Below are 121,896 nucleotides of genomic sequence, written 5' to 3' on the forward strand. Positions count from 1 at the left end.
CCTTTATTTGCTTTCTGTTTCTTTGAGGTTACTGGTAAAGGGGATTAAGTGTGACCATTTGCTTCTACTATGGCTCAGGAAATCCTGTAGCCCTTGGTTGAGCTGAGTAAACATCTACAACATGATAGCGAGGAGGACAAAGCTGAAGAGCCATGGCTCATCCTAGAGATGACCAGGAAATGATCATGAGAGCCTGCCCCTCCTCTTCTACTCTTTGCTTTCTGGCTGTGAGGTGAATGGCTCTGCGCTACTGTGCTCTCCCTATATAATGGCCACAAGCAATAAAGCCAATGGCCTATGATATAGAATTTTCAGAACCTCTTCTTTTCTAGAAGGTGATTATCTTGAGCATTTTGTTCTGATGCTGGAATGTTAATATACACATGCAAGCATCGAGCCTATTATTCTTAAGGAAGAGCAACTCTGAAGAGCTAGAACATTCAGAGACATTTGTATCACAGGTGTTGGAAAATATGCAGGACTTTTCATTTCTGAAGATGCTGATGAGAACTGCTGGGAGGATGGGAAGCAGCTGCTACTCTGGGAAAAGACTCGGGGCTTCAGAGCTGGATGAGATTCACTGGTTTCCAAGGCTTCTCCAAGAGGAAGATTTTGCTTCTGAGAGGACGTCTGGTAATGTTTGTCACAACTGATGATATTATAATCTAGTGAGATGGAGTCAGCGGGTAGCTGGATGTCCTGAAATACACAGGACAACCTCCATGACAACAAATTATCTGGTCTGAAATGTCAGTGGTAGCACTGTTGATCAACTCTGGGCTGGAACGAAGTTTATTGAAATATCCTTGTAGACAGAAGTCATGTGTTCCATAGGTATCTTTTAAGACTTTCCTCCAAAAAGATTAGCAGAACAAAGCACACTGTGTTGTGCCACATGGATTGTGCTGGCCTGAGTCTTACCACATGGAGGGAGGGCTACATTGTAGAATATTTTCATGCAAGTGTGATTTGGAGATAGTCTCTTGAAGCCAGGTCTTCAGAAGCAGACTTAGACTATTTTCTGTAGTGAGGGAAAGTGAAAAATCTCTACTTTTTACTTAAAGGACCCAGGAGAATCTGAGTGGGGTCTCATGCTGTCAGCAGCCTCCTGCTGAGCATAGCTGGCTCAGTCTAAGCTGTGCAGGCCTTGAGCACGCCCTCCTTTGCCAGAGGATCAACTCAAACTACAGCATTGCTCTGCCAAGTCTCTTGTGGCACAGTGAAACCAGGAGAGAAAGTGGATTGTCTCTTACATGGGTTGGGCTCCAGTGTTAAGAACAGAATTCAGTGGAGTGGGCAAAGAGGAGAGGAGGAGTCACTGAGGCTGAGGAAGACATATTCCATGCCAGAACAGAGCAGGGCTCTTTGTAGGGAGATTTATTTTTCTACAGCTAAGTTGGATCAGTGTCTGTTTTAGCTGGGTCGGGATGCTATAAAAGAATACCATATTGTGGGTGGCTTGAAAACAATAAAGAAATTGATTTTTCATGGTTCTGTGTGTTTGGAAGTCCAAGACTAAGGTGCCTGAAGACTTAGTGTCAGGTGAAACTCCATTTGTTGGCTCATAGATGGCACTGCTTGTTGAATTTTCACATGGCAGGAAGAGCAAGAACACTCTTTGGAGTGTCTTTTATAAGGGCACTCATCTCAGGGTCAAGTGATGAGGCCCCATCTTATCACTTTGCTGGTTTGGATTTAATATACGTTTTAGGGGGACACACTCATTCCAAAGCAGCATAGTTCTACCCTCCTGTTTCACCCTATCCTCTGTCTTCGGAGATGAGTGCTCAATGTCCCCTGAGCTCTTTGTGGATGACCTGTTCTCAGAGCTCCAGTGATGTTCTCTTTGTAATCCCTTTAGTCATGCTGAGGCATGAACATGAAGAAACCCCAGCAGCACATGTTGGTACAAAAACCATCTTGTGAGTAGCTGCTCTGCATGCCATACCAAGCAAGCATGGATGTGTGGCGTGATAGTGATTACTACTAAGTAGATGTCTCAGTACCTGAAAAAGACAAAAGCCTTTGTAAAAATGACTGGCCTCAATTTGAATCCAATGCTACAAGACTTCATTTCTCTGAGCCTTACTTTCCTTGTTGATTGAATCATTAAAGCGTTGGAAGAATCTATGTGAAGCAGCTGGTTCAATGTCAGGTACATTTAGGGAAGCTGTTTCTATCATCAGAGCTGTGGTTTCCTGGGTTTCCACCGAGGATGGGAAAATCTGAACTGATTAAACGTATTTGCAGCTGAAACATAGAATGTATGTGGTTGCTCTCCTTTAACTGCCATTACTTCAAAGATTCTTACTGTTTTGGTAGTATATATGATATTTAATATGTGTAGAGATGAATTAATGAGGACTAGTGATGTGGCTCAAGTGGTAGAGTGCTTACCTAGCTAAAGTAGGAGACCCTGAGTTCAAGGTTTAATATATCAAACCAAACCAAACTTGGAACTTGGCACTGTTTCTAGCTTTAGTTGGGCTAGATCTAGTAGAACAATGATACCATTAGAAATTAATGAATTAATATATATGTATATATATGCCTAGACATCCTGTGAAAGAAAAGGATGTGAGACAAACAGTTCTTTAAATACATATTTGAAGATAAATAATCTTCAAAAATTATCACGGAAGGCAAAACTCATACTCCTAAATAGAGTCGTATTACCTACATCAAAACATTGTCAAAGGAAGAAAATGATGGCTTTCCTGAGACTCTGCTCCTTGCTCCTCTGTAGGTTGAAGAGACTATGGGCAGGATAGCCAGCCAGGCCTGTTAGGTCTGCCAGGCCTCAGAACTTCTGAGGGCCCTGTACTCCCAGCTGGCCGTAGCTGAAGAGCTAGAACCGTATGGTCACTTTGCAGAGAAGCTTGTGGACGCACTGCCAGGTGTATGGTGTGTGCCTGCTGTACCAGCTGTTAGGCCAATCTGGTCTTAGCCCCACACCCCAGGCCTCTTTGGTGATCTCTCCCTTACCACCCATCCTGGGTATGAGCCATGTCAGTCCTTCTGTGGCTCTCTTCCTTATCCCACACATGGGGATACTGGGTGGATCTCTTCCTTACTCCCCACTTGGGGGCCCCCTTTGTTGGTCTCTTCTTCACCCCACACCCTGGTTCCCAGGGCTTGGAAAGACCATACACTAGGCTTCAGGGTAACAGTATCCCTGTGAGTTGTAAAAGCAGTCTGAAAATGGCAAGATGGGGAAGGGCAGAGGTGGCAGTGCCAGCAAGGGTTTTTAATTACTTAGGCCCATGCTGCCCATTAGAAAAAAACTGCAAGCTATGGGTGTATTGTTAAAAGTAACAGGTGGGATCTGGGAGTTTGGTCTAGTGGTAGAGTGCTTGCCTAGCATGCACGAAGACCCGGGTTCGGTTCCTTGGTACCACATATATAGAAAAAGCGCTCAACTAGTAGAGCTCTAGCCTTGAGAAACTCCAGGGACAGTACTTAGGCCCTGAGTTCAAGCCCCAGGACTTGCAAAAAAAAAACAAAAAGAAAAAAACAGGTGGAATTAACTGAAAGCCTTTTTATTATCCTAATATGTACAGTAATAATGGACTTGGAAAAGGTTGTCAAAGTTGTGGTCACTTGGTAAAAAGGATTGATGAGTTAGTTAAGCTGTTATTGTCAAAGATAAGCCCCTGCAAAGGCAATGTTGTCATTGGGCTTTTATGTTCTTGTGTGTGCGTGTGCACGTGTGCCAAGACTGGTGTTTGAACTCCTGGCCTTTTGAACTCTGGCCTGGGCTCCTCTACCACTGGAGCCACTGGAGCCACAGAGCCACTTCCACCTTTTTTTCTGTGATTAACTGGAGATGTTCTTGCCTGGGGTGACTTCAAACCATGATCCTTAGATTTCAGCCTCGTGAGTAGCTAGGATTACAGGTGTGAGCCACCAGTAACCCAGCAACTTCTGGCTTTTTCCTGCTTAATTGGAGATAAGAGTCTCCAAGACTTTTCTGCCTAGGCTTGCTTAGAATAGTGATCCTTAAATTCCAGCTTCCTGAATAGCTAGGGTTGTACACTTGCACCACCAGTATCCAGCATGCTTTTAAGTTTTCAATATCAGCTTCCTAAATCCTTGATTAATTTTGTATTTGCCACCTTAGGAAAGAAATATGGATAGAAATAGTTTCCTAGATTGTATATTTGAATAAGTTGGAGCTGTGCCCATATGTTTAAGTAAGTGCATCTGTTTATGTGTGCATGTATGTATGTGCCTGAAAAGGTTTTTTTTTTTTTTTAATTCATTCAGATAGTCTCTTAGGACAGCTCTCTAAAAGATGGTGTCATAAATAAAAGGCTTTGAGATTTGTTGATGATTTAGTTGGGATGCGTAAACTTCATTTTCTTATTTTGAATTTCCATATTTATATATGAACCCTTTAATAGGGGATCTATGTGTTTATGAGGTTAGAGGCTCTGGAGTCCCAATTTGCAAGTGTTCGATTCCTGTTCCTCTGTAATTGGCTGTGAGATTTTTTTTCTACCTACTCAGGGACTAGGTGCTGGTGCTCTATTACTTTAGCCACAGCTTCACTTCTGGCTTTTTAGTGAGTAACTAAAAATAAAAGTCTCACAGACTTTCCTGCCCAGGATGGCTTGGAACCACAGACCTTAGATCTTAGCCTCCTGAGTAGCTGGAATTACAGGCATGAGCAGTCAGGCCCCAGCTAGTTGTGAGATTTTTAAATTTTTAAATGCTGGTTCTAGGGCTTGAATTCAGGTCCTGAATGCTATTTTTGCTCAAGGTTAGCACTTTGCCAATTGAACTACATATAACAGCTCTTCTGGCTTTTTTAGAGTGGAAATAAGAGTCATGGATTTTCCTGCCCAGTCTGGCTTATAACTGAACTCAGACCTCAATCTCCTTAATAGCTAAGATTACAGTTGTGACCCAGTGGGGACTTCTTAAGCCTCACTTTTCCTATCTATAAAGAAGTGAGTAGGGTCATTTGTTTCTCATAGAGATATAGTGAGCCATGAGAAGCTATTGTATGTTACGAGTGTAAAATGGTGCCAAATACATGAAGTTGTCAAATATCTGCTAGTGCTAGTGCTCTTGCTATTTTGATGATTATCTGATGAGAAGGAAGTATAATAGATTATTATATGTTATCTGGTAAGGGAAAGGGGTAACTGGTTGAGAGCAGTGGTTAGAAACCTGTAGCTTTGATCGACAATTTTCTATTGGGAATTAGTTCTGTGTCTAGTGTGTGAGGGTAGAGTTGATACTTGTGGCTATGGTGTCCGATGGCAGGACTAGAGTAGCTCTGTATGGTCTGTTGTATGGTTAACACCAAATACAACCTATTGGTAAGCTCCTGAGACTTCATGTCAGGAGATGCTATGACTCATATAGTTTGAGTGCGACTTCCTGAGTTTCATGTGCAGGAGGCTTGGTCTCTGGTCTGGCTATGGGAATAAATAGTGGCATTTTAAGAGGTGGGGCCTAGTGAGAGGTAAATTGGTCCAAAGGGATTAAGGCTAATCTATGGTACAAGTTAGTTATTACAAGAATGGGTTGTTCTTTCTTTTTCTTTTCTTTTGTTTGCTTGTTTGTTGGTTTGTTTTTGGTCAGTGGTGGGGCTTGAACTCTGGGGTTGGGTGCCATCCCTGAGCTCTTCAACTCAAGGCTAACCCCCTACCCTTGGAGCCACAGCTCCACTTCCGGTTTTCTCCTGGTTAATTGGAGATAAGAGTCTCATAGATTTTAGTGCCTGGGATGGCTTTGAAGTGGGATGTTCAGATCTCAGCCTCCTGAGTAGCTAGGATTATAGGCACAGCCACCATGCTGGGCTCAAGAATGGGTTGTTATTAAATGAGGCCGTCCAAGTGCATGGCCCCTTGTACTCATGGGCATACCTTTTTTTGTGTTTTTCTACCTTGTTGTGATGCAGCCATGGAGTCTCTCCAGAGAAAGCTGCCTGATGTTAGACTCAGCCTCCCAAACTGTGAGCTAAAAAAGCTTATTTTCTATATAAGTTACCTAGCCTCAGGGATTATGTTGTTACAACATAATTTAGACTAATAATATTGTGACTTTCCCAAAGGGAAATTCCTTGACCAAGTTCTTTGCAAGCAGAATCTACATTTCCTCTTTTTATTTTTCTCTCAGAGGCTTTAGAAAGTTGCCTTCTCTTCCCATCTGTCCTCATCTGCCTTTCTTCCCAGGAGTCTCTCTCCCGATTATACAGAAGTACAAAAAGATAAGGAATATTTCTATTGTTCTCCAAAATAAATTCCATAAATCTTTTGCCATTTTTGTTGTCGTTTAAAATTTGTTGATGCCTGTAACTACAGGAAATGGACAGAGATTAACAAAAATAATAAACAGTAAGGCCATTACAAATCCCTAAGAAATCTATAAACATTCTTCAGTATTGCTAGGCTCCATTTGTATACAATAAAAGTTGTTCTATCCTTCCTTCCTTCCTTCCTTCCTTCCTTCCTTCCTTCCTTCCTTCCTTCCTCCCCCCACTTTTTTTTGCCAGTCCTGGGGCTTGAACTCAGGGCCTGGACACTGTCCTTGAGCTTTCTCAAGGCTAGCCACAGCACCACTTCTGGTTTTTTTCTATGTATGTGGTACCGAGGAATCGAACCAAGGGTTTCATAGTTGCTAGGCAAGCACTCTACCACTAGGCCACACTCCTGACCCTCCTATTTAAAAAAAAAAAAATTGGTATGTCTTCTCAAGTGTTTCCAAGGATTTCTTCTACTTCTTGCCTCAGAAATGGGCCTGCCAATTTAAACACCATAAACTTTAAATCAAGAACCACTAATAAGGTCTAGATTTTAATTCTCTCTTGGGCATGTTACAAGGTAGGAGGATGGAGCGCCATGTTCTAGGGTACAGGCTGTGTTAGGTGATGCTATTGTATGGTGAATCCAGACAGTGAGATAAGAGAAGCACATTGTGAGAGGTTAAATTGGGAGTCTTTATTGGAAAGCTTGCTAATGCAGATGGACTCTTGTCATAAAGACCTGCAGCTCTGCAAATACACTTAACACTGTTAGGAAACTGAGTCATGAGAGAAGGAAAAGAAAGAAAGAGCAGAAAAACAATACCAACAACTCAGATCAACCCTAATGGATAGCTGATGTGGGACAACATACTGAGTGGAACAAGGTCAGGAGACCCAGCACATGAGGCCTGGCCTAGTGGTGCCTGCACTGGTCTCGTCCTCAAATCTGGACCACCCCAGGGGCAGGATCACAGAAAACTCCACAGTCTCCCAAGTTCTAGGCACAGGACTGGGGTCCTTTAACCTGTCATCCAGGTCCCCACATGCCTCTCAGAATTAACGCTTGCCCATCACCTGGGAGATGGGATTTCCCTGGAGCTAAACAACGTGGACATTTACATATCCTCTTTGGGTATAAATAATATATTTATCTAGACCTAGAAAATTGGGTAGACAGCCTTGATCACTTGGTTAGACTCCAGGATGGCTGTGAAAACAAGGTGATTTACTTATATCTAGTCTTTCCTTTACTTAAAAGTGAGCTGGCATGGTGGTACACATCTGTAATCTCAGTACTTGGGAACCTGAGGCAGGAGGATTGTGAGTGTCAGACCAGCCTGGCTATATGTTGAGATGCTGTATTAAAGACAAAAGAAGGTTATGTGAGAAAGAGAGGAAGTGGTATTACTCATCTCTTATTGTATATTTGTCTGTTGGTCCAGATGAACCCAAGACTGGAAGGATGGAACAAATGTTGGAAAGAGAAAAAGCCAAACACATGAAGTTGTAAGGACAGATGGTCAGTTTGACATTGTGACTGTTTCCTCTAAACGAAGTGAATTTAATTAAGGGATTATAGATGAAACGGGCAACAGAACCCAAAAATTGGCATAGTATGAGGTGTGTTTGTCTATATTTGAAGAGGCACACACAGAAAGAAGCAGAGACTAAAGGCAGTGGCCGAGCCAGGTGTTGGTGGCTGCAGCCTGTAATTCTAGCTCTTCAGGAGGCTGAGGTCTGAGGATAGCAGTTCAAAGTCAGCCTGAGCAGAAAAATCCATGAGAATCTTATCTCCAGCTAGAAGTAGATCTCCTGTTCAAGTGGTAGAGTACTAGCCTTGAGAGAAAAAGCTAAGAGTGCCTAGACCCTGAGTGAAAGCCCCAGAACTTACACATGTGCATGAGTATGTAAAACACACACACACACACACACACACACACACACACACACACAGAACAGGAAAGAGTGATACATATTTGAGAACAGAGAACTCGGACAAGAAACCTGCCAGCTTTTAAGTCCCTGTGTGCCAGTTGCTGGGTCACTTGATAGAAATAATCTCATTACATTTCACAGCAAGCCCACTGAAAATGGTGGGAGAGTCAGCATTCAACACTGGTTTTAGGGCTACAATGGAACCAGGACCCATTTTTCCTCTGTCCCCTAGGGAGAAACACTAGCCATGTTCTAATATATGAAGAACATTTATGTGAAAGAATGGTTTTATTTATTCTTTAAAAAAAAATGTGCCAGTGAGTAGAGCTTGAACTCAGAGACTGGGCACTGTCCCATAACTTGGGGTTAGCCCTCTTACAGTTGAGCCATACCTCCACTTTCAGCTTTTTGCTGGCTAATTGGAAAGATGAGTCTCATGGACTTTCCTGCTGAGTCTAGCTTTGAACTGTGATCCTCAGATCTCAGCTCATGGAGTAGCTAGGATTATAGGTGTGAGCCACCAGCACCCAGCTCGTTTATCCTCTAGGGAACAAACAAAAAATAAAGATAGGGCCGCAGGAAGGTAGATGTTTAGTCCTTTAAGCAGTAACAATGCTTCTATTAGAGCTACTTGAAATTAGCATGAGGGAAGAGCAGGGTTGAGTGCCTTAGAAGAAACCAGTGCTCATGTACCTCAGTCTCAGTGTGCTAATAGCAAGCCGGAAGTGTGGCCTAGCAGTAGAGTGCTTGCACAAAGCTCTGGGTTAGATAACTTGGGTATCACATACACAGAAAAAGCCAAAAGTGGTGCTATGGCTCAAGTAGTAGAGCTCTAGCTTTGAGAAAGCACAAGGACAGTGCCCAGGCCCTGAGTTCAAGCCCTAAGACTGGCAACAACAACAGCAAAAGTCAGTGTGCTAGTTGCTTGAAAAAGAGCCTTTGGGAGGTAAATAGATCACAAGGATTAGCATTAGTGTCCTAAGAGAAGGGGGTCAGCGAGCTAATTCATTTTTTCTACAAAGTGAGGATATAAGACAACCCTCTGTATCTAAGAAAAGAGCTCTTGTGAGAACTCTGGAATCCTGATCTTGGACTGCCAGCCTTTGAAACTATGAGAAATAGATTTCTCTTGTTTACTGATCACCTCATGTGCGATGCTGTGTTGCAGCAGGCTCTGCTGAGGAAGATGTTTCCTGTCACTTCATTTCCTGTGTTCTAGTCAGAGCCTCAGCTTGGGAGCCAAAGGAAGCTCAGGTCCTCAGTCTTTTTGATTATCAAACTCCCCCTGCCCTCCAGGCTGCCTGGTGGTTCTGAGCTTGTGGTGGTCTTTTTCACTTGGCCTGAGAGAGCCACAGGCCAGCCCTTGAATCCTTTTCATTGGCTGCTTCTCTGTCTGTTTTTGTTGGTTTCTGTCTGAACCTCTGCGAGTGTGTGTGTGTGTGTGTGTGTGTGTGTGTGTGTGTGTGTGTGTGTGAGAGAGAGAGAGAGAGAGATAGACACACACACACACACACACACACACACACACACACACACACACACACACACACCAAGATTCCTTCAAGGACCACTTGTATTTTGTTTCCTGCTGAAAATCTTGCCTGACCAGGGCCCTGTACATAGTAGGCTCTCAGAAGCAAATATGTGACAACCATTTCCTATGCTAACCATCCAACAGTCTCCTTTTTGCCTCTGTCCTCTTAGATGTCTTCTTAGACACAAGGTCTACCATTTTGGTCGATGGGGAACTTTCCATCTCATTTTATATGCCTTATTCTCTAGTCTGTTGCAAAGAAGACTCTAATCTTGAGGTGATGCCCTTCTCTCTTCCTTTCTCCTTACCTCCTTTCCATCCTTTCTCTTTTCCTTCTTTCCTGTGACATCTTATCCTGTCCATTTTTTCTCTTCCTTTTTCCTCACCTCTCTCTTCCTACTTTCTCTAGTAAAGCCTCACTAGGGGGCAGGGGTCCTTGAAGGCAGACATGCCTCCCTAAGATGTCCCTGTGTATCTCTTTTTCTTGCTTTGTCCTAGGAATCCCAGCAAGTTCCTACATCTGCTTGAGGCCATACAGCCCTCTCCTCTCCAGTGTTCTGTGATTAAAACTCTCCTCTTCAAGTGTGTTCCCCTGCTTCCCTGGCAGTGACTTGTATAACACCAATTATGTTTCTCTGGAAAAATCCCATACCAAGTGACATGTGGGAAACCTTTTTGAGAGCCCCTTGGCTTACTTACCTACTGTAGTAACTTCAACTGCCAATGCTAACAAAATAAAGTTAAGATTAAGGAGAAATGTGGTAATGTATTAAGAGAGAAATCCTGAAATAAATCACTTTCTTTCTCCCTCTCTCTCTCTCTCTCTCTCTCTCTCTCTCTCTCTCTCTCTCTCTCTCTCTCTCTCTCTTCTCTCTCTCTGTATTAGGGTTTGAATTTGGTCTTCATGCTTGCTAGATAGGCACTTTACCATTTGAGCCATGTCTCTGATTACTGAAATAGGTATCTTACTCTAAAGAAGAAAGCCAATGGATTTTCCATTTAAAACTTTAAACATGCTGTGACAATCCCAAAGAGAGGAAAGAACTTGGGCTCCTTGTGGAGTTAAGATGGCCTTAACATTGCTGAACTTGTGACAATGAGCCAGATCTCAATAAAGCTTCAACTTCAAAGCGAGAATAAGCAACAGGCTCACAGGATTGGTATGGGACACATTCTAGTACTATCTACGGTGGGCCTTGTCAGAAGAGCCATATTTATGGATGTGATCATTATCAACAATTTAATCATTCGAGAAGTAGGTTTCAGATAAAGAGGAATATGATCACTGTAGCCATAAATGGCTTTGTAGTGTATTCATGATGGATGAATACACTGGTTTTTTTTTTTTTGAGGAAACCACACACACACACACACACACACACACATTATTGTGTGGGTGGCAGTTGGGAGAGAGGCTCTGAAGGGTGGTGGGAGCAGGAGTCTATGTAGAGCTATGGTTGAGTCACCTCTAGGACCCTCTAGAACTCCTCACCTTTGGTTCATTTCTCTTCTAACTTGATTGTAAGAAGTCTCACCAGGATAGCTTGGACTTGAGTTGCTCCTGACTTATTGCTTTAAACATTTTGTTGTTGGGTGTAGATGATGAGGATGTGTAAGCATGTGAAGACTTTTAATGAATATGATTTATGAATTCTTATAAACATCAGGCTATGTCTCAGAACACTATCCTCGCATGCAACCCTCTGATACAAAGAGCATTTTTTTCTTTCTTTTTTAATAGTGTCACATCCTTCTGAATGACAAGCTTTTTTAAAAACATATATTGCACATCTTTTGTGCTAAGAGGTAGACTGGTCTCACAGAAAGAAGAACCAATGTGGATTGCTGAGCCAGCAAATTCTGCAGATGATTCCAGCTATTGTAGTAACTAAGGATTAATTTACCAGTTTGTGAAGTTCTTTGTAATGCTTCATTGAGCAATGCCTGGCTGGCAGCAATCCAAGCTGGAGCAAAAGCTCTTCTTCACTCTTTCCTTTGCTTAAACCTTCGATCTGGCAGTGCTGCTCTTACCCATCTGTGCAATTTAGGCAATTTAGCCATAGCTCAAGGAACCCTACCAAATAGCAAGGGACTAATTCAGTCTGCTCTTTCTTGACAGCACATACCCTGGTATGGGGCTTTGCTTGTTACAGGGGACGCCCTTTCCCACTCTTGTACATTCACTGCAGAAGTTAGTAGGGGCTGGGAATTCTGGACACAGGAAGTCCCTGGGCCCCTCCCCCCCGGGGGGTAGAAGAACCAATGACATCCTCACGTTGCCTAAGGCAGAAGATATTCCTGGGCTTTCTTTAAAAGAACTCTCAGTGAGTGTGCATGGGCTTTCTTTAAAAGAACTCTCAGTGAGTGTGCATACGTCTTTGTGACTTTAGGTTCTTCTTTTTTTAATTTGGAGAAATAGCATGTTTCTGTGGGATAAGAGACTATGTTGAAAGTCAGAATGTTTCATATCTTATGGTAAGAATTGTAGTTATCAATTACCAAATGGTGACTTGACAGGTAGAAAGCAAGTGCAAAGTCTTTGCCAGGAGCAGCTGCCTCTAGTTCTTGGGGTTGGCAACTGTGGATATCTCTTCCCTACCTGAAGCTACCTGCTCAAATCTCCAAGCTTTTCCCTTAGAAAAGGGAAACAGTATCTGCTGTAGTATGACCACTCACACTCAGGATCAAAGTGAGGCTTCCCATATGTGTCAGCACAAAGAACATTGCACCGATGCAGGACAATTTGTCCTTCTGCTTTTGTTGCAGAAACAGAGAAAGCAAAGACCCAAGGAGCTAGCCTTTTCCCTTCCCCTTCCTCTCCCTCCTTTATTTCTCCTTCCCCTCCCCCTTGCTCCCCCCTCCTATCTCCTTCGTTATTCTCTCTTTCCTTCCCTCTCTCCTCCCTCCTTCTCTCCCCCTCTCTCTTTCACACACACACACACACACACACACACACACACACACACACACACCCCTTTTCTACCTTAATGTATATGGAGAACCCCTTTAATATTCAGACATTCTGAAAGGGCTGGAGCCACCTACATCTGGCAAGTTCAGAACCACAAATTTCATCACATGCTCTTTAGCTGAATTGTGTGGATAAAGTCATGATTTGGCCATTTCGGGAGAAACAAATGAACCACTGTTAAGTAGTGTTTTGGTGATAAGTAGCTATATTACTACTCACAATGGAGCTGCATCCTCATTGTGATAAACTCATTGTGAGCTGAAAATAGCATAATCCAAAAGGCATTTAATGCCTTTCACCTAAGGCACTTTGTAGCTTAGTAACATGGCACCCTCCAGCACTGGACTTTTCCTTCGTGAGCTGCTGCTGGCTGCAGCTATCAGCATCACAAGACCGTAGAATTCAAAGTATGGTTTGTACTGAATGTGTTTTGCTCCATTGCAGTTAAAAAAAAATAAGGTAAGTCAGACAGTAATCCTAGCAACTCAGGATTCTTGTTAATAATAACAATAATTTGAATAACACCAATAATAATATAATTCCAGCTACTCAAGGAGCTGAAATCAGAGGACTAGCCAGCCTAGGCAAGAAAGTTCATGAGCCAATTCTCCCCAATGAATCACCAAAAAGCCAAGCCAGAAATAGTAGAGTATTTGCCTTGGAACAAAAAAGCGAAGGCCCAGGACCTGAGTTCAAGTCCCAGTACTAAAAATTAAATTTTCCAAAAAGAAAGAAAAGAAAGGAAAAAAAGTGGTAAGTCCAAGTATCATAAGACCACAGGGAACCCGGTTGGTACACTCGTGTGTGAACATGCATGGGCACTCACCACTGTGTTCTCTCTTGTAACAGAAGTGCTATCTCTGATGCAGAAATAAAACTGGAGCTCTGAAGTAATTTCCTTAGAAATCAGTAAAAGGAGTTTACTGGAACATTTTTGTTTCCCCTGCAGATTCCAAGTGTGTTTTCCCTTAAGGATTTGCTCCAAAAAAAAAAAAATGTAGCTCTCACCACCATGTTTCCCGGGAGGGAGGCAGGAGGAGATAGAATGCACTAAAGAAATGTGGAGAGGATACAGCAGTGTGGCCCTGGAATCCCCTGGATTCTGTGGGTGGTGAATCATCAGATGTCCCCACACAGCCAAGTGGAAAGCTGTTGGAAAAATCCTGGGCAGATTGAATAACTCACAATTAGGGGAGTGGCCAGAAGCTTGATCTATAAATATGAATTCATTAATCCCCCTTTACCCAGGACAGGTAAGGAGGGGATCAAACAATAATGAATGATTAAGATTTTTCTGAAGCACAGTTTTACGTGTGTGTGTGTGTGTGTGTGTGTGTGTGTGTCTGTGTGTGTGTGTGTGTGTGTGTATGTGCTTGCTGTTCTGGGCCTTGAAGTCGCAGTGTTGTCCCCTCACAGTTAGTGCTCTAATCCTTAAGCCATAGCTCCATTTCTAGCTTTTTGGTGGTTTTTTGGAGAGAAGAGTTTCAGGACTTTCCTACCTAGGCTGGCTTTGAGCCATGACCTCCCGATCTCAACCTCTTGAGTTGCTAGGACTACAGGTGTGAGCCACGTGTTCAGAACTTTTACTTATGTTTAGGGGAGACTTGGAACTCTAGATCTCAACATGATGAGTGACTTATTTCAGTGGAACCAATCTTGGATAAAAGCCAGATTAACATCCATCGAATTAAGATTCCAAGTAAGAGCCATGGCTTCTGTCTCACCCAAGCATCACCACTGAGTATTTTGGTGGGGCTCTCCATGTGACCCTCTTCCCCCCCTCCCCCCTGGTGTTGGGTTTGAATTTGAACTTGAACACTTGCTTAGCTTTTTCCATTCAAGGCTGGTGTATTACCATTCAGGTCACATCTCCACTTTTGTGTTTTTGTTGTTGTCACTGGTTAATTTTTTGATAAGAATGTCTTGGATTTGTCTGCCTGGGCTGGCTTCAAACCAATATCCTGAGATCTCAGCATCCTGAGAAGGTAGGATTACAGGCGTGAGCCACCAGTGCCTGGCTAGGATCTCTTAATGTTCTCCAGGAAATAGAGTTTTATATGCTACAGTGTTTATGGGTCTGGATGGTCCAGAGAATGTGGGAACAGAAAAAGAAACAAAATAAATATGTCAAGTATACAAATGTCACTTTGCCATCACTGCAACAAATACCTTAGAACACAACAAAAAAGGAGGAAAGATTTATTTTGGCTAGTGATTTCAGTCTGTAGTTGGCTAGCTCAGACACTTTTAGGCTATGGCCAAGTAGTATGGCAGAGAGCATGCGGAAGGAAGAGCTGCTCACCTCATGGCAGCCAAGAAACAGAGAGACTGATCGATGATGTCATATACGAATCCATCAAGGGATTAATCCACTGATTAATTGAGAGCTGTCACTTTCCAAAATTCTATCACTTGGCAACCAGACCCCCAACAAATGATCCATTGGGGGACATTTCAGATTCAAACTATAACAACATATCAGTGTTCCAGGAAATGAAAAATGCTACTGAGCACTAATATACATTCTAATGAAGTGTCAATTTTTATGGATCAGAACATAAATATTCTGTATGGCCCTTCCAATACATAACCTCGGATGAAAGTTTTTGGGGGTCACCTGATTTAAAATGTCTTTTCTAGAAACAGAATACAACTAACTAGTGTTTACCATCTTTTACCCTCTATCTAACTTTAAGAATTAATATAACACATGAAGCTCCTCATCTTTTTATTTTTCATTCTTGCTGCTGCTGAACAAGGACTGACTACTCACTTCTGGAATTCTGATGTAGGCTGGTGAAGTAGCTTGTGTTTCCATTTGAATATGAGCTACTCAGTTATAGCCACTGTAGTTGCCAGGGCTAGAAAAAAATAACCACAGAAGTATCCATCTCCAAAGAACAGAGGGTTCTAGATATTCACACACAGTAAGATCAAAAAGAGGATACTCAGGAAAGAAACACCAAAGCACAATGTCTAAGTGCATCTTCCTATTTACATAAAATTATATATATAATTATATATATAAACATACTCCAAGATATGGAAACAAGAAACTCTCTCTTTTTAGTTTTTATTTTTGATGATTCTTTCCTTTTTTGCCTTATATATAGTATATTTAAATGTACATCTTTGGAAGGGTTGGGAGATGGGTACAGAACTTGAGGGAAAATGGGGGAGAAAGTTCAGTAAAGGGGCTCATTGGATACTGATGAAACTAAACTATACAGCTTGTGGATGGAGATGGGAGGAAGGGACTGGGAGAGAGCGATGGAACAGAAGATATCATATAATAGGAAATGTACTCATTACCTGACTCATGTAATTGTGATCTCTCTGCATATCACCTCTATAACAAGTTAAATTAGTAATAAAAATGAATTTTATTTTTTTTTAAAAAATGTGAAGAACTAAGTTCAAAGGCTAGTATGGGCACACACACACACACACACACACACACACACACAAATCTCAGGTGTGTTGTTACAGTGATGGACAGCTCACTAGCCCAGGTGACACATGGAAAGATGGTTTTAAATACATGGGAAATGCCCCCTGAATTCTTACAAGCTTATGATAGTTTGTATGTGCTCAGCCAATGGGCAGAAAACCTGGAAAGAATTTCTGGACTTTAGCCCACCAGTTTGTCTGGTTTGACTAACCTGCTGAGAGCTGAAACTCACACTCACTGCCTTTGTGCCTTCAAGGCAGTGTCATGGGGCAGAGGGTGCCACCAGCTGATTATCAGGTACTGCGTGGGACATGGGCGGTGCTCATGTGACTAGCTGGAGCTCTCAGGGTTGGATAAGGGCTAACTACTTTTTTTTGGGCCATAATCTCTTTCCCCATCTTATTTTTTAAATTAAATAAATGGATCAAAATTAAATAATTCAAGCCCTGCTTTCAAAATGAAAAAATTAACCATCAAAAATAAATAAATAAATACATGGGAAAGTATGTTATTGAAAAGATAAGGCAACTTCTCAGTAACTATTAGAGACCTGATCCTCCATTGTATGTGTATTCAAATTCTGAAAATTAAAATCCATGCTTGGCAAGGAAAGAGTGGGAGGGGTCAAAATGTGCGCAGTTCCACCTTGTTTAAATGTCTTGTTCACACAAGCCTGAACACCTACCATCTCTTAAAGGCCCTATCACCTCCCCATAGCACCCTCCTGGGATCAGATCTAGAAGACATGGATCTTTGGGGGATATTCAAAACTCAAACTACCACAAAGACGCAAGAGAAGATTTACTTGCTCACTTATTTAGTGCTGGTATTGGGATTTGAACTTGGCCTTACACTCTTGCTTGGCATTTTTGCTTGAAGCTGAGGCTGTACCTCTTGAATCACAGCATCACTTCCAACTTTTTGCGGGTTGATTAGAATAAGAATCTCCTGAGTGATTAGGATTACAAGCATAAGTTTAGTCCTATGGCCTGGTGCAGACACCTCCCCCACTCCTGGTGAAGTCTTCACCCAGTATCTGCGTTACCTAGGTAACTGGTACACCTGAAGGCAATCACCTCCCCCTACTCTGAGGTCACATCCTGGACCCCCCACCCAGGGTTCCAGGCTCTGAGATCACATCTGTATCTGATGTGGCCAAACCTCCCTCTCACTTGGACACACCTGGACACAGCCTGCCACGCCTTCTTTTTCCCCAGATAAGTGGTTTCGTGCCATCATGGCCAAGTGTCTCCACCATCCTCCCCTGAGCCTAGTTCAGAATAAACTCTCCTTCCTGCCTGAATACTGCCTGGCGTTCTCTTTTCACCAGCCTAGCTTAATTTAAATCTTACAGTACATGACTTGATAGCAAGTATAAAAGTATGCAAGTTGTATTCAGACATTTCAAAATTCCATTGCTCAAAAATTCCACTTTTCAAGCTTTTGAAGGGGATAATGAAATAAGACTATATTAATTCTTAAGAAAGCTCGCTGTGCGAAGTGCTTTATGAGACTAATAATCCACGACTGGCTCTCTGAAGCCCTTGTCCATCGAACCCTGAGCTCCCATCCCAGGTGCATGCTAAGGCTTTGGCCCTGTCTTAGAAGAAGTTTTTTCAAACCTGCTCTAAATACATAGTTTGAACCAATGCTGAATGTATAAGCTTGTAACTGATTTTCAGTCAAAGCATCTTAGAACTTCTGAGTTACATAGATGCAGCTGAAATGTTACTTTTTTTTTTGTCCATCTTGGGGCTTGAACTCTGGGCCTGGGAGCTGTCCCTGAGCTCTTCAGCACAAGGCTAGTTCCTTACCACTTGAGCCACAGCACCACTTCCTGTTTCCTGCTCCTTAATTGGAGATAAGAGTCTCAGGGACTTTTGTGCCTGAGCTGGCTTTGAACTGAGATCCTCAGATCTCAGCCTCCTGAGTAGCTAGGATTACAGGTGTGAGCCACTGACATCCAGCTTGCTACTTACAATTTTAACAAACGTTTCAGTTCTAAGAATTTTGGTAGTTAATATTTTTTACAAGTTGAAGGCTTTAGTATGGTAACAATGATGGCTCAGTTCTGTCAAATGGCAGAGTGCCTTGTGGTAGCTAGAGTCACACTGATGAGTCCCATAGAAGCCTATTAGCTGGAATCAAGGTGGGGCATGGTGTGAACTGGCAGATGTCTCAACATGGGGTTGTGCCCATGAGGCTGATGCTAGGACCAGGTCTGTAGGAGCCTCATTCCCATGGGTTATCATCAGAGAAATGCTTGCACCGTGGGATTGGCCTTACCTTTTTCTAAGCCAGTGGGTCAAGAGATGACTTTGACTTTACAGAGCATGAGGCAACATCTGGAGATAGTAGTGGTTGTTGTAACTAGGGGATAGTTGTTGCTGACATCTGCTGAGTAAAGACAGGAGATACTACTATGTAGTATGCTCAGTCAACCCCCACAACCAACCCAGAACTAGCTGTCCAAAATAGCATAGGACATGGAGGAACCCTGCTTAAAGTATAAGTAACTAGCTTAAGGTTAAGTTTTATCACCTGGGTTTGAAGGTTTGGCAAGTGAAACTGAAGCAGCCCCTAGTGAGAGCTTTATATACTTCCTGATGAAACAGTGGCAGATTGCTGGCTGCAATCACCTGGTATGATACATTATGGTGGCACCATTGGGAACTGGTAGGAACTACAGGAGGTAAGACTGTGTGGGAGGTCTTTACAATGCTAAGCCCTAAAAGGGTTTGTGAAGCAAGACACTGGTGGCTCATGCCTGTAAGATCTGAGTGTGTGTGTGTGTGTGTGTGTGTGTGTGTGTGTGTGTGTGTGTGTGTGTACCAGTCCTGGGGCTTGAACTCAGGGCCTGAACACTGTCCTTGGGCTTCCTCAAGGCTGGCGCTCTACCACTTGAGCCACAGCACCACTTCTGGCTTTTTCTGTGAATGTGGTATGGAGGAATCAAACCCAGGGCTTCATGCATACTAGCCAAGCACTAGGTTATGCTCTCAGCCCCTCATTTGGCTTTTTGTTTAAGTCGAGTACTCTATCGCTTGAGCCATACCTCCACATCTAGCTTTTTGCTAGTCATTGGAGATAAGAATCTCACTGACCTTTCTGCACATGCTAGCTTCAGACTGATCCTCAGATCTCATCCTCCTGAGTAGTTAGGAATCATCAGCACCTAGCAAGGATCACAACTTGAAATCAGCTCAGGCAGACACATACACATGCATGCACACACACACACACACACACACACAAACGCACACGCACACACACACACACACATTGTGGGACTCCTTTCTCCCCTTTGCTCTCTGACTCCTGGCACTTTTGCTCACTGTGTGATCTGCCAGAATGTACTACCTCACCATAGGCCCAAGGAAACAGGCTAATCCCAACTGGAGCCTTTATGTGTGAGCCCAGTTATACCTTTTCTCTTTCTAGGTTAACTATCTCTGTCATGTCGTTATAGTGATAGAAAGCTAGTCATACGCCTGGTCACCTTGATTTCTAGTATCTTTACATCACTTGAGGAAAACTTTCTTACACATTAGATCTACAAATGTAGCAATGAAACAGTAGAAACTAGCTTTTAGTGTGCATGTGTGGTGCTGGGGTTTGAACTCAGGGCAATCACTCTACCAGTTGAGCCACGCCTCCAGTTAGAAATGGCTTTCAAGGTAACATTGTATCTCTGAGTTCATGCTGAGTTATTCTTCTTGCCTGTAAGCCAGTCCTTTTATTCTCAGCAGTGCAATAGTGGGAGGGTCGTGAAAAGTGCAAGGCTTGCTTCTTACAACCCATTGCAAGGGGTGTCACCTTGAGCACAGGCCAGCAAATGAGCTACTTTCTCTGCAAGCAGACTTCTTTCTAATACACGAGGCGCAGTTAACTGGCTTTGCTTCCTGTATGATAGAACGTTAAATCTTCTTTGTCAAGCAGCCTTTGAACTCATAATTGCTGTTTGTTGGAACATTTTGTACAATTGCATGATAAGACAGTTCCAATATCTCTTCCATGTCATGTAGTTTATCTTCCCAAGAAAACAGAATGATGAAAAAGACTCCTCAGGGGATTACAGTCAGCAAGCTGGTGCCATAATTGCTTTCCCAGCACACAGCTGAAGAGTGCGAACAAATTGAAAGACTTGTCACTCCTAAATCTTGTGTAGCTTTCGCCATGTTTGTTCCATTGTTGAAGATGATCACTTGACACTTTTCCTGATGGACTTTTCATCTTATAAATATTTCCTCAATCAAATGTGCTCTTTAGAGGAGGACTGCAGTCTCTTGGCAATCAAACAAAGACGAAGAGAATTTGGCTTCATCATCAGCCAACTGTGCTGTCACAGTGATAGAAAAATGACCAAAACAGCACATGTAATTACATTAAACTTGTGTACATATCTGAATACAATGCAGGCTGAATGCTTGTTGGAAAGAACTTAGTACCTGTCACTCAAATAAATCACTACAGTCCTTTGCAGCTATTAAAAACCATTTTTAGAAGCTTTTTGCTCAGACTTTGAGTTGATGTAGACTCCAAATCCTTGAAGAAATTAGTGGGGTGTGTGTGTGGATGTGTGTGTGTGTGTGTGCTCATGTGTGTGTGTACATGCACGCACGCGCATGCATACTCACGCGTGTGTGTTGCTGGTACTGAGGCTTGAAATCAGGGCCTCAAGCTCTCCTTTATCTGCTCAAGGTTGGTACTCTGCCACTTAAACCCACTCCTCTACTTTGGGTTTTTTACTGGTTAACTAGAAATAAAAGTTTCTTGGATTTGTTTGCCCAGGCTGGCTCCAAACCTCAATCCTAATTCTCTTGAGTAGCTAGCCGCTACTCATTATGAGCACTTGTGCTCAGCTGAGGGATTGTATTTTTTTTTAATTTTTTATTGTAATTAGTAGAAAGATTACAGCTATATTCACCAGATAGAAGGTGCATTACTTCTCACACATTGATACCCCTTCTCATATTTTTCCCCTTTCCCTCCTCCCACCCCCTCCCCTCATCTTGTTTTTCCCCTTCCCTTTCCTATTTCAAATAAACATATATACAATATACCAGATAACAAGGTAAGATACTGTAACAATATGAGAATAACCAAGGGACAACAAAAGAGATGAGAAATAACAGAGTACATTAAGATCAACAATTACACATTATATAGCTCTTGTTTCCATATCCTGGAGGTGTTTTCATTTAGCCTCATCCTATATGGCCTATGTATCTAGGTTTTGAGCTATTGCAGTCCTCTACTAGGAGAGTTCAAGGTTTGCACTAATTATTACAAATGAGGGAAACCATTGAGCCTATGTTCCTTTGGGTCTGGCTTACTTCACTTAATATGATTTTTTCCAAGTCTTTCCATTTCCTTACAAATGGGGAAATGTTTCTTTCTGATGGTAGCATAGAATTCCATTGTGTACAAATACCACATCTTGTTGAGCCAGTCATCTATTGAGGGGCATCTGGGTTGGCTCCATATCTTTCCTATGGTAAATAGTGCTGCAATGAACATCTTTGTGCTAGTGGATTTAGTATGTCCTTGTTTCTGGATGATTGGATGAAAGGATTCTATTTTTAAAGAATTTAAACAATTAGTAAGAATGTGTGCTTTGAAGGTTTGTTTATTGGAAGTACTTCACATATATATCTGCATAAATCATGATTTTTTTGAATATATTGCTGTGCCCAATCTTGGGTTTATTTTTGTCCTTATAAAATTTTAAAGTGACAAAAATGGAAAGCTGCTTGAAATTTATTCTTATAGATAAGTAATTCCTAAATAAGATCTTTCCTTAAGAGACTAATGGTCTACTTGGAGTTTGTACTTACAAACTTATTAACTATATAGCTATTTTGAGTTTGAGGCTTTTGTTTAATATTTTAAAAATACCCCAATTCCAAATAGTTCTCTAATTGTTAGTTATAATTTAATTTAATGGCTATGATTTCATCTAGCTTGTGTGTGGGGGGGCAGGGGAGGCTTGAATTCAGAGCTTGGGAACTGTTTCTTTGCTCTCTTTAAAGGGCAATTCCTGTCTTATTACGTTACTGCTGTTACTGTTGACTGTGACAGCATTATGGGATCTCACAATTATTGCTCATGCTTCATTATGAAGAAATTATGTTGAAGTCACATTTAACTCTTGGGCTTTCCAAAAATCTAAGGCCAAGGATTGAATGCTAGATCTGGATTAAAATAAATACTAAGATGGAGCCAAAATGTTGGAGTAGCCCTTTAAGTTAGCAGAAACAATTCTATCTTAGACCATTAGATGCATACACACTGTACATACTTAGGCAAACAGTATATTATATATCTACTATAGATCATGTCTAAAGTCCATTGAAAGATACATTGTACCTATAAACTATCTTTTTAAAGGGCAACTCCTTTGTACAAGTAAAGATAATAAATAAATCCTCTCCAACGATGGATATATGCCTATCATGTTTGTTAAGTTCAGGTGGCAACATTGAACGTCATGTAGTATCTTTAATTTTATTTTGCTCACATAGGCCTGCAAGGAGAAATGGAATTCTGTCCTTTATTCTTCTTAGGATAGGGATTTCCTTATTGTAGAGGAATCAGACTATACGTAGACCTGTGTTTAGGAGACTAGGTTTTGTGACAAATAGCTAAAAGGAAATTTTGTACACTAGGGACCTACATGGGAGAAGAGCCTTTCTGTGTGAGAATAAGTTGGAGTGGGGAGGGGTACAAGTTGCCTGGTGCTTTTGCAATGGGTCACAGAACCATGGCTTTGGAAGAGCAGCAAAAAAAGCTAGAGTTTAGTCAATGATGGGCAAAAGGACTACTCTGGGACAGGCTGTGTCCTTGTGCCCTCAAAGGCAGCAGTAGCCACAGAGTAGAGACAAGAGGAGATTAATTTTTCTTCCTCTTCCTCTTCCTCTTCCTTCTCCTTCTCCTCTGCCTCCTTCTCCTTCACTTTTATTTTAATTTTTTTTGGTTGGTTGTGGGGCTTGAACTCAGGACTTGAATACTATCCCTGGGGCCTTTTGCCCAAGCCTAGTACTCTACTACTTTGAGCCACAGCTCCACTTACAGTTTTATGGTGGTTAATCAGAGATAGGAATTTCATAGACTTTCCTGTCTAGACTGGCTTTGAACTGTGATCCTCAGATCTCAGCCTCCTAAGTAGCTAGGATTACAAGCATGAGCCACCAGCATCCAGCTGTTTGATTAATTCATTTTCCTGAATCTCTGTGGTGGTTGGTGTTAATTTCCCAGTCAGCAAAATTAAAATTAATATTTTAATTACTGGTGTAAGCAAAAGTCTTCACTAATGAAAGATACTCAGAACAGCAAGAATTAACTCTTGTCTATTATTCTTTTAGGCTCAGCATCAAATAATGCTACTATTTTTTGAGACGTATTTATGAACCAGGCCCTGGTGCTAAATATTTTTCTCTTTATTATTTTACTTAATATCATGGGATTGCAGGCTAGAATCTATCATTACTGGCTCTTTTAAAATAAAGAAAAATCATAAAACATTGTTGAACGGAATAAAGTAGGAGCTGAGGAACAGAGAAGCATTCAAAGATTTATATAGAATTGACTGGTAGACTTTTTCTGTGAAGATCCAGATGATAGTGAATATTTTAGGTTATTCAGACCAGTTCATTTCTGTGACAACTCTTCCATGTTGTTGCTGTGGTGCAAGACAGGCCCTATGCAAGCCAATGGGTCTGCCAGATATCAATAACACTTTATGGATTAAAATTGGCCATGGTCTAGAGTGGGAGCATGCATCATAGTTTGTTGACTCAGCTATAGAAAAAATAATACAAATATATGGAACTTTAGATACTATTTGTTTTTGTTTCTCTTTTCTTTGCTCCTTTTTTTTTTGGTTCTGGGACTTGAACTCGGGGCCTGGGTGAGGTCCCTAAATTTCTTTGCTCAAGGTTAGCAATTTATTACTTGAGACACAGCTCTATTTGTGGTTATTTTGGAGTGCTTAATTGGAGGTAAGAATTTCATGGGCTTTCTTGCCTGGGCTAACTTCCAACCAAGATCCTCAGAACTCAGCCTCTGGAGTAGCTAGTATTACAAACATGAGCCATCAGCATCAGGTTAGTATACTATTTCTTAAACACCAGGAATGGACAGAGGACAGTCGCAGTGGACAGTCTACTAAATTTGAATCAAATATGCTCAATATCACTGATAGTTGGGAAACTATAATGATAATAGAGAGACTCAATAGTTTTTCTGATCAGGATGACAAGAAATAAAAATATTGATACTATTTAGTGCCAGTAAAGCATGGGAAAATTGAAATTTTACTTGATGCTGGTGGGAGTCTGAATACACTTTAGATAATCTACGGTACCTGTTAATTTTTTTTTTTTTTTGCCAGTCCTAGGCTTGAGCTCAGGGCCTGAGCACTGTCCTTGGACTTTTCTCAAGGCTAGAGCTCTACCACTTGAGCCTCAGCACCACTTCCAGCTTTTTTCTATGTATGTGGTACCAAGGAATTGAACCCGAGTCTTCATGCATGCTAGGCAAGCACTCTACCACTAGGCCAAACTCCCGGCCCCTGTTAATTTTTTTTTTAAAGAGTCAACTTTGTAAAGTTAAATTAAGGAAAGAAAAAAATATTTTAAATTACAACTTAGCAGGCATGGTCAAAGTTGTTCTCTGAGGAAAAGTAGTTGTTCTCTGAGGAAAAATGAAGTTTTCACCAGATGCCTGTAACTTACACCTGTAAGCCTAGCTACTCAGGTCACTGAGATCTGAAGATGGTGGTTCAAAGCCAAACTAGGCAGAAAAGTCCATGATACTCTTATCTCCAATTAAGCACCCAAAAAGCCAGAAGTGAAGCCATGGCTTAAGTGGTAGGGCACTAGCCTTGAGCAAAAAAGCTCAGGGATAGCATCCAAACTCTGAGTTTAAGCCCCAGAACCGGTGCATGCACACACACACACACACACACACACACACACACACACACTAATGTTTACATTTCTAAAAAACCCAATGCTTCATTCCTTTTGGATATATACGGTAAAGATTTTATGACTGTCTGGTTACAGCTCTGATCATAGTTGAAGGTTTTTTGTTATTTGCTTTTTGGGTTTTCTTTTTGGCCAGAGCACTGTCCTTGGGCTTTTTCCTCAAGGCTACCACTCTGCTTCTTAAGCCACAGCATGACTTCCAGCTTTTCTATGTATGTGGTACTAAGGAATCCAACCCAGGACTTTGTGCATGCTAGGCAATCACTCTACCACTAGGCCAAACTCCTGGCCCCAAACATGCTTTGAGTTTTCCATTCTTCAACTCTTATATTCATCCTGGGGTTTAATCTTATGGTAAGTTAATATTCACACTCAACTATGTTGGTGGGGTTAGTTCATTATTAGAGTTTCTTCTCCAAGGAAGAACCCAAATGATAATGTCTAATTTGAGCAATCACATTCTTACGAAGCATAGACACAGAAATCACTGACTCTTGGGTGACATGTTGGGCCATCTTAGCAAGTCAGAGGTTCTGCGAAACCTAAGTGGAAGGTAAATATGAAAAGAAAGAGCAGAGGTGAGGGTAGACTGGGCATTGAGTAGTCAAAATTACTTTTTAAGGTCTCTAAAGTCCTTTGTCTTAATAGCATGCAACTTTAAGACATAGTTTATTTATCTATTTATTTATTTACTTTTGTGGGTCATAGGACTTGAACTCTGGGCCTGAGCACTGTTCCTGAGCTCTTCAGCTCAAGGCTACCATCCTACCCCTGAGCCTCTGCCCCACTTCCAGTTTTCTAGTGGTTAATTAGAGTCTCACGTTCTGTAGCGCCCAGGCTGACTTTGAACCGCGATCCTCAGGTCTCAGCCTCCTGAGAAGTTGAGATTATAGGCATGAGCCATGGCACCCTGCAAGACAGTTTCTGATGATAAAGAAGCACAGTTAATATTCTTCCCCCAAGATGGTGATAGGCTTTCTGCAGACACAGGCTAGAAGCTTTGAAACACCCAGTATGATGATTTTGTATCATATCTTCCCTCTCTTTAAGATGAACCCTCATCTGTTGACTCCTTCAGCCACCCACATAGCCATACTGCCTGTGAATCCTGGTAAGCAATTTCCCACAGCCAAATAAATGTGTTATAGGTCCTGAGTCAAACAGTGTAACTATGAGTTGAATACAGCTGAATGAGAAGTGAGGAAGGATTTTCTCCAGATGGCTGGCTTGAGAAATGTCACTAGGCATGAATGAGGAATGTTGGGAAAGGCTCAGGAGATTGATTTCAATACACAAGTCAAGACTCTGAGAACCATTTGAAACTTCTTTAGCAGAAAAGGCTTGGCTTCCCACACCATCACTACACAAGATCAGATCTTGTGTAGTATATTTTACTTCTATACTACCATACTCCTCAACAGGAAAATTAGGAGGTCAGTTCCATCAGGAGGGAGAATCAAACACAGCTTTGTTCTGCCTCTTGTCTGGTCCACCATCACTCCTGTCTTTTACAGCTGCCCCGAAGTGCTGAAGCCTCTTCAGCCAGGCCCTGTCTTCCAATATGCTGGGCTAACTGCATCCCAAGAGGCTGTTAAGGTAAACATAACCAATATACAAAATTATATATGTATATATGATTATGTTATATGTAATTACATATATCTGACACATACACACATTTTACATATCACACATGGTTACATATTATATTGTACATATGTATTATTTATAATAGGTTTCATACATATGGTATGTTATAGAAGATATATTCATGTACATGTAAATAATAGAACATATTCCTGTGTTTGGAGGGAACCAAACACATCAGGGGGTTCCAAAAAGTATGCTTGTTTGCATGGGACAGGTCACCAGGCTCTGTACTCCAGTGTTCCTTCAAACCTCACATGGTCTCCTCCCTTCTGCTTTGCCCTGGTCCATAGCAGGCCTGTGTGGTGCTGTGATTTAAAGCCTATCAGAAATCTAAAACCCATAAACACACTGACAGCAGTCGGCCAAGGGATGTGAGAACTTGCAAATGAACAACAAATGCAGGGAGAGACTCAATGGACTGATGTTGTTCAAAACCATGGAGGAGTTTAATCCACTGCTCTCAAACCATATGGCACACTAAACATGAGCCGGAGAGAGGCTGGGAGGTTGTTGGCGGCAGACCATGGAAACATAAATGCCAGGCATTTTGTTTCCTTGTGTGTGCTTTTTTTCCCTTTAAATATTTACTTTTTTGTGTTTTGCCAGGACATAATTTCCATCCCATATGCAGAACAGGCTAGGATTCTTTGCAAATGGGGGGGGAGAGAGGGGAACGGGGAGCCTCTTGGCTCATAGGGCCTGTAATAAGATACTGATTTTCTTCCTTCCTGGGGAGATGGTGAACAGAAACCAGTTGCAATCTTAATGTCTACATCCAGCAGCCCAGAGTCATATTCTTTTTCTGAAGGCTAGATACAGGTGAGCCCCCAAGGGAAAGACCAAAATGCCTTGGAAACTGTGTGAGCTAGCTAGGTTAGGTTGGTTGAGGCTGTGGGTGAGCAGTGGAATTCACAGGGGGATTGCACCAATCTCATTTAGTGGAAGCTTTGCCTTTTTTAGTGGAAGCGGCTGTTCATGGGGCCTCCTTCATGACCCTGGTAAGTACAAGAGGCAGATCCAGGAGAAGGGAAATGACGGGGAGTGAGTGACAGTGGAACAGCAGCTGTAAGAGAGAAGAGAGCAAGAGTCAATTCCCAGGTGAAACGGAAATGTACCATAAAAGGAAATAAGAGTTGGGCACTGGTGGCACAAGCCTGCAAGTCTAGTCACTCAGAAGGCTGAGATCTGAGGATGAGCCACTTTTTGGCAACTAACCATCAATAAGGTGGAAGTAGAACTGTGGCTCAAGTGATAACGTGTTAGTTTTGAGTGAAAAAGCTTAGGGATAGTTCCCAGGCTATGAGTGCAAAGCTTCAGTACTGGCACGGGCAAAAAAAAAAAAAGTGAAATAAATGAATCCTGGGCCAGGAGCCATGTTTGAACCCAAATAATGTAAGCAGTCAGTTGCTTACTGTTTCTAAACACATTTCCAACACATCACTTAGAAGAAGACAGAAAGGCTGGCAAAAGAGATTCGTGATTTCACAATGCTGGCCACATGGTTAGAAAGGACGGCTCAGAGCTGGCAAATGCAGACGTCCAGAACTAAAAATACAGCCATAACATCTTCCCACCACCCATTAGTTATGAAAGATGATGGCTAAGAAACATTTTGACATTCCCAGGCTCATCACTGAGCCCTTCCATTTGTTCCACATGCAACCAGAGGAGAAATAGATGGATACCATGCTAAATATGGGGAAAGGCTAGGCTGTACAGTCACTCTTCAACATGCACGCATTCAAGCCCATAGATGTAAGATTCACACTAAGGAGGGAGACCCTGGCATGTTTGCAAAGCACCACTGAGTTTGTCATATGTATTCACCCATGATCATCCAGAAAGCCAGGTACTCTTGTCCTTATTTTCTAAGGGGGTGCTTCTCGAGGAGTAGTAGTAGTAGTAGTAGTGTGTGTGTGTGTGTGTGTGTGTGTGTGTGTGAACATCAGAATTAATTCTGACTCATTGGATCTGGATGGGCTCCACACATTTGCATCATTAACAAGCTCCCAGGAGTTGCCGACTCTCAAATCATATTGCTCTCCATAAGCTTCCATGATATTCTTGCTGTGTTATTGCCAAGCTGCCTTCAAACTATGATCCTGCAATCTCAGCCTCCTGCATAGCTAGGATTACAGGTATAAGATACTAGCACCATAAAAAAATGAGAAGGGGTATCAATGTGTGAGAACTAATGTATTTACTACCTGATGAATGTAACTGTAACCTCTCTTATACATTATCCTGACAATAAAAAAAGTTAAATGGAAGGGCCGGGAGTTTGGCTTAGTGGTAGAGTGCTTGCCTAGCATGCACAAAGACCCAGGTTTGACTCCTCGGTACCACATACATAGAAAAAAAGCCGGAAATGGTGCTGAGGCTCAAGTGGTAGAGCTCTAGCCTTGAGAAAGTCCAAGGACAGTGCTCAGGCCCTGAGCTCAAGCCCAGGACTGGCAAAAAAAAAAGTTAAATGAAGGAACCCCCCCCCCCAAAAAAAGACACTAGCACCTGGCTTAGGATATAGCTTTTGATCTTGCTGTATTTAAGTTGCTTACCTCTAATAAGAGAGTTGGATTGAGTTAATGGTTCTCACTTAGAATTGTTACGAGAATCATTTTATACTGGTCTTCATGGTGTATATATAACAAAATAACACATACTAGGTGGCTAAAGCAATGGCAGTTCATCTTAAGAGTCTGGAAGTCCCAAGACCAAGATTCTTTTTTTTCTGTTTTTCATATATTTTTATTGTAATTAATAGAAGGGTTACATTAAATTCACCGGATAGAAGCTGCCTTACTTCACAAACATTGATAACCTTTCTCATGTCTTGGTCCCCATTTCTCTCTCCCGACCCCTGCCCCCTCATCTTGTTTTCCTGCCTTCCATATCCGATTTCAAATAACCAAATAAGCATGATAACCAAGTAAATTACTGTAACCATATGAGATAACCAAGGGAAGGCAAAAGAGATGAGAGATAACATAGTACTTTAGGTACAACAATCACTCATTACCCAGCTTTTGCCAAGACCAAGATTCTAACCTTAGTGTTGTTCCTGGTCAGGCTCTTTTCCTGACTTGCACACAACTTTCTTCTTCTTGGGTTGGTTCTAAAGGCTAGATGTTCAAGAGCAAGATGACAGCTGACAAGTGGCTGGTTGGTTTCTCCTGAGCTCTCTTTACTTGACTTAGGATCATCTCAGGATGGCGCCTGTATAGTGTCTTTACATATAAGGGACTAATCTTAGGAATCATGTCCCTTCCTCATGACTCTGTCTAAACTGAATTATCTCCCAAAGGCATTTCCTCCAGATTCCATCCCATTGGGATTAGGGTTTTGGAATGTAAATTTAGGGGTACACCAATCAGTCCATAGCATCTATGGATACCCTGTTCTAAAATGCAGCCTACTGGAATATCCTTCAAAGATTCTGGTCAGTATATCTGGGTAGGAATAGGGATTTGTGTTTAGCAGTCATCCCCCTGTTTTTCTGTTTGAGAAGTCCTGGATGAGTAGATGACAGAGTTTTCAGGGTAGCAGGCAGTGAGCCACTGGGCCTGCAAATTACAGAATGGTACATAGCACTGTCCCCAGAGACCAAGGGAGGGGCAGTGGTTTATTAGTGTACAGATCTATAACCCAGGAGGTCTCTGGAAGCCAGGCACACAGTAGGCAATATTAGTGTTTATTAAGGGCTTTGCCTTGGATACCTTCTAATTTCAAGAGTCTTTGAAACATACAAGTCATCTTTGAAAGGCTCTCCAAGGGGTTCTGTGACATGATTTAGGGCTGAGGTGGTCCAGCTGCCTTTGTTTTTACTGCTCAGCAGGCTTAAACAACAGTGGTACATTTACGTTCCCCTCATCTTGCTGAGCAGCAGAAAGCAAAACAACTTGAGCTGTGACTAGAAAATGAATATAAACAAGCACAAAGAACAGACTCCTTTGAGCCTTCTGACCAGCTGCTTCCTTTTTTTCATTCCCTCCTAACTCCAGGGCCATTGAAAAAAGCAGATGAGAAAAAAGTAACTGTGGCTGCTTTAGGATGATACAATCCAACAGAAAAATAAATGCACACATCCTTTCTTTAATCTCATAGGGAATAATGAGTGGGGGAAGTGAAGGGAATATGGGCCTTCTTAAACATGGAGTTAAGAAGGGGGAAAAATCACAGTATAACTAGAAGAGCTAATATACAGCAACTACAAACCACCCGCCTCTGAGAGCATCAAAAATAAAAGACAGTGACAATGTGAAATGCTGTTGCTGATGTAAAGGAATTAGTTTTTTCTTATATATTACTAGTGGAAATGTAAAATTAACACAGTCCCAGACTTAGGATGTCTGGACTTAAAATACTTCAGGGTATCATTTTTTGAGTTTTCAAAGGTGCAAAAGTGAGAAGTAGTCAATGGAAATCATACATTAAATTTTGAGTTTTGAGCTTTTCCTAAGCTAGCTATTTGTGGTCTGTGCCTTTCCTGTGATTCTGGCAGCAGCTAAAAGCTAAGTCACATGAACATAGTGAATTCCCTGTGTTACTAAATTAGGGATTTGGTCCATTAAGCATATTAAATGCATTTTGACTTATTACTTTTTCAACTTTTCATGGGTTTATTAGGAGATAAAATAAGGTTCAATTGTTGAACATCCCAAAGGTTCTAATTCAAGATACTGGGGCATTGACACTAGGGTATATCAGCACTCATTCTATCTCATGAACTCAAGCCTGACCCGCTCTCGCTCTAATTTCAGGTAGCTCAAGAGAAATGTTGTTGCTGCTTAATGGGATAAAAATCTACCTTCTTGCAGCCCTATCTTTATTCTTGTTTGTCCTTAAATCTTTAAGAATAAACAAGCTGGTCACCAGTTGCTCATACCTGTAATCCTAGCTACTCAGAAGGCTGAGATCTGGAGATCATGGTTTGAAGCCAGGCCATACAGGAAAGTCAGTGAGACTCAACCAGCAAAAATCTGGAAGTAGAAGTGAGTCTCCAGCTGTAGATCACCATTCTTGAGTGCAAAAATTAAGGGGCAACGTCTGAGTTTAAGCCCCAGTACCAATATAATAAATAAGTAGCAGGAAGCACCCTAGAGGTTTTCTATATGTTGGTTATGGTGATGATTATATGAATTAATATATGGTAAAAGTTCATATAACAACACTAACAAGTAAGCTCCATAGGTTGAATTAAAGCCAACTCCTTGATTTTTGATATTGTATCACAGATTGTTAAAATCATATCATTTGGGTAAACTAGGTGAAGAGTACTCAGGATTTCTATTCTTTTTTTTTTTTTTTTTGCAACCTCCTGTAAAGCTATAATTACTTTAAAATAAAAATGAAAAACAGCAAAGCCAAAACTCCCCAAAAGAAAAAATAATTAAAATAATTACAGCTGCTTACTTTCCTTTTCCTGTCTCTGTAACAAACACATGAGAAAATCAATTTTAAAAAGAGGAAAAATAAATTTTGGCTCATAGTCTCAGGCCTATAGTAAGGCAGTACATCACGGTGCCAGTGTGTGAGGAGGAAACCCAGTCACCTCATGGCAGAAAAGTATAAGAAAGAGGCAATGGAAAAGATTGGTGCCCTTCAGCTCCTATATACAGGTATGACTCAATGAATTAACTCTCTACAACAAGACCCTGCCTCTCAGAGGCTTCAACACCACCCCTAGCACCATGCACCAGGAACTAAGCCCGAAATATATAACCCTTTCAAGCCAGACACTCACATTGGAAGTTCATTGTAATTACTGAGAACAATGGTCTTTCTTTTTTGGAATTGATTTCATTGGTGCGTGTCATTAGCTGGATGGATTAAATATCTTAACAAATTATATAGTGTACCAAAGTAAATCTTCAGAGATTATCAGGGTTTTTTTTTTTTGTCAGTCTTGGGACTTGAACTCAGGGCCTGAGCACTGTCTTTGGGCTTTCTCAAGGCTAGAGATCTGCCACTTGAGCCACAGCACTACCTCCAGCATTTTTTTGTGTATGTGGTACTGAAGAATTGAGCCTGGATCTTTGTGTATGCTGGGCAATGACTCTATCACTAGGCCAAACTCCCATCCCATAACAATGATTTTTTGACAAAGGTTTTAAGATAATTCAAGGAGTCTTTTGGACAAATAGTTCAAGGGAAATAAAATTTCTATAAGCAAAAGAATAAGGTTGGATCCCTACCTTAGGCTACATGCAAAACTTAGCTCATAATGGATTTTTTAAAATGTAAATATAGTCGGGTGCTGTTTACTCACAGCTACAATCCTAGCTAATCAGGTGGCTAAGATTTGATGATGGTGGTTTGAAGTCAGCCAGGGAAGAAGTCTGTATGACTCTCATCTCCAATAAACTGATTAGCAAAAGCCATAAGTTGAGCTGTGGTTCAAGTGGTAGAGGGCTAGACTTGAGCACAAAGAAACTCAGGGGTAGCGCCCAGGCCCTAACGAGTGCCAGGACTGCCCCTGAAAGTAAATATAAGAGCTAAAACTAAACCAGGCCTGGTGGCTCACACCTGTTATCTTAGCTACTTCACGGCGTAGAGATGAGGAAGTTGAATATGGAGACCATCTGAGACAAAAAGATCCCAAGATCCTATCTTAATAATAACAAGTAGAGTGTAATGCTGTGCCCCTATCATCCCAGATACCCAGGGAAGCATAAACAGGAGGATTGCAGTCCAGGCCATTCCCAGGAGAAAAGCAATCCCCTCTCCAAAAATAACTAGAGCAAAAAGCATCAGGGACATGGCTCCAGGGCCTGCATAGTAAGTGCAGAGCCCCAGTACTAGGAAACAAAACAAAACTATAAAATTCTTAGATGAAAACACAGAACTAAGTTTTATGACATTGGATTTGGCAACGATTTCTTGAATATGACACCTAAAGTAGCAACAAAAGAGAAATAAACAAATTAAATTCATTCAAAATAAAAAAAAAATCTTACATACATCAAAAGACATCATTGTCAGGGTAAAAAGAAGGCCATAGAATAGGAAGGAACACTGACTAATCAAGTATTTGATAGGACTTCATATTAAGTATGTAAAGAATTCTTACAACTCAAGAGCAATAAACAACATGGTTAAAAATTGGACAAGGTCATGCACAGACATCTTTTTTGAAGATGATATATAGAAAAGGCCAAGAAACCGAAGAAACGATTCTTAACATCTAATCATTAGGGAAATGTAAATCAAGGCTGTGAGACAGACATACTTTACCACTTTCTACCCTCTATGGTTGTTATTGAGTAAAGCCAAACAAAAAGATAACATGGATTAATGAAGATGTGGGGAAAGTAGACTGATTGTGCCTTGCTGAGAGGGATGGGAAAGGGGGAAACAGCCATGGAAAAATAAGCATTACCACAGGATCAGCCACTCTACTTCTAGAGTCCCAAAATGGAAGCAGGAATTGGATTGTAAATTTGCACATCAGCGTCAGGGCAGTGTCATTTGCAACATTCAAAGACCAAAACAAGTAGCTGGATGCTGGTGGTTTGTGTTTGTAATCCTAGCTATTTAGGAGACTGAGATCTGAGGTTTGAGGTTCAAAGCTAGCCTTGGCAGATAAATCTGAAAGACTCATATCTTTATGTTATCAGCAAAAAAAAAAAACAGTAAGTAGAGATGTGGTTCTAAAGCAGGATAACTTAAGGAAACTGAGGCCTGGTGAAGGCAACTCAAAAATATGGGATTTAGACTATTTAAATATGGCATTTAAAATATTTTGTGCTATCTTTGCCTCAAAGAGAGATGACCGTCTGAGGAATGCATATCTCACTCAACTTAACAGCTAACTGACAGAATGTATACCTTCCTGAGAAAATGTAAACTACCTGCCCAAAACACAGATAACAGGGTGCCTCCTTGTCTCGAGCTTCTGTTTTATGGCAAGATGCATTCTTACTTGGAAACTCAAAGTAACACCAGACATAACTAGAGCAAAGGCAAAGCACCTACCTTTGCATAACATCGAAGCCAGATGCCCTGCCTTTACCCTACAAATAACCCAAGAGCCCAAGAAGCTATCTCCCTAAGAGAGCACCCACACTCTGTAAAACTGCCCCTGCCCTTTTGTTTGTCTGCTTTTTGTCTACTTGTCTGATTGCCTGTTTGTTTGTTTACTCAATAAAGCTCTGCCAACTTTTCTTACTATCATGACTTGTCCAGAAATTTTTATTCTGGGATTGATCAAAGTCAAGGACCATAAGTGAAGAGTTCCCATGTTTAAAGGAAAGCTTCACTAAACATCGCCTCCATCCAGTGACAGTTCAAGTGGTAGAATATCAACTTTGAGTGAAAAAGTCAAGCAAGAGTGCAAGGCCCAGAGTTCAAATTCCAGTACTGGCACAAACAAACCAACAACAACAAAACTAAAATGTGCATCAATGTGTCTATGAAAAGGGAATACATAGTGTATAGATGCAGTGAAATAATAATCAACCTTCAAAGAAGTGAAAGTCTGACCACATTCTACACAAGGAAAATACCTTGAATACCCTGTGACAAGAGAAAACCAGCCACAATGGACAAATACCATGACTCTGCCTCCATGAGGCACTTAAAATAATCAAGCTTGTAACACAGAGGTAGAGCTAAGGCTACCAGGAATCACAGGAGTTAGTATTTAGTGGGTGTAGGCATGCCTTTACTTAATGCTACTACTATGCCCTTAAAAATGGTTAAAATGTGCTAGGTGCTGGTGGCTTACACCTGAACCTCAGCTATTCAGGAGACTGAGATCTGCAGGATTGAGGCTCAAGGCCAGACTAAGGAAGAAAGATTCTATCTAGAAGATTCTATCTCCAAAATAACTAGCTGGAGGCATGGCTCAAGTGATAGCAACAGTTTTGAGGAAGCAATCTAAGAAAGCATGCCAAAAGTATACTAGGCTGTGAGGTCAAACCTCAGTACTGGAACAGGAAAAAAAAAAAAGATTTAAATGATACATTTATCCATTTTCCCATAGTCAGAAGATTACTTCTAAATATAAACATACAATTATATACTCCTAAATAGATAAACAAAGATGTGTGTGTGTGTGTGTGTGTGTGTGTGTGTGTGTGTGTGTGTGTTTGCCACACCTCCACTTCTGGCTTTTTGGTGGTTAAGTCTCACAAGCTTTCCTGCCTCCGCTGGTTTCGAACCTCAATCTTGGGATTGCAAGCATGAGACATCTGTACCTGCTTCTGAGCAATATTTTTACTTTCAACCAGGGAGACTCTCTTGTTTTAGTACTTTTTGTTTGTTTGTTTTTGTGCTGGTACTGGAGCTTGAACTAAGGCCTTACACTCTTCCTTTTTTATTTCTGCTCAAAGCTGGCACTCTACCACTTGAGCCACACCTGCACTTCTAGCTTTTTGCTGATTCACTAGAGATTCAAGTCTTACAGAATTGTCTGCCCAGCCTGTCTTTAATTGTAATCCTCAGATTTCAGTCTCTCGAGTAGCTAGTATTACAGGTATGACCCATCAGTGTTCTGCTACTACATATTTTAATAATTAGTAATAATAATAGTAATAATTAAAAATTGATGAACAGTGGAAATTGTGGCAAACCAGGACACATTAAGTGATGTTTGAAGTCTTTGCTGTTCTCTGTGGGTGATCTGTTTATTTCCATACCATTAATGGTCATCTCTCTACATCTCTGTTCATCCAGCATGAAGATGTTTACACATACAGACCAAGGCTGGTTTTTTTTTTTACTATCAATTTCAGGGTTATTTTTTTTACCATTAATGTAATGTGATTTGACCACAGGTAAAACATGACATTGGTAAAATATTTATTTCAATTTGAAGTTACTTTCTGTTGAATCTGCTTCTCACTTCCCAGCACTGGCTGGCTTCCTGGTAGAGAATTCTGAATGTGATTTTCTATTCCTGGTTTGGTCATTTGTTCTTCCCGGAATTGCCTCCATCCACTCCTTTCTTTAGTTTTCTAGATAGTGCCACCAACTCTGCAGGAATGCCACTGGGATTTCTCTCCTCCTTTGTTTACTTTTTACACCCTTAGATAGCTGCATTAAAAAAATAAATTTACAAGTGCAGATTTCATATTCTTCCAAGCACAAACCAAATTATTAATCTCTTGGTACCACCAAATCATTTGGTGCTGTGATTTTTACAGAATCACAAATGTATGAAATGGATGGAAAAGTTTTCATGCATGACTCTCAAAGCACAAAAAGGTTCTATAAACACAATCTTTTGATATCTGTCCATCTTACAGAAACTATATCATTCAATTTCTTCAAAAATTTTATAATTGTGGAAAGAAATGCATGAAAATTAGAAAGGCTAGAATGAAAGATTTGTGCTTGATGAAATTACAGAGTGTCACAAACACAGGTTACTTGATAAAATAGTAATATATCCAATTCAACAGCACATCAAAAAAAACCATCCACTGCATGTTTTATCCTAGGAAAGCAACGATGACTCAATGTATGCAAAACAATAAACATTTCTATAGGAATGGGGGAAAAAGAAATCACACTTGGCAAGAAGTATAAGAAACTTATTAACCAATTCTTGTACAAAATCAAACAATTTCTACATCTCTCCAAACAAAAAAGTAACACCAACAGAGCTGTCAGACCTCCATCTTGGCACACACAGCTGGTGCTAAATTGAGACTAGACTCTATATCTTCTAAGTTATTACTAAAAACAAACAAACAAACATAAAACCTCAAACTAACCATAGCTTCCTGATGGAGTTCTTTTATTTACTTGTGGGACATATGGTATGTAGAAATGATCAGGGTTAATTATAGTTTTTTACCTGCGGTCGAAGCACATTACATGAATGATAAAAATAACTTTGAAATTAATAGTAAAAAAAATAACCTTGGTCTGTGTATGTAAACATCTTTATGCTGGATGAGCAGAGATGTAGATGACCATTAGTGGTATGGAAATAAACAGCGACCACCCAAGGAGAGCAAGCAAAGACTATTTATCCACAGCTTGCTACAGGGAGGGATGCTGCCACCAGCGGTTCCCTTTGGCTGAGACACAGGGACATTCAGAGGAGTGAGGAAGGGCTGCTGGGAATGAAAAAGGGAGGTTCCAGGTGTGCCCTGCATGCAGGCTGCTGGCCCACATTGTTGCAGAAGGCTAGCTAGAAGCTTGTCATTGTCTGGATAAATAAGGAGTCTGCTTGGTTTTCTCTGGAAAATACAGTCAAGTCTTAGGACTAAGCTGTGAAACCCTGACCATTTGAAATCTTGCTATAGTGCAATCCTCAGGCAATTGCTAGAGATCAATCACAGACTGCGTCCGATTTCCTGCTAGTCTGTAGTCCCGGGCTGGTTGTCTGCAGGTTCTGGACTAGAGTTTGCATCTATATATGGAATGTGGCCATTGTTTGTGTGGCTGTTCTCAAGGAATTTGTCCATTTCTTGTTTTCTCGGTGGACACCAATTTGCCTCTAAGGCCCCACAGAAGTGAAGAGCATAGCCAGGGATGAAGAGTATGTTCATACCTCCATCCCCTTAAATGGCAGCTTCTCTGCTACATTCGCCACAGGCTTCCTTAAAATGCTGCTCTCAATTCTCCACTAGAAAAAATGTGCACTACCCCTGCCTGAGGCTCATCTTCCCAGCTGCCCTTCTCGTTCCTCATGGCCTGCATCTGCCATATGGCTTGATCTATCCTCTCCTTCTGTGTGCTGGGCCCAAGCGGAGTCCTTCTCTCACAGGGGTCCTGAATTCTCCACCCTCCCAATTCCTAGGATGGCATCTTCTCCAAGTCCTGCTCAGAATTCCTAGTTAAGTCCAGGACTCATGTCTTGGAAAAATCACTTCCTCACAGCTCCAGAGTGAATGTCTCCCTTTGCTGAACCCCAAGCAGCTGACCTTGCACTTTTCCTGTGAGACAATCCATGGCTCACCTGGAAAAGAGCTTTAAGTCAAAACTCAGAGCCCTGGTGCCTGCTGAGTGTTATGTGTCTGCAGAAACACTAGCTAGAAGATCAGATTCATTTTTTTTCTACACATTAAAGAATCAGGAAGCTGAGATCGGAGGATGGGGCACAAAAGTCCGTGAGATTCTTATCTCCAATTAATCACCAGAAAAACTGAAATGGCTCTGTGGCTCAAGCAGTAGAGTGTTAGCCTTGAACTGAATTGCTCAGGGACAGTGCCCAGGCCCAGACTTCAAGCCACTACCACCACCACCACCAACAATGACAAAAGGAATCAAAAGGCAGGAAAAGGTTTAAGGTAAACAGAATAAATTCATTTGAAAGTGAAAGAAAACCATGAAAGAAAGTAGCATTTCTCCATGATTTTCGATCAAGAGAGAGACCCAAAGAGGAATCCAGCAGTATCCTCTCTAAGGCCCATTTTATAGTACGGGGCATTTCCCATAGCTTCTGCCCTGGACTTTGCAATGATAGCTTGGTGGCTTGGGTAGACGCTGCCCTGGGTCTTTTTACAGCATCACAAGAAGAAGCATTTGAGTAAAAAGCATTCCAACAGGAGCCTGAGGCACTATGGGAACAAGAAGTTCCATGATGGGACATGTTATCTGTCATATAGAATGTCTGCCTCTTTTCATCTTGCTCTACCTAACAAGTTCTCCTTTCTCTCTCAGGAGGTTGGTCAAGTCATATTTGGACTTGCAGAGAACCAGGGAAAAGAGTGCTTCCCTATCCTTCCGCTCACCCCCCCCCCCCCAAGTAAGCACAAAGACACAGGGGTGGAAAAACAAACACACTTGTGTGGGGGAGGGGAGGGAGGAGTGTGTTTGTTACATAGTAGAGAAATTGTGAAAGACTTTCAAGTGGAAGAAAAAGATAAATTATATGATTCTAGGGAGTCTTATCCTTTCCTTGGCTTTGAGCTTTACAACTCAGTAAACTGATTATTGATTGCAAGGAAAATATGTTGTAGATTTGGGTTGATTCCACTGATTCACCTCCTTCTCAGACTACTTTTATATTTATGGCTCCTACATATGTACAATCCTGGTATTTTCCTTTTTAGGGGGGGGAGCTCACTTATTCCTGCATTAATTTTATGGACAATATGATTATTGGGACAAGTTCATGTTTTAAGAGCATCCACCTCAACTTTTAAAGAGTTCTCTCTCATTCATATATATATATATGAATATATATATATGTATATACCTATACATATGCTCTTTTTGGCTGAACCAGATCACCTTGTATGAATGGATTAGTTTGGTGAGAAAGGCTGAGATGGCCAACCCACACACCTAGAACTTTCTTAGGTAATTTTCCTCAAAGATGGTCCTTCAAGGTACTGGAATCCCCTTGTGATAATTAGTTATTACTTGAAATGCCTTGGAGCAAGAATACATTACTATCAGCATTTTTTCTGTACCTTCTGATAAGTTCTCTCTGGGATTGTCAAAGTGGAGTTGGGTGAGCATTTTCTTCTCCTTCTCTTCCTCCCTCTTTTCTTCCTTCTTCTCTTCCTCTATTTCTTCCTTCTTTGGCAGGTTCTCTACCACTTGAACCATGCCCCAGCCACTTCACATTTCTATTTTCTGATGGCTGGTCCAGCAATAAATGCTGTTGCTCACATGGAATTTAGTCACAATGACTTTTGAGTCCCCTATTTACAGAACAAGGCGGGGGGGGGCACTGAGGTGCTCCTCCTTAACTGCTTTTCCCTAGAGAGTGAGGGCCATTCAGCCATTGTGAGGCCAGCAGCCTGCTGGCTCTGTCACTTGCATCCACCTCTCTTTGCTCAGGGATGCTTCATCTTGCTTCTGGTTTTTACATTAATAGCATGAAACAAAAGGGTTAGTAGCTTCTCATACTTGTTTTCTTATAACTTTCCACAATAAAGGTTTTTTTCTTTGGCCAAACTCGATTCTCTTATGAGCCCTATTTTCAACTAGGTAGTATGCTTGAGACCTATCTTTGACTTGCCTTGTCCACTTATTGCAAGGATCCTGCTAAGTCAGTTTAGAGAACACTGTACCAACCTAAGGCAAATCTGTATCCCAACCGTGGTATCCGTTCACTCCAGCCTATTTAGCAAGAATACTGCTAAGGAGAGGCAGCAATAACACATCAATCTTCGCTGTGTGCATGGACCCATCCCTGTTCTCAGCAGCTGTAAGTCCATCTTCACTCTTTTCAGAAATGAACTTTTCCTCTTCTGTTTCAAAGGTCTTGACATCTATCATGATTGTTCTCAATAAAGTTATTCTTATTCTAACACGTGTGAGAATATATTTTTTGCCAGTCATGGGGACAGAATTCAGGGCCTGAGCACTGTCCTTGGGCTTTCTCAAGGCTAGAACTCTACAACTTGAGCCACAGCATCACTTCCAGCTTTTTGCTATGTACATGGTACTGAGGAATCGAACCTGGGTCTTTGTGCACGCTAGGCCAGCACTCTACCACTAGGCCAAACTCCCGGCCCCAAGAATATTTTTTTAAATAGCACCAGAAGCTAAACTCAAAGACATAACTTAGCCAGGCTCCTCTGACCCCTAAGCAGAGACTGTGACTTAGATCACAGTCTGTTTGAGACCTACCCAACTTTAATGATCATCCGTCCATATTCCAAGGCCTTCTGTCAAGTGTTGGCTAGGCACCCATGGGATACAGCCACTATTCCTCTCTCTGCCCCTGAAGCCCTCTCAATGTGCAGATAGTGCATCAATGGCAGGGATATCCTGGAGGAAAAGGAGACATCCAGGCTTCTGAGTCTCAGGGTTCTATCAGGTAGGTAGAGCCAAACACACTTGGTTTTTGGCCTTGTCTTTCTGTCCCCTTTTCCATGTGTGGAGATTCATAACCCAATTTTCCATGCCTGGAAGTTTTTTAACCTACCTCATAAAGCTGAAGCCCAGGACTTCTTTCTTTCTTTCTTTTTATGATGGGGTGGTGTGTGTGTGTGTGTGTGTGTGTGTGTGTGTGTGTGTGTGTACTGAGGCTTGAACTCGGGGCTTCCTACCCTTGCTTAGCATTTTTGCTCATGGTTGGCAAGTTAGCCACACCTCCACTTTCATCATCTTGCTGGTTAATGGAGATAAGAGTCTCACAGAATTTCCTGACCAAGCTGCCTGTGAACTGCAACCCTCAGATCTCAGCCTCCTGAGTAGCCAGTATTACAGGTATGAGCCACCAGCAGCTGGCAAAGACTGCTTCGTGTGTGTGTGTGTATGTGTGTGTGTGTGTGTGTGTGTGTGTGTGTGTGTGTGTGTGTGAGAGAGAGAGAGAGAGAGACAGACAGACAGACAGACAGACACAAGAGACAGTGACAGAAACAGAGACAGAGAAATAGTCAGAGACAGAGACACAGAGAGTCCTGAGACTTGAGCTCAGAGCCTGAGTGCTGACCCTAAGCTTTTTCTTGATAGTTTATTAGAGAGAAGCATCTCATGGACTTCCTTGCCTAAGCTAGCTTCAAATCATGATCCTTGACTCTCAGTATCATGAGTAGCTAGGATTACAAGTATAAACCTCCTTGCTCCACCAGAATTTTTCTTTTAAGATGGAATTTCTGCAAGACTTTTTCCCTTCCCTTCATTTGCTTAGTCTCTCATAGAACCCAAACAGAAGCTGACCCCCAAATTGTGCACAGACAAAGAAGGCTAGGAAATAGGCCTCACCGGCTGAAACAACAAGCCCTTTTCCTAAAGGGCAAAGAATGATTTCCTATGTTAGAAAGAAGTTACAACCCTGCTTGCTTTCCTTTCTTTCTTTTCTTTTTTTTTTTTTCTTCCCCAGTTTCCACCTCCTTATTCAATAAAGGAGACCAGCTTGTCTGGCAGTCTTTTCTTTTCTCGTGGAGGTTCATCAGTGGGGAAGGATACTACAAGGAACACATAAAATAAGTAGTAAAAAGCAAAATATGACACACAACACAATGCCACCTTCAGTTACCTCTGATGGACAGGATTGGTCTCTGGTTAGGTCCATCTGGGTTGTGATAAGAGCAGTTTGCTGGTGATGTCAGCCTAATTAGCCAGGGTGATGTCTGGCTTCCTGGAAAGGGCTTTTGTGAAGTAATTGGCTGCTTTGGACTCAAAATCCAGTAATTATAGTTTTTCCTTCTTTTTTAAAAAAAGCTAAATTAGATAAACAGCTTTTGAATTCTTCAAGCAAATAAGCCAATCACATCAAGGGATGTGTCTTTGTGCCCAGATCTGTAATGGGTATTTTGACAGGTGATTTCAATACCATGTAGCTATTTATTTATTCTGGTTTGGTGATATAAACACAAACATCTTGGCCTACAATTCTATAGCTCACCAAGGGTGGAATTGTTAGGCAGAAGGGTTGCCTCAAACCCTGAAGTTGAGGAATGAAGTCAAGGGATATTTTGAGCTAAAACAGAAATTCCAGTCCAGTGTTACAGCCAACAAAACTGAATTATCCTTGTAAACCAACTTCCTCTCTTCTGGTTGTTTGCTTATTTTCTTTGAAAGTATCAACAACAGAAAAACACAAAAAGAATCTGGAAGGGTGGAGGAAAACGAATGAAGTTAGTTTGGAAACGTCTTGGGAGGGATTGAAAAAAAACCAAACAAACCTTAACGATACTGAGCTAGACCGGAGGCACATATTTTGACTAATCTTGGTGGCACTGAGAATGATTGTCTCTCTAGAGTAAACAGCGACCAGTGTGGAGATCTGAAGATAGAAAGTAGAATGTTTTTGTTTTATGAATGAAAAAAGCACTTTTCCCAGGATTTGCTGCCTTTTGGTCCCTTCATCCCAGGTGCTGACCAGAGAGCAAGAGCAACAATACCTTGGGTAACTGAAATGAAGAATCTCGGGCCCCACAAAAGCACTCCTGAGTCAAAAAATCTACATTTCACACAACTCCTAAGGAAAGGAGTTAGATCACACTGTAATATTTCCTCTCTGTGTGTCTCTATCTCTCATGCATGTGCATGCACATATGTGCACATCGATGTGGGGTTGGTGTAGTGGGGCTTGAACTCAGGGCCTTGCATTCTTCCTTAGTTCAAGGCTTGGTGCTTGACCACTCCATCCATAACTCTACAACCTGGCTTTCTGCTGTTTGACTGAAGATAAGAGTTTCATGGGCTTTCCTGCCCAGGCTGGCTTTGAACCTTGATCTTCAGACCTCACCCTCCTGAGTGGCTAGGATTACAGTTATAAGTCACCAGCACCTTGGAACTTTCTTTCTTTCCTTAAAGCCAGACTGGCTACCTCTCCTTCCCGCAGTCAGTCCAAGTGACTTCAGGTCACCCTGGGATACCCTTCTGGGAGATGCCTGGGCTGCCTGTCGTTTGATTAAGTTAAAGGTCACAATCTTGTACACTACTTTTCCTGGGCCTCTGCAAAGCACTGAAAGAGATGAGCTGATGATTGTGTTAGAGAAAGGCGTGGGGGGGGGGGGGCACGCGCAGTGGCCCCATCCCTGACCTGGGCTCCGAGGCATCCAGGTGCCTGGGCAAGAAGGCCTGAGGCTTCGCAGCCTCCTCAGTGGGGAGCAGTAGGCGGGCCGATGAGGGGAGTGGAGACAGCTGGGAGGTCCTCGGGCGAAGAACTTGGCTTCTCCCTGGGTGGGCCACAGCCTCTCTGTTTTCTTTGCAGTTGAAAGAAAGCTGCAGGGTGGAGGGAAGCTTACCGCTCAGGGCCTGGACCACGGGTTACGCCACACATGGCTAAAGTACACAGACTATTAGCAATCAAGGAAGGACCTCCCTGCGAGGGAAAATGACACAGGGGTTACTTCTCTGTAAACATCACAAGAAAAAGCACTGGTTTCTTGTAGGGGGCTGTCTTTAAATCCTTTGAGAAGTTACAAATACACCCATTGAGGACTTTAGCTCTGCTGGCAAGGGTGGGGGGGGGGAGGAGGGACACACACGAACACACTCACTCCTAGGGAGGAAAACCCCCAAATGCCACTGGGGCACACCAGCAGTCTGTGCTCTGAAATGAATGCTGCTAGCTGCAGAGCTGCTGAAATAGGAAACAGATCTGCCAGAGTCAGGGCAGGGTCCCAAGACTGTGTTGGAAACTTTCTTTTTTGACTTTCAATGTCAAAGCATCTTTGTTACCAGATTACTTTAAAAAAAAAAAAAGAAAGAAGAGAGAGAGAGAGAGAGAGAGAGAGAGAGAGAGAGAGAGAGAGAGAGAGAGAGAGAGAGAGAGAGAGAGAGTGTGCACGTGAATGCCCCAGGTTATTAGTATTTTGTGTGTTTTTTTGTGTGTGTGTTTTTTTTAAGAGAAGAAAAGAGTGTATTTGGTTCCCACCTAATACAATACAAATACAAAATACTCTTGAGTGGAAACAAATGGAAATCACCTGAGTAATCAGTGGCCAGCTCTCTGGAGAAAAAGAAAGGAGAGATTTAGGGTGATGGGGAGCTTCCCATCCATGAGAAGCTAAGAGATCTTTGGCGGGGGAAGCAGAGTTTTCCTGTTGCCAGCCGTCCCTGTCCCTGCCCCCTGGAAGCCTGACACCCACATGCTTAGGGAGCAGTAAATGTGGAGAGGATGTTGAATGTGTAGGAAACTTGTGAGCCACACCAAGCTAAGCAGCCAAGGGGATTTCTGGGCTTGTATAACTGAGACGATCCTGCAGCCCCTTAAGGAGTAACAGTGAAATCAGTATCTGCTGAGCACCAAACCCTGCTCCTGCAAGCCCATGAGTCTAATCCTCAAGCTACCTCTTAGGAAGGATTTCCATCCCATTGTGCAGATGGGGAAGTTGAGGATCAAGACCCACAGCTAGATGGCAGCACAACTTGGTGGAATGCCCTAGTGGACCGGGCAGTCTTGCCTTCCACTGACTATTCTGTGGATCTACCATCCTTGGAATCAGCTCCATTCTTTCCCACTGGGTACAGATTTCCTTCCTACCTGGAGATCCCCCTTCCCCAGGGACCCTAGGAGAAGGCAGTCCTACAGAGCAGTAACAGTGCCTGAATGTACATGAACACTGGGCATCATGACAAGTGGGAGATTTCAAAATTTATCGTGGAGTTGCCAGATCCTTCAAATTTCCAGAAAAGCCAGACATCTAGATTTTTTTTTTTATACAAAAGTTTCCACTTTCAAAACCTCTATGCAGACCACACAAAACACATTTTAGAGTCACCTGTGTCATTCCTTGCTCTCTAAAAGAGCTTGGAAAACCCGTGAAAGCTTTTCTCTCACTCCTGACGCACATCAAGTTCTGGTGCTCTGGCAGGCCTGAGATTATATTCCTCTCTTGTGGAGGAGAGTGATGATTGACAGCCTACAGAAAGCACCTGGTGTGGGGATGGAAAGTCCCCAAAGACAAGTAGAGTGCCTCTCACATGAGCTTATTTTCCCATAAACCAAATCATCAGAGAAGAAAGATTCCACTTGAAAGATGCTTATGTGTTGGAATAGCTTCAAAGCAGAGATTAGCACCGTGGGCTGACGTTGGGCCACCCTGACCCTTCTCAGCTTTCCCCAAATGAATGTGCCATGCCTAGAAACCGGGGGACCCTCTGCTATCCAGTACCTTCACTTTCCCCAATGCTTTGACATTTTATGGGGATGGGTTTTGATATGTTTTGCTTGTCTGTTTCATTTGTGGTGCTGAGTACTTGGTGGCACTTTGCCAATCAGACTTTATATCCTCGAATTCTGGGAAATTCTTTTTTTTTTAATCCTTTAATAATTTTCTTCATTTTAAAGGAGGAAAAAGTTTAGTTCCCAAGTCTGGTGAATGAAAATCTAACTTTCTTATATTTTCAAATTCCTTGTTTCTATGTCTACCATGAAATTATATGCACATATATTTCAGTGGTGGGGCTTGAACTGTGGACCTGGGCACTGTCCCTGAGCTCTTCAGCTCAAGACTGTCGCACTACCACTTGAGCCACAGTGTCACTTCCTGGTTTCTGGTGGTTAATTGGAGATAAGAGTCTCATGGACGTTTGTGTCCAGGCTGGCTTTAAACCACAATCCTCAGATCTCACCCTTCTGAGTAGCTAGGATTACAGGCATGAGCCACAAATGCCCAGCAATAAATATACAAATATATATATATATATATATATATATATATATTTCAATTCTAACTTTCAGCTTTTATAAGGGCATTTTTTAAAAATACATGTCATTTTTACATGTGTTCTTTATACGATACCTTGATCTTGTTCATGGATATAATAATTTCTTTTCTCCCTCTCCCCCCAAAAGAGTCATAATTATTTTTAAAAATGAACTTGCAAGCTAGACACTGGTGGCTCACATCTATAATCTTAGAAACTTGAGATCTGAGGACTGTAGTTTGAAGCCAGTTTGCAGACAAACTCAAGAAAGCCTTAGTTCCAATTAATAAGCAAAATGGCAAAAGTGGAAGTGAGGATGGAATGCTCGCCTTAAGCAAAAAAGACAAGTGAGAGCACCAGGGCTCTGAATTCAAACTCCACCATGGACCCAAAGAAAATTAAAATAAAAATCATGCTATCTATACATTATTTTCCATTTAGGGTAGGATTGTTGCTCTTTCTTCATAATAACTCAGTTATCTGCTAAATCCGCTCATATTTACAGTGGCTTAATGAAGTTATTGGAAATTCTGCAAGCAGGGGTTTTGCTGTGGATGGAGTTTCCCAGTGAATAAATGCCTATTTTGTTGAGAGACTTCCGAATGCCATCACTAAAAGTCATGTGTTTGGAGTTAATCAATGTTTTAATCATTTTTTGCTGTTGTAACAGATTACCATGGACTGGAGAATTTATAAGCAGTAGGAGTTAATTTCTCATAATTTAGGAGACTGAGTATCCCAGGCTCAAAGTAAGAGACTTCTCACTGCTAGTGGAGGTCATCATAGGGCACAAAAGTATGTGTACTGGCTTGCTTTTATCAAAAGCCCCTCTTATAGATTAACCCAATCCCAGGTAAGATAATGCCATGAATCCATTCACTACACAAAGACCTCATGACTAAACTGCTTCTGCTTTAAATAAATAAATAAATATGGTACTTGTATGTATAATATATATTACACATAATATATTAAATATATAATATAGTTATTATATATACATATATTTGGTACAGGTACTGGGGTTAAGGGCTCTACTACTTGAACCACAGTTCCACTTCAGGCTTTTTGCTGGTTACTTAGAGATAAGAGTCTCAAGGATTTTTCTACCTAGGCTGGCTTTAAACCTTGGTCCTTAAATTTCAGCCTTCTGGGTAAGATATCTGGTAGGAGCTACCACTGCACAACACTAAATTACTTCTTTAAAAGTCTGACCTCCTTGGGGCCAGGAGTTTGGCCTAGTGGTTAAAGTGCTTGCCTAGCATGCATGAAGACCCGGGTTCGATTCCTCGGTACCACATACATAGAAAAAATCCAGAAGTGGTGCTGAGGCTCAAGTGGTAGAGCTCTAGCCTTGAGAAAGTCCAAGGACAGTGCTCAGGCCCTGAGCTCAAGCCCAGGACTGGCAAAAAAAAATAAATAAATAAAAATAAAAGTCTGACCTCCTTATACCCTCCCAATGGTATTGGATTTTAACCTGAGTTTTGGAGGTCACATCCAAATCATAGAAGTCAGCTCCTCAGAGCAGCAACTGTTTGTTTCATTGGGGATTGGGGTGGGGCGGAGTGAGGAGCTCCTGGACTATCTGGGCCTGGACTCCTCCTCTATCCCTTCAGTCCCACCTCTACTCTATCTTCTGATTAAAGGAGGGCTGCTCTTATTACTGTGTGCACTATGGAGGCTTTAACTTTAGGAATTTTCAGTGAATCCTCCTGTTTTCAGCCCACCAGGATCCTTCCCACTAGAAATACAGTTCTCCCTACTGTCTTTGGCTCCCACCATTAGATCTGATTCTACCTCTAAAAGGTTTAGTTGATATCTCTCTCTCTCTCTCTCTCTCTCTCTCTCTCTCTCTCTCTCTCTCTCTCTCTCTCTCTCTCTCTCTCGCTCTCTCGCTCTCTCGCTCTCTCGCTCTCTCTGGCTCTCCTGTTCTTATAGTCTTGGTAGGTCCATGTCAAGCTGTGTGTGCACATGCATGTGCGCTCACAGTGGTCCTGGGGCTTGAGCTCAGAGCCTCAGGCATTATCCCTGAACTTTTTTGCTCAAAGCTAGCACTCTACCACTTGAGCCACAACTGTATTTCTGGCTTTTGGGTGGTTTATTGGAGATAAGAGTCTCATGGATTTAACTGCCTAGGCTGGCTTGGAACTGCAATCCTCAGATCTCAACCTTCGAGTAGTTAAGATTTTCAGGTATGAGCCACTGGTACCCTGATGTGGTATCCTGGCCTTTTTTTTTTTTAATCTCTTTTGTGTAACTTAAATGAAAAAGGGGAGAGTAGAGGCATATGTGTCAATTTGTCATGTTTCAGCAATTTCCATAACGCTAGAGCACCTGAAGCCACTAACCAGCTGACCTGTATGTCTGTGTCTCCTATACATTTAGGGTAACTCCTTTGCCCGTGACTATGTGCCACCTTTCAGTGGCCTTGCCTTTCATTAGGAATTGAGAGGCAGGGAAGAAGTTGAAAATTCAATGTAGAGTCAGGGGTGGAGTGAAGTAACTTCCAACAGTTTCCAGAGCATTGAGCACCCTTCTGGATCTAAATAAATATGCCAGACTTTAATCTGTGAATACTAGTTATCCAAGCCTTTAGCATAGGTCATAATGAGTGGATGGTCCTACCATCCTGTTCTCCGGAGAGGACAGTCATTGGTCTTCTTTAGCCCTTTGCCTCAAAACATGTTTTTTGGCTGCACTTAGGGAAATCAGGATTTGGTGTGGAAAGGGCTCCAAGGCTCTACCCTCAGGTATTTATATGAAAGGAAGAAATGCCTACAACATCCTGAGCTGAACTATACCTCCTAGCCTGGCCATATTTCAACCAGAAAATGTAGACACACAGTATCTGTTGATTCTTTGAGGACAGAAGAGGTTTAGTTCACAGGCTGGCCTTTGGGGTTCCCATAAGTAGAGACAGAAATCAAGGACTCACTACAAAAAGCAACCATGTCATCTTTTTGGTTGTTGGGGAAGAGTTTGAATCTTAAATTGGGTGTCTACCGGCCCTGTGTGCACCATTCTGGAGAATTCTGTTTTGTAGGAAATTGGGAATGGTAGAAGTGGAGATTGGGTTCACTCCTGGATGTTTTAATCAGTGGGCAAAAGAAGCGAAGGCATAAGGAGTCCCAGATTCACTGTTATTGAAATGTCCCCGTTCCTCACACTGGAAATGTACCTTCTGTGTAGCTCGTTGATCAAATTCCCATATAACAATAGGAAAGTTTGTTAGCAAAGAATCTGGAAGAGAACAAGAAGACATGGCATGGAGACTGCATTTCAACCTACCTCAGCCATCTTGGGCTGTCCTTTTTGTTACAGAGCTTGAAGGCCTTGGGTCTAATCAGGAGAATTAGAGTCCTTGAAGATGGCTTTCTAATTGGTAAGTCTCTGTTCTGTTTCTTATAAATTTGTGGCACCAAAGATTGAGAGCCTTGTCTTATTTCTATTCTTTTGTCCTTATTTTTCTCATTGTTTGTAGCCTCCTGCCCCCACTGTGTTGTCTGGCAGCTTTTGGCTTATCACTTTATCCTGCCTTTTGAAGAAGACCACAATTTCTGGCTTGCCTTCTCTACTCCTGTCACTAAGAAACTAATTCAAGGGAGTGATGTGGGATAGGAAAGATGCAAATGAGAGGAAGATAGGGAGGTGAGACAGGAATAGCCAGACAGGAAGTGCAGCCCAGCACAGCCTCCAGTCCAAGTATATACCAGTCATCTCAGGCTACCTGAACAAAACCACCTTAAGTTATTTAAATACATTTTCTTCTTGTTCTGGAGGCTAAAGGTGAAAAATAAAAAGGGCAGCAGGGCAAGTTCCTGATTCTCTTTTCTCTTTTGTTTCCTGCTACCTTGTAGTTATGTCTTCTTATGGTGGGGCAAGCTTCCTGGGGTTTCATGCCACCATGAGCTACTGATCTACCATCACTCTGTTGCCTAGGGCTTCACTGTAGGAATTGTTGGGACATACAATGCGCTCATAGCATCTCCCAAGTGATGACTGGCCATTTAGTGACTGGTACTAGACAGAACCCTGCTGCAGAAGACAGGCTGAGTAAAGTTGTGTATGGTAGGTTCCAGCGGTAACCCTTCCGTTCAGGTGTCTAAGGTAAAAGGATTGAGAGTTCTAGGCCAGTATGGGCTATATAGTGAGCCAGTCTGAAAGAAAACAAATAAAAACAACTGTTAGTTGATAGAAAATTTAACCTGCCCAGCCCAAGCTGCCAACCAAGAATCTACCTCAAAAAAAACCCCCAACAAACCAATTAACAAATAATTCCATATACCTGAGGGCCATCCACTCTAACATTTTTTTCAAACCTAACCTATTGCAGGAAACATTTGCTGGGGTTTGCAGCCCATGCAGAGCTGCCTGCCTCTTTGAAGGACATGCCAGCCCCTACAGGAGTCCTGTGGTAATGACAAATTTTCTCATCATTTGGAAGAAAGAGAGGACTCGTGAGGTGACCAACCAAATCAGACTCTCCCATTCCAGCCTCTGAAGTGATAGAAGAGACAGATGGTGTGGTCAAAGGGCCAATGTCCTGACTGCAAGTATTCTCTGGTTAGTGCTATTGAAGGTACCCTAAGCAGCAAGTCCTGGGAAGTGGTAAGAAAGAGGATATGGAGGTTCCACCAAGGCTCTGACCTGGGCAGCTTTGTATTCTTGCTTTTTTGTGCTCTGTCCAGTGGGGCCTGTTCTCTTCTAGTAATCAGATTAGAGCAGCCTAACAAATTGTTTTACACTAATGTTGGAACAACCACCAAGACACTTGGAAAAAGGGAAAGAAAAGAGATGAGGACAAACTGCTGGCATTTCATTGAACTAGCAGTGTGAAAGCTACTCTTTAAGGTAAAATACAAATGTGGTGGACCTGTCAGGCCTCTGGACTCTTGTTATTCAAGGATGGCCATCTAGTCTGTTATGTGATGTACAGTTACTCATCTAATGGCACATCCTATACTAGGTCTTAGGCTGGGGCAGATTTTTGTTAGATTTTACTGGCTTAACCAGAAGGCTCTGAATTTCTATGTGAGCATCTACTTAGGTTCCTAACTGGCCTTTCTCTCTCCTTCCCTCCCTGCCTTCCTTCCTTCCTTCCTTCCTTCCTTCCTTCCTTCCTTCCTTCCTCCCTCCCTCCCTCCCTCCCTCCCTCCCTCCCTCCCTCCCTTCCTTCCTTCCTTCCTTCCTTCCTTCCTTCCTTCCTTCCTTTCTTCCTTCTTTCCTTCCTTCCTTTCACTGAGGATGTAAGCCAGGGCCTTGCTCATGCTAGCTAGAGAAATTCCCTCTCTACCATTGAACTATATCCCCATAGCACTGGTGAATATCTTCAATAAGACAATTCACTATCATTTCTACTGGGGCCTTAATCAACCATCAATGGCTTTGAATCCAGAAACAAAAAAATAAATCAAGGGCAGAAAAGTAGGATAAAGAACACTCTCCACTGAGTTGAAACTTCTAGGAAGGACCCTGCACAGACAGCAGCAATGAATGTTTTACGTGAAGCAAAGAGATAAATACTGAACTGTGGCTAGTAGCACAATTTCCATCACCAGGCTAAGATAGTGTTGTGATGGTCCACACTGTGAAATATAGCGGATGTATCACTCATCTTTCTGTCATTGTAACAAATTCCTGGAAAAAAAAGTAACTTACACAAATTCTCACGGAATCGGAGGAGCTAGCTCATGACCAATTGTCTCCATTGCTTTGCACCTGTGTTGAGAAAACATCTTTGTTGGAGCATGCTATGTAGAAAATTCTCTTTCTCACTGACAGGGGGGGGGAGGGTTGCAATTGGATCCCTATTCCATTCCTATTACCTTCAAGCCCACCCCCCCCTAATTCCCTAAAGCCCACTTGCTAGTCTCTCACCTGCCAATAGACCCCACATGGGAACCAAGTATTTAGCACAAGGACCTTTGAAGTATTCTACATACAAATTATAGCAAGTACCCTGCCTGTCTGTCCATGACACAATTATGGAGACGAATCAGTTGCTTTTCATTTATAAAGCCAAGATTCTCTTAAATTTCTATACAAGGGTACAATACATGAAAAGCAATCACTCCCCCTCCACACACAGCAAATATGGTGCCAGTCCTCTCCTTGAGGAGAGGACCAGCTGCCAAGGAAATAAGCAAGCAATCATCTTTTTACGTTCTTATGGTACTAACTTTATTGCCAACTGAATGTGTTTGGTAAATCTCATTGGGACTTTAAATAGAACCCTTAGCTTCTATGACATTTACTTTTGTCTTCTACATTATCTGTAAAATATTAAGCTTCAGGGGGGAGGGAAATGGGTACCAAGACATGTGAAAGGGTATCAATGTATGTGAATTAATGCACCTTCTATCTGGCAAATATCATGTAACCCTTTTACTAATTACAATAAAAAAATAAAAAATAAAAAAATATTAAGCTTCAGTGTCTTGTTTTTCCTGCATCAGGGCCTTTCTTCAGTCCTTTAGGAATTAGAGAAAATTTTCAATTAGTTGTGGACTTAAGTCTTTAAGATTCAAACAGATGTTAAGAAAAACTAATATTCTAGAAGACTAATGAAACTGGAAAAGTTAAATGCCCTGCTTCTAGATAAAGGAAATACAAATGATAGTGTCTACAATTAGAAAACTACAAGCCCCATGGCGATACAAGCTGTTTATCACCCTCACATTTGTAAGTATACAACCACAGTTACGTAGCTGAATGCCATCAGAAGGATGGTCCAGTTGCTATGTAGTAGATGGGCAGATGGAAAAGGAAATACAGGACAATGATCTGAAGACTGAAGCTGGAGAAGAAGACTCTGTCCCTTGCAGGCCATGCTTAAATGCTAGCCACCACACACACACACACACACACACACACACACACACACACACACACACAGCCTCTCTGTGTATATCAATTCACCCATGCTCTTAGACACCTCAATCTAGAAGTGGCTCATATCTCTAAGAATTTGTACATCTTGAGTTTGCTATACAAATTGTCATCAAACCATTCATTCCTTTGGTCATCCTTTGCTCTTTAATTCTACTTTTTAAGTTCTTGTAGTCCAGTTCCCTTAATAGTGCAAAGGTGACGGTTCTCGTCATCACTTTCAAGTACCGTTTGGAGATGCCTTTGTCTAAAAATATAAAAGCTATCAACACAGTAGTCTTCCTTTCCTGGGTCTCAGTTACCTAGAGTTAACTGTAGTCCAATGATCTCAAATGGAACGTTCCAGAAATAAGCCCAAGGCTTTAAATTATATTCTAGTCTGAACAGTATACTGAAATCTTGCCCTGTTCTTCTCTGTCCTTCCCAGAATGTGAGCTGTCCCTTTGCCCCAAGTATCCATGTGACATAGGGATGATACAAAGCTGACCTCTGGAACAAAAATATAAGTAGAGAGACCAATGCTGGTACCGTGTGGTAATGTCACAGGGCAGACAGGGAAAGCCCTAGTATATACGGGACTCACTACTATTCAGGGTTTCAAGCATTCTTCTGGGGATCTCGGAAAATATATCCTGTGAGTTGTGTATACATGTATGTGCATGTGCCAGTACTGAGGTTTGTACTCAGTGCTTCACACTTTCATTTGGCTTTATATGATTAAGGCTGTTGCTCTACTACTTGAACCAGATCTCCACTTAGATCTTTTTGCTGGTTAACTGGAGCAAAGAATCTCAAGGACTTTTCTGCCTGGACTGGCTTTAGACTGTGATCCTCAGTTCTCAGCCTCCTGTGTAGCTAGGATTCTAGGCATGAGCCACCACACCTGCAGGACCTACTATGAGGTAGATCATTACTAGCGGGGCACTGGTGGGTCACACCTATAATCCTAGCTACTCAGGAGGCTGAGATTTGGGGATCAAGATTCAAAGCCAACTTGGGCAGAAAAATCCCCCTGAGATTCTTCTCTCCAATAAACTAAAAAGAACTGGAAGTGACACTGTGGCTTAAGTGGTAGAGCACTAGCCTTAAGCACAAAGAGGCTCAGGGACAGCACCCAGACTCTGAGTTCAAGCCCAGGACTGCTCCCCCAAAAGATAGTCCACTACTACCACAGATTGGAAAATTCCCTTCATTATTCTGTGTATCACTCTTAAATTTCACTGTTTTGGGATTTAGCCCTATTGAGAGACACAAGGATGTGAGAAATAAGTTGAATGAACAAAATTTAAAAGATCTGGAGCAACAGATTTTACATCATAAAAGAGTAAATTATTAGGTGTTAGAAAAATATAAATGTTGCAAGCAATGTGTTTTATATACTCCTTCCAAGACTAAAAATATGCCAAATTGGAGGGGAAAAAGGTGCTGGTTAATCAGATTTCTGCTTGTCCTCCTTCCAGTTACCTCTTAGCTCTGAAGTGTTGTTTCATCAGGCAGTAACCCAGTCACAAAAGAAAAGAGAATCCCAATAATGGCCGGGGGATTTGTCAATTTGGGACTCATTATAGCCTTGTTAAACAGTGAGATGGGGGGCCACTGTAAATTTGGGACATGGCAGTTAAAGAGCACTTTAAAAACATGCTTTTAGGAACTAAGCTTTTCTCAAATTCAAGAAGGAAATGAAAGACTCGTTTACAGAAATTCAGTTTCCCCATGGAGTCAGATTATGAAACAATAGAAGGAAAAGGGATGATGTTAAATGAAAAACAGAATAGGGGGGATACTTCCAAATGGTTTCTGGGAAACTTTCAACCTACCAGACCACGCTACCCAGTGGCCTTATATTAGAACTGCCTTTCCCAAGTACTACAAATGGGATGGCTTAAAACAACCAACATCTATTGTTTCATACTTCTGGAGGCTAGAAGTCAAACATCAAGATGTACATAGCATGTGCTCTCTGAAGGATCTAAGGGAGGCTCCTTTTTTTTTTTTTTTTTTAGTCTTTTAATCCTTAGCATTTCTTGGCTAGTAGAAGCCAGTTGTAGAGATTCAAATCTGTACAATTGCACACTTTTCTCTTTATGTGTCTGTCTGAATCTACATTTCCTTATAAGGACACTGGTGACTGGATCAGGCATATCATAATGCAACACACCATCTTTACTTGATTACATCTTCAAAGACCCTATTTCCAAAAAGGTCCATTCGTAGATACTAAGTTTAGGACCAATGACTCTTAGTCCACCCTAAAATCATGATGAGAACTATGCCCAAAAAAAGTCCCCTGCTATTTATGTTAACAATAACTACATACTCAAAATTCCCCAGGGTGAGACCAATTTCTGACATGAGTGTGAGAAGCGCACCCTCCAGTGAAATGATTTTAAACATAAATACTTGAGGCTTCTGAGGGAAAAAAAACTCTAAGGAGAATACAGCAAAAGAAGAAGCCTCTAGTCGAGAAAAGTCAACAAATTTGGTAAGAGAAGAGTCTGTGGAGTTTCTCAGCAGGGTGAGGATTCTGCTATAGATAGCTGTATTCAAAAGCATGGAGTTCTTCATTCCTCAAGCAGAGGTCTTCCGGGGAAGAACCTTTCAACCTACTCAACCATCCGCTGCTACTACTTGCTGCTCAAGTGCTGAAGACTGGATGCCCATCTTCAGGAGAAGTACAATGATTGGGTGTGGTGGTACACACCTGTTAACTATAAAGAAAAGCAAATAGTGGGATGGCAGTTCAGGTCATCCTAAACACAAAGAAAGACCCCATTGTCAAAACTACCAATGTAAAAAGGGCTGACAAAGTGCTGCCCATAGTAGAATTCCTACTTAGAAAGCATGAGGTCATGGGTTCAAATCCCAGTACTAAAAAGAAATGCAGATTGGGAAGGAAAAAATAAAACACTTTGAAAATGCCATCAGCTTGTACATAGAACGTCCTAAGGAGTCTAATAGAAAAACTATTATAACAAAAGAAATCCCAGTATGGTTCTAGGATATAAGACCAAATAAATTATATTTTTATACATTTGAAATGAGGAATTAAAAGCTGAAATCAGCTGGGGGTGATGGTGTACACATATAATCCAAGCTTCTTGGGAGATGAAGGAAGGATTGCAGTCTGATACAAGCAAATGTGCAAGACCCTATCTGAAACATGAACTAAAAGCAAGAATTAGAGGTGTCTGGGCCTGGCTCAAGTAGCTGAGTATTTACCTAGTGTGAAGGTCTGAGTTCAACCTGCCCCCACCTCCAGTAAGAAAAGAAAAGAAGAAGACAATTTCATTTACAGTATCATCAAAAAGAATTTTCAAAGAACATAAGATTATATTTAACAAAGAAGTATCTAACTATAAACTGAAAATGTATAAAACACAGGTTTAAAAAATTGAAGTTAATTTAATTTTAAATTATTGAAAACATGTTTGTCCATCAGAAGATATAGTTAAACCAGACACCAGTGTCTCAAGCCTGTAATCCTAATTATTCAGGAGGCTGAGAATGGAAGGGCTGCAGTTCAAAGCCACATTCTACAGAAAAGTCTCTTAAGGTTGCAACTTCAACTTCAACATAACCAGCAGAAAGCTGGACTGGAGGTGTGACCCAAGTGATAGAGCAAACAAGCCAACTGAAATTGAGAACCTGAATTTAAACCCTGGTACCAGCACAAAAGAAGAAAAGGAAGAAGGGAGGAGAGAGGAGGAAGAGGAGGAGAAAGAGAAGGAGGAGAACAATTAAGATGGCAATATTTTACAGTCCTCAGATATAACTCAATTGCTACCAAAGTGATGACAAACTGAATCTAAAATTCACAACAATTGCAAAGGACCCAGAATAGCTTAAGTAATCGTGAAAAAGAAAGCAAGAGAACACATACTCCGTGATTTTAAAACTTACTGTGCTGCGTTTGTACACGACAGTATAGGACTGGCACAAAGCTAGATGTGTAGATAGTAGAAGAAAATTGAAATTCCAGAAATATACTTATGATCCATGGTCATGATTTTTGACAAAGGTACCCAGATTATCTGATGAGGGAAATAATAATAGGGGTGTGAGTGTGTGTGTGTGTCCGTGTGGTTAGCAAAGAGCACTTAGAAATCCCATAGCCACTTACAAAAGCATGAAATTAGACTCTTTCTTATATCACATTACATGCTACAATCAACTCAAAATAGATTAAAAGGTATAGACATAAGGATAAAGCTAGCATGATCTTGGATTTGGCAAAAGATCCCTAGAAATAAAAAACAATGATGCCAAAGAAATTGAACTTCCTCAAAATAATAGATTCCATTTAGAGAATGAGAAGAAATCAAGTGGGTAACCAGACCTATAATGCATTCAAGTGGTAGAAGCAGGAATATTGCGAGGTCAGCATGAATTACTTCAAACTGCACTAGGGCTGCTATGGTGGGGCTCTGGGTGGGAGCTGTGGCCCCAGTTGTGGCCGGAGGGCAAGGGCAGCAGCCACCACCACAGCGGATGAAGAGTGCAGGCTTATGGACCCTGAAGCATATTCCATCCTATTCAAGACAGTGGGCCTGATAGTCCCAGCCTGAGTTCAGCAGGATGTGATCCTAAGGAGAAAACTTTTGATAAAATTCTTCTTGCTAATTGAGGAGAAATTGCATATAAGAAGCGTTATTAAAACTTGCAAGAAAATGGGCATTAAGACAGTTGCCATCCACAGTGATGTTGATGCTTGTTCTGTTCATGTGAAAATGGCCAATGAGGCTGTCTGTGTTGGCCCAGCTCCCACCAGTAAAAGCTATCTCAACATGGATGCCATCATGGAAGCCATTAAGTAAACTGGAGCCCAAGCTGTGCATGCAGGTTTCAGAAAACAAAGACTTCAGTGAGTGTTTGGCAGCAGAGGATGTCATTTTCACTGGGCCTGAACACATGCTATTCAAGCCATGGGGGACAAGACTGAAAGCAAATTATTAGCCAAGAAAGCAAAGGTTAACACAATTCCTGGTGTTGATGGTGTAGTCGAGGATGCAGATGAAGCTGTCAGAATTGCAAAGGAAATTGTCTACCCTGTCAAGCTCAAAGCCTCAGCAGGTGGTGGTGGGAAAGGCAGGCACATAGCTTGGAATGATGAAGAGATCAGAGATGGTTTTAGATTTTCATCTCAAGAAGCTGCTTCTAGTTTTGGTGATGATAGGCTACTAATAGAAAAACTTACTGGTAAGTTTTAGATGATAAGCATGGAAATGCCTTGTAGATTAACGAAAGAGAAAGAAATCAAAAGGTGGTGGAGGAAGCACCAAACACTTTTTTGGATCCTGAGACTTGAAGAGCAATAGGAGAATAGGTTGTGGCTCTTGCCAAAGCGGTGAAGTATTGCTCTGCTGGCACTGTGGAGTTTCTTGTAGACTCCAGAAAGAACTTTTCCTTTTTGGAAATGAATACAAGACTCCAGGTTGAGCATCCTGTCACAGAATGCATTATTGGACTGGACGTAGTCCACGAAACAATCTGAGTGGCTAAGGGTTTTTCCCTCTCAGGCACAAACAAGCTGGGATTCCTATCAACAGCTGAGCAACTGGCTGTCAGGTTTATGGTGAGGACCCCTACAAGTCTTTTGGTTTACCATCCATTGGGAGATTGTCTCAGTATGAAGAATCACTACATCTACTTACTCAAATTAAGTACAGCAGTCCTCCTTTATCTGAAGAGGATATGTTGGCAGGAGCCCTAGAGTTTGCCAAAACCTTGTATAATACCCCCATATATAGATATATATTACTATGTATGTATAATATTTTATCTATCTGTTCATCTATCCATTTCTAATGAAAAGTTTAAATTTATAAATCAGCCACAGTAAGAAATTAACAATAGTAACTGAGAACCATAATAATATATTACCATAAAAGTTATGAATTATTTCTGGAATATTTCATTCTATGTTTTCAGATACCAACAGGTAACTAATCAGAAAATGAAACTGTCAATAAAGAGGATTTAGTAGTTCATATCCCCACCAAGCCATTCTGCCTATTTGCCTGAGGATTGTCTGGTCATATATACCACCCTTGTGTAGTTTATCCAGAACTGATGGGGACCCTGGGAGATAGAAGGAGAGGTGCTCGCAGAGAACCACTGAACAGTAATTATATGCAACAGACAAGGCTTACTGCCTGCACCAAAAAAGGATCGTACTGCTCTTTCTGTGAAGTCCAGAGATTCCGGCTCCAAGTGAGAGTGGGGTCTAGTCAGGAGATAGACATGAGCTGGGACTTACCAGAGACACAGACTCTGAATTTGCCTTCTACCCAGCTAAATTTACAAGACTCCATCTCAACCTGGGTAAAGTGAAAGACACCTCTCATCCTCAGCAACGGTAACAAGTAGAAGGATTATAGCCTAGACTAGTCCCTGACATAAATGAGACCCTACCTCAAGAATAACCAATGTACTAAGTGCTTGTACCTTGTGCCTGTAATCCTAGCTACACCAGAGGCTGAGATCTGAGGATAGAAGCTTGAAGCCAGCCATAGCAGATAAACCAAAGAGATGTTTCTGTTTTGGGGTTTTTGTCTGTTTTTTTTTCCCCTCTAATTAACCACCAAAAAGCTAGAAGTGGAGCTGTAGCTCAAGTGGTAGAGTACCAGTCTTGAGTGAAAAAGTCAAGTGAGAGCTTGATGCCCTTAGTTCAAGCCACAGTGCTGAAACTCATACAAAGAAAAGCTGAAATATCATTGTTTGTGGCTTGTGAAACAATAGCCCATTCATTCTACTCATTCTAAAACCACCAAAAAAAAAATGAGACTCACACAATAATACCCTTGGGGAAAGGAAATAGAAGAAGGGGGGGGGACAGTAAAATAGGTGTGAGTCACATTAGGGTGGTAAATGGTGGAGAGGTAAGGTGATTGCAGGTGTGGCCAAGTTGAAGCTCCTATATCCCAAATGTCTCAGCCTTCAAGCCCCACTGGAAATGTGTGATCCAAGAAAAGCCTAAGATCAAGGTCTCTGCATCTCTTGGCTCTGTTCATATACTGTTTTAACAGTCTAATTGTAATCCCTTGCTATATATGGACCGTAGCTACTCATCCAAAGTGTTAGTATGAAATTAAATGCAAACGAAAGGAGGAGACATTTGAACATAAGATTTGCTAGAGGCAAACATAAGAGAGAAAGCTTTCATCAAATACTCATTTCCATCCAGTCAAAGTAGAATTCGAGAGATCATGAAGAATAAAGTAAATTCCTATTAAGCTGAAAATAGTTTTCATGTTAGTATTCTCTCATTTGCTTACAGTATGTCTGTTGCCTCATATAATTACTTCAAAAAGATACTATTAATAACAGAAGTATGGTTTCCAGAAAAGGAGGGGATGGTAGGGAAGAGAAGAGAAGTAAAGTTGAAAGTGGGAGGGGGATATACCCAGACCACATAAATATAATTCCCAGAATAGCCACAGCAAATTCCTCATTTGTGAAAATGCCTCCAACAAGAAGCTGGGGGTGTGGTGTAGTTAACATTCTTATTTAGCAGTGTGCGTGTGCACATGTGTGCATGCATACATATGTGTGTGAATATGTGTTCCAACTCTTGAAAAATAGAAATAATCAAACACCAGTTTAGAACTCTCCAGCTCAGTCAGGAAAATGGTGACATGCGAATATATTACTGTTCACAAGTATCCTTCTCAAATGGTTTTGGTCAATAAGGTATCTTTGCAAAACCTAGCACCTACTTGCCCCTATTTTGTTATAAAGTGAGTGAGCAGCACACGCAGGAGAGAACAGATCATCTTTTAGGAAGGGAGTGAAGAGTTGAGACATGGAGTGCCTCAGTCTGGTGGCTGGTCATAGAACTCAGGCTCCTCTTTTCATGCAGCAGAAAGGAAGTGATTGAAAATCTCTGCCCAGCACCGAGAAAACTCTTTTGTAACTGAGTAACATCACTCCTGTTCTACCGAGGGATCAATGAGTGCCTCACAGAAATTCAGACAGCCCAGAAGCCCCCAATTTCTCCAAATACATTGCTTGGGGGATAGAAAAAGTCTTCAAAACAAATGTCTTTTTCATGGTAAACGTGGTGGTCTATTCATGCTTCTATTAAAAATACAATTAGCAATTTATAAATAATACACATTTTTTTCACATTTTAGAGATTAAAAGTCTATGCAGAGGGGTCACAAATAAATAACCTAACAATGCACTTTAAGTTTTCAGAAAAAAAAGTAGTAGGTAAAAAGAAATAATAAGGGCCGGGAGTTTGGCCTAGTGGTTAAAGTGCTTGCCTAGCATGCATGAAGACCCGGGTTCAATTCCTTGGTACCACATACATAGAAAAAAGCTGGAAGTGGTGCTGAGGCTCAAGTGGTAGAGCTCTAGCCTTGAGAAAATCCAAGGACAGTGCTCAGGCCCTGAGCTTAAGCCCAGGACTGGCAAAAAAAAAAAAAAAAAAAAAAGAAATAATAAAAATTAGCCAGGTGCAAGGCTGAGACCTGAGGATCTTGGTTCAAAGCCAGCCCGGGAACTAAAGTTCATGAGACTCTCATCTGCATTTAACTACCAGAAAACTGGAAGTGGTGCTGTAGCTCAACTAGTAGGGCAGTAGCCTTGAGCTGAAGAGCTCAGGGACAGCACCCAGGGCCAAAGTTCAAGCCCCACAACCAACAAAAACAGAAAAAGAAATAATAATAATTTAGGGAAGAAATCAGAGACTAAAAAAAACAATACAAAGAATCAATGAAACAAAAAGTTGGTTCTTTGACAAAATTGATAAACCTCCTGCCAAGCTAATCAAAACCAAATTAATAGAATTAGAGATGAAAGAGGGGTGGCACAACGAATACCAGTGAAATCCACAGAATTATTACTAAGGATTTTGAAAACTTATGTCCCAGTAAACTGGAAATAGATACATTTCTAGATGTATTACATCTACCCAAACTGAAGCAAGGTGCAATCAGCCTTTCAACATCTGTAATGAGCAAGTATTAATTAATATAAAAATCTCTCAACAAAGAAGAGTTCAGGTATGCCAGAGCTTGAATGAAAAACTGGCATTCAAGCTCCTCAAACTAGCCCACAAAGTAGAAAAGGAGGGAATACCAAATTTATTTTATGAAGCCAGTGACCCTGCTACCAAACTTAAAAAGAGGAGGAGAAGGAGGAGGAGGAGGAAAAGGAGAAGGAGGAGGAGGAGGAGGAAGAAGTTCATCTTATAGGCAGAGTGCATGCTTAGCAAGTCTGATGCTCCGAGTTCAATCTTACTGCCAAAAAAAGAAGAAAAAAAAAGAGTGTAATGAAACCCACTAAAAACTATTAAAAAGCTCCAGTACTTTCCAAGAATGCTTGAGTCCCAAAACTCCCAAGGACAGTGATAGTTCAGGTATCCGTGGAAAATTCACTTGCACACACATGTGCTTCCTTAGGTAAATGGTTCGTGTACATCCCCTTGTTTGGCCGTCTTAGGCCAAAGGCCACTTGTGTTTGCTGGGAGCATAAAGGCATGCTGCACCAGGGTGTGGGTGGAGGTGGGGCGAGCAGGGAGTGGGCTGCTACTATTATTCCTGCCAAGATGAATCTGTAGACAGAATGATTTGGATAAAGCATGACCTGCCAGAATCTCCTTTCGGTTCACCTGGAGCTGAGCACCTGCATATGATCATGTTCCCTTTCAGCCGCATCCTCAACCGAAATGCTTTAGAGACTTGCCAGTATGGATTTATGAAGCAAACTAGACATCTATGTAGGAACCTAGAAGGAAGAGTCTTTCAGGAAAGGTTTGTCTGTCTCCATATTTCTTAAAACATGCACTCTTCTAATCTTTTCTTCAGTCTCCAAAACCTTGATTAACTTATGATGTATTGGTAAGCTATTGTTGCAGAACAACCTGAGGGTCAAAAAAAAAAAACCCCAGGAGCCACTTTTTGTCTCTCAGGCTGGGTTCTGCTGGGTGTCTCTGCTACTCCATGTGATGCCATCCAGGGCTAATGGGAGGGCCAGGTGGAGGCGCCCCGGCTGGCTCACTTATGAAGCTCATGGGATGGGATCCCGGCAAGGCTGGGGGAATAGAATGAAGGGTTCCACGATGGGGATATAGTTCAGTGGCGGAGCAGATACTTAAAACAAGTGAGGCTGTAAGTTCAACCCCCAGAGTCATCCATGTGTTCTAGTCCTTTCCAGGTGGCCTCAATAAGTGGCTTGGACTTCTCACAGCACGATGGCTGGGTTCCAACAGGGGCTGTTTCCTGTATGTGAAAGCCAAGACTGTGGTGTCTTCTGGCTCCATTCAAAAGTAATACAGTCTCATTTCTACCACATTCTATTTGACAAAGTAAGTCACAGCCAGCCCAGGCTCAAGAAGAGGGAGAGACAGATTGACTTCTCAGAGGGAGAAATGACAAAAGATTCTCGGCCATCTTCCATTTACATACTACAGGTGCAGAACAACATATTGCCATGATAAGAAAATCAACAGAACAAACACAGTGAAAACAGCAGTTGACATTCATCCTGGTTACCAATGAGCTAGAAGAAGGGAAGGCTGGGGTATGTAGGGCTGGGCAACCTTTGTCAGGTAGGAAGGTAAATCTACCACCTGTAGACAGCCTTCTAATCTCCAGGACAAGGTCAAAATATGAATGTGAAATCTCTGTGCTTATTTTCTTCAGCCTTTAAAATCATATTGCAGGAAGCAATTGACCTGTGAGCTTCCAGTTTTCAACATCTGCCTTCCACTTTTCGTGAGCTGGTTCATCTTTTATGTGAAACACCTGTCAGCAAGATGGTCGTGGGCAACTCATTTATCAGAGAATGTCATTGCTTCATGGTTGGTGAGAGAGGAAGGAAAAAAAGAAGAAGTTAATTATCATGTGGCTGGGCAGTCGCCAGGGCAGGGGTGGGGAAAGTATTTCTGTCATTTAATTACTAGTAATTACTTCAGAATGATAAATCAAAGTCAGGGGTCAGCCCAGAGCTGCAGTGGTGGTAACAGCTGTGTCGGACAGAATGCTCCTTTATAAATTAAACACCTGGAGAAGCCTGGTTTCCAATTATTTCCTATAGTGCTTATCAGATTCCAAGGACCCTAAGGGATAAAGTGGGTGAATCCCATCCCAAGGGAATGGATAAGAGGTGAAGATAAAGAGAGAATGAGTGAGGAGAGCACTCTTGATCTCTGAAGACAGGTAATTCTGTCTGCAGCAGACAGAATTGAAGAACCATGTGGCCAGTGAGGGGAGCTGAAGAAATCCCAGAGCCAGATTCAGCCTCAGGGCTAATCCAGTAACCTGGGCAGAAGGAACAAATTGTTTTGCCCCTGTTCCCCTCCCCCTCCTGCCAAGTTCAGGCTTTTAAAAAAAAATTGTTACCATGGAAACCAAACTGCATTCTGTTCCGTGATGGGTAAAACAAATGTCCTTTTTGTACATGTTCCCTTACTAGAAAGGCATAGCTTCTAAGATTTCTAGTGATTGCCTGCAACAACCTCTACATATTGTTTCTTTTTCCCCTATTTATCCAGATGAGCATTTTTATAAATTAGCTGTAATATTAATTGAGCAAAAATAATCAATAATGAAATAGATGAGTACTGCAATAAAATTGCCAGAATCACCATTCTTTCCCTATGGGGCAATCATGAAGTAAAATAAGGTTTGCTTGGACATGAACACTGACATATGACAATTGATCTGATCATTGATTAATGGATACACTGAAGGGAAAATTCATGTCTACATGGGATAGAATGGGACTGCATGAGATTTTTATTTCATGACTTGGACAGTCATTGACTAGGGGCAACGGAAATTGCAGGTTATAAAATTGCAGCTATAGCATAATAAAGAGTTGTCCAAGTTGCAAAGTTCCAAGATTAGACAGTGGCTAACATGGATGATAGGTATATTGAACTCTAAATCTCAACAGCACTGAATGCATCAGAACATTTCTGGGGGAGGGAGGGAGGGCAAAGCTGCTTTAGGGCACCATATTCCTGTAAAGATCAGCTTCTGGGGTGGGAATAGGAACTAGAGGTTCCACGCACTGCATCCCTTCCATGCACAACTATGTGGCAGAAGCAGGTGTTGCTTTATTCATTGGTTTGCTTAACGAATTCATTCAACCAGTGTTTATTACATGCCTAAATGAGCCAGTGCTTTCCCAAGTTCTCACATATTCTCTGCCCCAAGGGGTGATGAGATCGTCTCTCAGAATGAGTGTACAGTTGTTCAGGGGGACATTTTACTCTTCTTGGCTGGCAGCTGGGGCGCAGGTGAGAGAAGTAGGAGCTTTCCAATGAGCTTTGGGAGGTCGAGAAGGGCATACAAATGAAGTGACTATATTTCCAATTTTAACAGAGTTAAATGTTTAAAAAATTGCAACAGCTCTATTTTTAGATGAAAGGCAATAATGAAGTTTGAGCAATAAAAATGGTGTTTTTGTTTTTTGGTTTTTTTTTTCCAGTTGTGGGGCTTGAACTCAGGGCCTGCGCACTGTCCTTGGACTTTTCTCAATGCTAGAAGCATCACTTCCAGCTTTTTTCTATGTATGTGGTACTAGGGACTCAAACCTGGGTCTTTGTGCATGCTAGACAAGCACTCTGCCACTAGGTCAAACTCCCGGCCCCTGTTTTGTTTTGTTTTTTAATGCTAGTACTTCACCAGAGTGACGAGCCCCATGGATTTGTCTGCCAAGGCTGCTTTTGAACCATGATCCTCAGATCTCAGCCTCCCCAATGAACAGGTAGCTAAGGATTACAAGTGTGAGCCACTGATAATCCATCTCCACCAACTGAGTTGTAGCCCAGTCTGGCCTCAAACTCATGAGTCTCCTGCTTCATCCTTCTTCTTGATTACTATGGTGCATCAACATGGCAGGCTGGAGCCCTTGAAGCCTAGGCCAGGACTGTGATCTTACTTGATTCTGAGTAAGGGAGGAGCTAGCTGGCAGCAGATGGGAGTATATGAACCTCAGAAGGTTAATGAAGGTGACACTAATGACCATGAATAAGTATGAGAGGATTTCAGGGTTAATGACAGGGATAAGGAGGAACATAAAAGGTGGAAAAGCGGAGGGAGTCACCCTTCTGCATGCTTTTATAAACCCACCTATAATGAAACTGGCTGGAATTCGCTGATATCAGTCCAAACCAGGCTGGACTGACTGTATTTCTTTAAATTAAAAAAAAAAGGAGGAAGTTGGGGGGGGGGGAATAAGAGGAAGAAAGGGAGGAGGAGGAGGAGGAGGAGGAGGAGGAGGAGGAGGAGGAGGAGAAAGAAGAAGAGGAGGAGGGCGGGGGAAGAAGAGGAAGGAAGGGAGAAGGTGGGGAAGGAGAAGGAGGAGGGGGGGAGGAGGAGGAGGAAAGATGAACGAGATGGTGGGCCAAGAGCAGCCTATGTTAAAAGAGCCAATTTCTTGTCAGGCACTGGTAGCTCTGGTCTGGAATTCTTGCTACAATCTGAGGATTGTGGTTTGAAACCAGCCTGGGAAGAGAGACTCTTATTTCAGTTAACTAGCAAAAAGCCAGTAGTAGAATTGTAGCTCAAGTGGCTCAAGTGGTAGAATGCCACTCTCGAGTAAAAAAACAAAGTCAGACAACAAGGTCCTGAGCTCAAGCCTTCGTACCAATAACCAGCACAAATGTACACAGAGCCAGTTTCCTGAGAGCTTTCCCAGCAGCTCAGGGGAAAGCCACAGGTGATGTAGGGAAGAATTTTTCCCATTTACTAGAGCAGATCAGACCAGAACACCTTCCGAGCAATATGGTGGTCTTGCATGTCTATTGCTAGGTCTGAGAACTCTCAGACCGCACAACTACATCTTCTGACTTACATGATATAACACAAGATATAACACAATCATTTCCCTAAGTCATTGGGTTTTACCTGCCCCAGCCCATTAGCCGATATCAATGAAGTTTCATTAACATCTCCAGCCAATTCCATTTTTACACAATAAACATTAAAGGGACTTAATGGCCAGTAATTGTGGGCTCTGGTGAAGTTTTCCATCTGGGAAAAGATACAGAAGATAAAACTTTTGATCTGTGTGGAGAGCATGCTTGCCTGCAGGGTAACTGAGGTGGTCTGGTCTACCACTAGGTTTATGGCATTAGTCTCCTGCCTGCCCCCTTCCACATCAATGCCTCCAGTTTCTGAGCTGGCAAGTGAAGCCCTCAGAACATTACATTTGGTTTCCATAGTCTAGTCCTAATTTTACTTTACATTTGCTTAATTTTCATCCCAGAGGAGGACCATCAGCTATATTTGCCTAGATAAATGGCTCATCATCAATTGCCTTTGACTTCATTTTATGATCAATTAGTTGGAGGCTGTCAGTACATCTTCAAAGCCATTATGTATCTTTCACACCCCGTGACCCTATCATTTATAAGCACTATGGGTATGAGAGAGGACGGGAGAGAGAAAAGGCAAGAAAAAGAAAAGAAATGTTACAGTACTTTTATTAGCTGCTGAAATGCATTAGGATGCATACACTTAGAACCCCACAGAGGAAGATATCCATGCCTGTAATTGGAATAGCACTATCAGTCCCTTCTTGGCTCCTTTTAATAATCTCTGCATTGTTTTATTCCCAGGATTTATTGATGACCTGCAATAGCCCTCTCCCAGGCCCCAGCCTGCAGGGAAGGAGGGTAGTGCACATGGCCCACTCCTTGACCTGAGCCTCCTCATAAATCAGGCCTTGCATTCGTCTGTGATAGGGAGCCAGATGGCAGCTGTTATTGAAGGAGCTCAACAGGAATCAAGGCTTGTGATCTTTCCTGTTGCTAACAGGCCTGATTTTTTATGGCTGTCAGCATCCCTGGAATGGCTGAGGGAGGCATGAAGGGAGGGGAGGAAGGCAGAGACCCTGTGGCTTTAGATTTGGGCTTTTTTTTTTCTCCCAAGAGAGCAATCCACAAAGGTCTTTGCCTCTTCTTCATTAGCCAGTGGGCCTTAGACTCTCTTTGCAAAGGTATTGCTTAGACTGTGCAAGTGGCAAAGAGAAATGTAATTCCATGTCTTCTAGAAAGGAAAATGGCAGCCAGCTTGCTTTGCTGATGGTAGGTACGCCATTTGCATCGAGATCGTATATGACAGATGACAGCTTCCTATGAAATTTTCATCCTGCTTAGAATACAATTGTTATTCTAAATGCCTTGGATGCTAAAATAACAGCCATTACTGAAAGCTACATGGTGGGTCCAACATTTGGTCTTTTCGTTATTTCAGAATGATTAGGCAGAAAAATCAGGAAAGATGAGTATAGAGGAAATAAGCATTCAGGATGAAAAGCAAAATGCTTGCCAGATGACAAAAGAAACACTAGCCATCTCTGAGGTACCTGATGAGAGATATGAGCTGCTAAGATTCAGTCATCAAAATGGAGTAGACCACAGTGAATATAACAGCCAGGACATCAGCATGGAGTAAACAGTTTATTAACAATCCTGTGTGGTCCAACAGACACAACCTCCCAGGAAGAACATACCCTGCACGGGGCAAGACAGGGTGGCCAACACCAAACAGAGTCTACAAATGCCCAAAGGAGATAGTAACAGAATCCCAGACGCAGCTAAGTGGCTCAGAGGGCATGAGGGTGAATCTGTTTGTTTATGTATGGAGGATTTGAAGCTAGTCTCTGGAGTGTGGGGAGGCTAAGCATATAGATAAAGTGGATATGCCCAAGAAATCATATCTAGAAATTTTCAGGGAGCCATATCAGTTTTTGAAATCTTGTAACTACCTTGAGACTCTTGTGGTAACTATTCATTCCGCTTGTATACAAGTTCTGAGTCCAGTGATAGATGCACAAGTCAATCACCATTTCCTTTCTAGTGATCTGAGCCGCAGCTCTCATCAACCCATTCCAACAAAGAAAACCACTAAACTGGAGCTGGACATCAGTAATGACTGATGATTATAATCCTAGCTCCCCAGAAGGCTGAAATCTGGGGAATTGAGGTCCACAGATAGCCCAGGCAGTCAAATCCAAGGGACCCTTATCTCCAAGTAACCACTAAGCTGGAAGTGGACCTGTGTCAAGTGGTAGAGAGCTCCAGCTTTAAGCAAAAAAGCTAGGGGTCAGTGCCCAGGCCTTGATTTCAAACCCTACCCAATACTAACACACACACACACACACACACACACACACACACACACACACACAGAGAGTTCTCTTACACTCTTGGGGAACAACTCAGAGAAAAAAATGAAGAACTGAGGTGAAATTGGCTGAGTCTAGATTTGGCAGCTTCTCTGACAATGTTTCTCACATGTAAATCATTGGACAATGATTTACAACACTAGCAAATCTTATAACCATGATTTGCATATGAGAAACATTGGCAGGCAACAGCAAGGAGCTATAGGGGCTTGGAGTGCTGAGATGCGAAGAGGGTATTCTGTCCACTTGCATTCTGGGATAATGTTGCTGGTGCAGTGGGCACATTTTTGACTTATAGTCTGGGTCAGTACTGGAGACAGAAACTCTTAAGATTTTTTTTTATTCTAAGTGATGTATGTGGTTTAAGCAAAACACAGGTACACCCACATTTGGGACATTGCTGAATTTTATTTTTTAAAAATATAGTGAGCTTGCTGGGTATGGTGACTCAAGCCTGTAATCCTAGCTACTCAGGAGGCTCAGATCTGAGGATCAAACTTCAAAGCCAGCCTGGACACAAAAGGACCAGAGACTCTTCTCTCCAATTAACCTCTAGACAGTGGGAAATGGGGCTTGGCTCCAGGGTAGAGCCGTAGCCTTGAACTGAAGAGCTCAGGGACAATGTCCAGGCCCAGATGTAGGGCGGTAGCCTTAAGCTGAAGAGCTCAAGGACAGTGCCCAGGCCGAGTTCAAGCCCCATGACCCACCAAAACACATACATAGAAAAAGCTGTAAGTGGTGCTATGGTTCAAGTAGAAGAGTACTAGGCCTTGAAAAAAACCCAAGGACAGTATTCAGGCCCTGAGTTCAAGCCCGGGACTGGCAAAATAAATACATAAATAAACAAAGATAGAGTAAGCTTGGATGTATATGCAGCTGTTGTATAGAAAAGTAGTGTTTCATAGCAGTTTGAATATAGGTTATAGAGTAAAAGAATTGGCACATGGAAATGCCTCTCTTCTTACTGCCTGACTGACTCTGCATAGTTCATTCATTTCTTTAAATCCCAGTGTCCTGTTTGTAGAAAGGAGGTCATTCCCAGTCCCTGCCTCATGACATTGTCAGAAATATTCAATCCTATCAATGCCCACTGGCTTCTTTCACAGTGCTTGGTACCCAAGCACCTGGCCTCTCATCTCAACAGATGAATTCATTATTTTAATGATTTCTATTTCATTGGATTCAGAATGCACCTTAGCTATTATTCATTCAACACTGCTCATATTATAAAAAATTTATTAATTACTTGATGTGTACCTGATAGTTTTTCAAGCACTTGACATATGAAGTGCAATAATGGAAGACCAGAAAGGTGGATGAACTTGCTAGGTCACTTTGCTAATCTGCAGCAGAACTTGGATTTGAACTTATATTCTGACCTCAGGTCCTGACTCAACACTTGCCGTTCAAGGGATGCCATCCAAGTGTGTATCCCATGACCCCTGCGGGCCCAGAAGAACCAGTAGCTTCACATCTGCTCCTGGTTTTCACATGTCCTTATGGTTAGTGGGGTGCTGGAGGCATTCCCCTTAAGATTAAATAGCACTGATGAATGCCTTGGCAACACTAGCCAAGAAAAAAATCTTGGCCTCTGATGGAATCTGGGAAGAGAGGTGGAGGAGGCCAGATGATTCTTTTGCTGGTGAGCTTGTGGTAAGTCTTCCAGGCATCTCTCCAGCATCATGGTCAAGGGCAATCCTTGTGACCCCTAGTTATTGTGTAGGAATGAGTCACCTTGGCATTGTCTTCCATACACAGAGTAAGTAGTAGAAAGCGCATCTGTTTTGTTCTCTCTCTCTCTCTCTCTCTCTCTCTCTCTCTCTGTCTCTCTCTCTCTCTCTCTCTCTGTCTCTCTCTGTCTCTCTCTGTCTCTGTCTCTCTCTCTCTCTCTCTCTCTCTCTCTCTCTCTCTCTCTCTCTCTCTCTCTCTCTCTCTCTCTCTCTCTCTCTCTCTCTCTCTCTCTCTCTCTCTCTCGTGCTGGGACTTGAACTCAGGCCTGAGCACTGCCCCCTAGCTTTTTATCTCAAGGCTTGTGCTTTACTAGTTGAGCCATCGCACAACATCTAGATTTTTCAGGTTAATTGGAGATAAGAGTCTTTCAGATTTGTTGGCCCAGCCTGGCTGTGAATTTTGATCCTCACATTTCAGCTTCCTAAGTAGCTAGGATTACAGGCCAGAGGCCCTGCTGAGCGGGGGTGTACTTACCTGCTAGTCATTTCACAAGTACAGGCAAGGAGTTTTGTTTCCTAGAACATCAGAGAATATGGATTGTGGGTTCAGAGCAAGCCACTAAAGGAAAAGAAGACAGCTTAAAGAATCAAGAGTAACATTTGAAATAGCCCAGAAAAAGTCCAAAAATCAGAAACGTAGGTAATATCAAATATCCTAAATATCAAAAAAACAAAGTTATCACTAACACTCAGGAATGAATACATCCAGGAAGAGATTCAAAATCCAGTTCCAAAATAAAAAGTGAACAAGAGGGTGAAAACTGCAGATTAGTGATGAGAACTGAAAAGTATCAGGCATCAGATGCTTCAGCCCTCTCTATGACCTTAAATGTCCCTCTCATCCAGAGCCTGAGTCCACCAACATTGCCTAGCAAATTAGTCACCAGGATTTCTTTTACTCAACTTAACAGCTTCCCATTTGACCTGGAGGTAGCATATTTCTAAACAGTTTGCAGGCTAAATGAATCCTGTCTCCTCTCTGGTCCTTATTATTTGAGGATTGCTTTTTCTTTCTCATTTCTAATTCCTTTCTTCCTTCTCCTCCCTCCTTCCTCCTCTTTCTTTTTTTTTCTTCTGTGTTTCCTACTTAGATTCCTGGCTAGCACATACAATTCCAATAGAATACAAAGCAAATTCCCCAGCTGAGAAATGGGCCACTTGCACACTCAACAGTTGGCAGTGCACACAGAAGAGGAATGAAGATAGGAACTTGGGCTGGGAAGCTAAATAGCTATCATCATATCATCATCACTGTCATAAACAGCAGCCATAGCAGTAGCACTACCATGGCTTGAATTTAAAACTACTCTATAATCCTGGCTGCCCAGGAGTCTGAGACCTGAGGACCAAGGTTTGAAACTATCCTGAAAGACAAATTATCTTCATAAGAGACTTTTAGCTAACATAAAGCTGGAGGTGGAGGTGTGGTAAAGTGCCAGCCCTGAGTTAAAAAAAAAAACAAAAAAAACTGAGAGGGTGAGGTAGAGTTCAGGCACAAAGCAACAACCAACTAATAGTTGTACTTTCATAAAATACAAAAATTAAAAGTGAGTTCCTCATGTTTTTCAACATGACCAGACAGTTCTGGAGTCTTGAGAAAAACAGTGTAGTTTAGTTCAAGTTCATGTTTTGTTTCCATAGTGGAGAAGGAAGCAAACTTTCATTGCATAATGGTAACAATTGAGCCTTGGCTCCTGCTCCCTGATGGATGCATTTGCTATCAATATGATTTCCAATGGATTATGTTGTGTTTAGGCCTAGATTATGTTATTTTTTTTCTTCAGTGCTTTATGTTAATATTTTAGAAATCTTATCTCAGCTAGTCCATGTTTGAACTATCAGGAAGAGTTTAATGGAAAGCCAGGGTTATGTACATGGAGTGAACTGAATTAAAATGAGCTCTCCTGTTTCCTCTGCCAGTTCCAGTTCAGATTTGGAAACTCAGTGACTCTGGTCTCAGAAATGACCAGCAGAGCCACACAAGGCAATCAAGGACATACAGGAAAAGGGAAAATCTTAATTAGACATTACTAATAGGATCCAGGGGCAGAGAAAAGAAATCACAGTAGAATAAACAAGGCAACTTTGATTTTTATGTCCTAATACTCCCCTTTTCCCTACCCCCAAACATCCTTTCCAGTACTTCATTATTATATCCAGGAGAGCTTCAGAGCTGCTGGTATGTTAGGGCCTGACCTCCATCTCTGAGGCCTGATTCTGGCTCAGCAGCAATTAAAGGGCTTTGGCCAGGCATTCACTCCTTGCATACTTCTCTTAAGACACCTCTGTGTATGTGACTCGATTGAGCCCCCCGCAGCTTCACGGGTCTCTAAGCAGCGCAGGTCTCGGGCGGGCGCTTTCCTGCACCTGTCCCGCCCAGTACCTGAAAGCCCCACCCAGACCCTTAGTGGTAGCACAGTGGCCCTCTTCCTATTGGCTAGCTTTCCAGTTCCCACCTTCTCCTACCCCAATAGTATATAACTAATTGTCTGACGCAATAAAGAGATGAGAACGGCAGATCAGATCAGCAGAGATCAGCAGAGAGATCTGATGCGCTTTCATGGTTAACACTGCTTCTGACTTAGCGTGGTTTTTTTCTTCCCCCGTAATTGGGGGAGGGCTGGGTCATCGATACTTACCATCTCCCTCAGCTCCCTGGGGGACTACAGGCTGGCCCTGTGTGTCCCTCCCCGTTCCTGAGTTGCTGCCCCAGAGAAGCAACACTGGTACCTTGAAGCAACAGCATAATGAACAGATGAATGAATGAATGAATGAATGAATGAAAGAGACATACAGCAGATAATCTCAGGCATGAAGCAAGAGGAAAGTCAGATAATAAATCAATTGTTTTCCCAGTCAAATTCTAGAGTATACAGCCTGTTTTATGCCTTTAACTTTCTATGGGTATAAATGTGCATGCATGCATGAGTATACAAATGCATGTATGCACACATGCTTATTGTATATGTCCATCTTCTATACTATGGTGTTTTGAAACATTTGATTTTGTTATTGAGTTTGAACTCATGACCACATACTGACTAGGCTGGTACGGTACCGCTTGAGCCATATCCCCAGTCTGTCTCCACCCTTCTCCAGCTAGCACAACTAAGGAAAGCAGTACTCTTAATTTTAAAATTAAAAAAAAACAACAACAAATAATGAGTTCAAGTCACAGTTTCAAAATACCTACTAGGGATTTTCACAAACATGTTTACTGTTTGCTTAAATAAAAATGGGATGACCTCAACCACTTCATTTATTTTCTTAGTAATGGTGAGATTAGGAAAGGAAGGACTCTCCCCCTCTGTGAATGTGAAGATGAAGAGAAGTACTGGGATGAGACTCGGATGGGAAATGCAAGGATGGGTAAGAAAGGGAGAGCAGAAGAGAGGAAGCCTCAGAGAAAGCCACGGAGCAACAGGAGGAAGCGTACCTCAAACCAGCTTTCCCAGCCATCCAGGCTACAGGCAGTAGGAGGTTTCAGACTGTACAGACATGCTTTTTTGTTAAGTGAAATAACAGTAAGCACAAAAAAGAAAGGCAGAACTTCACATGATCCTTTGTATCTTTTCTCCTAGAGCCAAGTGTCTTTACAGTGGCTTCCCCGGCCCCAGGGGCCTGTTGGCTCCTCACAGTGTGGCCTGACTTGTACAGACCCCCCCCCCCCAAAAAAGAAAAGATTAGCTGGGCACTGGTGGCTCATGCCTGAAATCCTAGCTACACATGTGGCTGAGATCTAAAGATCATGGGTGGAAGTCAGCCTGAACATAAAACTCTTTATCTTCAACTAACCATCAGCAAATCAGAAGTAACGCTGTTGCTCAAGTGGAGCACCAGTCTTGAGCAATGGGACAATGCCCAGGCCCTGAGTTCAAGTCCCATGAATGACCAAAAAAAAAAAAAGATATAGGGCTTACAAGTACAAAAACTGGGTCTGGAGTTTCCTAGTGGTAGAGTGCTTGCCTAGCATGCACGAAGACCTGGGTTCGATTCCTCAGTACCACATACATAGAAAAAAAGCCAGAAGTGGTGCTGTGGCTCAAGTGGTAGAGCTCTAGCCTTGAGAAAGTCCAAGAACAGTGCTCAGGCCCTGAGCTCAAGCTCAGGATTGCCCCCCCAAAAAAAGAAATCTGGCTCACTCATATCTAAAATATATCAACAACTCAAAAAATTGAATCACTCCAAAACTAATCTCCAAAGTAACCATCCCATTAAAAAATGGGCCAAAGACTTAAAGAGAGTCTTCTCTGAAGAAGAAACAAAAATGGCCTATAAACACATGAAGAAATGCTCAACATCTCTGGCCATAAAAGAAATGCAAATCAAAACAACTCTAAGATTCCACCTCACTCCAGTTAGAATGGCCAAGATCAGGAAAACAAATAATAACAGATGCTGGAGGGGATGTGGCCAGGAGGGATCACTACTACACTGTTGGTGGGAGTGCAAACTCATTCAACCACTATGGAAAGCAGTATGGCAGTGCCTCAAAAGGCTAAACATAGAACTCCCCTATGACCCAGCAATTCCACTACTTGGCATTTACCCAATCATTCAGAAACTAGGGCATACTAAATCCACTAGCACAACAATGTTCATTGCAGCATTATTCACCATAGCAAAGATATGGAACCAACCTAGATGTCCCTCAGTTGATGAGTGGATCAACAAGTTGTGGTATTTGTACACAATGGAATTCTATGCTGCTGTCAGAAAGAACGACATCGACCCATTTGTTAGGAAATGGAAAGACTTAGAAAAAATCATATTAAGTGAAGTAAGCCAGACTCAAAGGAACTTAGGCTCAATGGTTTCCCTCATTTGTCATAATCAGTAGAAACCCTGGGCTTTACTAGCAGAGATTTGCAATAGAGCAAAACCTTGATACATAAGGCCATATAGTATGAAGCTAATTGAAAGGACCTCCAGGATATTGAAACAAAAGCCATATAACGAATGATTGTTGTCCTTAATGTACTATGTTATCTCTCATCTCCTTTGCTGTTCCTTGGGTGTCTCATATTGTTATAGTACCTCACTTTGTTATCTGATGTATTGAATTTATTTGTATTTGGTTATTTGAAATTTGATAGGGAAGGGGGGAAAACCAAGATGGGGGGGGGAGTGGCAGGGGTGAGGGTAATGGGTACCAAGACATGTGAAAGGGTATCAATGTATGTGAATCAATGCACCTTCTATCTGGCAAATATCATGTAACCCTTTTATTAATTACAATAAAAATATATTAAAAAAGAAATCTGGCTCATAGTTTATTTGCAATGTTTTCAAAATGAAAACCACTCACTCATTGACTATAATTTAAAGTTTGACTACTCCCAAAACATCTAATTTAGGTGTTCATCAGTAGATAAGTGGATACAGAAAATATGGTTAGCTGACATTGGTTCAACACCTGTCATCCTAGCTGTTCTAGAAGGTTGAACAAAAGACCGTAGTTTGAATCCAGCCTGGGCAAAAAGTCCCTGTAAGACTCTTATCTCCAATTAACAACCAGAAAGTCAGAAATGGTGCTGTGGCACAGGTGGTAAAGCGATAGCCTTGAGCTGAATTGCTCAGGGACAGCACCCAGCCCCTGAGTTGAAGCCCCACATCTGACAGAAAAAAAAGTGGTATGCATACACAGTAAAAAATTATCCAGCCCTAAAAATAATGAAATTTTGCCATTTGTGGCAAATCGATAGAACTGGGCTACATCATGTTAAGGGAAATAAACCAGGCATTAACAATTCCTATATGACCTCTTTCGTATGTAAAATCTTAAAAAGCCCTCAAAACTTCAAATGCTAAACAGCAAATATTATAGTGTAAAGTGAGTGGAAGTTAAAGGGTGGGAGCGATAGACTGAAATGGCTAGCAAAACACAGACAGGAGGAATAAGTTCCAATGTTCCACACAGAGTATAGTGATTACAGTTCACAATAACCTGTTACAATTTTATGAAGAACTGGAAAAGAACCTAACCCAAAGGCTCCAAACATAAATGATAAAGAGATGGAAATGTTAACTATTTTGATTTGGTCAATTATGTATATATATATATATATCACTTTTTCTAACAGATACATAGAACTTTCATATGTTAATTAAGAATGGAATTTTAAAAAAAAAAAGAGAAAATGAAAATGAGGACCGGGAGCATAGGCTATTGGTAGAGTGCTTACCTAGCATGCTTGAAGCCCTGGGTTTGATTCCTCAGTACCACATACCCAGAAAAAGCTGGAACTGGTCCAGCAGGTACTAACCTTGAGCAATATGTGTCCAAGGACAGTGCCCAGGCCCTAAGGTCAAGCACTAGGACTAGCAAAAAAGAACAAAAAAAGAGAAAAATTCATCCTAAGCTATTTCAAAATGCTTAGTGGAGGGGTAATGTAACTCAGTGGTAGAATGCCTGCCTACCAATTTGAGGCCCTAAGTTCAAATCCCAGTACTGCCAAACATACTTACTGGTTGTCTATATTGTACCGATCCACATATTTGGCAATCTTCTGAAGAAACAAAAGACTCTGCGAAGTTTCCTATTAATTAATTAATGGTAAACTATTTTAATATTTCTTAGCAAAAGATTAATTTATCCCTTTATATGCTAAGCTGAGCTCTTTTGCTAATCCTACATGTAAAATCTGGCCTGAAAAGGCAGCACAGAATTCTAAAGAACACATTTGCAAAGGAACTCAGCACAAGGGGAACATTATCACAGTCCCTTCGATTAGTAGAGCTCCAAGGGGGCCACAAGCAAAGGATGAATCAATTCGTGTGCAGTCAGTCCTGAAATGTTTCCTCAACGAGGTGAGTTTTGAGTCATGTTTTAAAGAAAGTTAGCGCCAGTCATTGAAGTCAGGCCAGGAAACAAGGAAAAGGAATTATCTCGTCACAAACATGAATTTTAAAGCCAGACAGACTGGTCACTTTCTCAGTGTCTTTAGGAAAATCTATTACCTCTGAGATGAATGAGGGCCAGGGAGGTGGGGTAGGAGATCAGATGGAGAAAAGTGGGTGGCAAGTTGCTCCAGCAAGCTGCCTGCTTTCTGGACTGGGGCCAAAAGCAGGCTTGGTAGGAGAGATTGGCCCAAGAGAAGGATATGAGAAGCCAGGGTCAGAGCAACTGGGGTTTGAAATGCTTAAGAGAATGCTGACAGGCTGCAGAAATTTGGATCTCTTCGAGTCAGAGTAACACAAATAATCACTGGGGTAGTAGGTGAAAGACATCAGAGTAATTGGCAGAGAAAACAAATACATTAAAATCAGTGTCCAAGTAGCAATCTGGCTTAACTAAGGCGATTTCAATGAAAAAGAAATGTGTGTGTGTGTGTGTGTGTGTGTGTGTGTGTGTGTGTGTGTGTGAGAGAGAGAGAGAGAGAGAGAGAGAGAGAGAGAGAGAGAGAGAGAGAGAGAAGCAGACAGACAGACAGACAGACAGAGGCAGAGACACAGAAAAAAGTACTAATGAGTCAGTAGCAAACACATCCCACCTACCTGTGGTTAAACCATCACTTGAATCTTGCTTATATGTCTTCCCTATTTTATGCCAGCATAATAGCCAATCAGGGACCAAGGTTGATGGGTGTTCGTCTTTGTACACGCTACCACCATTACTATTAGCACAGAACATAGGGACTTTGGAAAATTTCACACACTGGTTCCTAAAGTTTTTGTCAGAAAGTGAAAATCCCTTGATAAGATGCAGGTTAAATCTCTAGTTTATCCGTCTAGGTAATTAAAATTAATAGTCATATAAGTAAAGGTTCCTACCTGTGACTACAGTAAGTGAAGCAGGCCACGTTGTATTCTGGAATGAATCATCTAGGCTGAATGAAAGGCCTGCCTACATAGAACGTTCTTGGAAGGTCGAAGGAGGTCAGATTGAGAGGTTGGCATGCTTGTATAAAGACTTGCTAAAGGAATATCCCCGAACAGAAGCACCTCTGCTTTGTATTATGCGGGAGCAGGCACAGGAGAGCCGAAGGGAGAGAGAATGGTTGCTACATGCCAAAGCCAACAGCAGCTCTGGGTGGAGAGTTTGCTGGTCAGGCGTGTGGAAGTTCTGTCTTCTGCCTGCTTGTCTGCTCCTAGGTTAATGAAATAGCATGTCCTTTTGGGATTAAAAGATAAGATGGAAGCATAAAAGCTTGGAGTAGTATTCTGCAATGGTTTCATGGCGACAATCTAAACCTGAAGCCACATGCTATTTGTATTATGCTATCAAAAACTGAGGCCAGGTGCTGGTGGCTCATGCCTGTAATCTTTTTTTTTTTTTTTTTTTTGCCAGTCCTGGGCTTGAGCTCAGGGCCTGAGCACTGTCTTTGGACTTTCTCAAGGCTAGAGCTCTACCACTTGAGCCTCAGCACCACTTCTGGCTTTTTTCTATGGATGTGGTACCGAGGAATCGAACCTGGGTCTTCGTGCATGCTAGGCAAGCACTTTAACCACTAGGCTAAACTCTTGGCCTCATGCCTGTAATCTTATCTACTCAGAAGACTAAGGTGTGAGGATCAAATTTGAAGCTAGCCAGAATAGGAAAATCTATGAGGTTCTTATCTCCAATTGATCAACACAAAACTGGGAGTAGACTTGTAGCTCTAGTGGTAAAGTGCTAGCTTTGAGCAGAAAAGCTTAGGGACAGTGCCTTGAGTTCAAGCCCAGGACTGGCCCCAGCACCAGTAACCAGCAGCAGTGTGTACATATGGGCTCATGCGTGTACACACACACACACACACACACACACACACACACACCCTCCAATGGACCACACACCATTGTAAGCATTTAAGATATCATGATGGACAAGATGGTGAGTATTGTGGTTAGAGTGGTCTGGGAGGGCTTTGGAGAAGACATGATATTTGAACAGGAATCTAATTAATGAAAATATCCCAGACAGAGAGGAGGGCAAACATAAGGACCTCATGGTGGAAATAGGAGAAAAAAGATGAATGGCACGAGTGAGAGGAAATCGCCTTGAGTTAGTGATAGCCTGTAAAGTACGGTTGACCACGGCAGGCATATTAAAATAAAAGAGGATGGGGATAGAGAAGGGCCTATTCCATACAGAGGTTCCTGTGGTTTAGAGAAAGTTGCTCCTCAGTCCATAAAATAAGAAAATAAAATAAAATATTAAATAAAAATCAATGTGGGATTCAAAAAACCACCCATAGCCTCCCTGCTGGAGAAAGAGGGAATGCAAAAGATGGATGGCCTGATGGAGACAGGGATGCCCAACAGGAGACAGGAGGGAAGGATAGCCTTGGAGCTAAACCAGCATCCAGCCTAGTTCACCCAAACAGTGATTCCCTAGTCCCAGCTGCTGCTAAAACCAATGGCCAGACATATGCATTCTATTAGAATGAGGCAAAGCCACCCCCATGAAGCTGTACCCCTTGATTCATTTTGGCTGTTTCAACATACTCACTCATCACCATTCAACATGGGGTACACATGTGGTCAATAGTGTTTACACCTCCCCCCTACCCACACACATCAAATTGTAGATGTCCCAAGTTGTATAACATCGCTGCAGAGGGCGGGATTTCCTTGAATAGTTTCATATCTCTAAATAATTTGCTATCTTCATCTTGTACCAGATAGGAATTGTGTTCAGCTGCCAGTACAGAGATCCAACAAAACTTACTTAAACAAGATTAAGATTTGTTTAGCTCTCACATAAAAGAATCCAGACATACAGAAAAAAAGATAGAAGGCACTCAGGTCCCAAACTATTATAGATCCCCCACAAAATACCCCCAGAGTCTTCACAAGAGAAGAAACAGGAGACAGGAAAGGGGGAACCTCCATGTGTTTTTTGACCTTTCAAAGAACTTGATCATAAGCCTTACCAACACAGTTATTGGCCTAGACTAGGCTATATGTTTGCCCTTTACTTCTATCCTGCTCTAAACATATCACTATTTGTAGTTAAACTAACAATCATATTTTCCATTTTTATGACTATCAAAAACACTTACTCCGTGTATGATCTGGCTATAAAATGTCTCTAAAAGCTCAAGTGTTGAAGTCTTGATCACCAGTATAGCAGAGCTCTTGAGAGGTGATTAGCTCATGGGGGGGATGTTAACATCATTAATAGATTAATTTATTGATGAGCTCAGAGCTGAGGGGGCTACTGTGGTGAGGTCTAATTGGAGGGAGTAAATCCCTGAGGGCCATGTTTTTAATAGTTTATCTTGTCTCCTGTCTTCCCTTTCTCCCTGATTACCCCTTACTGGTTAACAGAAAAAGAGCAGTTTTCCTTTGCCATCCCCTTGCACCATGGTTTCGCTCTACTACAGGCTTCAAAGCAATGAGGCAGCCCATTGTGTTATCTTGGTTGGTGATATTTTGGTTTTATAACCAAAATTAAGCTTTTTGTCTCTAAATTATCTTCTTCAAATCTTTTTTTTCACAGCAATGGGATAGACTTAATATACTCTAGCTTAAAGAAATGAATGACTTCTTTTTTTGTAAAGGGTTTTGTTTTTCCTACAGTTTTGATTAGCCTTTTCTTTTTTTATGGTACCACCTGTAATTATAATGTCAGCAAGCCTTTCCTCAAATCTGTATTTTCAGATATTTTCTATTCCTCCTCACAGAGATCTTTCTCCTTTTTTTGGCCAGTCCTGGGCTTGAGCTCAGGGCCTGAGCACTGTCCATGGACTTTCTCAAGGCTAGAGCTCTACCACTTGAGCCTCAGCAACACTTCCAGCTTTTTTTTTTTTTTTTCTATGTATGTGGTACCAAGGAATCGAACCCGGGTCTTCGTGCATGCTAGGCAAGCACTTTAACCACTAGGCCAAACTCCCGGCCCAAACACAGAGATCTTTGTTGTAGGACTTTGGCCTCACCTTCTACTAGTTTATCATAGAGTCTGCTGCACAACTTTCATCTTTGGACTTGCTGAGATTGCCCTTGTGGATTAGAGGCAATATTTCCTGGCTTTGGTATCATCTTTCTTTGTTTACTAGAAGTTCATTTTGTTGGGAATTTCCTGCTTTAGTATTCCTAGACCAGTCACCACAGAGGTGTGGCTGTGGGCAGCAGACATTCAAAGATAAATGAAACACAACTCTTTTCCTGAGGGTTGCACAGCCTAGTGATGGGAACAGACATGTTGAAAGATAAGGAGTGATACTTAAGTTTGCTTACACTCTGAGAAGCACTTAGTAGCTAAAATGTCATGTTACACCTAAGTAGCAGCAATGAAATCTGTGTGTATGGCCAAAAAAACTCTTCGTAGTAAGAGTGGCAGGGGATTTTGAAAGAAGACTGCTCAGTTGAGAAAGTGCAGAAAGAAGAAGACTATCCTAGGGAGAGTTACAGCCTGGGCAAAGGCCTGGAATATCGAAGGACAAAGCCAACAAGAAGAATGATAAATTAAGTAATACTGCCTTACATAGGGTAGTTAATGATTCAAGCTGTTCCAAACAGCCCATTTATAAACTCATAAGCATGTCTTATGGAAAATTTGAGAACCTAAGCAGATCAACAAATGTGGACCTACCACTTAAAAACCCAAACATTTCTGCCTAGGAAAAAAAGTCTCTTGAATTCTGTTTTGTAGGATTTTTTTGACCCAGTTCAAACTGAGGAGTCTGAAGCATTTCAACAAGCCTACACAACCCTCCATAACAGACTGCCTAAGTTTTCTTAAGAGAAAGAGTTTTATTAGAGTATAAATAAAAGAACAAATAATTTAGTTAGTTGAGTCTGCAAGCCCTCTGCTCCTAATACACTCTAGTGTGTTACGATTAAAAACAATTTAAGATCTTTCTAGCAGTCTAAAGCTCTCCTACCTTAAATTCTAGATTTTTTCTTACTTAGATGTACATTTTGTGTTCTCTTCAAAAGACAGAGCTACCTCAAGTCACCAAGGGTAAAGTCCCCCTCCTTCTTTCCCACCTTCTCAGATTATTGGTTTATTTTATATTTGCAAAATTTCTGTTATGTCAAGGGGGTCTGGGGCAGACATCACCTCACCTTATAGACTACTTCTGGCTCCACATCACAGGTCTCCTGGGTATTTTTAGATTATTATTGGTTGAAATATATTTAAAATATCTTTTCTCCATAAATGTATGTGTGAATAGCTTTCTCGTCTTCCTGCAACACCCACTTTATAACAGGAAGTAGCCAATTGGGCAACTGTTTTATGTAGAAGCTGATAACTCAAAAAGAAAACAAAATAATGAATTTTTTAACATTAAAACTCAACTCAGTTACTTCATGCTTACTCTCTTTTCAAATTATTAGTTTGTCTTTGTCAATTATGATGTTTCGATTATTTTATTATGATAGCTCATTACGATGAAAGAATCAGAGCTAAATGATTAAATTAGTTGGAGAAACTATAGGGATCCTGAGTGGAGACAATGGAGATAAGAGCATTTTGAAAAACACATCTAAACTTAAAACATATTAATACATTTTATTCTGAATGTTTTTGTTGTTTGTTTTTGGTCAGTCCTGGGGCTTGAACTTATTGCTTGAGCACTGTTTCTGCAGTTTTTTGTTGTATTGTTGTTTGTTGGGTTGTTTCTTGCTTAAGGCTAGTTGTTCTACCACTTGAACTATAGCTCCACTTTCACCTTTTTTGAATTGTTAACTGGAGATACAGGTCTCACTGACTTCCCTGCTTAGGCTGGCTTTGAACCTCGATCCTCAGATCTCAGCTACCTGAGTAGTCAGGTATAAGCCATGGCTCCTGGCTCTGTTTTCCAAAAGTATTAAGTGTTGTGTTCATTCATTTCCTTTTCTCATCTGATGCTGAATGAACATTTGGTTCTATTTGGGCATTTGATGGATGGAGATGAACAGAAGAGCTAGATGAGAATTCCTTCAGTGTGAATGTTCCTGGCTGCACAGTTTAAGAAATGTGTAGAGCCAGCAACTGCCATCCAGCATCCTCACATGTCAGACTAAATTTTCACCTGGAAATTATGCAAATTCAACAGGATCCACCATCATAAAATGTGTTATATTGGGAAGTAAAACAGCTTTTGAGTTATTTCAGTTGTAATTCACTTCCTTACTATTTGATTTTTTTAAAAAGTCCAATAAACCGACTAAAGATTCTTGTTCATTCTGGAAAGGTGTATCAAAGTCCTAGGCTTCAATTCCAAGTTCTCACCTAATTCAGTATCATTGTGTAGTTGTATGTATATGTACATACACACACACACACACATATATATATATATAAACTTACATATCCATATAGATTAATGTACACATGTATCACATATATTTCATATGTATGTATATTTCTATTTATGCTTCATTTGTCTTCAAACTAGAAAAAAAATTTAATATTGACCAAGAAATAAAAACACAAAATGCTCAGTGCTGGTGGCTCATGGCTGTAATCCTAGCTTCTTGAGAGACTGAGATTTGAGGATCACAGTTTGAATCCAGCCTGGGCAGGAAAGGCTGTGAGACTTTTATCTCCAAAAAACAACTCAGAAAATGCCAGAAGTGGCATTGTGGCCCAAGAGGTACAGTACAGTCCTTGAGTAAGAGTCTGAGGAGCAGTAGCCAGGCCTTGAGTTGAAGCCCCAGGACTGGCACTCAATTCTCTTTCTTTCTTTCTTTCTTTCTTTCTTTCTTTCTTTCTTTCTTTCTTTCTTTCTTTCCTTCCTTCTTTCTTTTTCTCTTTCTCTCTCTCTCTCTCTCTCTCTTTCACACACACACACACACACACACACACACACACACCCCAAACAGACAAACAAATGAACAAACAAATATAAAGTGTTTATGGCTTTAAAGTATTTTAACAATGCATAAATTATTTGTAACGCCTTCATTTCTAAGGTGGGGAAGGCTCACCTTTTGGAATGATATTACATAATTGAAATCACATGTCCACTTGGTGTTCTTCCAAGTCTTCGTGTGACGGAGAGAAAATATCCATACGGGGTAAACACCTACTTTCTAGAGGGCTGATCAGTTTTAGGGAAGCAGGCCTTAATTTGATCGCTGTCTCCTTGGGGTAGAATTCTGTGGTGTGTCCTCCAGGGCAGTAGTACATGGAGGTCACATCGAGTATCACCTGTGGGGCAGCTCAGCTAAGTGGTGTGGGTGGGCTAGGCACCGGGACTGTGAAACAGGATTCCAACTGTCAGCCCAGATGTGCAGCAGCTCATTGGTCTAGAGGTAATGGGTATTTGGAGACAGACATTACAAAGACAACCTGCCTTCTTGAGTCTCCTGTCTGAACAATCTTTTCGGGTGCCATCAGGCTCTGCATAGGGCTGCTGCACGTCTGGGTCCTGAGCAGCACACAGATTGACTTGATCATGCGTGATAAGTTCCTAGGAATGAAACAAAGGCAACCTAACCTTACTGGGCTCCTGTGCCAAAGCAGGAGGTCTCAAAACCACAGGGTGGGGGCAAAATCACTTGTGGACACAAAAAGCCAAAGATAAGAGGACTTCATTTTAGCAGATTCATTTCTAAGAAAAATATCAGAAGCAAAAGGCACACATGGGAATATTATTATTGGAAAGAGTGTTTGGTGAAAGAATTTTTATAAATGGAAACTGCTTTGAGTTCAAGCCATATTTAAAAACACAACCACATGGGTGGCAGGAAGGAGGCGAACAGCTGTGCTCAGATATTTTCCTGAAGGACTGAACACCCAGCTTTACTCAGATGTCTCCTGAAGGACCAGAGGCATTCTCTGAGGGTCCTGTTAAATTTGGGAATTGCCAGGCCTTGTACTGCTGAAGCTGAAGGGCCCAGCAAGCAGGACACCTTTTCACAGGTACATGCCCCGCCCACAGGCGACTCAAGCAACACTCACCTTGGAGGTGTAGAAGAGAGATGGAGGCAAACTCTAAGTTAGTGAAGAATCAAGTGTCTAAACAGTACTGAAAACTGCAACACTTAATTGAAGAAGATAAACAGAGCTTCTGCTAGTCAGGAGGGGTTGTCAGGGAGGACATTCCCTGGGGTGTGTTGTATAAGGTGTATAAGGCATTTCTAGGAGAGAATACAGGATTCTCAAGATCACTGAATACCCTGAGGGCCATATTAGTCCTCAGGCTCAACGAGAAGCTACACACAGCCTGTACAAGTCTCCATGCATCCTCTGACTAGGTCCCCTTTCTGATCCACACTTCTGGGGCCTAGTTAGTCCATTGTTCATTTGAAAAATCTTCCAGAACCAATGAGTCACACAATGTGATACTTAGAGGCCTGCATGTGCAACTGTAGTTCTATAGATCAGGCTCACTGGTTCTTGCCTGTAATTCCAGCTATCTGAGAGGCAGAGATTGGGAGGGTGGTGATCTGAGGCCAGGCCAGGCAAAAAACTATCAAGAGCTCATCTCCACCAATAAGCTGTAAGCGGAGGCACAGCCTTTGTGACCTTAAACATCTCCTAGAAGGCCTACCTCCTCACACAGCTGCATTGGGGATGAAGTTTCCCATGCATCATTAAGGGGAGAAAAATGTTCAAACAATAGCATTTGGCCCTTCCACATACAAAAATACACAGGCTTTCTATCCACAAAACTCTCAAGGCCTATCTTTATCCAACGTGAATTTAAAAGTCCGAAAATCCAGTCTTATCTAAACCAGATATGATTCAACTCAAAGGCAGAATTCATCCTAAGGCAAATTGCCTTTCTACTCTGAGCCTGTGAAGTGAGACGATGCTTCTGGAAGGTACTAGTTGAGGACATATATAGTATTTATCACTTTCCAAAAGAAACAGGGGAAAAGGGTGACAGGTCCCAGATAAAAATTCACAAGACAAATCACATCATCTTCTTGATTAGCACATCTTTGTGGCCAAATTTCCCCCTTTCAAACCCAGCATGCATCAGTACAGGCTTCTGCTAGATGAAAGCCATTTTGAGTAGATGTTGTTCACCTTGGCCCCAGGCATGGTTTTCTAAATTCACTAAGGGAAGCTGGGGTTCTTTAAAGAAATGGTAGGTCCTACTGGGTGCTAGGGGCTCATGACTGTAATACTAGCTACCCAGAATATCTGAGAATTGTGGTTCAAAGCCAGGCAGGAAAGCTTGTGGAACTCTTATCTCTAATTAACTACCAAAATGCTGAAAAAAGTTGTAGCTCAAATAGTAGAACACTAGCCTTAAGCACAAAAATTAGGGCCCAAGTTGAAGTCCTAGGACCATAACAAAAAAAAAAAAGAAGGGAAAAGAAATGGCAGGTTCCAAGGCTGGAGCATGGCAGGTAGATAAGTCTGGAACAAAGTTTTGTGTTAGCAAGCAATGGTGTGGGACAAAGGGGGAAAAAAAAGAACAGAAAGGACTGCATGAAAAGGCCCTTAATGACCAAATGTAGCATAAAATGATCATAAACTGAAACCAGAATAGTAATGTGTCAACTTAGAATATAATAATCTGTGATATATACATATATGTGTATATATATATATATGTATATATGTATATATTTGCCAGTCCTGGGGCTTGAACTCAGGGCCTGGGCACTGTCCCTGGGCTTCTTTTTTTCTCAAGGCTAGCGCTCCACCACTTGAGCCACAGTGCCACTTCTGGATTTTTCTGTTTATGTGGTAACCAAGGAATCAAACCCAGGAGTTTGTGCATGCTAGGCAAGCACTCTAGTGCTAGGTCAAACTCCTGGCTCTTCTGTGAATTTATATTGACAAGTAAAGATAAAGACAGGAATATGCCAATTGCTAAAGTTCTGCTAAGCTAGACTTAGAAAATTAACACATGTATCTATTACAGTGATAACTGATGCACAAAAGAATTATCATTAAGATGATGGCATATGTTGGGCACTGCCTATAAAGTTAGCTATTCTGGAGGCTAAAATCTCAGGATCACTGTTTGAAGCTAGCATGAGAAGGAAAGTCCATGAGACGTTTCTCCAGTTAATCATGAAAAAGCTGAAAGTGGAGATAAGAATCAAATGGTAGAGCAACAGCCTCGAGTGAAAAGGCTGAGGGACAGAGTCCAGGCCTGAATTCAAACCCCAGTGCCAGAAGAATAAAGAAAAGAAAGAAACAGGGGAAAAGCCCAAAATACTAGTTATAAGTAGAAAGACCAAAAGGACATTTATAAAGTCTCAAAACATCCTCCCACAAGTTTACTAATTGTAAAAGAAAAAGAAACACTTTATAGAGACAAAACCTGGAGAAAACATCACCTTTTCACACAAACCTTGTTCACAAAATGAGGCTCTTGTTTGATGACATCAGCGGGGACACAGAAGAACTCCTGTGCTATTTGTTCTGTGGATGCTGTAAGAATACCTCCATTAGGAGGTAATGGCTCACACCTGTAACCCTAGTTACTCAGAGGGATGAGATCTGAAGATTGGGGCTCAAAGCCATCCCATGGAAGGAGAGTCTATAAAACTTTTGCTCCTAATGAACCATCAAAAAGTTGGAAGTACGGCTATGGCTCAAGTGGCAGAGTATAAACTTTGAGAGAAAAAAACTAAGGAACAGCACCCAAGTCCTGAGTGAAAGCCCTGGGACTGGCATACACACATGCACATATGTGCACATGCATACACATACACACACACGCACACACACACACACACACACACACACACACACAAACTGCCACAAGCTTGATGATGAAAAATAACAGAATTTCATTCTCCATTAGTTCTAGAGACCAGAAATCTGAAAGCGGCCTCCGTGAGCCCAAATAAAAATTTAGGCAGGGGCCGGGAGTTTGGCCTAGTGGTAGAGTGTTTGCCTAGCAGGCACAAAGACCCGGGTTGGATTCCTCAGTACCACATACATAGAAGTGGTGCTGAGACTCAAGTGGTAGAGCTTTATCCTTGAGAAAGTCCAAGGACACTGCTCAGGCACTGAGCTCAAGCCCAGGACTGGCAAAAAAAAAAAAAAAAATAGGCAATGTTGTGTTCTTTCCATCAGCTCTAGATAGGTCCCTTCTGTGTCCCATACACCTTTTTACTGCTCCAGGTTTCCAGTCTCCACCTCTGGTATCACTCTGTTGTCTCCTCCTCTGTTGATGTGAGACGTCCTCTGCTTGCATTTAGGGCTCACCTGGATAATCCAAGCCACTCTCCCCACTGAACGGTCCTCAGTCCACTCAGCCCTGAAAAGAATCCTTTCTCATACATGGTAAACTTATAGGTTCCAGGGCTTAGGACCTGAGAACTTTCTCCTTTTTCTCTTTTTAATCCATGTGGGTCCCAGTCATTGGGATAGTGCTGCCCACATGTAGGGCACACCTTGCCCACTTCATTATTCCTCTCTTGACATTCCCCACTGATACATGCGGAGGTTTCTTTTTGTAGTATCCTAGGCGCTTCTCAAGCCAATCAAGTTGACAGTTGAGATTAACCATCCACACCTTGTCAGTTTGCCATCCAAATATTTCTCTTTAAACTTCAATGTTTCACCTCTGGATCTCAGAGGCTCATGATTCTTCTCCTAGTACTGAGAGTTAAGACTCCAGCCCTCAGGCCAGCATCTTGGCCTAGCAAGCCCAACCCAACTGCAAAACTGACGTTGTTCCAGAACAAGTTGCCTCTGTCCCCTAGCTTCTTCTGGTTTCAGGAATCTTCCCATGATCTGAGAAGAGGGTGTGCCAAAGGAACCTGATTAGGAACTCACAACCAATCAAAGTGCTGTGGACTTAACCAATAAAGTGTCACCTTCTAAAACATCTCATTATAATAGGGGTAGCCAATCAGAGCGTGGTGCAGGGTATAAGAACCCTTGCCAGGTGCTGGTGGCTTATACCTACAATCCTTGTTATTCAGGAGGCTAAGATTTGAGGATTGCAGTGCAAAGCTGTCCCAAGGTGGGAAGTCTGTGAGACTCTTATCTCCAAATAAGCACCAGAAAAGTGGAAGTGGCACGGTCTTTCAAAGTGGTAGAGCATTCGTCTTGAATGAAAAAGCTCAGGGACAGTGCCAAGGTGCCCTAGGACTGACAAAAAAAAAAAGAAAAACTTTCTTCATTGTCCTGGACTTCATTACTCAATCTCCTGAGACAAGAACCTAAAGAAGCTACAGCAGCACTGGCAGCGGAGCTGCAACACTAGCATGCAATGTCTGCTGCCGAATTGCTGTACTAAGCAGGCATTGCCTTCTACAGAGCTGCTGAGCCGGAAGGTCTCATCCCACTGAGAGCAACAGCAGAAAAGTCTGTATTAATATAAAACACCCATCTTCAGTCCATCCCTAAAGGACCCTGTAATCTAAACACTTCCAAATATTGTTCAAAAATCCAAGTTTTAGCTATGGACTCAAAAATAAGTTACTTTCAGGACTGAAAGACAGAGTAAATAGTCCCATTCCAAGAGGGAGGAAAGGAGGCATGGAAAGGAGTGATGCCACCAAAGCAAGACTGAAATCCAAAAGGACAAACAGTATATCTTATAGCTCTGTGTCCAGCATGAATGACATGTGGTGTCATAATATAGGTTGCAAGGAGCTTGGTCTGAAGTTTCAGTGAAAGCCTTGCAATCCACATGTCTGCAAAACCTCCCTCTGTAAAACTGTAAGGCCTGCCACCTTGGTCCAATCAGTAGCTGGACCTCTCTTTGGCCCCGGAAGGGCCTCAGAGTGACTGAAACTGGGAATATACTCCCTTTCAAGCAGGGGACCTAGGAACTTTCTTTTCAAAGCAGACATTCAAAGGAATTCAAACTTTTAGACCTTGGGGTGTTGGTGGCTCATACCTGTAATTACTGAAGAGGCTGAGATCTGAAGATTGCAGTTCAAAGCCAGCCTGGGCAGGAAAGTTTGTGAGACTCTTAGCTCTAATTAGCCACACACACACACACACACACACACACACACACACACACACACACACACACACACACAAAGCTGGATGTGGAGCTGCAGCTCAAGTGATGGAGGATTAGCCTGAGCAAAAAGCTCAGGCATTGCATTCAAGCCCAAGGACTAGAACAACAAAACAAAACAGAGAAACCCTTGATTCTGCCATGGATGCACATGCCTTAGGAAAATTCCTACGATATTGTCAAGGTGCCGTTCTTACTATCCTGATACAAAATAGCCAGTTTCTTTTCAATGGCCTTAATCTTTCCTTGGGCCCAGTTACACATTCAATTCTTTTCTAGGCAAATTGTAAAATTTCTAAATTTTCTGCAATGCTTGATGTAAACCTGGCTAAAGGCAGCCATCAAAACCCATGCCACAGCCTCAAGTCTGGGTGACATGAAATCTCCTTTTTTAAAAAAACAAAATATTATTTTTATTTTTTTATTGTCAGGGTAATATACAGTTCATTTGCCAGGCAGTTAGGTGCATTACTTCTCACATATTGATACCCCTTTTCATGGTTTTTGTCCCCATTCCCCCAAATCTCCTTTAAATTAATTCATTGTTTTTAAATTCAGCTCTGGTGCCCAAAGTCATAGGGCATGAACAAAATGTAGTTCTTTTTGTCATTTTACATTTGAAGGTAACATGATTTGCCTGTAGTCCAATTCCCAAAAGAATCTTCATTTCAATCTGAAGCTGAGACTGGACTTTTAGATCCTAGGCCCAAACGCCAGGAGATTCACATGTCAGAGACGATGACTTGCCACTCTGAGTCAAATAAAGAGCTTTGGCCCTACTTTTTGTTCATTCATGAGCCCAGCCAAAGCAGCTTGTATGTTTCCTGTTACAAAAGCTCATGGGAACAGTCCTTACTGTTCATATTCATATCAACATTCTGATCTGGTGAGCTCCTACCAGAATCATCCATTTAAATCTGCTTATATCAATGTAGGTTTTCTCTAGTCCTTACCTTCACTCTTTACCAAATGTCTCCACAAACCAGTTTCAAAGGCTTCCGAGCCCTATGACCAAGCAGTCACACCAACAGCCTCACTTTTGGTACACTTTTTATGTTTCTGAACAAAATAATTTGAGGTAGGGAAGATTTATTTGGGTTCATTGTTTCAGAGGTTTTGGAGGCCACAAAAGGTGAAACAGCAGCTCATGTTATGGCAGCTGAGGAGGGAGGAAGGAGAAAAGAGAGACATAGAGGAAGAGACACACACAGAGGTCAGAGAGAATGTTTATGCCATAACAGGTTTTCTCCTTTTTCCTGTTTATTATGTCTGGGCTCTAGTCTATGGCATGGTACCATCCATTTAAAGGTAGAGGCCTAGCCATTTCCCTTAATGAATAATCTCTGGAAATCTTTCACTCATACATACCCACAGATGTGCTTTACTAATCTCTCTCTCTCTCTCTCTCTCTCTCTCTCTCTCTCTCTCTCTCTCTCTCTCTCTCTCTCTCTCTCTCTCTCTCTCTCTCTCTCTCTCTCTCTCTGTTGCGCGCGCGCGCGCGCGCGCGCGCGCTTTCCCTCCCTCTCTTCTTCTCTTTTTTCCTCCCCCCTCTTCCCCTCCATCCCTCCTTCTTTCCTTCTTTCTTTCTTTCCTTCCTTCATGTCTTTTCTTCTGTCTATCTTTCTTTCTTTTATGCCACTCCTAGTATGGCACTTTGAGCCAACACAATTCCCACCTTATTATTATTTTGGAGTTATTTGGAGATAAGAGGTCTCATGGATTTCCCTGCTCAGACTGGCTTTGAACCATGGCCACAGATCTCAGCCTCCTGGATATCTAGGATTACAAGCATCAGTCATAGGAGCCCAACAAGTAGAACTTCTTAATCAAATCAGATTGGCAGTAGGATTAGCCATCACAGTTATACTGGAGTTTGTTATATAAGTCCTACAAATTTACTATTCTTGCAGTTTCAATTATTAGAAATCCAAAGGAATATGTATGCTTACCAACCTGGGTAAAATGTTTGTCTTCAGAAAATCCAGTCCTTAGAGGCTTGGTTCATATGGGGCTAACAGGAATGTAGCTTTGCAAAAAGTAGGGTCCTTTAACAGTTTTGTGGTAATACTTGATCATGAATCTTAGCTGATCTGCTCATTTAATGCTGAAAAATCAGTGTTAGAGATAACCACCTGTGGATGGACTCTTTTTTTTAAGTTTTAATCTGTTTTTCTGCTGAGACCAGCTTTAACTGCATACCATATGATCCATACAGTTAAACTACAGAACTCAGTGCCTTTTATTACCTTCACAAAATTGGGCCACTATCACCACAATCAACTTTAGAATATGCCTATCACCACTTTCTCCCTCTGTAAAAATGCTATACCCTTTAGCTATTTCCCTACCCACCCCTCACTCGCCACCCAGCCCAAGCAACCATTAATCTCTGTGGACTAGCCTCAGTTGAACATTTCATGTATAGAACACAGTCTTTTTGATCTGGCTTTTTTCACTTAGCATGATGTTGTTAAATTTCATCCATTGTAGCCCATCTCAATAATTCCTTTACAAAAAGAAGCCGAGATGACATGAGCAATGGCCTGTGGGCCAGTCATTTCTTCACCGTCCACCTATAACCCAAAGGTGTGGTAGTACGGGTCATTCTAAGAGCCTCATTAACCTGTCTGTTTTGCATAACCCATGAAGCCTCAGTCACCACCTGAATGCAAGTGATAAGGGAGATACTTGGCGTTATAAGACCCTAAGGTGTTACTGCCCTCTGAGCTCTAATAAAAAGATGTTTCTTGAGGTTGTGAGCTAGAGCAACAGGGCCCCTCTATACCCTCTTACGGAAGGCAGCCATCTTGCTCAGAGACTCTGGATTATGTCTCATGTGAAGTGACCACACCCTTTTGAATTTCTAGAAGTGGAACCAGAAAGTTCTAATGACTCTACCCCCTTGACAACAGTTGCTATTGTCTGATTTCTTGATTTTAGAAATCCTAGTATGAAGTGATTTGATTTTCATTTGCCTGATGTGAAGAATCTTTTCATGTGCTGTTGGTCATTGGTATCTTCCCTTTAGAGACTTGTCTTTGTAGATTCATGCAATTCATTTTTCCAAGAACTGAACTGCCCACATCCACACATGAGTACAGGCCTGCTTTGTTCCCTCTAGTGTGGTGTCTTATCAGTAACTGCCTTTTTATTTTCTTGCCATATTCTTTGTTTCTCCCCCTTTCCTGCTTTTCCGTGGTCCTCTTTGGCATTTACCTCTCAGGAACATTTCTATCCAGCTGATGGCACTGGCACATGAGAACTAAAATAAAATCAATTCTAGAAGACAGGGATGGGCCTTGTTGCCCAGAGAAGAGTATGACTGTACGGGTGGTGGGAGGAGAGTCTCTATGAATCCTCATCCTCACTAACATGGGCCTTGGGGGTTGACCATATTTTATGTTTTCAGCACTAGTTTGAGAAATATAAAGTTGAATCCAATTTGTAACACATACTAAAGAGTGATTGCAGAAATATATTCCACAATAGCTGCAGGAAAAGAGATATGGGCCCAATTCCTTAACATGTGAGCCTTTCACTATCAAATTTTCTCCTGTCTCCCCACCTCCATTATTTTAAAGGAAATAAAGGTGCTGAGGAATGAAATCATTTGTCATCAGGAGTACCATAGGTTTTTAAAAAAAACCTTTCTCAAATGGAAACATTTCCAAAAAGGGAAATTTCATAGACATGTTTAATAATGAACTCTGGAACTAGAAGAGCAGAAGAGGAAAGGCAAAGATTGCTGACTTCACGGAGAAATACCGAGGAACAGAGATTTCTCCAAAGCTCGAATGTTACCTAGAAGAGGGATGTGCTGAGAGCTTGGATTGCTTCCCTCGTGAGATCATTTCCGGTGCTGTGCTGGGGAGCAGGAAGACCCCGTATGATCTGGAATGTCTTTACTGAGAGAATCACAGGGGAGTGGTGCTTGATCTCATTCATCTGGAGTCCAGCTGGAAGAGATGGGAGTGTGGGAAGAAAGTCCAGAGACACCTCATAGAGCTTCTTGGCTTCCTAGACTAGAAAATAGCATTATCATTTTGCAAATAGGAAGAAGAACATAAAGAAGGCAGACACCTGTGCCAAATTTGAGCTGTACGATCAAAATTCCAGCGGGAATAGCAGCACGATAGCCATTGCCCTTGGCTTTAGGTAAAATGAGGGCATGGGAAGGACAGAAAGGAACAAGACACACAGATTCAGGAGCCTCATCTTGGACCCTCCAGACTTATCTTCTAGTGCTCTGGTGTCCTCTTTCTTGCACATTTCTAGTAAATACCAAAAGGGCTGGACTTGGGGATACAAGAGTAGACTAGAAGGATCCTCTTTGTATAGGATACAGAGAACACAATGTGACCAGGATGCCTACAGCTGAGCTTCAAGGTATTGTAGCCTGCTGTCAAGGTATTGTAAGCAGAGGGTTTTTGATTTTCATTCCTTCATAGTTTATTACATATTGACTTAGAAGATGCAAATAAGTGAAAAGATAATGATAATTACATAGACTCTCATGTAATAACATAGCTATCAATCTCATTTTTACATCAATTTTTGTGGAGTGTCACTAATAAGCTCCATTTTCCCTTTAGCTTTATAGAATGAATATCACTCTGGATTAACACAGGTCCTTCACAATATGAGCTTTTAATGAGTGGCTAGTGGATGTATCATCATTCCAGTGGATGACATATTATAAATCACTGTAAGCAGAACAATGACTTTTTGCTTCTCCCAAGTATAGCCCATCGGGGATCTCTGATGAGCATTGTCTGGGCTCCTCCTGCTTTCCTGAACAAAAGAGGGCATGGGGGAGGGGGTGAGACAAGTCAGGCTATCATTAAATCTGAGGTCTCCCTTCAGCTCCGACATGGAGACAGATAATAAGCAAGAGAATATGGGTAACATGATCTGGAAGCTATGGGTAATTGTTTTAATGACAGTGACAGTATTGTTCTGGTTCAGAGGACACCATGAAAGCTTTACAATTATACAAGTAATAGGTTCACTTCACTTAAGCCATAGATATACTAAGTTGATTAAATCAAACATTGCCATATAAACTTGGATTGGTATTCAATTTTCCCTGTTTTTATAGTTTTATTTTCAAGTTCCCTGAACAGTTTTTTTTTTTTTGCGGGGTGGGGGGGGGTTGTTGTGGGGCTTAAACTCTGAGCCTGGGCGCTGACCCTGAGCTCTTCAGCTCAAGGCTAGGGTTCTATCACTTTGAGCCACAGCACCACTTCCAGTTTTCTGGTGGTTAATTGGAGATAAGAGTCTCAGTACTTTCATGCATGGGCTGGCTTTGAATCACGATCCTCAAATCTCAGCCTCCTGAGTAGCTAGGATTACTGGTGTGAGTCACTGGTGCCCACCTCCTGACCAGGTTTTGAAAATATTGTCCTCAAGCAGGGAATCCCTGTGTGCCCTACCCCAAGGCCCACTTTCCCACTCCCCACCTCATTCCTGGGAAGTCCACAAGCTCATTGTGTGGGCTGTGTGTAACTGCTCAGGGACTTATGGTTTCTTTACCCAGTGGTGAGCTCCCAGCTGGAGACTGGAGGAAGAGGGAAGGACAAGGGGACTACATCAGCTCTGTAGGAAGCTCTCCCCTACCAGTTTTGATTATCTTTCCCCTCCCCACCCTTGCCCCTTACTCCATTGGGCTTGCATGATCCCCTGCACTTGTCTACACCTTATAAATACAACAGGTCCTTTATAAAGAACTACTCTTCCAATTGTGCCTCTACTTCCTGCTGGGGCCTGATGGGTTGGACAAGTTTAAGAATCATTTGGTAGTAAGTTGTGCCTCTCTTTGATATATCAGTACTGCGGTAGCTTCTCACAGGGGTTTTTAGAGTTAGGAACAAAAGCATAAGAAAGGAGAATAGATAGACATAGAAGAATTGGGTGATAATAACTCCATAACATAGGAGTACTATTATTTGACCTTTAATGTTCCTAAAGGTTTGATTGCTAGTCGGTAGAATTGTTGTTGGAAAGTGGTGAGACCTTTAGGAGGTGGGTCTTCTTGGGTGGAAATTAGATCACTGGGGTGTGTCTCTTCCTCCCTTTGCTTCCTTGTTGTTATGAGGTGAATAGTCTCCTCGGCCACCCATTCTTTCCCTGACATTTAGCCTCACTCTGAACTCAAAGCAATGTAACCAAGTGACTATGAACTGAAACTTTTGAAATTGTGAGCCAAACTAAGCCTCTCTCTTTTAAATTGCTTGTCTTAGGTATTTTCTCACAGCAAGAGAAAACCAATACAAAATGTCAATATGAGACATGCAGGCATTGGTGCCAAGCTGCATGTGTTGTGTACAATGGCAGAAAGAGTCAGAGAGGCCCTGTGATGATCACGACCCTTACTATTTTGCCTGTGTAAATGTCTCCCCTGAGCATGCACAGAACTTGTGACTTCTTCTAACCAATAGATAAGGAAATGGTGAGGTGATGTTGGGGACATGGTGAAGGTGCCTGACACAGTGACCTCCCTGTTAGGAAGTGCCCTCCTTGTGGATGCAAGCTACTTGAGTGCCCATAAAGAAATGCATGGCATCTATCTGAAGCTGTCATTCCAACAGCACTCAAGGAACAGCTTGTACGTGGAACCTGGACCTCAGTTCTTCTGTTGAGCCTCTGAATGAATGCCCTGTCTGACACCAGCCATGTAGCCTAAGTAATACCCCGAGCTAGATCATTCAGCTAAGGTGTGCCCAATTCCAAGCCCCCAGATTCTCAGTGATAATAAGTATGTTTTACATCAGCTGCTAAATTTGTGGTAATTGAATGTGTTAGACAACCATAGAGAATGATATGCAGAGTCTCCGTGTAACCATACATATTTATAGTGCATGGCTGAGGAGAGGCTGATGTCTGAACTGTGACATGATTCAAACAGTACCTACAGTCACCTCCGCATAAATGTTAGCTCGTCATTCATAAATGTTGGCCAGTACTTTTGAAGTATTGACAGATTCAAGCCCTTCAGGATTTGCCACCTTTCCTGATGAGAAGTTTTGGCTGACCTTGCTTCCTCAACTCCTTCCTCTGAGGAACCTCCAACTTCCCCAGTTCAGCTATGTGTTTACTTAAGTCTGGCATTTAATAACAGGTTTTCACAAAGCAGAACGCATCTAGCATGGAAGCATAGCTTTGAACATTCTCCACTTGCTCATTAGCTTTGTCATCCTCTCTATGGGCCATTTCTCCCCTTTCACTCAGCAACATAGAAAAGTTACTGGAAGTTTACCTTGGCTGATACATGGGAAGCCCAAGAGCACATCACAGGTCTGCTTGGTGGTATTCATTATAACACAACCCTGTAGGGGCCAGCAGAGCATCAGAGAACTCTGCCAGGAAGCAGCTGGAGAGAAACGTTTATAGCCTTGCAGACCTCACGACAGAGCTCCCTGATTCTGAACTGTCATTTCACTATTCTGCCCAAATTTCCATTCTTTTTCTCCTCCTAGGGTCTAATAAACTGTAGGTTTTAAGGCCAGTCTATTTTATCATCTCATTTCCTGAATTTCAGACTCACTGTTTTCTGCATTTAGGCACTGGCTTCTGAGCATCTTTTCTTCATCCCCAATCAAAAATGTTACCTATCAGCCCATGCTGAAGAAAGAGACCCAAAGAGAAAACTGGGGGTGGCGGATCACACTTGCAATCCTAGCTACTCAGGAGGCTGAGATCTGAGGATGGCCGTTCAATGCCAGCCCGGGCACTAAAGACTCTGAGATTCCTCTTATCCACGGGAAATGGGGCTGTGGTTCAGGGGTAGGGCGGTAGCCTTGAGCTGAAGAGCTCAGGGACAGCGCCCAAGCCCAGAGTTGAAGGCCCATGACACACACACACACACACACACACACACAGAAAGAAAAAAGAAAGAAGAAAAAAGAGGAAAATGCAATGCTCTAAATTAGCCCCGAATTAGTCATAATCCAGTAAAGGAAATAACAGTTTGGGATCCTCAATAGCTATTACCAGACAACAGTGACTTACCCAAGTCTTGTAAAACAACAAAAGAAACCTGTGGAACCTCTTCCAATGGCAATAGGGAGCGCCCTAGTGATCAGAAACCCCTCGAGGAAAAGGGGCGAGGGCTCATTCACATTCTCCACAGAGGTCGGATACAGAAAGTGATCACGAAATATGGGTTGAGTCCCCATTCATCCCTTCTTTCAACGCAGAGACAGGGGAGCGGGAAGAGATTTTAGAGAGTATGGAACACAGAAAACCACATTTCCTGCTGCAGCTTTCCAGGAGGCAGGGGTTCGCCACCGTGGTTCCACCTGTGAGACACTGCAGAAGACCTCACTGCGCATGCTCCAATCCAGTGCCAGAGAAACAGATTCTTTCCATGGCCAACCACAGTTTTGTAACATGTGAGCCAGTAGCTTAGCTGCATCTAAATCTGTCTTTGTGGAGGGCTGAACTGCACCAAGGAGAGAAAGAAGAAATGCAGAATGGATTTGGTCACAGGCAAATTTTATTATTAGCAGCAGGATCCCTTTCTCTGTCTCTTTGTCTCTCTTTAAGAGACACTATAGTCCTGTGAGTGGGTGGGCACACAAGTGGGTGGATAGACGGAAAAGGGAGTTTCCTTCTTGGGATTCTTATAATTGGTATGTGGTTTACATTCCATTCATCTGGAGGGCTGTGATATTAATCGGAAACAGCTTGAGCTAAACTGCCTCTAGTGTCACAAACATGCTGAACTCAGGCAGGAGATTCTGATACCTTCCTACTGGTCAACTCTGTATGTGTGTGTGTGTGTGTGTGTGTGTGTGTGTGTGTGTGTGTGTGTGTGTGTGTGTGTGTGTGTGTATTTGAATGAATGCACATCTGAACTGCAATCCTCAACCTCCTGAGTAGCTAGGATTATAGACTGACACCTGGCTCACCTTCTTTAAACAATATTCTCTGTACATTTATGTTACCTTATTTCATTTACATGAAAAGGACCATTTAGATAGGGTAGCTTTGAAAGAAAATTTCACAATTCTGGGATTTGGAAAGTCAAAATTCAAGGTGCTGGAAGACTCAGTGTCTAGTGAGAACCTGTTTCTTGGTTCAAAGACAGAGAAGGTCGTGGTGGGCCCTCACACTGTCACATGGTGAAGAAAGGAACACATCATCTCTCTAGGGTTTACTTCTGAGGACATACATCCTATGGTGATAGCCCCACTTTCATGATCCATTCACCTCCACAATGCTCTAGCTTCATTGTAATGAAGATTAGGTATTAAAGTTATGAACTGGATGGGGACAGTACAAGCATTCAACCTGTAGCCTGGTCATTATGTAGCTTCAGGGTTTTGTCTTTGCTTTTGTTTTTGGTCATGGGGCTTGAATTCTGACATGGGTACTATTCTTGAGCTCTTCAGCTCAAGGCTACTGCCCTACCCTTGATTCATAGCACCACTTCCCATTTTCTAGTGATTAATTGGAGATAAGAGTCCCTCAGATTTATATTGCTGGGGCTGGCTTTAAACCGTGATCCTCAGATCTCAGCCTCTTGAGTAGCTAGGATTACAGGTGTGATCTGACACCCCCAGCTTATAGCTTCAGTTTTTTACTGAGACTGAATTACATGGTAGCTTCGGTAGTAGAAGAGTCCTCTCAGAAATTTGGGGCCTGGTGGTCAACCAGCAGAAGTTGGCTCAGTGTGTCAGTCCCTGTCATGAAGTCTTTCAACCAATAGCTGGGCCCATGCTCTCTTAGTGATGTCTCAGAAGCAAGGAAGCTCCAGCCTATTGAGCAAAAAGAGACCAGGAGCCAAAGACTAAAGCAGTACAAAAAAAGGTACTTGGAGGGCTTGAGGTGGAACCCAAGTTGGTAGAGTACTTGGCTAGCTGGGTTTCGTATAACACACACACACACACACACACAAACACACACACACACACACACACACACACACACACACACACACACACACACTCTCCCAGAGGAAAAGCACTTGGTCCTGAATTGGGGATGTTGTCAAGCAGGAGCTTCCATGAAGACTCTTGAATCTGAAGACATGGGCTCCAGACCAGCCTCTACAGAACAAGAAACAACCAGTGCTAGAGACACAGGATAACATTCACTGCTCTACGTCTGTCTCAGCCTTTTTTTCTCACCACAGGGGCAGTGTCCTCAGTCCTAACAAGAGGGAGCGGCCTACCCAGGCCAGTACTCTTTACGTCCTAGTGCCACACACTGTGGCTAGTTCCCTAATACATTCAAGTTGGAAACTCTTTTTTATTCCCTTTGCCTTCTTATCAGCAACACTTTTCAAATACATTCTGACTTGCAGAATGAACCAAGGCCAATATGTATTTGTTTATTTATTTAATTATTGAAGAACACAGTGAAGAATACTTTTTTGTCTCCTTTTCATGTAAGCTTCTATATAGTTGTTTAAGAAGTCCCACAGTGTCCCACTTGGGTCACCTTCCTCTAGCCTCCCGAAAGGCCTTCAGGGACTGATAGTATAGGAAGACTCACTCCTCTGATCTATGAGATGACTGTTTAGACAGAAAGGGATGGAGATCCAGTTGTTCCATCTGTCTCCTGCCAGTGGATGGTCATTGGAATCACTGTGAACACAGGCTCCTTTAAGCTCTGGTAAAGGTTAAGGTAGGAGACTTGGGGGCTTTGAGGGGAGAGACCTTACAGAGCCTGTGGACAGGACTCAGGAGAGAAATAAAAGGCAGCCCACTAGTATCACCCTCATATCCCAGAATTCCATCTGTGGGTTCAACCAGTTATAAATGGGAAATATTCATTGAATATATATGGTCATGGTTTCATGTCATAATCTCCTAGTAGTACAGTATAAGACCCATTTCATGGCAGTTGTCTTGTATTTGGGACACAAGAGGAGGCAGTGGATCTTGCAGATACTATGCATTCTCAGATTTTGGTGTCCGAAGGGAGGTGGGTCATGAAAACAATCCCTGGTATGTATTGAAGGAAAATCCTCACCCCATGCCTAGCTGGTGCGTGTTGAAGAGGAGACATATGCAGCTGAAAAATACCAGAGCCCTTTCCCTGGTCCTTTCCACATACCTGCCTGTCTGTGGGATGGAGACTCCTCAGGCCTCCTTCTTTAGAGCAGTTGGCAAAGCTATGGGAGCTCTGCACACTGCCAGGCAGTTTGATTCACAATAGCAGGCACATACTGAGGATTTAACCAGGCCAGGCACTCCTCAAGTTGATCTCTTACAAAACCCCTGTCAGATGTCATCATTTACTTTTTACAGGTAGGAAACCAGAATCTTGTTCTGAGAAATTGCATATTCTAAAATCCAGAGCACTTTGAACCTCAGCTGGGTGAGCCTGACCCAGACAAGGGGACCAAGGGAGCGGTGAGGAATGGCAGGAGGTGGCTCTGGCTAGGACACGGGCAGGCAGTTGCTTTAGGAAAGCCCTTTGGGCCTTGTGTTCTTTGAATGGGACCATTTATAGATGCATCCGTAGTATTGGAGTAGACTGAACTCCTTGGCAAGGACGTTGGCAGGCTTTCCCTAGTGGAACCTCCAGAGAGAAAAAGTCCCCTGTCCTCCCTAGCGTCCCCCGTAACCTCCTGGCCAGCTCTGCAGCCAGGCGGTGCCCAAGCGCCCCGCCCAGGGGTCTTATTTGCTCTGGCAGACAGGGAGTCCATTCAGGCCCTCGGGCAGGGAGGCCTGGCTGAGTTCCTGGCTGGCTCAGGGGGGCCTGTGGGGTTCCAGAAGCCTCCCTTTGGCTAGAGTAGTGAGGGGGGGCCGCGGATGGGGGAATGCTGATTTTCTTCTGGCCGGTGAGAATTACTGACTTTACAGGTCCGTCTTGCTCCATAAACCAGAAAGCCACTTCCAGCTGGTGGAATGAAGTCTAGTGGGTGGGAGGCTGGTGCCAGCCTGTCCAGGCAGGGAGGGGTCCCCGCGCCATGGAGGCGCTGTGGTCTGTCACAAGCCCGGGCCAGGCCACTTTTACAGGTCTCAGCCCCCCAAAGTGGGGAGTCCAGGCCTGATCCACAGGGAACGTATTTGTGTACCTGCACCTGGCTTTGGACACACACAGCTTCCCCGGCTTAGCCTGTTAATTCTTCTGCCACTGGAGAGCTTTCTTTTCAACAGAGGAGCTTGCCTAGACTTCTAATTTTTTTTTAAGAGTGGGAAATACTAAAGTTAGGCTTTAAACCACATCTGATTATTGAGAGGCTATGAGTGATTTCCACAGCCAGCTGCCACCCACATTTTCTATCCTCAGCCCCCGCCCCTTCCAGGGATCCCCAAGTCTTAGAGGCACACTGATCCTCATTTCCAGCTCTGGAGCCAATAAGAAACCTGACCACCCCAGACTGGCCTCTCCACGGGACAGCAGACCCACCTGAAGGAACATTTGCAGCTCCACAGCCCCTCCCGTCTGCTTCCCTGGTTGGCCGCAACTGTTCATGAATAGCTGAAGGTTAAGATGTTTAAATATTTTTTTAAAAAAATGCTTAGCTAAATACATTGGCTTGTTTGCTTTTGCTGATAGTAACAGTCTGCCCACAGAGCCCTTTCAAACCTCTTCAGTGTTTTGGAAAGTGGATAAGGGACTCATTCAGTGACTCAAGTTTAACCGGAGCCAGGAATGAAGCATGGATTTCATGAAAGGAGGACTAGCCTGGGACCACACACAGAGCTGGTGCTGAACTAGTTGCTTCTGCCCTCCTCCCTCTCCCTCCTCTCCCTCCCTCCCTTCCCTCTCACTGACAAACTGGCCATGACTGGCACCAGAAAACCCATAATCAGAGGGGGGCTTCCAGAGCTTAGGGAGTCCTTTGTTAGGAGCAGAGGGGAAAAAAAAACGGATTACTACAGTGTGTGCCTTAAGAAAGAGACAGAGACAGAGACAGAGAGACAGAGAACTAAGACCACCTCAACACAGCATTTTAGAAGTTGAAGTCAAGTAGAATTGTTGAAATCACTCTTAAGCAGAAGGCAGGAAAATATACCCTCACGTTCTCACCAAGAATAAGGCTTGTGTGAGCCCCTACCCTATCCCAGGAACACTGGGGGAATCTTCTTGTTGCTTGTGTCAAGTAAGTCAAGTTTCTTGTTTGACACAAGGAAATCCAGGGCTTGTCCGAAAATGTAATGGTGTCAAGTGTTCAATGGGGCATAAGGAGTTACTGTCTTTTTGCCCATACTTGACTACAGACTTCAAATAGAGCAAACTGAACTTGTGGAACGCTAGGAAGGTGTTGGGTTTTCTTTCTTTTTCCTTTCTCCTTCTGAACTTTCTCAATGTAAGTTCCAATATATATGCAAGGAGAATAGTTAAATTCAAGAAATATTTACGGTGCCTCTGAGGTAAAGTGAATTGAGGGCTTGGGATGAAAGGTGGGATTTGGGCAGCAGAACTTGGAGCACAGCTTCATCTCTCCCCCCTTCTCCTGTGTGCAGCCCTTGGGGCCTGTTCACATGCTGCCTGGCAGCTTCTTATTAAAGGAGCTGACTCACACATTTTTGCTGTGTGAGTCAGCTTTTCATCACTGTTACAAATACTTGTGAAAAATCAACTTATAAAGGTTTATTTGGAATCACAGTTTTGGAGGCTCTAGTTCATGATTCATTAGCCCAGTTGTTTCGGCCTTATGATGAGACAACTCATCCATGGCTACAGTGAGTGACAGAGCTAAACCATGTACACCATGACCCAGAGAGAAAAGAAGAAGATGAAGGAATAGGGAATCTCCTTATCTCCTTAATTGTATACTGCCAATGACCTAAAGACCCCCATTCCTCAGAAGGTTGCCCTACTTCCCAATAGGGCAGTACTCAGGCCTTAATTCAAGGGCCTAGTATTGGCACCAAAACAAAGTAGCTTTTTTTTTTGCCAGTCCTGGGGCTTCAGCCTGGGGCCTGGACACTCTCCTTGAGCTTTCTCAAAAGTAGTGCTCTACTACTTGAGCCACAACACAACTTCCAGCTTTTTCTGTGTATGCGAAACCAAGGAATTGAATCCAGGGCTTCATGCATGCTAGGCAAGCAATCTACCACTAAGCCATGCTCCTGGCCCTAAAAAAGTAACTTTTTCAGAAACTTGGTGTGGCCAAGTATGTTCCCCATTTTTCTGCACTCATATGTAGGACATGTCTTGGCCTTTCTTGCTTGAGCTGGGACCACAACTAGCATCTTTGTTATTGTTTTTTTAAAGAAACAAGTTGAATGGGAAGCCGATTATTTAATATGGCTTTGAAGTTTGCGCTTTAGTTCCAAATGACAAAAGACAAATTCATGCAAGAGCAGGGGATATGAGATCTGGGAATTGTGGTTCAAAGCCAGCCAGGAAAGGAGACTTTAGGAGTCTCTTATCTCTAAAGAAGCACCAATAATCGGAAAGTGAAGCTGGTGTGGTTTCTACGGTAGAGTGCTAGCCTTGAGCAAAATAGTCATGTGTACACAAATGGGGGGAGAGCGGGGGTGGGTAAGAGAGAGAGAGAGAGAGAGAGAGAGAGAGAGAGAGAGAGAGAGAGAGAGAGAATATGAGAGACAAAGTTAGGTATTTGTTATACTTGGAAAATATCTAATAGTTTACTGGTTCTATAGGTATATATTAAGCTAATAATGAGAGATATTTTGAAATATCAGTAAATGATTGAGAGAAAAGAAGGGAGGACGGAAAGAAGGTGGAGTATGTGTCAGTTTTCAGTTGATGGGCTTTAAAAATCATACGAGTTGCTTTTTTTTTATAGATGAAAGTAGTCATGGATGTTGATAGATCTACAAAGAATCATAGACAGGAAGAATAATTATCTTCATTCCCCAGAAGTAACCACTGGTAAAATTGGTTTTCTTCAAATCTCCCATTGATTCTACAAGTGCTATTGTTTGAGTCCAGCTCACTTAAACTAGCTGCATGGGGTTCCATTTTCAGCTGCTGAACCTGCACTGTAACTGCTGTTCTAGTAAAGCAATGCATTTTGGGCATCTGCCTATCAGGCCACTTGTATCACATTTCCCTTGAGGGAGTATAACACTGGGCTACACCAATTTAATTTAAAGCCAATCTAATTCTCTCAATCACATGTAATCTATGCGTAGTGATGCACTGCATAATGGTATTTTGATAAACAGCACACTGCATATACAACAATGGTTCCAGAATAATATAATGGAGGACGCCCATGACAACTTTCTTCTTTGTCTTTACAATATGAAACTATCTTTTGCTGACATTTCAAACTCTACTTATTTCTACTCTTCATTTGAGAGAATTATCTTCGGAAACAAGAATGCCTTACTACTTAGTCATAGGTGGATTCTTTTAAGAAAGTGTGGACTTGTTCTTCAGCCATCCTGAAGTAACAGAGGAGTATGTGGTTAGCTTGCAGTGGTTCAGCCATTCTCACAGGACATCCCATCACTCACTTGTTTGTGTTGATGCTGGTGTGGAGCAATTCAATTTCACTGCCACTCATAAAAGAATACACAGTCAGTTGTATATAGGACATATTACTTGATCATGATAAGTGACTATGTCACTATAGTTATTGTGACTTTAGAATATACCCTTGCTTACATTTAAAAGTTCACTGAAAATAGTATATTTCCTCTCATCCTTTCCTCTCCTCCTCTTTTTTAGTAGTGGGGATTGAACTCAGGCCCTTACATGTAGTAGGCAAACACAGCCACTGAAATATATTCCCATCCTCTATTTAAAGTTGGGGGGGTCTTGTTTTGTAGTCTAGACTAGCCTCAAACTCAATACCCTTTTGCCTCAGTTTCCTGAGACTAAAGATACGCCATCATGCCCAGCCCCCATATATCTTTGTTGCATCAAAGGCTACACTCAGCAATTGACATACACTATCTAGCTTATGTACATACACTCCAGAATATTTTTTTTTGTTTGGGTCTGTGACTTGAACTCAATATCTGACTCTTTTGTGCATTGGCTGACACTGTACCACCTAAGCCACCCTCCAAGCCATGACTCAACTCCTACTCCAGGATGCTTGCACACTAACAAAATTACCCAATGATGTACTTCTCAGAATGTTTTCTCATCATTAACTATTACTAATAATTAATAGTCATTAAGTGATTGTATTACTTCTATTATGCTGAAAACCAAGACACACGTGGGTTAAATAATTTGCCTTAGGTCATTTAAACAAAGACAGGGAAAGGCAAGCTTGTCCTCATGAAGTCTTTGTCCAGGGCCTGTAGTCTTTCCCACCACCCTGCCTGTCCTACCCACAGCCCAGGCTAGATCTGATCATCTAATAGCTTGTTTCTTTTGCATGAAATGAATCCAAAGCAGCATAAAATAGGTAGTTATGAGCTGGGTTTACTTCTTTTGCCTCTTTGATTAGAAAATTCGTTTTTATTCATCTTAGTTTGAGGGTTTAGGAATTAGACCTGAGAGATTTTCAAATCCCTAGCAACCTCAAACCATAAAGACCTGGCTCCTATCGATCAAGATTCTCCTCAGGGAATGTTCTATCTTTCCCCGCCAATCACCAACCATCCCCTATCTAAATATCCCGTATTGCTTGTTTAGCAATTAGAAATGGATTTCTTTCTCATTTTTTTCCTTTTTTTTTTTTTTTTTGCCAGTCCTGAAGCTTGAACTCAGGGCCTGACCATTATCCTTGGGCATTCTCAAGGCTACCACTCCACCACTCCAGCTTTTTCTGTGTAGGTGGTGGCAAAGAATAGAACCTAGGGCTTCATGCATACTAGGCAACCACTAGGCCACACTCCCAGTCCAGAAATTGATTTCTTATGTCTTGCATTTGATGCCTAAAATATTAGCCCAAAAGTTGCTACTACAAAAGACATTTCTAAGCCAGGCCTAATGACTCATGCGTGTACTCCCAGAAGTAGAGAAGTGGAAGAGGGAAGGTCAAGAGTTTAAGGCCATCTTGAGATATATAATGAGACCTTGTCTCCCAAAAGAAGAAAAGAAAAAAGAAAAAGAATTGGGTACTGATTACTTATGTCAGTAATCCTAGCTCCTCAGGAAGCTGAAGTCTGAGGATCAAGGTTTTGAAGTTAGCTATGGCAGACAACTTCAAGAAAAGGAGTTCTAGTTAACCAGCAAAAAGCTGAAAGTGGAGGTATGGCTCAAGTGGCAATGTGCTAGCCAAAAGCCAAAAAAACTAAAAGACAGTGTGAGGTAGTGAGTTCAAGCCTCACTACCAGTTTTGTTTTTTAAAGGAAAGGAAGAAAGAAAAAGGAAAGAGGGAGAAAAAAAAAGAAAGAAAGGAAATGACATGGCATTCAGTTTATTTCTGAATGGGAGTGGAAGTGTGACTCTTGTGTACTTTCTAGGTCTTTTTTTCCTTATGGGGAGATTAGCCTGGTGTGTGGGGGTGGGGGAGGAGGCTTTTGCTTCACTCCACTGAGATCACTTATGACTATATAAAGAACTAGATTTCCTCAATTACTTGGTTTGCAGTTACTTGGTTGCCACAGACACCTAGTCTTCTGCAAAATCCCATTTCTTTTCTGCCTGCAATGTAAATCAATGCACCCATGACTTCCATAGAGCTGAGTCATGACTCTATGAGTAACAGAATATTTGGACTCTAGTTGTAACTATAGCCCTATCCTTGGAAGCACTAGCTCAAGTTCAAGATTTCACTTCCTATGTCTTAGGTCTTCCCTCCCACCAGAACCCATACCGAGTTCTACCCAGCACAAAAAGGGCTCATGACGATATCTACGTATCATGATTTAAAGTACCCAAATCACACAAAAGAATGCTGCTCTGGGTATAGTACTCATCTGCTAAGTATGAAATCTTTTTTCCTGAGCTAGTGCACTATAAACAAGGTCAGTCTGAAAGCTGACACTACCTTAGCTAGGGAGAAGCTGATGGGCGCCATTAACAACTCTTGCCAGGAGTTACCTCAGACAATACAAAAAAAATTACAAAATTGGTGCTTCAGTTTATTTAAAGTTATTGGCATTGGGCTCATTCCTGGTAGACAAAGATTATCTTGTTTACAGCAGCATCCAGATGATAGACAAGACTCTGTTTAATATAAATTGAACTATGCAGAGAGGGGAACCGTTAGCATAAACAACTTCCCCTAAGCAAAACAAACCCTGCCAAGCCTCAAGCTGGAATTCATTTATTATACAGCTTCGAGTTGACTTGTTTCAACATTAAACAACTGCAAAAGCAAGAGGGATAAAGCCGAGGTCCGAGGGCATGACAAGCCTGTCCTTATACTACTCACATGTTTTCCAGAAGGGTTTTCTTTCTGGCTCAGTCCTGTCCCAGTATCCACATCTCTGTAAATGCTGTCACTCTTGTCATTTCCCCAGAAAGTATGGCTGCGGGCCCCATATCTGCATGTATAAGAACCAGGAAGGGGAAAGGACTACCCAACAGTCACCATTGGACTTAAAAAAAATTGTTTTATTTTTTATTGTTGAGGTAATGTACAGAGGGGTTACAGTTACATTTGCCAGGTAGTAGGAGTATGACTTCTCAGACATTGACACCCCTTCTCATGTTTTTATCCCCATTTTCCTCCCCCCCAATCATCTTGTTTTACCCCCTTCCCTTTCCTATTTCAAATAAACAAATCAACATATATACAATATACCAGGTAACAAAGTCAGATACAGTAACAATATGAGATTAACCAAAGGGCAAAAAAAGGAGAAATAACATAGTACATTAAGAACAACAATCACTCAAGATAAAGCTCTTGTTTCCATATCCTAGAGATCCTTTCATTTAGTCTCAACCTATATGATCTTACATATGTAGGTTTTGAGCTATTGTAATCCTATGCTAAGAGAGTCCATGGTTTGTGCTAATTATTACAAATGAGGGAAACCATTGAGCCTCTATTCCTTTGGGTTCGGCTTACTTCATTTCATGTTTTTTTCCAAGTCTTTCTTTCGATTTCCTTACTAATGGAGCGATGTCATTCTTTCTGATGGCAGCATAGAATTCCATTGTATGTAAGTACCACATCTTCTTGATTCAATCATCTACCGAGGGGCACCACTGTCCTTTTCGAAAGCCTCTGATCAAGCAGGAAAACCTAGGTTTGAGAACCTAAGCAGGTTGAATGAAGTAGACAGATCCTAGAGTGTGAGGGTGTATATTCAGAATTCTAGCAGGAATCAAAGCTTGATAGTGAACTCTGTGTTCTGGTCTCTTCTGATTCAAGCAAGCCTACAATTGGGGACCAGGCCTCGATGGGAACTGATTGCTTGCAGGAAAGACCGAAATCTACCAAGTCTAGTAGACAAGTCATACCCAGAAAGCAGTGGCTTCCAGTGACCCACAGAAGTGAAGTCTTCAGCAGAAATGTGGCTGGCGAAGGTCAGAGTCTGGAGGCCACCAAGGAATGAACAAATACACAAGGACAGAAGAAAGAGAGAATGTACAGAGATGCTGCAGAAGTCAGGGGCAAGCAGACCTTCGTTTCTCGGAGACTTATTTTCCTGACATTTTTCCCCTCTTTGCTGTTTCTCCTTTAGATTAGGAGCAAGTCTTTCTCTCAATGGTTGTGCCCTGGCAGGTGGCAGGGCAGTTTATGTGTCCTGGCCATATAGACTTCAGTGAAGCCCCATTGAACACTAGACTTTCTTGCTGTGCTTTCCTCTGGTGCCTTAGGGTAAGATAGGTAGGGGTGCTTGAGTCCAAGCCTCGGGAACAGAATGCATGTTCACATACGCACATTAGTGTTCACCACTAACAATGGCTAAATCCCATCAGTTGTTATGTGTTCATTTGTGTAGCCCTGGACACTCCTGTTACCACCCTCCTTTCTTTTGATGTTCTCTCCCTACCTCCTCTGTGTCCTGAGCTTCCCCTTACAATGCTCTTGGTCTCCTGGCAAATCTCATCAAACTTTCTTCATCTCCATCCTCATCCTGATGTTTCTCAGCTGAACTTTTAGCCCAGTCCTTGGTCAGGAGCTCAGCACATACAGCTCATCTGCCCACTGTACTGCTTTGCTCCCACCTGGAAGTCACTGGATAGGCACAGTGATGGAAGCTGTAGGTGAGCAGGTTTCTGAGCACTCCTCAGATGACATCCAGAAGGTTTTCTGGTCAGTTGGCCATATATGGTGCCTTCCAGGAAGAACCTTACCTTGTGTATCTGCTCCAGCCACAGAGCAATCCAGGTGTCCATCAAGCCCTGCTGGAAGCAGCTGATAAGGTTAGCAAGAGGAAGTGAAGCTCCGAGAATGAGCATTTCCTAAGTTCTGTCCATGCCTCACACTTTCCTGCCCTGGGTGTGTGTGTTTGCTCAGTGTGAGAGATGAGACCACAGAGACCCTGGCATTTGTGCCTGGGTAGACTGCTTTTCCATCAGCACAATAGAATGGCAGTCCTGGACCAGATTCCTAATAGATTCCCTAGTAACCCAGAGAGTGGTGAAATGAAGATTTGAGGGAGACCACAGCAAGCAGCTTAGTGCACACACATACCCACAGGTGATGGTTCTGTCCTGGGCAGATTCTCTTCTCTTTAATCTACAGGTAAAGTCACTAAGGGCTGGGGCCATGAACTCTAGGGTATGAAAACAAAAGGTTTATCTTGTGTGATTGTTGTTCCTAATGTACTATGTTATTTCTCTTCATTTTGTTTGCCCTTTGGTTAATCTCATGTGGTTACTGTAACTGACTTTGTTACCTGGTATATTGTATGTGCGTTTATTTGTTTATTTGAAATAGGGAAGGAAAGGGGGGGAAATAAGATGATTGGGGGAGGGAAACGGTGACAAAACATGAGAAGGGGTATCAATGTGTGAGAAGTAATGTACCTACTACCTGACAAATGAAACTGTAACCCCTCTATATATTATCCCAACAATAAAATTTTAAAAATGGGGCCAGGGTACCCTTCTTAGCATTTTTGCTCAGAGCTGATGCTCTACCACTTGACATACAACCTCCATTTTAGTACTTTGATTAAAAATGGGTCTCTTGGATGTGTCTGCCTGGTTTCAAACTGTAATCCCAGATCTCAGCTTCCTGAGTAGCTGGAGCCTGGCTTCCTGGTCCCTTGTTTTTGTGTGTTTGTTTTTGTTTTGTTTGTTTTATTTTTTAACAAATGTAACTGCAGTCAGAAAACTATGTCTCCTTTTACTTCCACGTAGATATAGAGAGAAGAGATCAGGTCCTGATTTTTCTGCCTGAATACCTAATTCCTAGCCTCCTGTTTTTTGTTTTTCTGTTATTTTGGTTTGATTTTTGTGTAGTAAATACCAGAATATCTTTATTACACATAAACTCAAATAGGAAAATTGCAGATTTTTCATGGTTTCCCGCAATCTTCTCTTGGATAATGTGTCAGGTTCAAACTCGAAACTCTATCTGGATCTAAAGCCTCTTTGAAACTATTATTTTTGTAGATTCACATTAATGACTGGTGAGTTTATACTAACAAATGAGTATTAGAATTTGTGGGTGAGCAATTTAATTAATGGGAATGAAAGCCTTTCTGCGAAAGCTGCGATGGATCCAAAGAGCTTGTATGTACAGGCTGCTCCAACACCAGGACCCCACTGGAGACCTGGAGCTTAGGTGGAAGACGAGATGCGGCCTGCCTCAGTGGACTTCCCACTTAAATGGGGAAATAAAAGATGCTTGCTAACTAGTGCATTGTTGACATTTGAAAGCCAGTGGGGACCTTGAGAATTTGATTTGACCTACATAGATTTGGAGTATTTCTCACCTACTGCTAGGCTACAGGAATTGTTAGAGATGGAGTTCAGGCAGGACAGGGACATTTTATTGATGAGCAGTATTGTGCTCTGGCCACACAGAAGTTCCCTCAGGCTCTGCCAGCCCTGGGTGAGGTCAGCTGCTTTTCAATGGCTGCAAGGTCTGAGAAGATTTTTGTTGTTGCTGCATTTTCCTACAGGTGAGACATGATATTAGTGACAGCAAAACGGCTCCTAAACTGACTCAGCTGACTGGCTGAGTTTCATTAAGTACTCAAATAAATCCACTGGAGACATCCATGGTGGGAGACAAACGGTTGGAATCTGGGCAAGCCAAGTCCATTGCAGGATGGAGCCAGCTATTTGCCAGATCTCAGGGAAGGTTCCTGAGAGGAGCTGGCCCTGGCTGGAAAGCCGGAAGGAGAGAAGAGGCCACACAAGGGTGCTGGAGCCAGGGCTAAGAGCAGCGCCCATTGTAGCCAAGCAGGCCCTGATCGCTGCCCCCCAGTTACCCTATGTGAAGTGGGTCTGTCCATCTTGTAGGCTCCTGGGGAGACGTGGGAGTTATGCTCACATCTGGGAAGGGGTCGGCTCTGGCTTTTTCTTGACATAGGGATCGATGTGGAGTAGGCTTAGTGTAGAAAGGGATATCAATGACCCCATGACTTGTCATAACCAATTGGAGGGTCTGTGATTTGATATTTCCTACTCTTATTTGTATTCTTCTTGTCTTAAATTAGATCTAACTAAGCAAAAATACACCAATAATAAAGAAAAGATGGGTAAATCTTTGTGTTGGCAATGTGGACTCAGAGTGGCCAGCCTACTCCTCCTGGGATGCTTTGTAACAAATCAACACTAAAAAATAACATATCAGACCAAGAACGAGGAGACGGGGTCAGGATTGCAGTCATGTGGATAAGGCTGCTGTTGCTCAAAGCTGAACTAGGCACTGGATCTCCAGGGATGGCTGGAGGCAAAGAGGATCCAGAGATCTTTGCCCTGTCTTTTTGTTTGCAGATAGAATGAACTGTGATGAGGCTGGTGGCCGTGTTCAGCATTCTGTATGTGCCCAGCCCAACCCTGGGAACCTGGTATTTGGGCAAATGAGCTTTAAAGCATTTGGAAAGCCACTTGATTGGAGCAGGTGGAAATCATTTTCCCCTGGACTGGAGCCCTCCCTTGCTTCTTGGGAAAGAGACTGAGTTTGTTTTGGCTGAGCATCAGTAGCGGATGCATTATGGTTACTTTGGATGCTTCCAGGCACTCAGACAGACCTCTGGGTACCCTAGGTACATAAGGTATGACTCATGTATCTTGGTCTATTTCACTGAGAACACTTAAGAATTATCTTGTTATGTCCTCTTTATTTCTGTACTTATTAGTGGTCCCTCCTAGATGGTGGTTTTTGTTTTGGTTTTTGAGCCCAAGGACCTTGTTTGCATGGTTACTATTCTATCCCTGGTATTTGAAACTGTGCTTGAGATATAATAGGTTATTTTTAAACTATGAGATAAATGAATGTGCTTTCAAAATGTACCTGGGGTTTGTTTTCATTAGATATGGTGAATAAACAAACACAGACAGGGAAATGACTGTGAAGAAAGAGAAAGGGTATAGTGGAACACATTTATAATCACAGCACTTGAGAGGTTGAGGTAGTAAAGGCATGAGATCAAGGCCAGCTTGGGCTCCATTGAGAGCTCCTGTCTCAAAAAAACTAAGAGCTAGCTGGGTGCCAGTGGCTCCTCCCTATACTCCTAGCTACTCGGGATACTGAAGTCTGAGGATCAAGGTTCAAAGCACAGATAGGAAAGTCTGTGACACTCTTATCTCTAATACATTACTCAGAAAAAAATCAAAAGTGGTGCTGTGGTTCAAGTGATAGAGTGTCACCCTTGAGAAAAAGAAGCTCAGGGACAGAACCCAGGCCCCGTGTTTAAGCCCGGGGAATGGCAGCAAAAACAAACAAGCAAGCAACTATCCACCCCCTCAAAGAAAGAAAGAAAAAATAACAACTGAGCGCCAACAATATAGCTTAGCGGTACAGTGTTTTCCGAGCACACACAAGGTCCTAGGTTCGATCCTTAGCAGTACAGAGTACACAGCTATGTTCATAGGTGCCTAGAACGAAGTCTGTGAGCCAAACAGGGCCATACAGAGAAGAAACACAAATCTGGTTAGGAGGCACAAGAGAGTAGAGGAAAGCACAAGCAGAAGCTTTTCCTGTGGTTTTCTGGAAAGGAATCCATGAGGTAGCTCAGCAGGTTTTAAACTGCACACGTTAAATACACTGGTAAGCTCTGAGCTGGCCTGTGGTCCCTGATTATTTAGCACCTGCTGAGGAGCCCTATGGAGTTATGTGGTAGATGGATAGGGAGATGGATAGGGAGATGGCTCAGCTTTGATGAGTTTGCAAACAAAGATGCCCATCAGCAACATGTCTGCTATTCAGGGCAATTAGCTACTCCTCAGGGGCATAGTGCCTTTTTGCAAAGACTCCAAGTTGAAGCATTGTGCAGTCTTGAAAATGAACACACGCAGTGGATACAGGACATCTCTCTGATACAGGTCATATCTCAGAGGTGTAGAAGGCAAGTAGATGTTAAGACAATGTACTTGAAGTGAGCTAAGAGAATTTGGAGTATAGTTACCTTTCCCATGGTTCTAAGAATTCCACAAGATTTCAGTGCCTCTGATTCCTGTCTCCCTCTATTTGTGTGTGTGGGCAGGGCTTGAAATCATGGCCTGGGAGCTCTACCTTGGCTTTTTTGCTCAAAGCTAGTGCTCTATCATATGACTTATAGCTCCACTTTTAGCTTTTGTGTGTGTGGGGGAGGGTAGGGGGTCCTTTTTGGAGATAAAAGTCTTATGAACTTCCTAAGCTGGCTGATTTCCTGACCTGCAATCCTCAGAACTCAGTCTCCTGAGCAACTAAGATTACAGACACAAACCACTGGTGCCAGGCCTTTCAGCTTTTAATTAAAATAACACATATACCAAAAAATTGCATCTACTATAAGAGTGGAGAACTACTGAACACTCAAAAAAAAGAGCACATTCATGGAATGATACACCAAGAAGCTACCAGTTGCTGGAGGCCTCTGACATTTTCTTCTCTATTTCAGTATTAGTTTGTCAGATTTTTATCTTCATATAAGATATGGCTCTGGCTTACTTTGTTTAAATAATATTTGTGAACCATTCTCCACATTATTGTATACAGTTGAAGACAGTTATTTCTTCTTTATGGATAATACCCCATTGCACGAACACATCATAATTTCTTTATCCATTCAAACATTAAGGATTATGTGGGAAATTTCCCAGCTTGGTACTATGGTCATTCCATTGACCTTTTGCCTACTTGTCTGTGTCAGTCTTGAAGTTGCAAACAACTTGATTTGGAAAGGAAGAGCTCATTTAATAGGGAGCTCATTTAAGAAACTCACAGTGGAAAGCCAGGCATTGAACAAGAAAGTGTGTTAGATTTCCATCTAAACTAATCAATTTCAATGAAGTAAAAAAAAAGTACTGCTTTGGGCTGAAAGTTTCAGAAGTTCCAGTCCTTGGATCCAAGGTGGATAGATGGCAGAGGGGAGTCAAGGCTCTTTTTATGAAGCGATACTGGTAGAAGGTACTTGCGGACAACTTTTTAAAGTTGGAATAATAAACTTCTCAGCCTGCCTAGAGCAGGGTTTTCTGTGTATGTTATGAAGAACACTAAGGAAACAGGAGAAATCAAGGACTGGTACACAGGAAATTAGAGACAAACTTGATTAAAAGTATATTAGCTCTCCTCTCTTTTATATATATATATATATATATATATATGCTTTAAATATATTTAAATAGTATATATTTGCTTTATATAAATTATATATATATATATTTGCTTTAAGCCTTTGATGCTCTCAATGAGTTATACTAGTTAATAAAAAGAGCAAGAGCAGCCCTTCCTCTCCCTTTGACCTTGTTGGTTCATCCAAGCTGATTAACATGCTCAGAGACTGAGCAAGAGAATAAATAAAAAAGGACATTTACTAGGAAAGTGACTCTTCTGGACAATACTTATCTCAAAGGTGGACATCTATGTTGTTGTGCTATGGCAGAACCCATTCTGCCACATTCCATTTGAAGAGATGTTCAGACATCCATGACCCAAGTTTATTGAACGGATTATCTTTAAAAAGTCTCTAACTCCAGCTGAAAAAAAGCAGTGTAACACCAAGAGTGATTAAATAAGCTAGGAGTTAGAGTAAAAGGGATCATTTTACCCTCAATACAAGCATTAAAAAAATCTATAATCCGAGTGTGGTGGCTCACGCCCATAATCCTAGCTACTCAGGAAGCTGAGATCTGAGGATCAAGGTTCAAAGCCAGCCTGGGCACTAAAGTCTGTGAGACTTTTATCTCCAATTATACCAGAAAATTGGAAATGGCACTGTGGCTCAAGGGGAGGGATGGCAGCCTTGAGCTGAAGAGCTCAGGAACAGCACCTGGACCCAGAGTTCAAGTCCCAGGACCGACAAAATAAAAAACAAAAACAAACAAACAACAACAGCAAAAGCCCTAAAATATTCCTTATGTCAAAATAGTTAGATGTGTCTCCTTAGGAACCCCCAAACTCTCTTTAGTAATCATACCTCTGTTTTCTGAGTCTTGTGTGCTCAGCAGAGCTCTGCCACGTTTTTCTTTTCTTTAAATCATTGTGGCTTGTCTTAAACTTCCTATTCTGCAATCAAAGTCAAGGACCTGGAACAAAACCTTGCAAAGAGGGTCCTTAACTCTAGAGGTAATCTTTACAAACAAACCCCCACCAGCCACAGATGAGTGCTTTGTTTGGTTTAATGATAAAAGCCAGTTAACAAGCAATCCTTTGACTGATCTCTACGCTTGATACTCTTGGAGACTCTATCAGCCACATCCAGTTGTCTAGTAATTCAGAGCCTGCCTGTGGCTGGCTCATGTTATAAGGATAAGATTGAGCCTGCGTATAAAGATGAGAAAAAGAAATGGAAAGGCCAGTAGCTAATTCCAAACACAAGAGAGGAAGTAGCCATCATTGCTTTGGGCTAGAGCTACTGCTGGGCCTTATGGGAGAATCTCTGATGATGTATATGAAACTGGCATTCATATTAGAACTAAAGTTGATAAGGCAACAATACGAATGGCTAACTGAAAACAGAGATGTGCTTACACATATAGGAAGGAATAGAAGGAAAGTGTGAGACTTCCTTCAAAAACAGTGATTGGTTGGTTATCTCTCATAAAGACACATTTGCTACTAAGAGCAAATGTAGATTTACTAAGAGTAAACGTAGATTTGTTGTTTAAGAAGGCACCTCTTGAGTATTCACATAGGTGACTACCATTAAGATTAGAGAGAAGAACCAATGTCTCGGTGAAATAGAATATCTTCATTTAAATTTGATTCCATCTTGATATTGATACGGTATAAAAGAAGTTTCATTCACCTTTGTCTTAAACTTCTATGTTCATTTATTTCAACCAGATTTTTTCCCCAATAAAACACTTCTAGAAGAATGAAAGTACACATCATCCTTACAATCCAAAAATGTGTTCCTGGGCCACTCTGTAATAACTTAGAATTACCCTTACAAGTATATTTTATTCATCTGTGATATTAAAAAAATACTTGTGACCTCTATATCTTAATAGAAAAATTCTGTTTAGAAAAAGCTGAAAGTGGCGCTGTGGCTCAAGCCTTGAGAAAGCCCAAGGACAGAGCCCAGGCCCTGAGCTCCAGCCCCAGGACGGGCAAAAAAAAAAATATTTTATATCCCATTGTAATCAGGGAAATATGGTGCTGGTTTTAAAGAGTATGATCCAAGTCAGGTGCTGATGGTTTACATCTGTAATCCTAGCTACTCTGGAGGTTGAGATCTGAGGATCACTGTTGAAAGCCATACTGGACAGAAATGTCCTTGAAACTCTGATCCCAATTAATAGCAAAAGGCAGAAGTTAGGTTGTGGCTCAAGAGGTAGAGTGCCAGCCTTGAGGGAAAAAGCCAAAGTGAGAACACAAGTTCAAGTCCCAGTCCTGACACAAAACAATAACAAAAGTTTTTTTTTTCAGCATTATATTTGCTGTGCTATTGATGATGACATCTAAGTTTCATGTGTTTTCCTAGTTGATAAAATTAAAGATTTCTGATTTGTTTTTCACTTGTTTGGCTATTTTTTTTCACTCATGTGACATTGGTGAAGGACTCAGGAATATGGATTGAAGAGGAAATAAACATCAATTTTGTGCAAAAAGAAAGGAAGAAAGGCAGGAGGAAGCAGGAAGGAAAGATAAAAGGAAGGAAGGAAGGAAAGAAGGAAGGAAAGATGGAAAGAAGAAAGGAAGGAAGGAAGGACGAAAGGAAGGAAGGAAAGAAGGAAGGAAACAGATGATCAGTTACACTCTGGCCTGGCAAGTGTTATAATAAAATACTTTGCTGTGAGTCTTAAGTTACAGAAAATCTTCCTGTACCTAACCTCAATCAACTCTAATAAGTGGAAGTTCTTAGCCATACTACAGAACCGACCACTAATTCCTATATGTTAGAAATCCAGAACAGAGGAAAATTGTGGTAGCCTGTAGCCCCACTGATGGTGACAATTCCCATTTGAAGTCTAGATTCTAGATTAAGTAGAGATCATCACTTACGTCCTAGGTGTGATATGACCAACAGGAAAAGTGAAAAGATTAGAAAATCAAGGAATGAGACTTAGAAGATAGCAACATGCAGCCTGGAAGCATTGAGCTGGAGCTTGTACAGCCACTTTGGCTTTACATGCAAATTGAGAACAAAGTCAACTTAAAAAAAAAAAGCATTGACAGATAATTGTGTAAATTTATGAGAAACAATGTGACATTTTGGCACATTTGTACATTATATAATGATCAAGTTAGAATTACTAGCACATGTCCATCACCTCAAATGCTTGCCTTGTGTGATAAAATAGATGAACCTAAAGAAAGTTATTTAAGAAAAATAGGTCAGACACATCACTCATAAGTAGAATTTAAAGAAGTTGATCTCACAGACATTAGGAAAATAGTGGCAACAGACAGGGTGAGGTTGATCAATGGGCCCAAAGTTCGGAGGGCTGAGTTTCTCTGGGGATAGATTGCACAATAGGGTGATTATAGCTAATAATGTACTATATATATTTTGGAATAGTTGGAAAGAGGACACTGAATGATTTACCAAAAAGAGATGGAGCCAGTTTTTGGAAGAAAGCAGAAATGACTAACTAGAGACTCTAGGTCTGAGTACTCTCCATTGAGTGACTATCAAGCCACATCTGACCAGCTCTACACCAATAATTTTCTTTCCTTCTTGCTGAAATGGGTCATGTCATTTGTCCCAAAGCAATTCTACCAGATACAACTGATTCCTCTAGGAAACATAAGTGAAAGATTTGAGGATATTGCAAAGCTTTAAGCAATAGGACACTGGAAAGGAAAATATAGGGTTAAAGAAGTATGCAGGAGGTAAAAATCTAGACTTGGTTCCTGAGAAAATATATTGACTGGGTGAGAGAAAAGAAGCATACAAATGAACAATATGGAGTTCACATTTGGGAAACCAGGTTAATGACTGATGATAAATGTCTTGAATTGAATTAGAAGTTAAGCTGCTGCTGGTGGCTCATGCCTGTAATCTTAGCTCCTTGGCAGTTTGCAGCCTGCCCAGGTAGACAAACCTGAGAGACTGTTATCTCCAATTTAACCAGCAAGTCACTGGAAGTGGAGGTGTAGCTCAAGTGGTGTAGCTCAAGCTCATCAGGAAATAAAACAACAATTGAAAGCATGAGGCCCTGAGTTCAAGCCCCACACACAAATTAAATATGAGAAGAAACAATTTAAAACCAAAGATGAAGAGAGACACTTCCTATATAATAAGTATGAGAAGCCCCTAGAGTACCAAAGCTGCAGGGTGTGTGTGTGTGTGTGTGTGTGTGTGTGTGTGTGTGTGTGTAACTCAGATGAGATCAAAGTGGTGAGAAAGCTTTTCAATCAGTCTGGTTAAAAGCCTGCTGGGTGCCAGTGGCTCACATCTGTAATCCTAGCTACTCAGGAGGCTGAGATCTGAGGACTGTACTTCAAAGCCAGCCTAGGCACAAAAGTCCATGAGACTTTTTGCTCCAATTACACACCAGGAAACAAGAAGTGGCACTGTGGCTCAAAGTGGTAGAGCACTGGTCTTGAGCTGAAGAGCTCAGGGACAGTACCCAGGCCCTGAGTTTAAGCCCTATGACTGACCAAAAATAAAGCCTGAAAGTAAACCTAGAGAAGTCTAAAAGATTGTGTTGTATGGGATCAGCCCTAAATCTAAAGAACAGGCTGAGAAATCAGAGCTAAGAGCACAGCCTTCCTGTATAGGAGCAAGAAGGAGGCACAGAGATGCAGTGTAATGTCACAGGGCACTTCACTTCCTGTGAGGAAGAAAAGTGAGTTCTTTCCTAAACCTACCAGCTGCATTCATCAGATTTTTTTGTCAGTCCTGGGGCTTGAACTCAGGGCCTGAGCATCATCCTTGGGCTTTCCTCAAGGCCAACACTCTATCACTTGAGCCACAGCACCACTTCCAGTTTTCTTCTATGTATGTGGTACCGAGGAATCGAACCCAGAGCGTCGTGCATGCTAGGCAAGCACTCTACCACTAGGTCAAACTCCCAGCCCCACGTTCATCAGATTTTACAGAGGTTTTCTTTTTCTTTAATCCTGACTTCCTTTCATCCATTCTTTCTCCACCTCATTTTCCTTGCTGATCACCCAGCAGCTCTGCCAAAAAGTGACAGGAGGCAATACTGAGAAGGGGACTTGTGACTCGTTGCAGGAA

General features: G+C 42.0%; 1 pseudogene; it reads left to right on the top strand.

Moving 5' to 3' along the window:
- Positions 1-58,101: 58,101 nt before the first annotated feature.
- LOC150064865 (propionyl-CoA carboxylase alpha chain, mitochondrial-like) lies at positions 58,102-110,715 on the top strand (annotated as a pseudogene).
- Positions 110,716-121,896: the final 11,181 nt, after the last annotated feature.

The sequence above is a fragment of the Megascapheus bottae genome, chromosome 3, assembly GCF_031878675.1.
Source record: "Megascapheus bottae isolate mThoBot1 chromosome 3, mThoBot2.hap1, whole genome shotgun sequence".
Classification (NCBI taxonomy): Eukaryota; Metazoa; Chordata; class Mammalia; order Rodentia; family Geomyidae; genus Megascapheus; species Megascapheus bottae.